At 35.8% G+C, this 144,179-nt stretch overlaps 7 protein-coding genes, 1 long non-coding RNA gene and 1 pseudogene across 16 annotated transcripts; 4 read left to right on the top strand and 5 right to left on the bottom strand.

Moving 5' to 3' along the window:
- Positions 1 to 13,827: 13,827 nt before the first annotated feature.
- LOC145074281 (saposin B domain-containing protein) lies at positions 13,828 to 16,734 on the bottom strand. 3 transcript variants are annotated; one of them, XR_013691779.1, is made up of 7 exons: positions 16,586 to 16,734; positions 15,613 to 15,722; positions 15,082 to 15,269; positions 14,694 to 14,891; positions 14,477 to 14,536; positions 14,018 to 14,240; positions 13,828 to 13,987 (listed from the first exon to the last, which is right to left on the bottom strand). XR_013691779.1 is itself a non-coding variant. In XM_079020687.1 (6 exons), the coding sequence occupies exons 2-6, from the start codon at positions 15,719 to 15,721 to the stop codon at positions 14,106 to 14,108; spliced, it is 690 nt and encodes a 229-aa protein (XP_078876813.1). In that variant the 5' UTR covers position 15,722; positions 16,586 to 16,734; the 3' UTR covers positions 13,828 to 14,105. The 3 variants fall into 3 exon arrangements, 1 of the variants encoding a protein (XP_078876813.1); XR_013691780.1 differs by having other exon boundaries at positions 13,828 to 13,981; XM_079020687.1 differs by having other exon boundaries at positions 13,828 to 14,240.
- A 12,825-nt stretch (positions 16,735 to 29,559) lies between these two features.
- Positions 29,560 to 31,727, top strand: LOC145075570 (D-mannose binding lectin protein with Apple-like carbohydrate-binding domain-containing protein). Of its 3 annotated transcripts, none has more exons than XM_079021768.1 (3): positions 29,560 to 29,857; positions 29,963 to 30,038; positions 30,747 to 31,727. In XM_079021768.1, the coding sequence occupies exons 1-3, from the start codon at positions 29,643 to 29,645 to the stop codon at positions 31,656 to 31,658; spliced, it is 1,203 nt and encodes a 400-aa protein (XP_078877894.1). In that variant the 5' UTR covers positions 29,560 to 29,642; the 3' UTR covers positions 31,659 to 31,727. The 3 variants fall into 3 exon arrangements, with proteins under 3 accessions (XP_078877894.1, XP_078877895.1, XP_078877893.1); XM_079021769.1 differs by having other exon boundaries at positions 29,561 to 29,857; positions 29,963 to 30,030; XM_079021767.1 differs by having other exon boundaries at positions 29,561 to 30,038.
- A 7,976-nt stretch (positions 31,728 to 39,703) lies between these two features.
- Positions 39,704 to 49,980, top strand: LOC145074581 (regulatory-associated protein of TOR 1-like). 2 transcript variants are annotated; one of them, XM_079020940.1, is made up of 20 exons: positions 39,704 to 40,013; positions 40,140 to 40,538; positions 41,060 to 41,162; positions 41,297 to 41,538; positions 41,640 to 41,756; positions 41,837 to 42,158; positions 42,246 to 42,390; positions 42,481 to 42,559; positions 42,656 to 42,841; positions 42,923 to 43,033; positions 43,128 to 43,484; positions 43,578 to 43,761; positions 43,846 to 44,772; positions 44,869 to 44,992; positions 48,162 to 48,286; positions 48,399 to 48,544; positions 48,627 to 48,728; positions 48,838 to 48,923; positions 49,034 to 49,139; positions 49,228 to 49,980. In XM_079020940.1, exons 2-20 carry the CDS (start codon positions 40,146 to 40,148, stop codon positions 49,564 to 49,566), a joined length of 4,194 nt encoding a protein of 1,397 aa, XP_078877066.1. In that variant the 5' UTR covers positions 39,704 to 40,013; positions 40,140 to 40,145; the 3' UTR covers positions 49,567 to 49,980. The 2 variants fall into 2 exon arrangements, with proteins under 2 accessions (XP_078877066.1, XP_078877065.1); XM_079020939.1 differs by having other exon boundaries at positions 39,704 to 40,538.
- A 270-nt stretch (positions 49,981 to 50,250) lies between these two features.
- On the bottom strand, positions 50,251 to 63,422 carry LOC145074583 (TOM1-like protein 6). 2 transcript variants are annotated; one of them, XM_079020942.1, is made up of 9 exons: positions 62,309 to 63,422; positions 52,434 to 52,605; positions 52,210 to 52,288; positions 52,026 to 52,124; positions 51,822 to 51,935; positions 51,604 to 51,737; positions 51,449 to 51,530; positions 51,056 to 51,366; positions 50,251 to 50,960 (listed from the first exon to the last, which is right to left on the bottom strand). In XM_079020942.1, the coding sequence occupies exons 2-9, from the start codon at positions 52,574 to 52,576 to the stop codon at positions 50,402 to 50,404; spliced, it is 1,521 nt and encodes a 506-aa protein (XP_078877068.1). In that variant the 5' UTR covers positions 52,577 to 52,605; positions 62,309 to 63,422; the 3' UTR covers positions 50,251 to 50,401. The 2 variants fall into 2 exon arrangements, with proteins under 2 accessions (XP_078877068.1, XP_078877067.1); XM_079020941.1 differs by lacking the exon at positions 62,309 to 63,422 and having other exon boundaries at positions 52,434 to 52,844.
- Positions 63,423 to 63,565: 143 nt separating this feature from the next.
- LOC145074584 (protein LURP-one-related 10-like) lies at positions 63,566 to 64,913 on the bottom strand. Its single transcript, XM_079020943.1, has 3 exons — positions 64,603 to 64,913; positions 63,938 to 64,165; positions 63,566 to 63,794 (listed from the first exon to the last, which is right to left on the bottom strand). The coding sequence occupies exons 1-3, from the start codon at positions 64,858 to 64,860 to the stop codon at positions 63,648 to 63,650; spliced, it is 633 nt and encodes a 210-aa protein (XP_078877069.1). The 5' UTR covers positions 64,861 to 64,913; the 3' UTR covers positions 63,566 to 63,647.
- A 14,844-nt stretch (positions 64,914 to 79,757) lies between these two features.
- Positions 79,758 to 80,811, top strand: LOC145077256 (uncharacterized). Its single transcript, XR_013693054.1, has 2 exons — positions 79,758 to 79,994; positions 80,128 to 80,811. It is a non-coding gene; the product is annotated as an uncharacterized LOC145077256 (long non-coding RNA).
- Positions 80,812 to 82,032: 1,221 nt separating this feature from the next.
- On the top strand, positions 82,033 to 86,525 carry LOC145075627 (uncharacterized; annotated as a pseudogene).
- A 9,182-nt stretch (positions 86,526 to 95,707) lies between these two features.
- On the bottom strand, positions 95,708 to 97,295 carry LOC145074475 (uncharacterized). The gene is made up of 2 exons (XM_079020842.1): positions 96,011 to 97,295; positions 95,708 to 95,924 (listed from the first exon to the last, which is right to left on the bottom strand). The coding sequence occupies exons 1-2, from the start codon at positions 96,657 to 96,659 to the stop codon at positions 95,899 to 95,901; spliced, it is 675 nt and encodes a 224-aa protein (XP_078876968.1). The 5' UTR covers positions 96,660 to 97,295; the 3' UTR covers positions 95,708 to 95,898.
- A 3,020-nt stretch (positions 97,296 to 100,315) lies between these two features.
- Positions 100,316 to 107,007, bottom strand: LOC145073041 (uncharacterized). 3 transcript variants are annotated; one of them, XM_079019587.1, is made up of 3 exons: positions 106,243 to 107,007; positions 105,927 to 106,026; positions 100,316 to 105,505 (listed from the first exon to the last, which is right to left on the bottom strand). In XM_079019587.1, exon 3 carries the CDS (start codon positions 105,175 to 105,177, stop codon positions 104,260 to 104,262), a length of 918 nt encoding a protein of 305 aa, XP_078875713.1. In that variant the 5' UTR covers positions 105,178 to 105,505; positions 105,927 to 106,026; positions 106,243 to 107,007; the 3' UTR covers positions 100,316 to 104,259. The 3 variants fall into 3 exon arrangements, with proteins under 3 accessions (XP_078875713.1, XP_078875712.1, XP_078875711.1); XM_079019586.1 differs by having other exon boundaries at positions 105,927 to 107,007; XM_079019585.1 differs by having other exon boundaries at positions 100,316 to 106,026; positions 106,243 to 107,004.
- Positions 107,008 to 144,179: the final 37,172 nt, after the last annotated feature.

Raw genomic sequence — 144,179 nt, 5'->3', positions numbered from 1 at the left:
GTTTAGCTATTGTTTCACTTTGCATGTTTTGACTTCCAGAATAATTGAGTTTATTAAGAATAATCGAATTATTCAAAGAATCCACAATCGTTCATATGATGGAAGTAGGTATGAATGAAGATTGTCATGAATTGGTATGTAGATTGTCTAAATGGTATTAGACATAGCAAAAGTTTGCTGCAACGTTCATGAGTACTTATGAACTAGTTTTGAGCATTGGAACAAACCCGCGCTTGCTGGAATCACCTTATGGAATGTGACGAAAAGGTTGATCGCACGACGATAATATCATATGGTCTTAAAACCTAGATATATGGTTTGTTATTTGTTAATTGATTATACATTGATAATGCGAAACCACATCAGTAAATTGATGTTATAAAGCGCATTGTTGTGTATAGTTGATTAATGAATAAGTAAATGCATATAAGTCGAAGTTTATCTGTTACTTTTATCCTAAGAGGGTAAAAGCGATATCTCGACCGCTCGATGATTTGATTTGACTTATGTGCCGGGCCCGGTCAGAACTAAATTGATGTGTTCGATTAAGTTCTATGTCGAATAAATCTGAGATCGAGAAACCAACTGCTGGACAATTGGTTCCATAGAATTGTCCGCATGATATCTAAACAGAGGATTGTACGATCCCTTATCTAAAGGACAGGACTGATAAGATCAGAGTTTGACAGCGTCCTTGAGAGCTACGATTGCTAATCGGATTATGTTTGTGTATATAGTTACTAGACTTATCCAAGTGGGAGACTATTGGAATAGTGTCTAAGGCTGCAACTATATTTGGCAAGTATTTGACCCGATTGTGCATGGTCCTTTTGGGTTGCCTTCACCATTGCAACTTGACAGGATGATTTATAATGAGAGAAGAAATATTATTAATGCATTATGAGAATAATATAAGGAATAATAATGTTGTTATTTGATTAATATAAGTCATAAATTAATTAGGAATTAATTTGGTGACTTAAAGTGATTAATTGAATAAAGGGGCTTAAAATGTCAATTGTATGATAGTTGTACTTTGGGCTATGATTCCTTATGAATAAGGGAGTGGACGATTTTAGGGTTAGAAAAGGCCTAGAAATCGTCCAAGGCTTATCAATAAGGAGATTGGATTGCTTAGGGCCTAAGTTATCCAATTAGGGTTTAAGGGTGAAACCCTAGGAGGCTCACTAGTATAAATAGACCCTTAGGGCAAAGAAAATTGGAACCCCCTTGGTATTGGAGAAACCCTGGCCGAATTTTCTTACCCTCCCCTCTCTCTAATCATCCTCTTGATAAGTTGGTGTTTGTAAGCCATTAGAGGAGTGACATTTGTGACTCTAAGCTCCAAGGACAAGAAGATTCAAGCAAGCAATTCAAGGTAATCTTTCAGATCTGATTTCATGTATTATGATATGAATGTTTTCATTAGATCTATCAATCAAAGTCTTGGATACATTGCATGTTCAATTAGAGAAACCTAGATCCAAGCATTAGGGTTTGTATGTGCACATAGGAATGTTCTTATCGCTCAAACCCATCAGTTCCGATACAGACCAAAAGCATAAACAGTACAATACAGATCTTACAGTAGTTATTTACAGCTATTGATCTATAAACCAAAATATGTCGTCAATTCAACCAACTTATACTCTTGTGCCATTACTTGTAATACAAAGAAAACTCAGTGGGTCAGGCTTAGGAGCCTGGTGAGCATATAGGGTTTTCAACCCACAATAATACAATTATTATATTTAATCATCGAACAATAAACCCAATTACACAACCCCGTTATCTCCTTTATTTCTTAAGGATTTACCCTAAGAATCAACTGACCTTCATTCATTTATTCCTAAAGATTATCTTAAGGAATAGGCACAAATTCCATTATTGCGAAAGGCGTGGCTGCCAATGATATTGGTTAGGCGCATCAGCTAAGATTATCATTTAGGCGCATCTGCCAGGATTATGACATTCTATATTAAGCGCATCTCCTAGGATTATGACATTCTATATTAAGCGCATCTACTAGGATTATGACATTCTATATTAAGCGCATCTGCTAGGATTATAACATTCCCTATTAAGCGCATCTGCTAGGGTTATGACATTCTATATTAAGCGCATTTGCTAGCATTTATTATAACATCTTTCATACCACATCACTTATCTACCCATGTTTTACCCGACATATTCGTAGATATAAAATACATATATAGTTTAAAACCTGTATATAAAACATTCATTCAACATCCATCTCAAGTAAACAAACAATGTATAAACACATAGCACATATTTCATAGCAAATACTTATATCTATGTGTTAGAAGAAAGTAACTACACACTCACTTGATTAGAAGTTGAGCAAACAACACTACAGCTCTTGTTGTAATATGCTTCGCTAAAACCGAGATGTTTCTCTCCCAAATTGGGCTTCTCGCGGGCAGAGTTTCGGCTCGGTAACTCTGTTTCTCGGGATCCTCGGGGCTTCGGGACTCGCTTCGGGTCTCGGGATGATATCGAGGCTTCGGTAGTATCGCTTGCATGTAAAACGAGGTAATACGGAGGAGAGGAAAGGAATTGAGCAACAAAACCCGAAGGCCTTGCTTTCCTTTTATAGGGCTGGGAAGAGGCCCCGAATGTGACAACCCGAAATTTTCTCTCCTGTTCAGTCAAATACTTCATTGAAAGTCAAACTCGTTTCTGCCATCTTTTAGCACAATTAGGAGTCTATTTGAGCATTCCGAGCCTTGTACACTTAAGGAACAAGTGTTAGAAAGTAACTGCTAAAGCCTCAGCACTAAAATTCATGCCCTAAACTCCATAAGATGGAGTTTACGGCCGTAAACTCAATAGGGTCGTGAACTCCCACATATATATGTATATATATATATATATATATATATATGAGTTTTGACCATATCTAGCCATTTTCTCACTTCTCAAGCCCAAGAACTTCAGTTTTCTCTCAAGTATCATCAGGATCTTCGTCCCCGATCTTCAAAACTCGTAAGCTTCTTGTCCTAACTAGTTGATATATTACATGAACTAGTGATCTTACATGATTTCATCCGTGAAATCATTCCATTTTGTAGATCTTCAAGTTACACCAAGAACATACACTAGTGTTCTTGGCCAAAATCGACCATTCAAGCTCCTAGATCATAAGTACTCTTGTTCTAACTCATTTTACACTAGGTTTAACATGTTTAGGCCTTAGAAAACACCAAGAAACACTAGATCAAAGGTGTTTACGGCCAAGGGATGTTCTTGGGCCGTAAACCCTTCTAAGTGAGGTTAAATGCACCCTAACACCTCACCAAGCCTTGGAACTTAGTATAGAACCTTACACCATTGAACTAAGGACTTCAAGAAAAAAATGGTACTTCATACCATGAGTTTATGGCCATAAATTCATGGGGAAGTGGTCCCCAGGCCGCAAACTCAATATAAGGTCATTCTTGGACCTTAAACCCACCTAGCCTCTTGTTTAAGCCTTGGAACACTTAACCACTTAAGACACCTTGCCTTTAAGCCTCAAATGGAGACCCATTAGAGAGTTTACGGCCAGGAGTAAACTCGCCTGGGCCGTAAACTCCAATAAGTATGGTCTATGGACCATAAACTCACATATGAAGCCTTATACTCCTTTGTGCAACCCAATAGCCTCCTAACACTTTGACCAAAGTGTTTTCCGCGCATTAGGATGTTTATACTTGTCTAATTAGTGTTATAATCACTAATTGTATATATACATATGTCTTTATATGTTATTAGGATCATTGTGTGTGTTTAAGTCTTCACTTGACACTGAGCACTTGTCCGACACTTCCATCCGATCCACTCACTGCAGGTGAGTTCATACCCCTTAATTAACCTTTAAATGTTTCTAAATGTTTATAAATGCTTTTATGGGGGGAATACAAGTTGAATCATGCTAGTTAGTACATCAATCACATGTGATTAATAACTAGCATACAAATGGATTTACTACACTTTTAGCTGTTTTACCAAACAGATTACTTCAAATGGCTTTCTCAAACGTTTTTACATGTTTCAAACTCTTTATCAAATTGTCTTACATATTGTATGTTTCCTTTCAAACTCTATTACAATTGTGTTTCAAACAAAGGTTTCCTTATACTTAAAACTGTTCTTATCAAACAAACTGCTTTCAAATCGTTTTACAAACTGACATCAAGTCATCATTCATGAGTCTACACTAATACAATACTTAATATATGAAGAGATACAATTACATAAATACAATTACAAGAATACTAATACATTACATACGATATGAAGAGATACAATACACGATAACATAACATACATAATAAGGTGTTATAGCATGGAACAAGTACAGGATCTAACTATACCAATGAATCACTAACGCATTGTTCTAGACAAAAGGAGATAGTTATTTTGGGTATACATGACCATATAATCATAATGTGGATGTTCACGACTTGCAATCATCACAGGAGTCGCATTTGGTTCCCATAATCTTTTGACAAGGAGAGCGTTTAGTATGGGATCTAGCCATCACATTATACCTTAATACTCATTTTAAGGCAATTAGTACAATAGTAGTCACTTATTACAAATACTACAGTACTTACACTTTACATACGACAAATACAAAAGGATTCAATTCTAGTTATTATATTATTTTCCTTAGTACCTTTACTTTGTGTCACATTCACATAATCGATGAGGTAGATTAGATTTGAATAATAATAGTTGTACAAGGAAAAACCTTCACTTATGTAGGGGTTCATTCTTTCAAAACAGTCGGGTCTTGGTAGAAGGCTACTTTCAAAACAGTCGAGTCTTGGTAGAAGACTACTTTCAAAACAGTCAGGTCTTGGTAGAAGGCTTCTTTCAAAACAGTCGGGTCTTGGTAGAAGATTACTTTTTATACTAGTAGGAAATAGGAGATTTTCTAGGGTTTTTCAAACGTTTACAATTACTTACGAACATTTTCATACATATACAAACTTTCATTCAAACAATTACAAGTCTTTTCTTTACAGTTTTACAAATCAAAGACACATAAATACTTCTGAATTCACTAGCTTTATTGCTGATACTCGCTTTCAAAATAACTTGTATTCTCAGGTCACAAATAGACAGGTACGGCGACCAGGTTTTGTGAAGACGGAGCAGTCAAGACTCGACTTTTATTTTGATTATTCATTATGTTGTTTTATACATCGAAAGAAAACACTTGTATTTAAAAATATACTATTAATGCAATGGATGATGTTGTTGCTTGTTTACTACTTTGCATTGTTGTGATACTTTACATGACATCCTCCGCCCCAGAACGTTTCCGCTGTTCTCGGTTTTGGGGTGTGACACCGAACGTTGGACGTTCCCACATATGTCACTGCTTACAAACTCCGGACTCGACAGATGACGGGACAGGCCTCTGGGGTCCGAACGTGGGGCGTTCCCTCAGACCTGCCTTGAAGTTTGTGCTCCAATCTTTGAACTTCCGTAACTTTCGCGTACGAGCTCCGTTTTCGACGTTCTTTATATCCATGCGTAGGTGAGATTATGCTCTACAAATCTCGTTTAGACTCTGTCAGCTAATTTTGAATTTATTTTTGTTATATTATTTTTAACAGGCCGGGACTAGAAAAGTCCGTTAAAAATCCATAACTTCTTCATCCGACGTCCGTTTCTGTCTGTGTTTCTTCCATTGCACTACTATCGAAAAGATATTCGATTCTCATTTAGACTGTTTCGACTAAAAATCACTCGATCTCATAATCGAACTTTGGGTTGCATACCGCAAAGCTAAAACTTAGAAAAATCATAACTTCCTCATACGAAGTCAGATTTGGACGTTCTTTTTATGCACACTCTCTGTTTAATGTATTCTACGACTTGCGTTTAGATCACTAAGGCCAAATATTGCTCCATCATAAATTTACTATTTACGTCGCGTTGTGTCGTGCCGGTTCTGTCGCGAAACTTCGACAGGTCATAGCTTCTTCGTTATAACTCAGATTTCGGCGTTCTTTATATGTACAGAATCCTTGTAACATATACTACAACTTAGTTAAGATTACTCCTTCTAAATAATCTTCCATCAAAAAGTCATTTTTGACGCTCATTATCTCTAAATTCACTAGCCCTGATCTAAGGGTGTTACATGAAATGCTTGCCTAACAACTCCTCAAGCTGAGAGGACAACTCCTACATCTTCGGTGCCAAAAGGTACAACACCTTGGTAATCAGACCCATACCCGGCACAAGATCTATCCTAAACTCAACCTGCCTCTTAGGAGGCACACAGGGTAACTCCTTTGGGAAAACATCGGAAAACTCCCAGACAATTGGAACCTCTGAAACTAAAGTATGCTCCCCAAACCGAGTATCAACCACATAAGCCAAATAACCTGCACACCCGTGCTGAATATACTGTCGAGCCCTGGCTGCCGAACAAAACCGTGAACCAACCCTGGTGCCCTCGCCATAGATAACGAGTTCACCCCCACTTAGGGTTCGAACTACCAATCGTTGGCCCTCACAATTAATCATGGCACCAAACTTGCTCAGCCAGTCCATACCCACTATCACGTACACATCCCTCTTGGGGATAGGGATCAGATCAATCAAATAAGGCACCCCGGAGATCTCCAATACACAACCTTGATATACTGCGGATGCAGAAATCCCGTGTTCGTTGGCAATAGAAATTTGCAACGGATACTCTAACTCCCCAATAGGCATATCAAACTCCCTACTTAATGATCGAGATACAAGGGAGCAACTCGCGCCCGAGTCAAATAATACAAGGGCAGGCAAAGAGTTCACTAAGAAAGTACCTATTAGTAGCATAAACATGATCATAACATAAAAGATAATCAAAAGAATAATAAATGGGGAGATACCCGTTACGACGTCTGGTGCCGACATGGCCTCCTCCACCGTGAGATGAAAAACACGACCTCGAGCCCTCGGGGGGTTCCGCCCTGCCCTAACTCCCATTCGTGATCCTCATAGTAGTCGGCGTTGGAGCCTGCGCCAGCCTAGCATCAAGCAATGGGCATTGGGCCTTCATATGGCCCACCTGATCACAATGATAACAAAGCTTGATGTCGGAAGCTGGAGCCTGTTGTCGGCATTCCCTCGTAATGTGACCCTGATTAACACATTTGTGTCATCCCGAAGAAGATTGACAATCCCCATCATGAACTTTGTCGCACTTACTAGAAGTGCGGACCCTTTGACTCCTAGATTAAGTATCAGCGGCCCTGAACCGCTTCGGCGCAGGCTGCGACTGCACCGTGGCCGATCTCTGCTCCCTCGTCTGGAGCTCCATCTCAATCTCACGCCGCCTGGCGGCCTCCTGCAACTCCAACAATGAACTGTAACGCTAAGTGGATACAAACTGTCTGATGTCCGTCTTGAGCATGCTCAAGTACAGGTTCATCTAAGATTGCTCAGAAGCAGCAAACTCAGTACAAAACATATTATGCTTACTATGGTTAGCTGTCAACAACTCTCTACAAAAGGATATGACTATGTATGATACGTATCTTTATTAGCATAAACGCTTACCTCAAGGTATATTATGGTCATGTGTTTGCAAAAGCTGCATGATCTTGTACATATTGATGTTGTATCTTATGTCATGAATTCGATCTTAAAGCCAAGTAAACTCAAAAATCACAGCAGTTGTGATTCCACTCGTTTGTAGACTTGTCTAGAATCCAAAATAAGATAAATCATTTGATTGGAAATATAAATATAGTCATGAAATGTACCTGCTCAATCAAGATTCTCCTAATAAATATTCAAGTGCATTACAAAGTTGTACATTTATGAATAATGTTCTTTCATGGGTTATGTTTTGAAGAGAAGCAAGAATGAATCTCATAAAGTCATTAATATGAGCAGGAGATGACGTGAGATTTTCTGTAAATGAGTAAAGGGAAAATGACTCAGGATGGTAACCAACTGTTGAGTTTGTTCTCATTTGGTCACTTTCCTTTTTTTTGTACCCAATATACAATCGAACTTGTTGTTTGTGTTCACCATAAACCTTTGACCGGCTATCACAGGTGATAGCCGGTCAAAAAGGTTATAATGAAAACAAAGAACAAGTTCGATGGTATATTGAATACAAAAAAATGACCAAATGAAAACAAACTTAGTTACTCTCCAAAGTCATTTTCCCTAATATAAAATAAACCTTTTGAGACTTTCTATTTCATTGGCCTTAATTTTTCTAATGAAATAGTTTTCTAATTTTCTGTATCCAACGAGATTATCATTAAAATATTAGATTAGATCTAAATGCTCATGAGAGGTTGTTCCGAGGCCTAAATTTGTCCTCTTCTTCAAAATTTGTGTTGTCCTAACCAATAAACATATATTAAGAGAAACCAGAAACAAACAAGAGCTGATGTATAGGATAAAAAGATCACCACTTCCTAATTTGAAGAAGGTTATTCCTTCAACAAAACAAGCTCTACAAAATCCGTTTGCAAATTGTATAAATGTAAGCTAAATTTTTTTTAATTTGTAAAGATGTTTTGATTTAGATTTTTTTTAAATGGTTTAAAATTAAAAATACATGTTTTATCGGTTAACTTTAATTAACTTATAATACTAAAGGGTTACCAATAATTTTTTAAAACAAACTATCCAAATTATCTTTAAGTTGTTTAAGTTGTAGCAATCCCAATTTATTATGTAAAAAAGTTATTTAAAAAAAAAGTGTAGGGTTTATGTGTTTTAACTTGCTATTTTTAAGTTTGCTGGATCATTTATATATTTATAACTTTTTGCCCAAAGCTTAAACTTTGTTACGAATTTAGTATGATTTTTTTTATTAATTCGTACCAAACTTTTTTTTATAATGTTTTTGATATTTTTAAGACCATTTGCACACACTTTTTATTGACTTTTATAACCTTTTTAAACTTTTTAAAAAAACATTTTTTTTAAATTATTTCACAACCATATATAAAAAATACAACTTTTTTTTTATTTTTTTACAACTTTTTTTTGAAATATTTTTATACAACTTTTTAAACTTTTCTTCAACTTTTTTTATATCATTTTTGAAATTTTTGTACAATACTTTTTTACTAAGCTTTTTAAACTAATTTACAATCCTTTATAATTATTGAAAAAACTATAGTTAAAAGGCTTAAAATGTTTGAAATGATATAAAAAACGTTAAGAAGTTTTAAAAACAAAAAGTATGAAAAACATTTTGAAAACCTCTAAAAAGTCATCATATTTAAATAGATTTACTTACGTTTCAATCTTTTTAAATATTTTTGTTACAACCTTTCTAGGTTGTAAAAAAATTAAAAAGTTATGAAATAATTTTAAAAAACTGTAAAAGTTGTACAAGAATATAAAAATATGTATAAAATGCTTGAGAAAAAAGTAGTTAAATTTTTTTAACAAATTGTAAAAAGAAAATCTAGGCAAATTTGTATAAAAAATAAAGAATTCGAAAAAAAATTGTTAGAAAGTTTAATCTTTGACCCAAAAATTTAAATAAATAAAATGACCTAAACTTTAAAATACAGAAAACTTAAGTTTGATATCGTGTTATACAATAAAGTAAATTTGTTGGTAACTCTAATACAATTTAAATAGTTTGTTTTATAAAAGTCAAACCAGAGAAAGAATAGGGTAAATCATAAAACGTTTAAAATCAGGTCCTATCACCCCATTATCATATTTTAAGGTTTTGTTTGGTTCTATGATAAATTGGAAAATAAATAATAGGATTCCAATTCAATAAATTGTTTGGTTGGAAAGAAATATAAATTAATTTTAGATTTTGGTTAACTTTATATTGTTTTCTAACTTATATGTAAATATACATTAAATATATTATTAAATAGTAATTTTGTATTTTATTGATTGAGCATTAACGTCAATATATTACGAAAATCGTGCTAATAAACATCGTAACTTTAATTCATTCCATTGCACATCTCAATAACGTTAACAAAAGTATAACAATATTTTGATACATCTCCATCGAAGATAACAAAAACTTACTAATCCAAAATACCAATCAACATTCTAATAAACATCCCAAAAAACTTAAAATTCCAAAATATGAATTAACATCCTAATTAATAATACTATCATTCTAAAATGTATTTGATCCAAACATCTCTATCTCCTTCTTCAATTTACCCGAAGTTTTATATGTATATAAGATCATTTCTTATCCTTGTCAAAGCTTTGAATTTCTCGAGTTAACTTAATGAATTCATCTTTATAATCTTCGAATGGATCTTTATGGTTTTTGAATATCATTAACAAGAGGATTGCAACAATGTGCAAAACCACGTTGCACCATGTCAAAATCAATGAAATTTGCCTTTGTCCACGATTGTATGTTGTTAAACTAAGTTGGGGCATTTTCTTATTCATACAAATTCATATGACATTGAAAGTGTAAAAAATGTGAACTAGATGAACAAATATAGATGTTGTTAAAAAAAGATGAACAAACATAGAAACATCAAAGCATCAAATGATATAGAACATGAAGATAATCGATAGAAAGATAAGCATATTTTTTTATTTTCAAAGCTTCATATGAATTGCAGGAAGATACAAAGCATGAAGATAATCGACACAAATTCAATTTTCAACAAGCAATTCTCACATTGTCAACTTTCAATCGATTCTTACGAAAGTTAATTCAAGAAAAACGAGTGATTAAGAGGATTAGAGAGAGAGAGAGAGAAAGAGTGTGTGTGTGTGTGTGTGTGTGTGACAAAGAGCGATAGTGAGAGCAACATACTCAACTGGCGGAAGAGATGGAGAAGATAAAGGTGTGAAGAGTATGGTGTCGGTTGCTACAACCAATAATATAGACAAACGTGAGATAAAGTTTAGTTTTTAGATAGATATTGTCAAAAATAATTGTAATCTTTAATTTCCTTGATAGTAGGAAATTAATTCAATTAAAGTGTTTTCTCTTATTTGATGAAAAGTCTTTTCATTAAGGATTCAAATTTCATCATAAAAAATTGAACTAAACACAAACACTAGAATGTGACATGATTAAATTCATTTTTAGCGAACCAAACACACCCTAAGTAATTTTTATATAACTACCAAAATTTCATAATCATTTTTATCTGAGCATAATGAATAATTATATTATTTTACCATATTATTTCAATTTTGCAAAACTATTATACTTTTTTCAAAAATTATTTCTGATATTATATATATATATATATATATATATATATATATATATATATATATATATATATATATATATATTGTGACATCCTTTAACCAATTAAAATTTTTCTTTACGCTTTCAATTTCATTTTGTTATTATTGCAAAAAATCTCAGTATATTTGAAGCATTTTGAGTACAAGTGATTGTCTCAATTTAAAAAAACTCTAAGGATGTCATAATCAATACAGATACATAAGTTTCAACGTAAAGATCTATTGGTCCTGAACCCTATTGCAGGCTGTCTATTATTCACTCAACATCCTAATCAAGTTCCAGTAACTTAATCTTGATACATGTGATGCATACAAACTCAATGGGTCAGGTTTGGCGAAACTTAGTTAGGTACATAGGGATTTCAATCCCATAATATTTTTAAGATAATATTCCTTAATTATCATACCTGCAAAACCAATTGTTACCAAACAATATAGATATAGCTCAAACTTAAATATCAGTAAGACCTTCTATACAAACATACTCATCCCCATCTTCGATCCAACCAGCATTTTCCTGGTTAGGAAAATAAGGGTCTCCTGGTAGGTGAGATCCTGTCATGTTGTCCGTGCGAGAATGGGGAGACGAGAATTACATGAAAACTTACGTATGATTTTGCAATACATATATATATATATATATATATATATATATATATATATATATATATATATATATATATATAGTAATGAGACCTTAACCAGTCTTCCTATAATTTCTTAGTGTATATCAATTGTATGCAATCAAGATTCAATACGCTGTTGAATTTAATGGGTCTGCCCTAAGCCCACAACCAAACAAGGAACAGGGCTTAAAGCGGACCCATCAATTCTAAGTCGGTTGAGTCCTAACTGTATACAGCCCTAGTGTATACACCTTTGAAATTATAGATCCACCAGTAAGGGTCCTAAATTTTTATATAAAGTAAGGTTTAGACTAAACAGCTAGGGGTTTCCTTGATCGATGTATGCCATAAGGCACCCGAGCCTTTAGATCAATTTGATGAATAAGGTATTACCATTCATCTACGTTTATAGTCTATAAGCCTAAAGTAGCAACGTAATTCACGAGACAGTATAAAATGGTTAAATTTGTCATCTTACTTTGGGAGATGACCAGACATACCATTACAGTTGTCTGATCTGGACCCATCATTTCTCGTCATTCAAAAGGAATACTAAGATGTACTCCGGTATGGAGCTACCATACATCGAGACCTATTAGTATCATAGGAAAGAGTTCTACTCTCCGTTTCTAACACACATAACCTTAACATGATGCTTCCACTATTCAAACTTAATTGAACTAAGGATCCTTTATATGTCTTATTTCCCTAAAAGGCGAGACTATCGGGCTTACAAACTTTCCTTGAAATACCAACTCTATGTCACACCCCAAAACCAGAACGGCAGAAACGTTTGGGGGCGGATGACTTCTTGTGTAGTATCATAACAACGAATATAATAGTGAAGAAAGCAAACACAACCATGCATCCGACAATGAATATAATAGTAAAGAAAGCAAATCACTCACATAAGTAGATCAATCAGTAAAATGACTTGGAATCACAGATAAATCTTAATTACAGGTTCATAATAAAGACAATGACTATAATTACAAGTTACACTTAAATCGGAGTAAGTGTAGTTCAACTTACAGAGTATTATGATGAAAACCGAGGATTATGCGGGCAGAATTCAGATCTAGGAGTTTCTATTCACCGTACCGCAGGGCTTTGCCGAAGGGTTTGGGAACCCAGGAGAAAAAGAGACTACGGGTTTCAAGAGATTTCTAGAGATATTTTAAGGGAGATAAGTAGAAAATGAATAAAAGCTGAAACTATATGTAGGGGTGAAAAGTGATTAGGCGTCACGCATCTGGTCGGAGTGTGCCATACATGTTAAATGTTCATCGCACATGAAAATATGTTATTTTTGAAAAAAAAAAAAAAAAAAAAAAAAAAAAAAAAAAAAAAAAAAAAAAAAAAACTACAGTTTGTGATGCCAAAACACAACATTCTATACCATTTTACATGTACAAAGAGTATTCAAACAAAAAAAATATTAAAAATGACCACGAACACGTTTCACAAGTCTTAGGTCACTAAAAAACAATGTTTTAAAAACCAGTTTGAACCGGCAAGTTGTACCAAGAAACAAGAACGACAGCGGTTCAATAACGGTCGGTTAATTTCTAGATCAAATCAAACCTGAGGGTTTGTTCAAAAATCACCATCTTCTTTTTGGAATTAATATTGTCTTAAAATGAACAAAACCAACAGTTTAATTTGGTTATGCTGGAGATATAACATCACCAATATTATCGAACCTATCAAAATGGTCTATAAAGAGTTTGTAAGAGTTTTTTTTATGACGTTTGACAACTACATGACATCACAACATAGAATAACATCATAAGTTTGACAACTAATCATAAACTCAAAACATAGCAAAAACAACAAAACTGTTTGAAAATCAAACTATTTTGTACGTTTGTACATATACACACATTAAACATCATATAACAACACATAGTAAAACATTTCTTTATAACTCAGAAAACGCTATAAACTCATGTCAATATAACCATGAACAAGGTGATCTTTTTAAAACAAGTCATCATAGCACACAAACAAGAAGAAAAATGTTTTACTTACAAGGTTGATACTTGATAATGAAGTAATTCTCCAGTTTGAATTTAAAGTTTTCTGAATGAATTTACAAAGTATATATATATATATATATATATATATATATATATATATATATATATGACAAATTGTGGAGAAAGACAATAATACCCATTCCAGGAATCACAAGAAGTCAAGCAGATCATCAACCCCATTTCATTTCTGGCATTTTCAGTTGTCTGAAATCAAAGGAACCTGTTCATAAGAATCACAAGCATGAAGCTTACTGCATATGTCTTCTTTCTCCAAAAACTGCTCTGCATTTGCAAGAATCAAAGGTGCATATTCGAATACCAATGATTTACACTGAAAAAAAAAAACACAACATTTCATCAATTAAGTTATAAATCATCCAATTGTTTATAAAAAAGAACACCAAAATGAGCCATTAAAGTGTCCAAATCGCTAATTCTTGCAAATTAAAGTGTTTCTTTGGAAAAAAAATGGAAATTTGCAAAAGAAAACAAAGAACAAGTCGAGTATTCTGTAAAAAAGGGACTACAAGAATAAAAAGTTTTATATAAATTGGAAATTGATCAAACCTTTGGTAAGTACTTCTCCACAGTTTTGCATTGTTTCAAGAGCAACTGCAAGATTTCCAACTGAAAAATAACCCAAAAAAAAAATAATAATAATGAATTATTTCATTTCAAGTTTTTCCAAACATGGTAAAAATCTTTCAAGATGAATTATTTATAAAAGTTGGATGGTTTTAATAAAGATTTTTAAAGTAAAATGCTCAAATTAGAAGATCAATACCTGATTATCAGGATCTTTTAACAAAGAAACAGCTTCTGAAACAGCTAAATGACAAACATCACAGCTATTTTCTGAGAATTCATGAGCATAAGCAACAATTTCTTTGCAAAGTCCAACTTTTCCACAAAAGTCTTCAGGTTTAACAGTTGAGATTTCAAGGAAAAATAGAGGAGCATAGTAATCTACTAAAGTGATACACTGCACAAAGAAACAAATCAAATGAGAAGGGCATTTTCGTCTTTTGCGCATGCGAGAGAACATGAGCAAGAGCAAGTTCCTATCCCTTTTCCTATTTGCCCTTCTTTTTTCCTCTCGTGTTGAAACTGATGAATATTGTGAAATTTGTTCTTGGAAAGGGTAAAACGGTCAAATAGTTAAAAAAGCAAACCTGTTTCTTTAATGACTGTAATTTATCACAAGATTCATGAAGAGCGGAGATGATTTCTTTTTGGGTTTTGTTTTGTTCAAGGTAAAAGAGAGCTTCAGAAGCATATTCTTCACACAAAGTACACAAATTGTCATTTTTGCCCTCGTTTCCCAAAACTCCAAATCTCTTTGCAGCCTTTGATTGCAAAACTACAAGGATAAATAACGTGTTATTTCAAAAATCTTATAAAAGACTCGATTCAATACAAAAAAGTAAAATTAAATATAATAATACAAGATTGACTTTTGTCTACAAGATTCCTTTATTTTGTTGTTTCTAAGAGTTAAATTTATAAATTTGATGAAAAAAAAAATGGCTACTCTAATATTAAAGTCAACTATTTCATCATTAGACCTCGTTTTCCAATTGCCTTTTGCACATTGGTTCTACTTTTGGTATATATGGATGATTAATTTGGCTTATTGTAGAAAGCATGACTTAATACAGAAAGTCAGGAAATTATTTAAAAAAAAATTTGATTAATAGAAATACCTGAAATTGCAGAAACCTTGTTTCTAAAGGAAGAAGTCAACTCTCTAGCCTCACATACCAAGCCAACAGCCAGCAAAAAAACAAAGACTAGACCAAGTTTTCCACCCATTCTGCATGAAGGGTAAAATGGTCATTTACTCTTGTTCAAATTGCTCATTTAGTCTAGAAAGAAACAATATTTGTTCATACAATACTTCTGCCATACAAACATCATTTATCCAGAGGTATATTACCAAACAAACAGGATTCGAAAATTAATTTCTTGAAGTTTCATTAAACATCAAATCCACAAATCACCTCGAAACTATAACAAAATAAAACAAAAATATTATACGACCCTTGGTTTAAAAAGGTAATATTTGACTTTTGAACGACAAAGTAGTTGCTTTTTTTTATAATAGGCGTAAAAGGTTTATCCATCATTTTTACACCAAATAATTAACGTTCTTAAATAAAAATAAAGTGTTCTATTTTCATGAGGCTTATGGAGTATTGAAATTTGATAATGATTTCTTCAGTTTAAACCAAAAGATTGTTGATATTACATTAAATTATCAAATATAATCACAATTGAAAAACTAAAATATATGTGTGTGAAGTTTCAGTTCAAAAGGAGCTACAATAGAAGTTCATACAATCAACCACAAATACTTAAAATTGCAAAGTCAAGAAATCTTAAAATTTACAATCGATAGGCCAAATACTTAAAATTGCAAAGTCAAACCACACTTAGAATACAAGAGCCCGAGAACCCTAGCTTTAGTTATTGATCTGGTTTTTTCTTGAAGACCAAAACTTTGATCGTAATTCATAAGAATAATAAGAGGCAATAAATCATAGATCGTAGTAGGAACAAGAACCCATAAATCTTAAGCGAAAAAACTAGCTACAGATACAAAAAAGAACCCTAATTTCTATCGAAATTCATCGTCAAAAATCAAAATTAACATGTATTACAAGAAAAACGCCATACCTTGAGTAAGAAACAGAGATAAAGAGTCGAAAGTCGAGTGGGAGAAAGATGATATATTGGTTAACCAAGTTTTTGGCTTTGAAGTAACGTGATAATTTGATAGATCATCAAAGGGATCGTCGCTCACATATAGAAGGAGGAAATGCTCCCCCACCCATTGTTGTTCTCAAATGTGCTTATTTGGGTCCTTTATCTTTCACTATTTACAAATTGAATCCTTTATGTTAAGAAAACTACCATTTTGACCCTTGATTTCTACTTCCACTATGTATTGATATTTCATAGGACCTAACTAATTAACTATTAACCAACCCTTCAAAACAATCAAATCTAACAATAACCTAAGAAAATTATAAAAAGCTAAATCATTAATTTTATTTGGTTGGCTGCTGAAAATAAAAATAATTGTTTTATCTTTATAGATCTTTCAATTTTATATTTTGATACCTTTTTATTTATTTCTTTTTACAGTAAAAACCAATATTGTAAAAATCACGATTATCCTTAGGCATTACTCGACCGACTAGATAACGTCTAGCGATTAATCTCTGCATATACAATGATTGAAATTTTAATACTTTAAAAAGTTTTATCTTAATAGAAACCATTTGATGAATGATTAGTGTTGTGCTAGTCATATTGGGAGAATTTTATATATGTCCCTCTTAAACATCAAAATATTATATTTGTCCAACTTAATTTCTCAATATCATATTTATCCTTCGTAAACCTTCAAAATATCATATTTGTCCAAATCATTTTTATAATGTTTTTAATATTTTATAATCATTTTTTATACCTTATAATTATTATAATAATTAAAAATTTTAACCATATTATCCTTACGTCTAAAATAATGGAATGTGAACTTCTAAATAATTAGAATGCGTCCTCTTGACAAACAAAAAAGATTCATCTTCAACCCTCTCTATAGAATGTATATTTTGATTTTTTTTAGTTTTTGTTGTTGGTGATTATTATCATGTTATAGACGGAGAATATTTTAGATATTACCATTGATATTTTTAATGTTTCAAAAGTACATATACGATATTTTGATATTTAAGGAGGACATATATGATATTTTGATATTTAAAAATGACATATATGACATTTTGAAATTTTATGATGGGTAAATATGATATTTAGAAATTTTATGAAAGGTAAATATGATATTTAGAAATTAAGTTGGACAAATATAATATTTTGATGTTTAATAAGGGCATATATGAAATTCTTCCAATCATATTAACTTATTTTGTTATAATATTAATGATATTTACAAACTTTGTTTTGATATTAGTTAAAATTAATTTTTTAAAATTCAACAAATTGGCAATTAATGGTCTCTGATTAATCTGTGCATAGCCGATTAATTTCTTAACATCAATCTACGGACTAACTAATATTGAACATTTTTACAACCTTGGTAAAAACTCGTGTTTACATTAAAACACTAAAAAAATTTAGTTCAGGTCGCCTTTTGAATGATTACGGATATGTTGGTCATTATTTGTCTCAAAAAGGCAATAAATTTATGAAAAATGGATAAAACTAAATTCCAATAGAAGAATAGGGGCCAAAATAGAACTTCTGGATAAAGGATGGACGGGATAATTAAGGAAGATTCGTGTGATTAACAAATACGAAATATCAGAAGCAACAAATGGATAAATACAAGAATAAGAATATTATCCGATTATTGTTGATATTTGAAAATATGTCTTTGTTCCTATAAATCATTTTATCCAATTAAATGATTGAAATGATGACATGTATTATATTATTATACTAAGGAGAAATTAAATTGATTCCTATCTTTTATGCTTATAAATATTCCTACCCATTAATATTATTACAAATGACAACATTCCATATTTTTTTAACTATCTCGTTAAGAATATATTAGAAATATATCAAATCAAATTAATTTGAATGGATGAATAATGACATATATCATCATATTAATGGGTATGAATATTTGTTGGCATAAAAAGTAGAAGACAATTTAATTTCTCGTATACTAAGATAAGATATCATTAAATTAACATTAAATATTACATATGTCATTATTTAAATTGATAAGATGATTTATCGGAACAAAAAATAAGAAAATATTTAATTTTCTCTTCGATCAAATTAGTAGCTACCTTCCTAACATTATAGATGAAATATGCAACGTGCATAGACACAACTAACTCCGTAAATCTTGAAACTATATTTTAGGCTTACAAAAATAACAAAAGTGTTTAGCCCTATATTTTATAGACAAAAAGTAGGGCCATTTAGATATTGGATTTTGATTTATGAATGCATATTCAAAATGGTTACGTGTATCAGATACCAAAATTTCAACCTACAAATGGATCTTCTTTTATTTTTTACATAACCAAATTGCATATTTATTTTTCGGGTATGAGTTTGTGAGAGATTTTAGTTTTTAGGTTTTAAGAAAAATCCTAATTTGAAAAGGTTTCATAATTAAAAGTCATTTTATGTAGCTTTTAAGATATTTTAGTTTTTAACTTCTATATTTTATCTTATATTATATATTTCAAAGTTTACAATAACTTTTGTCATAATTTTTATACAAATAAAAACTATAACTTTTAACCACCAGCTACCGATTAGTTTTATAAAATATACCCTTTATGTTTGATATCTTACTTAAAAAATCAACTAAGGCTATATATTTATTGATAACTAAAACGTATTTGAACCAAACCAAATTATTTATTCTATACTTGTAGCATATGAAGAAAAAATAATCATTAAGGTTATGTTTGGTGCACTAGCTGAAAAGCTAGTTGTTGACTGAAAAGCTAGCTGATAGCTGAAAAGTTAGCTGTTAAATATAAAGCTAGCTGGTAACTAAAAAGCTAGTTGATAAAAAATAATGTTTGGTAAAACTAGCTGAAATATATAAAATTACAGAAAATGACATTTAAAAATTATTTTCCTATAATTAATTAAGGGGTATATTTGGAAAATTTAAAAAAAAATCCTAAAAAGCTAGTCTAAGCAAAAGCTAGTCTAAATAGTTTTTTAAAAAACTAGCTTAAAAGCTACTTTTTGGTTTGGCAAACATGACAACATAAAAAAGCTCGAAAAATAAGCTAGCTGTGGCGCGCCAAACATAGCCTAAGTGTACCGCCATAAACTTCAAAATCAGAAATTACAAAATAAAAACTTTTACAATTTGGATATTTGATATTTGATCTATCAAAGTTTTGAAGTTTACGATCCAAATTTTTTTAATAATTGTGAATTGAACTTTAAGTTTTTTCCGATTAAATCCTTTGAGTAAGATAATCTTAGGGTGCGTTTAGTTGCGGAAAAATGAGCCGTTTTCCGGAAAAAATTTCCCAAAAAAATGAGAATTATGAAAACGCGTTTAGTTCGTCTATTTTTCTAAATTTTTACGGAAAATAAAAATTTTCGGTTTTACTAAAATTACAAAGAAGTTGGAAATTTCTGGAAAACTGATAATCATTGTTTTCCATATTTTTCTAATTTCAAAATTTTTCTAAAATATAAACACACACCCACTCCACCCCATCCACCTATACCTACCCTCACCTTAACACCCCCACCCCCCCACACACACACATACATACATAGCTACCCCCCCCCCCCCACACACACACATACATACCCACCCCCACACACACACCCACCCGCACACTCACACACACCAACCCACACATACACACATACATACCCACCCACCCACAAACACACACACACATATACATACATACCCACCCACAAACACACACATACACATACATACCCACCCACAAACACACACATACACATACATACCCACCCACAAACACACACACACACACATACATACATCCCTACCCACACACACACCCACCCACCCCACACACCCACCCACAAACGCACACACATACACATACATACCCACCCACCCACACACACTTATATACATACCCACCAACGCACCCACACACACACAAACACACTCACACACATACCCACCCACACGCCCACAAACACACACCCACACCCACACAAACCCACACCTACCCTCACCCTCACAGACACACCCACCTACACGCACAAACCTACACCTACCCCACAAACACACACTCGCATCCCCCACCAACCCAATACCACCACGACAATCACCGACCTACCATCACCATCACCACCTCCACTAACCCGTCACTAGCACCACCACCGCTACCGCCACCATCATCACCACTGACATAATTGTCGTCGCCACCACCATCACCTGTCATCACCACCACCGCCGCCGACCCGCTACCGTCACCGTCACCGCCCCCACCCACACTCTATCACCGCTACCGTTTTCTAAAAATGAAAACCGATAGAAAAATACACATTTAAACACGTTTTCTAATTTTCTAAAACTGAAAATAAAAAATGAATAAGTTTAACTAAACGCGTTTTCTAAATTTTTCAATGAAAAATGAAAACGGAAAACGAAAGTCGAAAAGGGAAAACAAAAAACGGAAAATGAAAATTGTTTTTCCGTAACTAAACGCAACCTTAAGTGTTGTGGTTTTCATTTATTTATATTATTATTCTCCTTTTAAAAAAATTATAAAATTTTTAAACTGGAATGAACTACCGGACCTGTTCACCATTCACCCAAATCGTTGCTAAATCAGCTATCATTTTTAATACCAATTTCCAATTAACAAATTAGGTGGGTGTTTGGCAAAGCTTTTTAGCTTTTCAAAAAGCTAATAAGCTAAAAAAATGTTTGTGTGATTAAAAAACGTTTTTTAAAACAGTTTTGTGGATAAAAAAAATCTTTCAAAAAGCTGAAAATCCTAGCTTTTTAACCATTTTACTCTTATATTCATATCCAAACACGTTTTTCGTAAAAGTCATAAGCTAATAAGCATTTTTCTTAAAAATTACTTTTACCATAAAAAAAACTAACCCAAACACACCCTCCTAGGTTAATTATTCTTATCCAAACACTTTTTTAAAAACAGTTTTTTCTAAAAGTCATAAGTTAACAAACGTTTTTCTTAAAAATTACTTTTATCATTAAAAAAAATAAAAATAAATAAATAAATAAATAAATAACCTAACCCAAACACACCTCCTGGGTTAAGTATAGGACTACGGACCAAGATATTGGGCTAGTAAAGGTATGTTGGGCTACTAATGAAATCATACAGAAATAAATAAGTATTTAATGGTAGTAGGGCGGCCCGCCATCAAAAAATAAATTGCAATAGGGACTATAGGACTATTGAGTTGCCTTGACATTAACATGATCACTACTTTTTTAAATATAAAATCAGATTTTATTTATTAATATTTTCGTTACTAACTGACATGTAATCGTTTATTGTGTTTGGTTGGCTATATATATTAAAAATAAATAACAGAAAAAAAAAAACATTTTAGATGATCTTTTTTTTTACGGATTTAATGTATAAAAAAACTTAATGGTTCAATGTTCAATATATATATATATATATATATATATATATATATATAGTTGGTTTTTATTTAATACTAATAATAATAGGTTAAGTTAGGAATCAGATATCATTGATATTAAATTATGATTTTATATTAATTTCCTAGAATTGTCATTATTTTTTTCAATGAAAATCACATTTGTATCAAAAATTATGAATAATGAAACATATTGTCATGCTTGTATAATAAGTTATTATGTTATAAAAATTGTGTATTACACCGTTGACAACTTAACCATAATTTTGTTTAATAGCATTGTACTTCAATTTCTATTAACAACATTATACTTATATTATGGATTATTTATGATATTTTAAAAGCAAAAAGTATCAATGTAATTTCATTTTATTGTGCTTTCAATTCATATTTAAAAAAGACAAGACCATGAAAATACATTGTTATTTATTGCATTTGTGCAATGAAAAATAACCTCTTAATCATAAGTTGTTTTATACAACTACAACCTGAAGCAAATCGAATGTTCAATTAGATATTACAAAATATATTGTCATAATTAGCCAGATATTTCAAAGAGCATTGACTTAATCATAAATTTAGTGGGTTTCGGCTTATATTATTAGACTTAACAACTGGGTCATTAATTGAGGGCAAATTAACCATTTTGCCATTATCTTATTCACTTCTTTCAAAAAACTAAAAATCAAACATAATAACGAAAGAAAATTAAATTAATAACATGAAAATTACTATATAAAAATTCAAATAAATGATTTTTTTTCGACCCATGGTCATTAGAAATAACAACTATTAAATCCAAACAAAATGATCATCTTGTCATTGTCTTCTTTGTCTCTTTCAATAAGATAGTTATAGAAAACAAATTCAAGTAAGTTAACATAATATATAACGAAACATAAACAATGCATAAACAAATAACATAAAATATATCATTTATACTGACAATATTTTTTCTAGACAACGAAAAGAAAATGAAACATAGCCTTATTCCTTTTACATGTTCTTCAAACATAAGACTTTAAAAAACAAATAACAATTCTACAAAAACAAGGACAATTACATCATTTGTCGATTTCAACAACATTGAAGATAAACCGAGGAACTTCCACAAGTCATTTTCTTTAGTTCTTGGCACCGACATATTAAAATTCGTTTTACCGTTCACCTTATAAATTAGCAAATGAAAGTCATGAAAGATTTTGATTTTCAAAGCCATCAACATAGGCCATAAATAAAGTTCTTCACTCTAAAAACTAAAATGAGTTTCTTTATTCTAGAAAACTAAAGACGAAGTAAAGGTACAAAAGAAATACATACACCTATTACAAGAATTAGTTTATTTTTGTAGGAAAATCATTACTTCTTATGAAAGGCCAAGGGTATATGCTCTATTTCATATTCTATTACTAACTACCATGAAGCACATGCTCATCAATGACCAAAGTGATTCATCCAACACCATTTGATATTCATATGAATGTCACCATGGGCATAATATGATGCTTAAATACATTCTAAAGGACTATATGCTCTTAAAACAACCATGGAATTACCAATTTAATTCCATAGTTTCCCAAAATAGCCCTTATGGATAAATAATCATTCGGATCACTTTTAGTTCAAGTAATTATTCTTGTTTTGGATCCAAATCATAACCAAAGTGTCAATCATGATCCTTGAACATCATTTACTCATAATAGATCTTTAAACCCTTAGAAGGTCATAATCCAACAATGAAATCCCTAATTCTAATTATCACGCTTTAGATTCTCTCATTCAATAAGTTATGCATCCAAATGGATTTATTGGAAAATAAAAAAATCCATATATGATCATAGAATCCATCTTATTCATATCGTATCAACCTCATGATCGCAATTTGAGTTCTAGGGTTTAGGGCTAGATTTGAGCCAAACTCAAATTCACACATGAGATTAAGGTTTTGAGCTTGGAACCTCATCAAACACACTACAATGGTTAGAAAACAAAACCCTAATGACAAGTTTGATATAACCTTGACTTTGGGTTAAAAAGTGTACCAAAAAGAAAACAATAATCCTTTCACATTTATTGAGTATTGAATTTTTGTGAAAGATAACGAAAAATGGAAAGTAGTAAACACATCTGAACAACATGTCGACAATGGATCAAAATGGTAAAAAAAAAAAAAAAAAACATATGAACCTAACTACTTAACTACACTACACCATATTCTTGTTTTGGAATCAACTTACACGGTGATAGTACTGTTCAAATTACACCACCTTCATATACAATGGGAAGAGACGAAGAGAAACACAAAGATAAGGATAAATCCAAAGATTCGAATGATTTAAAACTAATGGGTGCGGAGATCATGGGTCTAAATGCAAGATTAAATAAATTTTTAGATTTACTTGCAGAAAAAAAAAATAACTTACGAAAAAAACTAATGACTTGAAACTATTAATGCAAAACATAACTCATTATACTCGAAGGAATATGAATTGGCTTTGGCGGTAAAAGTCAAAATTAGGAAAAGACATAACATTTTTTTTCCCGTTTTTAAATGCATGTTGTGTGTTTTTTTTTCAAGTTTTTAGGTTTTTTTTTTCATTGTATGTTTTTTATTTTATTTTAAGTTTTTAGTTTCATGTTATGTATTTTTATTGATATATATATATATATATATATATATATATATATATATATATATATATATAAATAAGCACAACCTATTGTACATATATATGTAAAAAACCTTTATATATCTTTATGTTTAAAAAAAACTCTTATGTTAATGTTTACCATTCAAATAAAATAAAAATATGAGTTTTTAAGAGAAAACATCGGCTAAAAATCTGATGTTGCATTTTTTTTTCTAATATGACTAGGATGTTAATTGTTATAAAAATGATTAGTTAAGGAAAGCGAGAAAATCAAATGTATAGTTTCATACATAAAACACAATCAAGCAAAATTAATCGAAATAAATGTCAGTTCGACATGTTTTTACATATGATCGACAAAATTTAATGTGTATGTCATATTATATTTTTAGTTTGTCATTTCTCATCGGTATTTTACTTTTATTTGAAACGTTAATAATAATATAAGAGTTTTTATATATATAAAAATAATATAAATGTTTTTTATTTATATGTATTTGAAACGTTAATAATAATATAAGAGTTTTTCTGAATATAAAAATAATATAAATGTTTTTTATTTATATGTAGAGTCGGTTGTATTTTTTTGTGTGTTTCCATTTTAATTTAAATTAATACTAAAATTTAAGATTTTTGTTTTAATTGAATTATTTAAAAAAGTTATAAAAAAAATAAAATAATTAATGCATGTCATTGGTTACCATGTAGTGTGGTAAGAAAAAATAAAAGTATGATAAAATTGAGACAACCTTGATGTGACCAACAAAAGAGACTCTCCTCTCTCCATTTGTCTCAAAAATTATTGCAATATGTTTAGGCTACAGGTGAAGATTATGTAACTCTTGGTTGTAAAATCGCCTATGTCATCCGCACATCAAAAGTGCGTCAGCACCCACCAGTAGAGACTATAGAGTGGATCCTTGCGATTTCCACACCAAGGCTTTACATCAGCTCCCACTCACAATTTTACCAATCATATTATAAGTATATAATAATAATTATAAATATATAATAATAAGTAATAACTAACTCGTAGATTAAATATTTAAAGTTCTTATATCAATAAAAATACATTTGATAAAAATCAATATCATTATACTTACAACTTTTTTTTTTTTTTTTTGGAAAGGGAACTTCCCTAACGAGGGTTTCTGGGTCAGCTTACGCGCACCGACTAATCCTCCGCTGCAGCTCATGCCCTGGAGTCACTGCAGGCGAACCTTCATGGTCACAAGGGCTGAGTAATGCCAGGATTTGAACATGGGTCAATAGGTTATCCATCATATCTTCCACATGTCTTACCAAGTCATCACAACCCAAGTGGTTTATACTTACAACTTAATATGAATGTAAAACGTAAATTTAACATAAATTAAATGTTTAACTATAATAATAACTAAGTCATAAATTAAATATTTAAAGTTCTTATTTTAATAAAAATACATTTGAAGAAAATCAATATCATTATATTACATTTGATGCTCCCCTTTCAAAACGGCGAATGATATTCAAATCATTTTGTTCAATTGGGTAAAGAATAGATTGAAGTTTAATCTTATCGTAAGGTTTAATTGGTGTATTTCTTTTTTGTGCTAGAGTCTTGCTAGTTTATAATGCATTTGTTGTTAAAAAAAGGTAAAATTAACATAACTTTTGTGTTAAGAAAAATATTAAGATTGATTTGACAGATATTTCAAAAAAAAAAATATAACTTATATCAAATGTGAAATATTCTCATTAATCATCATAGAAATAGATATTTACGAAGCACAGCCAATTTTATCAATGACTTGTGACAATGGTTAACAAACAAATACAAAGATTTGAACTAAGATCTTCTATAAGATCTTTAAAAAAAAACGTTAACATCACAATCCTTCTACAATAAGCTTTCAACAATAACAACAAAATAAAGAAAATCGGCCCCCATCTAGTCAACCAATTACCATCTCAATTTTCCAACACACAAAAGCAACTTATCCATAATTCAAGAGTCGATCTTTAACTCAGTTTACATACGAACATTTGAGATGGATATTTCAAGAGCAACCTTTATCCTTTAGACATTATATATAATTGAGGTAAAACCGTCAAAGAAGTCAAAGTAATAAGTCCAAAAGGTTATAGTGTGATTTGGATTTTGGTGACTCGAATAAGTACTCTGATTCGAAACGGAGTAAAAAACACGAATGATGATTTCAAAGGGATAAATGTTTAGAGTAAACTACTTGTAATCTTGTATAGTTATATATGTGCTCGACCCAACAGTTGCTAGATTTTATGATTATAAGTATTTACAATTAGGATTCCAATATAATCACTTTTGAAAATAAGTGTAAGCATGGGAAGTGCAAGGGAAACAACAAAATGCAAAAAGGCATAACTCCCAATCTACAAGGAAGTACATAAGGCATGAGCAAAGCACGTAAAGGTCTTGGTGCATGGGTTTGGCTCGACCGTCAGTCCCAAATCTCTTCATTTGTGTCTTCAAATTCCGTATTTTATTTATATTTATTAAGATTTTTGGTTTTATAAATTACTTTTTTTTTGTATAATAAACCACATTACATATTAGTTAGTCACATGATATTTTAAGAAATAATTACCAATCGACTTTGTTGCTTTCTAATTTGAAATTTAGATGTATATGTGAAAATTATAACTCTTTTATATAAAAAGATCATATAGTGTCTTTTATTGCGATGAAGAGGTTAAGGATATTACAATTTCCTTTCTCCTTAAGACCTTAACATTTGTAAACATCATGTATTCTCACTTTGTCATGCGTAAGTATGACCGACAAACCTCTAAAAGCCTTTATAATCCAATGAAAACCCCTACCACCACATTAGGTAATGGTTGGTAATGGTATGTAGTAAATAAAGAGATGATTAAAATTAAACAATATGTTTGTTTGTCTATAAAGAATGTAATGGGACATTCCTCGTGAACTTATTTACATTGTCAATGAAGGGAAAAAAAATGGGGTGAAAGAAAAGCGGAGGGAATCCCTCCCGACCGGCTTATATCTTGAAAGATATTTTCCAAAGAAAAAATGTTTATAACTTTATTTCTCTTTTTTTTTTTTTTTTTTTTTTTTAATTAATAACACGCTACATTTCATTTCTTTCTAAAAAAAGTTAAAAAAAACACATTTTTTTTTATCTTCCTTTCCTTTTAAAACTCAAACACATTGCATAAGAGCGGTGTTTTTTTTTTCTTCAAGAAATGCAATGATATATTATAATAATAAATTACTTTTTATTCACATAATCTTTCATAATACCAATCTTTTAAAAAAAATCAAAACTTCAATCAAAAATACTTTTTATTTTTATAACTAACTAAAATTTATTTTTATTATAGTTCTATATTAAAACTTTAATTAAAAACATTTTTTATTTTCATAAATAAATAAAATTATTTTTTATTATAGTTATATTCTAAAATTGCATGGTATTTCTTTTTCGTAAACAGTTTTTTAATGTTAAATAGTTATTAACTATTACATGACATATATTTTTTAATGAAATGAAATATGATTATATTGTAATTTATTTAACCATGTGTCCTTAGTGAAATGTTGTAATTTAGCTAATACTATACATTTATTTTATTTAAGTTTATTATTATATGATAACATTTTTTCTTTATCTCGCAAAATAATCTTCTTTAGCTTTTTATTTATAGAAAGTAGACAAAATATTTGAATAATTTATTTATTTCTTCGAACTAACTAAATATGACAATATATTTTAATAAATCATTTTTACGTTGTTTAATTCTTTTTTCAAGAATTTATTTCATCTTACAAAATAGATCCTAGAGATTTTTAATTGTTAAAATAAGTTCTAAATATTTTAAATTATTATCCAAAATAATGCTTTTCACACATTTAGTATAAAAGATCATTCATAAGACTCTAAAACAATAGTAATATGAAGTGGCAAAACTTTGGGGCCTTTATGCATAAAACATTCTTATTACTTAAAAAGACAACTAATTTGAGTGAATTGAGATCTCAACCTTTTAGTGAGTGGGGTGACAACAACACCATCATGACTCTTCCCCAACTATAAAGACACTCACATTCTCTATGCCAATATACCATCATAGTAATGTATAAAATCGATGTCGCTTATTAAAATTACATAAATTTTATCATAAAAATGTTGCATCTATTTACAACAATGTATAACAAAATTAAATATGTTTAGCTCATTACATATTGCCTCTGTATAGTGTATGCATGTAGATATTATAACACAAATGAAGTAAAGTATCTCTATCTCCTATGAGAAGTTTCTTGAAAGATCGATCAATAATATTGCATTTACTCAATTACTCTATTTAATTTCACATATTAAAATGAATTTATTTTATTAAATATTATTTTTGGATATGTTTTTTTGAATATGATGTGTCTAAAACTAAAATATTATATAATAGACTTTATTAAACATCTAAAAAAGATTAGATGAAATTAGTTGATGGTTGTAAAAGATTTTTGATAATAGTATTTTTTAAATAAAATTTATATAAACTGATTTGTCAAATTAAAGTCATTAAAACGTCAATAGTTCTAGATGCTAAGAATGATAATTATGAACACAATATATGCAAGTATCGTGATTCAGTAATGTAATGATAAGAAAAAAAAAACAATAATAAAAAGATTATGTGGACCGAAATTAATGTACCAATAACTAATACTAAAATTCCGCTTTTGAAGGTAATGTATCATGCCCAACCAACACCATTAGCCATAAGTGTCACTAAAATACTATTTATAATGTAAAAGAATACATGAGGCCACCTTTTATGGAGTGGGATACAACACAATCATATCCACTTTGCTCCCATTGGTTGACTTATCACCATTTGCACACTAAACACAATAACTATGTGAAACTACACCCCGAATATTTTCTCTCATGAACCTACTTTCATTACTTGCATTACTCATTCATTTCTCATCTCATTTTTATGGCCATTGTATCACCAATAACATTCATCTTGGTTCGGAAACTACCCTTGATGTACCCATGTTGTACATTACAGGACTTGTCGAAAAAGCATTTATTCTCGAGACCAGTCAGCCTACACCTAACTTTCAGGCAGGGCTTATTGTTGAAGCAACTGAAGACAAGTATGTTTGTTCGTTCGTACTTTTTCTTGGGAACATTAAGGTTTGGAGTTCATCTCATTTATCACGGTTTTTCACCTCTGGGAAATGTATGCTCACTCTCAATAGGGATGGTGACCTACAATTAACAGGCCAAAAGGGTGAGATAGGATGGCGAACCGCAACCTATGGGCAAGGTATAGAGGTAATTTTGGTATATTCTGGTGTATTTTGTTAATTAAGACCCATAAAAATGGTTTCATTTGTTAAGTGCTTATTATGGAACATGCATTAGGGACTTGTATTGTACAAGTCGCCAATGCATATGGCATACGTCTCATGGTATATTTTTTTTGTGTCGTGAAAGTTTTTGTTAGAACCGTTAATACACACATCTCTATTCTTACTTTTAAATCTACGCATGCATTGAGCTTCTCAATGTAGGTAACTTATTTTGTCTTGAACTCTGAAGAAGTAAAATTCATTTGGTATACACCACTAAAAAACCCATAAAATGAAATAACGAATATTTGTTAATTTGTTAATTTGTTACTTTTAAACATGCATTGGTGACTTATATCGTACAAGCCGCTAATGCATGAATCGAGTTTCTATCTTAGAAATACTTTTTGCATGCTAGAAGTTATTAATGAGTTTCAAGTTATAAATGTAGTTCGTGAAGAGTACTATTCTTCTATGCATATCTAGAATAACAATACACCATATGCCACAATCATCATATATGAAATTCGAGTATAATACATGGTCTCATACATGCATTGCTTACTTGTACCATACAAGTCATTGATGCACTCACTTGATATCTAGAACCCCAACTATATTCATTTTTCACAACATTGGAAATAAAAATTGCTTCAATTTCAGTTACAAAGTTTTTTTTTCCATGTTTTAGAGGCTGCAATTATCAAACACCGGGAATCTTGTTCTTTTGGACGAATTTAACACGATCAAATGGCAAAGCTTTCATTTCCCCACAGATGTAATGCTTTGGGGACAAACATTAGACGTTGGAACAAAGCTAACTTCCTTCCCTACGAATTCAAATTCATTTTATTCATTCGAAATTCATCGTGAAAAACTTGCACTTTACCTAAACTCAGGCAACTTCAAGTACTCATATTGGGAATTCAACCCTACAAAACCCCAAAAAATCTCGTTCATTCGTTTGGCATTAAATGGGTTACAGTTATTCAACGATGACAACCACAAGATCGCTCAAATCCCCTCAAAAAGACTCCAACGTTTAAGGTTTTTAGCCATTGAGAACACAACTGGAAACATAGGGTTCTACTACTACTCAACCACCACAACAAAATTCGAAGCTTCATTCCAATCCCTAAGAAACAAATGTGATCAACCGAATCTTTGCAAAGCCAATGACATTTGTACCCTTTCAAAGGAATGTTCAAGGTTGGAAATCGAGGGGTTTTCGGGTAACTTTTGTGGGAATAGAAGGGTTGATATGCAAGAGATACGTAGCGCAATAAGCATCCTGAGAGATGAAAACAAGAAGATGGTTAACATGACGAGGGAGACGTGTGCAGGTTCTTGCATGGATGATTGTACATGTGTTGGTGCATTGTTTACAAGTGGGAATAACGAGTGTTATTTATATGAAGAAGTTAGGGGTGTGAAGGAGGTTGGTGATAATGAAAAAGTGAGTACTTTCATGGTGAAGGTTTTGAAGAAAGGCAGTAATGGACTGAAGAGATGGGCATTGATTTTGATTGTTGTTAGTGATGGATTAATCCTTTTTATATGTTTGGGAGGATTGTGTTTTTATATATTACGAAAAAGAAGATAAAATGAAACAAACTTAATTGTATCTTTTAAAGCTTGTGAAAATAATTTAAATGTAGTTTTGATCTGAACATGATATTGAATGTTTTGTATTTGTTGTTGGAAAGCAAAAACTGTATCTATGTTCATGAAATACAACAGTATATTGAATATGCCACTATAAAATGTAAATATATTTTGTAAACTTGAATAGGACTCATTGCCATGGCCCAGTGGGCCAGTAATATAATTTGCTATGCGTATGTACTATATACCTCACAAATCACATATATCTAAATTTTAAAGTGTATCATGTCAAATAATCTCAAGTTTCACATGTTTTAGTCTAACTACATTACTATAACATAATGTTGTATTATTTTTATTGCATATTTGAATAATTACGATCTTGGTTTATAACATGTTTTCTTTCATCTCGGTTATAAGTACGGACACTACAAAATAACCAGGTTTTTAGAGGAAATAAAATACCTATTTTTCTGCATTATTTATAAATCACAATCATGTTCAACGTTATAGTTCCAACCGGTTATTTTTGTCTTCTTTTAGAGTTAGATGATATAAAACTAAACACTCCGTATTAAGATCGTCCCAACCTTTAACATTACATTAAACTGATAAAATTAATGTAAAATATATAAACATTAAATAATTTTTAACCTATTACATTATATTTTACACAAAAAGTATTATATATATATATATATATATATATATATATATATATCTACCCTAATAAATGAAAATGTTATTGTCACTTGTCATTCTCTCGTTTAATTTGTCACATGTCATTTTGTTATAATTTTGAAATATATTTATTTTCCACTTGTCAATTACATCATTATTCATTTCCACTATATCATTAATTTAGTTTCCAAAAATTAAACCTACTATAATAACTATTAATTTGAAATTTGAAATTTGAAATTTCAATTTCAATTTCAAATAAATTTACACTTTAAACCATTGTATTTAACATTTTATTATAATAACTCATTTAGTACACGGGTCTAACAATTAAACACATAATTTTAATTAATTTATTTTTTGCATGTTTTTTTTTCATAACTTTCACTTATTTCATATTTCAAACTCAAATAAACTTCTCACTTAATCGCTCTTATTTAACATTATGTTTTAATTAACCCGTATAATATACGGGTTTCACAACTAATATATATATATATATATATATATATATATTCCTTTTTATCAAACTTTTATAATTTTATAAAAACAATTTTTATATTTATTAGTTTTTTATAGACTCTAACATATATCCTTTTTTTTACAATAATTTTATACATTATATTGTCAAAGATTCATAACCAAAATTAATTATTCCATTATTACAATACGAATTGCATTTACATTATTAGATACATTAACACAACTAGATTTATTAAAAAAAACATTATAATCATATAAAATAAACTAAAATAAATGAGTTTAAAGTTGAAAGACCAATTTTTACCATTGAAACCTTGGTGTTATATTTGTAACCAATATTATCTTTGATGTAAATTTTAGTGTTGGGTAATTTTGATGTAAGTTTTGAATCCTAACAATCATTTGATGGGTTTTTAGGTAAAACAAATAAACTAGAAAAACAATTCCTAAGTTCACATGCAACCTACTTTGGATCTATGTTTTATCTATTGAACATACAACTTTGAATTGCATAACAAGAACCCTAGAGGAGAGAGGCTATAATCGAAATTTACAACCTAGGGTTTAGTAATTACATACCTTTCAATTGTTATAGTAAACAATTGATAATTCCCTTGATCTTGATCTTGATCTTCTTGGAAGCTTAGCACCACAAGTGTAATGCCTCTAATGGAATCACACCCAAACTAGCAAGAAGGAAAGTAGAGGAGAGAGGGAAAGACCATGACACGAATTGTGGTATGATGGTAAGACTATGGTTGGCACATAGCACCTCCTATTGCATGTTTGATATGTCTGAATTGTATCTTATTTATGGTATGTGGTATTTTGGGGAACTCACTAAGCTTTGTGCTTACAGTTGATGTTTATGGTTTCAGGTACTTCTGGCTCTAAAGGGAAGGGTCCAACTTAATCGCAACGCATATACCCACGTTTTCTACAACTTAGTGATTTTAAGATTGTACTCTGATAACTATTCTTCTATGTTATACTTTTAAATGTTTAAGTAAAATATAATTGGTGTTTTAATTGTATCAAAAATGAAATTTTTACCTTGATATTTTGGGATGTTACACATTAAAACCAAACTCCTTGTGGTCATTTTATGTTTAAAATACTATCTAGCATTTTAAAATCTAATTTTATACACGTGCATAATATAACATAAAAATAAGCATCACAAAACATATAACATATAACAATAAACTAATGATATTTTGTGAGTCATCACAAAAATGTCAGGTCCAGTCCTAGGAGACATAAATGGATCAAAAATATTATGATGTCTTCATGCTTTTTCAACACCTTGTAGCAAGTTCATGAAAAATAATTTTATAAAGTTTATAAAATTTTAATAAAATTAAGTGCATGGGGTTTTGATTTTTAAAATGGTCATCATCTTCATTCTTGTTACATTTTTATAAAAATAAACTATTCTAACTAATTGATTACTTACAAAAACAAAAACAAAATGAAAAACTATCTATTTAATTATTGCATGCCATATGAATAAATATATATTACAACAAGTTTAACAAGTCAACACAAATAACATCACAAATAGTCTATGACTAGTTTATACACATCTCTCTCACACACACACACACATATATATACACACACACACACACACATATATATATATATATATACACACACACACATACATACATACATACATAAAAAATATGTAAAACAACTTTTATGACTAAAAGGATGCATGTAAACTTTTAGTACTAAAAAAATAACAATCATACATATTTAAAGGTTGTCTTAGAAAATATTGATGATATTTTCCTATAATAGAAAACCATCCATGTTTTTCTAAAACAAATATTATACCAAATAATCTAATAATCTAGCCAATCTTACAAAAATGGTTCTGATACAAATTGTTGGGTTTTATTCGAAATTCTACTCTAATGAATAAAAGTTATTTTTGCAAAATGTCATGATTTTATTGAGTTTGACACATGTCATTTTCTAGGATATTTTGAATTTTTTTTCACTTGTCATTTTCTTGTGTTTTTGAATTTCTTAAATTTAAAATCCACTTTTTAGTTATGTAAAGTAGACCATTGACCATTCTATTAAATTTCATAATAAATGTTCGTTTTTTCTTTTTTCTCTTTCAAATCTCTTAAAATTAAATCTTAAATCAATATATTACTTCATTTTTTAAAATGTCAATATTTTTTTATTAATATATATTGAATTGCTTACTTTATTCATTATATTCTTTGTGTTAATCTAAAAGAAATTCTTTAAAAAATATGTATTTTTACAACTTTATATTCAACTTTTATTTTTACTAAACCCATATACTATATGGGTCTTACACCTAGTAATACAATTAACTATGAGTTTATCAACAAAAACATTAAAATTTGAATAACATTAAAACCATTTTATACCTAGATTAAATCAACAATAGAAAAGAAAAGAACCACAACCTTTGAATATTTGAATATCATGAGAGATTGGAAGTTGATGAAATGATGCAAAAGACTCAAATTAGAGGTTCTCTACAAGTATCCACTAAGCAAAGTTAAACCACCAAAAGATGCTAGTCTTCACTTGTATTAAACACTTATTAAGCCTTAATGATCTTATACCAAATAAGCCTTAAAGGAGAAACAACTTAGAACACCTTAACTCTACACAATAACATATAATAGAGGAGATGAGAGAGAACTACATGCTCTTGACATTTAGAGAGAATAAGAAGAAAATAAGTCTTGAAAAAACTAGCCAAGTTTATGTTTCTTCTCTTGTTTATATACTTATTGTTTATATACTTACACATTTGTACAAATGCACCATACCTTCTACTAAGTCAAAGTATGGTATTATAAGAAGTATGGTATAAAAGAAGTAAACACTACACTTAACCTCACGTTCCTCTTGGTAATTCACGACAAAGAGGTATGGGACAAGATGATTGTGTGTGTTTCACTCTTTCTTACTTACTAGCATGTGCACATTTTAATTATACAAGCTACCTTTATATAAATGGACTTCAATATTTCAAAAAAGATGTACACAACATATAAATCATATTATATGAGTTTCTAATTGTTATTCTCTTTAGAAAATATTATTTCTGTAAATAAATAATTTCCAATTAAATACAAATGTTGATAATATTTATTAGTAATCAAATTCTAGTAAATAATCAATAAGTAGTAACCTGCTATAAGGTGTGACTCTATATGATTACATGTCACTAACAAATATCATTTTATAATGACTACCAAGCATATATATATATATATATATATATATATATATATATATATATATATATATATATAGGGAAGGGTTATTTGGAAAACAAAAAAAACCCTAAAAATCATAAAAATGCATTAAAAAAATACCAAGACATCACAAAACTTTTTTTTTTATTTTTTTATCAAAAAATCGCAACATTTTTTACAATTTCTGTAACATCGAGAAAATTTACAACCAATTTAAACTTTTCAAAAACAACCATATTCATTAAGTTATTACAAAAAAGTTTTCAATTCATTTATTATCAGAGTATCCCAGAAACATCAACATAAAACTGAGGAGCGGTACGATCATGCCTTCGTCTTGCCACAATCTCCTGAAGTACCTGAAACAATACACTGAAACTATAAGTCCGAAAGCTTAGTGAGTTACCCCTAAAATACTACATACATCACATACGCCCTTCTAGGCCATAAACACCACGTACGCCCTTCCAGGCCATATCAGCACATACGCCCTTCCAGGCCATAACTCCATAGGATCTTCTGATCCATATGTCTCAGGGGATTTCCATCCCATAACTCTGTTGACCTTCCCATACTCTGTTGACCTTCCGGTCCATATCATCTTGACCTTCCGGTCCTTCCATACATAACATACATAGTACATACATATCATATAACCGCATATAACATGATGACCTTCCGGTCCATAACATACTGCTCATATCGTAACATAACACATACAACTCTCATAACATCTAACAACATATATCTCATACTCTTCATAGCACATAAGACCTTCCGGTCACACATATACCATCCTAACTATCAGGAGACCGACCTTAACCAGGTCCCTAACATATACCATCCTAATTACCAGGATGCAAACATATCAAAGCAATAACATAACACCAATACCCGAATTTCCATCCGATAGAGGGCCCGCCTTGGTGTCGTAGACCCTGTCAGTATAGTGAGGATAACTCACCTTGCAACTGCCAAAATCCTGCAAATCTCCGACCGCTGACTCACCTGGACTCCCAACTATCACATGATAATCACCAAGTTAGAGTCCGATCATGACTTTCTAGACCAAGGGCCCACATCACTCATTAAGTCCATTATCCTCTTATTGGACTAAGTCTCAAAATCAAATCCTCATGCAAAGCCCAATATTGGCCCAATTTACTAAATTGGGCCCACCTCACCAAATGGGCCTAGATCCAAGGTCCATAATAATTATTGTGTCCAAAATACTCCATCCATAATGTTCAGTCACGGCCCAAGCCCCACTAGCCCAATAACAACCCAATCACTTAGGGCCCAAAATAAAAAACCCAACAAGAGGGCGTACGCTGGGCGTACTCCTCTGGTATGCGGGGCGTACTCCGACTCAGGTTGATTGGAAAACGGGTTGTTGACCCTGTACGCTGGGCGTACAACTTCCTACGCGGGGCGTACGCGAGTTCCACAACAATCCTCATAAGTGCTTAATGGCTTAATCTCTTAAGCCCACACTTCAGATCCATAGACCAAATGTGCCTAGGATTCATAAAATCTCAAACTTTATTACTTAGGACGTCCATAAAGCTCTTAACCCAAGGCCTTAATCCATTAAGACCTACTTATATCACACATGAGATAACCAAAGCTATTGGGACCTTATTTTTCTCACTCAAGACCTCTCCTAAGGTCTGAAAGGACATCTAATCTCAACCAACTCGCAACATGCATCACTTTGGGGCTTTTGGGACAAGAAATGGTGTCAATACCTCACAACACCAAGATCTACACAAAATAAATGTCAAGCAAGAGACTTTATACCTCAAAAGGGCTCCAGAAGATGATGTTATTCCAGATCTATAAGCTCCAACTTCCCAAGTCCTTCTTTGACAACTTCCTCTTTTCCTCTTCCAAGCTTAAACCACCAAAATGAGCTTCCCAAGGTCAAGATCTCACAAAAATCGTTCTAGGGTTTCTCTAAGGTTGGGGAGGTTGATAATGAGGCTAGGGTTTGAGCCATTATGTTCTTTATATAGTGGCTCACCATCAAATTAGGGTTTAGGGACTCTGAGCGTACGTTGGGCGTACCTCTAGTACGCTGGGCGTACGCGTCCTTGCACCCATGACCATTTGCTATACAACGTTGGGCGTACCCACGCGTGTCCCAATTGCATTCATGGCCTGCTTCAACAACTTTTTCCATTAAGGGCCATAAATGTCACTTTCTTTAAAATGCCATCCTTCATCCTAAGTCCGTTTCCGACAAACTTTATATCCACGAAAAGGTGGCGAGAAGCCCTATGCTTCTAATGACATACCCTGGTCCGAAACCTTCTTGAATGAAACCCAATGCCCAGAAAAGACCGAAACGCCCTTACTCTTGATCTCGGAAATTCATAAATAAGTACTTCTAGAATGGGGCGTTACAACTTCGCTGAAAAAAAAAATCAATTTTTTTTTTTTGTAAAAAAAGGAATTATTTCAATGATTTTGACCTAAAAGTTGCGGTTTTTTGATAAAAAAAATTAAAAAAAAAAGTTTTGTGATCTCTAAGTATTTTTTTTATGCATTTTAATGATTTTTAGGGTTTTTTGTTTTCCATAGAACCTAAACCTATATATATATATATATATATATATATATATATATATATATATATATATATATATATATATATATATAGAGAGAGAGAGAGAGAGAGAGATTTCAATGAACAAAAGAAAGTAGTTTTGAAGATACAACTTCAACATTATTAGATTGATGTCGTTCATTATTCAAATTATAAACTATTGCCGTCTATGTTAGAATTGTGTCAATGATCGATAAAGATTAGAAGGGTAGTGAACTTTCGTATTATTTATCGAGTAGATAGTATTATACTTACTCTTTTAATTTCTCCTATTACAACAAATAGATCATTTTCAGCAATGAACCTCATTAAAATAAAGTTACATAATAAAATGGAAGACAGATTTTTGAACGACTCATTGGTTTTGCACTTCAAAATAAAACTTGCTGAAAATATCAGTTTAGAGACATCTGTAGAGGACTTTAAAAATACAAAAGATCATCGCGTTCACTTTGATAATCAATATAACAGTCTTTATATTAATTTTCTTGTTTACATTTTTGACATGTCATGATTTTGAACCAAATAAAACTTGTTTATATAGTTTAATTATGAAGTTTTGATTCCGACCCCCTATTTGTAGTGTTTGTGTTCCGTAACTGATTGGAACACCATTGCAACAAAACTTATATGGTATCAGGTCATTATGTCATTGGTGAATGCTCATTTTGGCAATGATTACAAATTTTGTAACGCTATAAAACGTGTATCTTTTTTGAAAGAGAATACATATATTTGGCTATCTTTAAATAGATTATCAAAGAAATTGGTTATTTTAAAATTTGATTATTTTAACTTTAACAAATCAAAATCAAAATTACTAAAAAAATAAAAAAAAGATAAACACCACCCCTATGCATTTTCATTAATCGGTATTTTAAATAAACTATTTAAGACGATAAACAAATTTAAAACACATGTAAAATAAATAAAATTCACCATGTGGTTTAATGAAATGTGGGGAGTGTTCGGTGTCATTTCCTATAAAGCCTTTTTTTTTTCTTCAATATTTTAACCCCGGAAAATCCACCATTTCGGACCTCCTTTCTCTCGTTCTCTCTCTCTCTTCGGTTCAGCCGCACTACTGTACATGCGCCTCCATATCCCACCATCATCAATCACCTGCTTCTGCTCTAGGGTTTCTTCTACACTTTTAGGGTTTTCAGATACCCAATCTTTCTCATCGTTTCCCATCTAATCATCCTCCATCCCAGGGGTTTTGGAAGAAGCTGGATAATCCCCTCACTTTTCTCAGAAGAATCTCCATGCGCCGCTGGTTTAGCGGCTTCGTTGATTAGGGATTCACTTGTCTCTTTTTCAAAAGGTACAAATCTGTTCTCAATTTGAAGCGGGGCAACACACCGTTGTCCTATCTAGGGCTAAGGGTTTGTTTGTTTTCAATTGAATGGCATTGGGAGATTTGATGGAGTCTAGATTTTCGCAATCGCAGTCGTCAATGGTGGCGATGGTTTCTAATCACCTCGACGGGTATTCGAATTTGCAACATTCTAATTTGAATCCAACTGTTCTCCTTCAAGACGGAGTAGTGGCTGGTAATAGAGATAGAGATTCTTCTTCTGATTCAGTAGTTGCAGTGCAGAGGAGGGAGAATCACATCAACAGGGAAAATAGCGATAGGGAAAGGGAAGATTCTGAGACTGTTGCTAGTACTACTAGCTGTGGATTTGGAAATGGGAATGCGGTGGCCACTGGGATAACGGCTACCAGTATGGCTTATTTGCCTCAGAATATTGTTTTATCTGAGCTTCGGCATGATGCATTCGAGGCTTGCACTCCATCTGGTCCTGCTGAAAGTGGGTTGGTCTCCAAATGGCGGCCTAAGGACCGGGTAATCTGTTGTTTCTTGCATTTACCCTTTCATCATTTTCGATTTCCTTTTGCATTTTATACGCTTATGAGATAATCTGCTATCAGACAAGATGTATGCCTGTTTCTGTCTTGACCTATTAGTTTCCCACTAATACTGATTAGATGAGTAGGGTGACTTGTAATCATGTATGCTTGCCACATAAAGTTGTATTTTGCCATACCTGAGTTACTTGCACCAACAGTTATTAAGCAAAAAGCTTGTAGTGGGTGATTTAGTTTTATTAGTTGGAGTTCACATGGTTATGAAAGTAGTTCGCTTTAGAGATTTGCTGGAGGCTGCTGTTGCTATATGCTAAACCCCAGCAGCATATTGCTGTTGCTGTGATAGACAAAGCTCATCATGCTGTTCTTGTAACAGTGATCATTCATTGCTAATTCGGCTATGCATTTGAAAACAAAGGCTATGTTGTGTTGGGTGATTATTGGTAGTGTATTTTAACTATAGTTACCTCTGAAATGATGTTTTTTTAATAACTGCAGATGAAAACAGGATGTGTTGCTCTTGTTCTATGTTTGAATATCAGCGTGGACCCACCCGATGTAATCAAGATTTCACCTTGTGCCAGAATGGAATGCTGGATAGGTATAGTTATGAGTTTATGACATTCAGATTCTTCTTCTTGCTATTAAAACATCTGTTTCTTCTTTCAAGGCTGTTGGTTTTTTTTTTAGTTATATACTGCTTAAGATGGTTATACTCAATGTATTTGATTTCAGATCCATTTTCTATGGCCCCACAAAAAGCTCTTGAAACAATTGGAAAAACATTGAGTTTCCAGTATGAAAGGTGGCAACCCAAGGCCAAATACAAGATTCAGTTAGATCCTACAGTGGAAGAAGTGAAGAAACTTTGTACTACATGTCGCAAATATGCCAAATCTGAAAGGGTTCTTTTCCATTATAATGGTCATGGTGTACCTAAACCAACTGCCAATGGTGAAATTTGGTTTTTTAACAGGGTAATACAATAGTTTTCGTCATGCCCTATCTTTCCATCTCCATGCCTTGTATACAATAGTTTCCCTAGACTAATTTCCTCTATTCTTCTCAAATGTTGTAGAGTTATACACAGTATATTCCTTTGCCTATCAGCGACCTTGACTCGTGGCTCAAGACTCCCTCCATATATGTTTTTGATTGTTCTGCTGCAGGGATGATTGTCAATGCCTTCATAGAGGTATTATTAGCTATTTATTTCTTGACAACATTGTTATTATTGTTTGACTAAATGCTTAAATATCATTTATATGTATATAGCTCCAGGATTGGACTCCTTCAAGTTCTTCTTCTTCAGGAACTTCACCAAGAGACTGTATTCTACTTGCAGCATGTGAAGCACATGAGACTCTACCACAAAGTCATGAGTTTCCTGCTGATGTCTTCACTTCTTGCCTTACAACTCCCATCAAGATTGCCTTAAGATGGTTTTGCACTCGATCATTATTACATGAATCACTTGATTATTCACTTATAGACAGAATACCTGGGAGACAAACTGATCGTAAGACACTTCTTGGTGAGCTGAACTGGATTTTTACTGCAGTTACAGACACAATAGCCTGGAATGTGCTTCCACATGGTATTATTGATAGACAATTTTTCCTTTTTTTGACTATGGTTCTTTATTTTGGTGATTGAAATCATTACATGATTATATCTTTTGCAGATTTGTTTCAGAGATTATTCAGGCAAGATCTTTTGGTTGCGAGTTTGTTTCGGAACTTTTTACTTGCAGAGAGAATTATGCGTTCTGCAAATTGTTCTCCTGTATCTTATCCAATGTTGCCTCCAACTCATCAACACCATATGTGGTAATAATAAACACATGAACTTGCTTATGATGTTATAATTCTTGAATCTTTGATTATTTTGGTTATGGTTTGACCAATGTGTCATTACAGGGATGCATGGGATATGGCTGCTGAAATCTGTCTTTCTCAACTTCCAACATTGCTCGAGGATCCCAATGCAGAATTCCAGGTCTGAGATTAAATTGATTTTTTTCTAGTTAGTTCTTCAGATGCTTTCTTGATAAAGTTATTGATTAATTGTTGGTGTGGCATTAATATTTTTCAGCCAAGTCCTTTTTTCACTGAGCAATTGACAGCATTTGAGGTGTGGCTGGATCATGGTTCTGAACATAAGAAACCACCTGAGCAGTTGCCTATTGTTCTTCAGGTTTTACTCAGTCAATGCCATAGGTTTCGTGCACTTGTGCTTCTTGGAAGATTTCTTGATATGGGTCCATGGGCTGTTGATTTGGTAGGTTATTTTACCTTTTACAGTTTTACTCAATCTGCATCACTTATTACATGTTTCTAAATGCATCCCATATTGAATTAGGCCTTGTCAGTGGGAATATTCCCATATGTTTTGAAGCTATTGCAAACAACCACACCTGAACTCCGACAAATTCTTGTGTTCATCTGGACAAAGATCCTTGCACTTGACAAGGTATGACTATGTCTACTCTTCCCTTTTGTTACTTTTTCTCTAGCATGATATTGATAGCCTTGACTGATGTTGACCTTTTGAATCTATTCTACAGTCATGTCAAGTTGATTTGGTGAAAGATGGTGGACACACGTATTTTATCAGGTTTTTAGATAGTGTGGAAGCGTATCCAGAACAACGTGCAATGGCTGCATTTGTTTTAACTGTCATTGTTGATGGACACAGAAAGGGGCAAGAAGCTTGTATCGAGGCTAATTTAGTAAATGTCTGCTTAAAACATCTTCAAGGTGGTTCCTCCCCTAGTGACACACAAACTGAGCCACTGTTTCTACAGTGGTTATGTCTGTGTCTTGGAAAGCTTTGGGAAGATTTCACAGAAGCACAAATCATAGGCCTACAAGCCAATGCTCCTACTGTATTCTCCCTTCTATTATCCGAACCCCAGCCTGAGGTTAGTTAATAACTTAAAATGGTCTTTAACTCTTCATTATCTGATAACTTGGGGGGGAATTCTTCTCAATAATTGGATACCATTTCTTTTCAGGTTAGAGCTTCTGCTGTTTTTGCATTGGGGACTTTACTTGATGTTGGATTTGACTCATCTAGAGATGGTGGAGATGATGAACGTGATGATGATGAAAAAGTTGGGGCTGAAATAAGTATTGTTAAAAGCCTTTTAAATGTTGTTTCAGATGGAAGCCCTTTGGTCAGAGCAGAGCTTGCAGTAGGCATGTTTTCACTTTATATCTACTTAATTTCTTTTCTCAACATTATATAAAATCTTAAATTAACTTTTTAAACTGATTTTACAGCTCTATCGCGCTTTGCATTTGGACACAACAGGCATTTGAAATCAATTGCAGCTGCATACTGGAAACCACAGTCTAATGCTGTTTTAAGCTCTCTACCTTCATTTACAATCAGGGGTTCAGTTTCTGGCTACAATACTCCCAACCAGTATTCCCAAATTGGTCCTTTATCAAGAGTAGGAGGTGGTGACAACCAATCAAATTCAAGAGATGGAAGGGTTTCTTCCGGAAGCCCTCTTGCCACATCTGGAATCATGCATGGATCTCCACTCTCAGATGACTCATCACAACACTCTGATCCTGGGCTCCTGAATGACATCATAACAAATGGTGTCACCAACCATACAACAAATACAAAACCACGCCAGCTGGACAATGCCCTCTACTCCCAATGTGTGTCTGCCATGTGTACATTAGCAAAAGATCCATCACCACGCATTGCAAGTTTAGGGAAGCGAGTTCTTTCCATTATAGGGATTGAACAAGTTCCCACAAAGTCTGTAAAACCAAGTGGAAGTGTAAGGTCAGGGGAACAGTCATCATCAACTGCTAATAGTCTAGCTGGATTAGCTCGATCATCTTCTTGGTTTGATATGAATGGAGGTCATCTGCCTTTGACTTTTAGAACTCCACCTGTTAGTCCACCTAGACCAAGTTACTTAACAGGAATTGGAATGAGAAGAGTCTGTTCACTGGAGTTCAGACCACACTTAATGGATTCAGGCCTTGCAGATCCTCTTTTAGGCTCACCTGGAGTTCCAGGAGCTTCAGAGAGAAGCTTTTTACCTCAATCAACTATTTACAACTGGAGCTGCAGTCATTTCTCAAAGCCTCTTCTTACAGCAACTGATGGATCTGAAGAGATTATGGTTAGACGTGAAGAAAGGGAGAAGTTTGCTCTTGACCATATCACAAAGTGTCAACATTCTTGTGGGTCCACATATCAGTTGTGATATAATTTTAGCAATGGTTAAGTTGATTTTTGATTTATGTATTTGAAACTTTTTATATTTTTTTCATTTTCAGCTGGTAGCAATCTTCATAATCCAATTGCTCGATGGGATACAAAGTTTGAGACTGGTGCTAAAACAGCTTTGCTGCAGCCTTTCTCTCCAATAGTGGTTGCTGCAGATGAGGGTGAATGCATCAGGTATGCCACCTTTGTTTTCCTTTTGTCATGTTTGGAATTAGTTATGTTATGTCATTGTATGCTTTATCTTCCATTTGATTGATATTTATATATATCATATGCTTTATATATGGAAGTTCTTGTGTTATGATAAATATACCAGGATCATTGAGTGGTGGTAGAGTAGTATGTATGCCTGGGTTTTTTCTTGTTTTTCTAAAAGATTTCAGTTACAGATTTGGGAAATTGCGTATGTGAACTCTCAGTCCAGGTTGCATTTCAGAGGGGCAGGACCAAATATGGAAGTACAGTTCTGAATGCTGTTTAAATAAGGGTCATTGAAGTTCTACTTTTTAGGTCTAGGTTGGAAAATGTGTCTCCACTTTATGAATTTCGTGCAGAAGTTTTAGAGTGTTTTAAGTTATAAAGTACAAAAGCTTGTTGTCAACTGGATGAAGTATGGATACCAAATAATTTGGTGGAGTGTTTTCTACCAATATGTGACTACACCTTCGGAGTTAATGTTCCATTTGTTGGACATCTTTTTGTGGTTTCTTGACCAAGAAAAGCATATATATATATATATATATATATATATATATATATTATATCACACCAAGTAAGTTCATGTTCCTTTTGAAATAATCAAGGAACTGCTTCTGATAGGGTAAGACTTTTCTTGCATATGCACCCATGGTGATCTACAAGACTAGGACTCGAAAGATTTATGACTTGTAGGTTATCACGAACATCTTTCTAGTTTCTACGACGTGACATGGAAAGTTTATCATATTGGTTTAAGTATATTGTGTTTCTATTCTCGTTGATTTCTTTTTATATCTGATTTAGAAAGGACTAATTGCACGTTAAAGGAACTTAGTAACTCGATCATGATTAATCAACTTTCTTTATCTAGGAACTATAATTCATTGAAGTTGGAATGCGTTTTGGTACTCTATAATTCAAAAATTTAGAAGTCGAGTTTGGTTACCATGATATATTGTAGTTGACTGCTACCCATCAACAAGAAGTCTCAAAATCCTGTAGGAGGTAGATGTAGGCGACCATACCTTTTGTGGGGGGTAGAGTGGCTGCTTCATAAATGACCTTTGGCATAAGAAAAAGTAACAACTCTGTACCCTTTATTTAGAGATGATGTCATTGGAAAATGCCAACTCTGATATGTTTTATAGGGTGTCCTTGCCTCTTACCATCAACCGTAACCGTCTCTACCATCAATATCCTTCTTTGGACATGTCCGATTGTCCATACCACCATAATTTTCTTTCTCTCAATTTATCGATGTTTGGGGCAACTCCTAATGATTTTATGATCACCACATTCAAAATTCTATCTACCACATATTCATCGGCACATCCTCATTTTCGCAACTTCCCCTCATAATCGACCAAAATTTGGATTCATACAACTTCCACGCTGTAGAACTTCCCCTTTAGTATCAACGGAACCTTCTTGTTGCACAAAAGCACCCTATTATAATGCTCTACCCATTTTTTGTGATTGTGATGTTTGAGTCTGGACACTTGAATAGGTTTTAGATATCACGAATATAGAAGGGAATCTATTTGCTTCTTAGTGAATAAAACCATATATGGATATATGCAATGTATCGTAAACATACATGCTTGAAAACGGAACCAACTTGTACAATAAATTGGTTGTACTACATATACATGTGTTACGAATCTTTGGTTTTATTATCAAATCCCATGTTGGTTACATTCACACTTTCTTCATTGAAATAATGTGACGCTTCTTGCAAGTTGCAACAACAAACACCAATGGTGGAAAGGACATTTTGACCTTATACTACTCTGTTACCTTGATTTTAAGCTTCCACACCCTCCTATCTATCTAACTATCTATCTATCTGAGGTCTTGTCGTCTGAAAGAGCCAAATCCTTCGACCCTAATCTCATGCTATCTTCCCACTTTTTTCTCGTGCATCCTCTTCTCCCCACACCATCGATTGTGGCTGTCTTACTTAGAAATTGGTTAGCAGAAGTCTTTGTATTTGTAAAACAAGGCCATTGTTTCATCTTGGAAGTTGGGTTAATCAAACTTATCATGAAAATAAGCTGCTAAGATTGGAAGTTCAATGTCTACATTCCACCAAGAATTGCAATCTCTTCATGATTTGATTTGAGTTGTTCATGCAAGCTTCCAGGAGTTATTATGAGTTTATGGGACTTGAGAGTATTGAGTAAAACACCCATAGTGAGTTTATCATATCACTTTTTGTTGGCAATGATAGCAGTTTTGTAATAAGGAGAAGATAAATTAAATTAGAAGGGGGTTTATATGGAGCAAATTAATGTGTATGAAGTCATTTAAGGTAAAAATTAGATTTTCCATTTTTATAATAAAAATAGCCATGTTTTACCACCGTTATATTTATATTATGGTATTTTCAATAAAATTACAGCATGCATGTGCTTTATAGTTATTTGCCATCTCTGTTGCCACTTATTATTGCTGTATTAGATTAGAATGACATTTATTGTCTTATTGTAGCAATGAGCTTAGAAGTTTGATATTAGTTTTTTAGCATACAAGAAGCCTCTTATACTACCAAACTACTTATAAATTTGAGAATAAGACATAAAACACATGAAATCTAGTGGCTAGTAGATAACATATAAAGGTCAGCCACATAAGGTTGTGGGATACTTTATTAATTAGTGACATTTCTGTTCATGATTGTTAACATTTACAATTTTAAATGCATAGTCAAACCTTCCTTTTTTTGTAAAATCCAGTATGTCCTGTTGCTTTAAAACCTTATTATTATATTCCTTCTATGGATCAATACAACACATGCAAATTTTTGTCGTTTCACATATCTATCTATACGCTGTCTAGTTGAAAATTTAACATTTTTTGTTGATTCACAACTTTCACATGAACAAGTCCATATTTATTTTCTCACATGGTAGTCCCGATATGCGACATGCCATCCAAATATGACTTTTATTATATTGATTTTCGGAAAATATAATCTACATATGTTTTGATTTTTTATGTAAATTTATCAATCCATTTCCATCTTTTATGGAAATAGATTCCACACTTGATTTCATTGTTTGTATCTGTTTGCATACATGTTTATAAAAATTCTTAACATTTGCGATGTTTCTAAATATTCCATTTTAATTTTGTTGTTTTATAGAATATGGAATTACGAGGAAGCTACTTTGGTGAACAGCTTCAGTAATCATGAGTGTCCTGACAAAGGGATATCAAAACTATGCCTGGTGAATGAGCTTGATGAAAGCTTGCTGCTTGTAGCCTCAAGTACGTTTACCTTTATATATATATATATATATATATATATATATATATATATGATCTCATGCTTACTGATATAGTTTCTTTATTGTTAATATTATGTACCTAATGAATACAGGTGATGGAAATGTGCGTATATGGAAAGATTACACTTTAAGGGGTAAACAGAAACTTGTAACTGCATTCTCTTCCATTCATGGCCACAGACCTGGTGTCAGAAGTGTGGGTGCTGTAGTAGATTGGCAGCAGCAATCTGGCTTTATGGTATTTCATTCACTTTGATGCTTTTTTATAGGCTGTCATTTGTTTATAACAACATATGTTTATGTTTTACTTATTGGTGCAGTTTGCCTCTGGTGAAATTTCATCAACCATGGTTTGGGACCTGGATAAAGAGCAACTTGTGAGCTCTATTCCTCTAGCATCAGATTGCAGCATTTCAGCTTTGGTAGGTTCACTTTGAGTTTGACCCTAATTGTCTTTTATTATTATTATTATTATTTATATTTTTTAATTATTTGATGTTGTTTCTAATATTCTTTGTGTGTCTCTTTTAGGCTGCTTCTCAAGTTCATGGAGGTCAATATGCAGCTGGTTTTGTCGATGGTTCTGTGAGATTATTTGACATCCGAACACCTGATGGGTATTCATCTTAATTCTTACCCTGTTACTAATTTTACTCATATATGATATATGAATGAATTCCTAGTTATTTAATTTAATTTAATGATTTGGTTGATCTTCATTCTTCAGTCTTGTTTGTGTTACACGACCACACACTCGAAGAGTAGAAAGAGTTGTTGGAGGTATAGAAAGAGTTGTGGGAATCGGCTTCCAACCCGGACTCGATCCCGCAAAGGTAAAAAAAAACAAAAAAACTTCAATTTAGGAATTTTTTTTTTAGGAAAGTTATAACCTTTTGTTTTAATAATGTGATTTGATTTCAGATTGTGAGTGCATCTCAAGCAGGAGACATTCAGTTCTTGGACATAAGAAATCAAAGTGACGCGTACTTGACCATCGATGCACACCGCGGTTCATTAACGGCTCTAGCCATTCACCGGCACGCACCGCTTATAGCCAGCGGTTCAGCCAAACAGCTCATCAAAGTCTTCAATCTTGAAGGCGAACAGTTAGGCACAATTCGTTACTCTCCCACTTTCATGGCTCAAAAAATCGGATCTGTCAGCTGTTTAGCTTTCCACCCGTACCAAATACTGCTCGCAGCTGGTGCTGCAGACGCTTGTGTTTCCATCTATGCTGATGACATCTCACCACCAAGATAAAACAACAAAAACAACAAAAAAAAAGTCAAAGAAAACTCATGCGGACTCTGAGTCTGAATCTGTTAAGATATACATTCGTTAAGCCTCCAAGGCTACTGATGTTGGAAAAAGTGAAAAAAGTAATGTTTGCATTGCATTTGGTGGAGAGGCTTCAGGAAATAATTTCATTTCATACGACTCAACAAACACATAGCTGGTATTGGTATTGGTAAGTATGGTAACGTCAACATGTTATGGTATGGTATAAAAGTTGTGTACATATTTCTTTTTTCTTTTTCTTTTTAGTGTTTGTGTGTTTTTTCTTTTTCTTTTCTTTTGCCAGTCTTGTTTCTCTAATTTGTAAAAAATCCCCTCCCCTCCCCCTCTCTTTTCTAAATCTTTGCATTTATATATAATTGAAATTCCTTGTGATTATGTTGATGAAGCTTTCTGTTTTTTTAAAATTCTTTTTATTATTTGTCTTCATCTTTGGTCATTTCGCCGGTTGTGTTAAGCCCATTACTTATCCATACAAAAATAAGATATAACCAATCGACTTAGACTGATGTAGATGTATGATCACGGCTAACAAGTTTGAAGCATGTTTACAAAGATTTTGTTATGGGGTTAATTATTTAATTTTCTCTCCTTTTTTCAAGTTGTGACATTAGAGAAATAGAAATTCCAATCGTAAAAGCAATACTCGAATGTTAATTTTATAATACAGTTCTTTTTATTAAATCATATTTAGTCAAACTTATTAGCATACACATAATCATACTTATTAAAATCAAAAATAATTTTTGTTCACTACTATAACAGATCGAAGTTGAATGGAGTTTTTTTTTCGGACATTTCACTTCCTGACCATACTCGGCCCAGAAGTCCCCGGCGCGCCGGTTGTTCTCACGTTTCCAAGCACATTAAGATCTTCAAAAAGTCGATACGAAGGAATATACTGGTTCAAACCCGAACCCGGACTAGAACCAGTAGGACTAGTGTTGTAATACGACGCCGTTCGTACACCTGAACACGTGGTGGGAGAATATGGGTTGCAATAATAACCAGGAGTCGGCGCCCACGGCGGAGGAATGTAGTCCGATTGCTGTTGAGACGCCTGAAAAGTGGGCACTTGTGCGTCGAATTCCGGTTGACCTTGAGTCGACGCCCATGGCACGACATAGCTGCTCGACGGGACTTGTGTTTGGTTTTCCAGAACGGGTGAGCCCGGAGGCATTTGGCCGACGTTTGACGGAGAAGTACTCGCCGGTGACAACGTGATGCTCAAAAAATCAATCATGTCTTCCGAACTCTTTTTATGCGCCGGTGGTGGTGGTGGAGGATCGGAGAGAACCATAGCCATAGTCAATGGTGGATCCGCCACAGGTTTTTCTTCGTTTTGAGTTCCATTATGCCTGTAAATATATCAAAAACAAGTTCGATTTTAGCTTTTTAGGGTTTATACACGTAAAAGGGGTTCAATTTCATAAATCATAAGTTCATAATCGACCTGGTAGCCATTGAAGCAGAATCGTTTCCTTCTTCCTCTATTTCACCATGAACTATCGGATTCGAATTTACTTGTGTGTTTTCCACTTGTTTCATACGAGAATTGTTTGAATCAGGTGGATGATTTACAGGAATCGGGGAACCCGATGCAATAGCATCATGTTTCTCAACAGTCTGTTGCAACATATCGTTGAATTGAAGACCTTGCCGGAGAAGCTCCTCATCGGTTGCAGAAGCTAACATTTGTCCAAGTTTCTTCTGGTTTGATCGACATTGATCAATAAGATCAACGATTACTTCATCTTTTACAGCCTGAATATATAAATAACACGATATAATATTATAATTTGAAACCCCACTTATAATTCATATCTTTATTTATGCGTATTCATACCATACGATCTTTTGGGTCAACTGCTTGCAACATTTCTGATAAAACATCCATAACACTCCTCATAGCATCCAAAGTCGAGAAACTAACAACCAAAATATTAATATAAATAACAGTCTCAATATCATATCAGTATAATTGTATAAGTATAAGTATACCTCAAAGTCTCGCTTGAGGAAGCTGTGGGATCATGTCTTGATGAGGAACTAGCTTGAGAATGTCCATGGCTAATTGGAGGTGTAATAATAGGAACCGAATTTGATGATCTTCGGGGAAAATCAACACCATAACGCTGTTTCCATGAACATAAAATCAACAACTTTCTCTCTTTTTGATTATTTGATTGATGTGGATTGGATATTATATAGTTACTTACCCTTAGTTCCTCATAAGCATGGAGATATTGAGCGGTTTTTCCTCCACGACCCGTAAATGCTTCTTGCCACGTGTCTATCAGCACCAAGATTTTCTCCCTTACACGCATATGCGCCTGCAAAATGGATTTTCCATTAAATTTATAAAACTAAAGCATTTAGGGAAATTGAGAAGGAAATTAGTGAGAAAAAAGAGAAAATGAAACCTTTTTCTTAACAATTTTGATCATCTCATGAAGTATTTTCCTCTCAGCCATTTGTCCATGAATGTTTTCACTACAGTTCTTCACCAATGTTTCCAACAGCTGTATGCATAATCCACATTGATTCAATGGTTTTTGTTTAAATTTGTGAGATTAAAATTTGAAAGTTTAAGAAGAAATGAGATACCGTTAAGGAGAGTAGTTGAACATTTGGATTCTTGTGTTGTAATCTAGTTCTAAGAGCTTTAATGTAGTCTTTTGCAAGCCTGAAATCACCGACAATAATGGAGAAATTTGGATTATTTCACCTAAGTTGCATAATTTCTTTCTATCGATGTAAAAAACAATTACACATGACAACACAAAAACCGAAAATCTCATTATGATCTAGATTATAGATAGATGCATTACCATTGTCTAGAATTGATTGTGTCACATATTCCGATATTGATCCGCCAATCAGGACAATTTAAGAATTCGCTGGTGGCTTTATCGACTCGAGCATAAGCTGATATCACTGATGGTGATGGTGAAAATGGAAGCATGGGCATCATCTTGCTCTAATTTTCTTGTTTCCAGATTGCTGTTTCATTCGATGATTATTTGTTGGAACAGGAATCTTACGGGATTTGATTGTTTATATGGAAGGGGGAAATGAAAGGAGAAAAAATGGGCGATTTCCATGGATTTTTGATGGGAGAAAAAGCTGCCGAAGCATTTTTTTGGTCCAAAATGCAAAGAACGAATAGTGGTGTATCTCAACAGATTTCCGGAGAAAACGGACATGGTGAAACATGATTTGTGTTTTCGACCGGAGTCGTGGTTTCGTTAATAAAAGAGTAAATTACAGAAATGGTCCCTTAGGATACACCTATCTTCAATTTTGGTCAAGTTTTGGGAAATTGATGTCAACAGTTTCCAAATCAATCACATTTGGTCAAGGTTCTAAAAAAACTCACCGCGTCATGACTCAAAACTTGTATTGGATGTCAAACTTTAATAAAATGCTGTCTTAATTTATATATGTAATTAAAACTGAATAATAGTAGAAAAAAATATATAAAATTATTAATTATATACAAAATTGTCATTTTAAGTCATACCTTATAAACTACGTGACTTGCCACAACTAGTAAAGGCGTGATGTTTGATTTGTTGCTAAGTCACGTCTAATGTTATTTTGAACCATTCATTTGGTCCTTGCCGACGTTGCTATCCGTTTGGCTCCATTAAATGCATGTACAAAGACGTTTTTTCCCTTATATTTATCCACTTTCGTTTTTAGAATTATAGATTTATTTATTTTTTTGTAAGATTTTTTTTAAATATTTATATTCTTAGTATACTCAATCGCTACCAACATTACCCCCTACGTGACTCCACCAATGTTGCCGTCGGATCCACTAATGTCGAACCCCATACCGTCATTATCGCAACCATTACCACCAACAAATTAACTGAAGAAAGACAAAATGCTTGAACTAGCAAAATGCTTGGGGTTCATACCTAAAACAAATCACCATTGACTCAAACTCACACATATATGATTTCAATGATGTTAGATCTAAATAAATTCAAACACTTCAATGGTTTGATTTTGGGTTTTCAGATAAAAAAAAGTCAAATAAAAATTAAAACCAATAAAACATCTCTATCTCTTTCTCTTTCTGACTCGAAGTTGGGTCATGAAGAAGACAAAAAATCGTAAATTTTTCCACGAATCAATCTTGGAAGCCAAATTGAAAAACTTTTGTTGATCATGGAAGTCAATATGAAAATACAAAAACACTCCACTGGCTTCATTTTTCTTTCTTCCACAAATATTGGTTAAAGATCTAGGTTTATGTGATATTGGTAGAAAACAACCCACAACCCCTTGGGGTTATCCTGCACTTGGAAAAAGAAGTAGAAAACTTTGCTTTCCTTTAGAATGAAAGTTGCTATGAAGCCCCTACTACTTACTTTGTTTGATTCAAAAGGCGAAAGTGGGAAGTTTCTTGTTGGTTTTTCTTCCTCACTCTCGAATAGGTGAACTTGGTTCGTTCAATTCTTAGGGAGAATAAGGATGGGAAAGAACTTAATCAAACTTTAAGCAATAATTCAAAGATTTGGGTTTTGCTCAATGCTTACATATTTGGGTTTGTTTGAGAAAATCAAATAAGGCACAAATATGAAGATGATAAGAGACTAGAGAGAAGGGGTTCTAATCCAAAAAATGAATATGAACCGAAGCAGATCCCGAAGTAAAAAACTTAGAAATCAAATAAGGCACAAATATGAAGATGATAAGAGACTAGAGAGAAGGGCCTCGCCCACACTCATGGAGATATGGGCCTCGCCCACACTCCGCCAACTGGGAGATACGGGCCTCGCTCACACTCTGCTATCTAGGAGATACGAGCCTCGCCTACACTCCGTTATCTAGGAGGTACGGGCCTCGCCCACACTCCGCTATCTAGGAGATACGGGCCTCGCCCACACTCCACTACTAAACCATAACATACAAGTATCACACAGACAACGAGTATAAACAATTCTACCACACTAGCATATATCATCATCAGACTCAACGGGCCGACCTTGGTGCCTTATAACCGTTCATACTGGAAGGAAACTCACCTCGAAAAGTAGCTACCAAAAGTCTAACTGCTGGACGTCTGACTGCTACACCGGTAATCCCCGGCTACAAATCCATAAACATAGATTAGCCACTCATAAATACCCTTAGATCAAATGATTGACCCACCCCTGGTCCAAGGTCAACTCCTTGGTCAAAGTCAACTTCCAGTTGACTGGACTCGCCGAGTCATGGCACAGACTCGCCGAGTCCTTCTCCTACTAACCTGGTCCTACACGCCAAGTCCCTCTTCCCACTCGCTGAGTCACCCTTAACTCACTACTTGGGATTATAGAACCGACTCGCGATCCGACTCGCCGAGTCCAAGAACAACTCGTCGAGTCCCCACGAGCAGACCTCCCACTCGCTTCCAAATCCTCATCAGAGCACCCTTTATGAGGATTTGGGTTTCTGGGACTATTGCTACACGTTAAATTGCTAATTCTGCGTGTAGATACGAAGGGTTGGACCTTCAACACTTAAACCCCTCTTACTCAGTAATAGTTCATATGACTCGCCGAGTTTGAAGAGCAACTCGTCGAGTTCCAGGAAATATTCATAGGACTCGCCGAGTTGTTCATCTAACTCGCCGAGTCTAAGGCCACCTTCATAGAACTCGCCGAGTTCCACTTTGGGACTCGCTGAGTCCCTACGACCCATTTCCCATACAGACCAAATCTGAGACATGCAACGCTTCCAAACCATAGATCTATGTTCCTAGGGCATGCTTATCACGTAAAGTTGCAAACTTTACGTGCATGCATGACCCTATAGGCTCCAAAAGGGAAAACCAAGCTCTTAATGAGGTCATACACTCAATGGGGACCTCAATCACTTCAACCACATAAACTTTATACTTCTAATACGTCCATAAGGTCTAGATCTGAAGTCCTTTCAGAACATAGAGCACAAATACATGGATTTTGAGGTTTTAGGGCTTGAAAACCACTAATTTGGGACAAAAAGGGGATCTAATGAACTAGTGATCAAGGTAAGAACTTTTCTACCTGAATGGAAGCTTCTATCAGTGTAGATTCCGGATCTACCTCCCCTCCTTGCACACTTCAACCTCTTCCATCTTCTTCTAAGCTCCAAACCTTCTTCACAAAGCCAAAAACACTCTCAAGAACAATATGGGGGCTAGGGTCTCGCTCTACAGCTCTCTGGGAGTGTTAGGGACAAAGGAGGCCAAGTTAGAGCGTTTAAATAGGGTGCAAACACCCGAATTAGGATTTTTGCCCAAACAGGGTCTATTCGCCGAGTCCGGGGATCGACTCGTCGTGTCCAAAGCTTGGACCCTGCGCCTCATCCCGCTTCTACTCGGCGAGTTGGTCCTTCAACTCGCCGAGTCCAAGACAAAAATGCAAGAAATAAGAATTATTAATTACAAGGAATACGTACCGGGAACCAGGTGCTACACAAAATATGAGGGTTATTTACCAATTTATGTGTATTGATATGGGAAATGATCAATACACACTAAAAAAAAGTTCACCTCCTCCTTGTTCCTCCTAATTACTCATAGATTACTCAATATCCATTAATTTCATTTTTAATGTTTTAGGATCTCTACTGTTTTTAACTTCGCTAGCTGATAAGTGTTATTTGTTTCAAAATCATCAACTATAGATCGAGGAGTTCTTCAACAATGATTATTCACTTCAAAACCATACCCAGGTTTACACTACTCCTTAATTTCATTTTGCAATTACAAACACTATTATGCATACCTGACACCATTGAATTGCACAAAGACATCTCACTTATGCTCTTCCTTCTTAGGTTTTAGACCGTTCCCGAATCAAACCCTAGACCTGTTATGAGCATGGTTCACGTCTTCTCTTTCAACTTTTCTAGAGAAAGCCAAATGATCAGCATTCTTAAAAATATTTGTTCCATTTAATTTTAGAACTCTTAAAAAACCAGTTTGGATAATGTTTTCGATCTATTTCTAAAAGAATATGAATTTTCATGATTTCAAACATGCTAATCCTATTAATTTTGAATACAACCTTCAAAAGTAAGGTTTAGGAACACTAAATTAGTAACCTATAACCAAAAATAAGTGTGGTTAAGTTGTGAAAACATGAGGACAGTTTAATAAGCTTTCAAGAATTGTACCTATGTATAAATGGGGTTATATATGATTGTTTATAAAATTAACATTGGTATAGTCATTAAAAAAAAATCCTTAATCCATGTTGGAATCATTGAGAAAGTTATGAAGTGAAAGGTGCAGACATTGGTTGTAAAATGATTTTTGATGAAAGTTTACAATGCAACCATTCTGAAAGTGTTGCTAAATAGGACCATATACCATGTTGCGAAGTCACTACATGAAATATACATAACATGATGTTAAATTGACTTGTAACCTACGTCATATCTTACATGGATGATTTTTGTTTAGACTCAACGTTGTACATGACTTAGACCTCGTTTTGCACATCTTGTGGGGATGGAGTATGAAGTATATTATGTTAGTCACAATATGCAAGTTATATGGATTCTTGTACATCAGTCAACTTCCTAGCATGCATTCGATAAAAAAACTGGAAAGGAAAGCAACAGGGATGTAGCACCTGGTTCCTGGTATGTAAGATTTATATGAGTATTTTGTATTTTGGCCTTGGACTCGGCGAGTTGGAGGCCCGACTCGCCGAGTAAAGACGAGACTTGGGACGCGGTTAAGTTGGCGACTCGGCGAGTCCATATTATGGACTCGGCGAGTCCGCGCTGTCTGATGAAACCCTAATTTCCAAGGGTTTGCACCCTATTTAAACGACCATTTGCGCCCCAACTCTGCCCCCTTCACCCTCAGAAGCTCTCCATACATTCTAGCCCTTGTTCTTGTGAGTTTGAAGCCTTTGGTGTGTTCTTTTGAAGCTTTGGAGTGAGAAGGAGAGGAGATCAAGAAGAAGAATAGGAGGTCAAGCACCTTTGAGCAATCTCAGAGTGTTCACTAAGGTATGGCTAGTTTCCCCCATGTTTTCATACTTATGGCTCCATTAAAGCCCTTTGTGATCCGTTTCCTAGCTTATGTATGCTTGTGGACTCGTAATAAGTTGGGTAACTTCTAGATCTAGGTGAGATCGAGCTCCAGGAGCTTGGATCTACTGCCTTTATGGACCCATGTTGCATGTACATCCTAGATCTACCCTTTTTGGTGCATTTGAGCCCTAAAACCCTTATTAGTGAGTATTTACACGTAAAGTTGGAAACTTTACGTGTTATTCATGCTCTAGGAACCCAGATCTGTGGATAGCATAAGCTGGATTCAAGCAAAATCGACCATATAGAGACTGCATGGTAACGACTCGGCGAGTCGTTCATCTGACTCGGCGAGTCTGCTCGCGAGTCTCCGAGTTTGTCCCCTTTTCGTTGTGTCGAGTAGAGTAGTGAGTCACGGGGTGTGACTCAGTTAGTTGGAAGCCGAACTCATCCATGAAGGAACTTGGCGAGTCATTGCCCTGACTCGTCGAGTTCAAGGCAATCTCCTTAGATCAAGATCAGACTCGGCGAGTTGTTCATACAACTCGGCGAGTCGCAGCATAAGTGTTCGTCGGATAAAGATGAACTCGGCGAGTTGTTCATACAACTCGGCGAGTAGGATGAAGGACTTGAACATCAGTTTGGAAGGAGAACTCGTCGAGTCAACGCCTAACTCGACGAGTAGAGACGGGATCCAGGTCAGTCGATTGGACAGGGAACTCGGCGAGTTGGCGAGCCAACTCGGCGAGTCGGGTCAACTGAAAGTTGACTCTGAATTTGACTTAGGGCATGATCAGGGGTAAAATGGTCATTTTACCCAAAGGACAGTTAGCAGTGTTTGATTGAGTATGTTGTGGGAATTACAGCTAGACGATTTCCGGAGCAGCAGCAGCAGTAGACCGTCAGTTCCCGATCAGATCAGCAGCTACTTCGAGGTGAGTTACCTTCTAGTAGCGGTGGGTCTACGACCACAATGCCGGCCCACCAGTAGGAGTCGTATGTTAGATGATTGTCTTTGTGATATCATCTAGGTTTGCTACTACCTGATATGTTATATGCTAGCATGATATGATATATGTGATAGAAGTAGAGACCGGTTGTTAGGACCGAAGGGTAGTTCAGACACCCCAGAAATGTATGACAGTATGTGATGATATGTTTGTATGCTGGCTTGTTATGTTATATAAGATAGAGGTAGTAGGAGGGGACCAGTCCCCGAGTTCGGTTGTTAGGACCGAAGGGTAGCCCAGACACCCCAGATATGTCTGATAATATGTTATGTATGATATATGTGTAAGTAGCAGTAGGGGGTGAAACAGTCCCCGAGGATCGGTTGTCAGGACCGACGGGTAGTCAGCACCCCAGAATAGCTTGACACGGGTAGTTAGCACCCCAGAATGGCTTGACACGGGTAGGACGGCACCCCAGAATGGCCGCACGGGTAGTCGGCACCCCAGAATGGCCGTACCGGGTAGTCAGGCACCCCAGAATAGCCTCGCAGTATGTATGTTATGTGTTTGTATGGTATGTGGTACGATGGGGGAACTCACTAAGATATGTGCTTACAGTTTACAGTTTTGGTTTCAAGTACCTCTTCATCAAAGGGGAAAGAGCTGGCGTGGTAACGGCACATCATGCACACACACTAGTTTCCGCATTTACGAGATTTCTTTGGGATTTATACTCTGATATTTCGATTGGTTGTATGATTTGGCTTTTAGACATGGTTTACGTTGTGATGTGGTTTGATCAAACAATGTTTTTAATTATTAATATTTTCTAAAGTAATGTTTCAAAAACAAAATTTTTGGTCGTGAAAATTGGGTCGTTACAAGGGATGACAAAAAGAGAGCGATTTCCTGTATTGAAAAAAAGGACCTAAAAGAAGAGTTGTTTACTAGAAACATTGTAGAATCCTATGTAAGCAGGAAAGAAACTCTAGAAGTTCAAGTATTTTTGATTGTGATTAAAAAGATTAAAGTGGCTCAAAGTGAGGTCTTATTGGACCAAAAAAAAGGAAGATAAGCTGAATAAACCACTAACATTTGAATATGATAGTTGTTTACTAGAAACATTGTAGAGTCCTATGTAAGTATTTGATATGCACACGATTTTCTTCTACATAAATACTTAGATTTTAATTGGTTTTTGGCGACGAAAACTGACGAGGCTAAGTACGTTAGGAAACATAAAACTTGTTTTTGAGTGAAAATCTAACATTAGTAGTCGTACAAGAACTTAATTCCTTCAGAGGTTATAGTGGGTAATGTGATAATTTGTGAATGGAATTTATTCCGAAGTGACCTAAACTATGAAAGGTCATATAACATGATTTCGATGATAGTTGATTTGTTAATGAAGCTTATGCATTTCTTGGCAGCACATGACACTTGGTTAGTGGAAAAGCTATCTAAGGAATATGTGAATAAATTACAAAAAGCTAAGATTCCTTTATCAATTTGTCTATGTTCGAGAAATCATGTTTATAAATTATTTGTAGAATGGTTTTTGTTACTGTATTGTGTCTCATTTATGAGACCTCTTATTGTGTTATGTCTCGTTACTGAGACCTATCATTATGTTTCTCTCATGGAAACGTGCAACTATATTTCTCTTAGGGAAATTACTACTTTGTTTCTCATGGGAACTTACTACTCTATTCCTCTCATGGAAATCTATAACTATGGTCATCTCATGAGAAATTACTACATTGTTCCTCTAATGGGAACTTACTACTATGTTCCTCTCATGGGAATTTACTAATATGTTTTGTCTCATGGGAGCCTATTATTTTTTTTCTCTCGTGGGAATCTACTACCTGCTCCTTTCATGAGAATCTACTATTTTGTTCCTCTCGTGCGAACCTACTACTATGTTCCTCTCGAGGGAATCTACTACTATGTTTCTCTTATGGAAACCTATTATTATGTTCCTCTCGTGGGAACCCAATACTATGTTTCTCTCTAATGGGAACCCACTACTATGTTCTTCTCGTAGGAAGCTACTACTATGTTCCTCTCATAGGAACCTACCAATGCGTTCCTATCATGGGAACCTAGTTGTGTTTCTCTTGTGGGAACCTATAATATGAAGGTATTCCTAACATATAATCATAATAATGAAAACTCACCATGAGTAATCCAATCTCAATCAATACATATATAACATACTAATCTTTCTTACTGAATTGTTAGCAATACTCTTTTCCAGTGAAACCATAATCACATAAAGATTTAATAGCAAGTAATTTCACATAAATAACTTACTTTCATATTTCTCATAAAACCAATTACTTTTCTATGTATCCAGTAAATTCTCATGCACTCACCTTACTAGTTAGTGGAGACCAACTAATGTCGTCACCTCAAGCTCAACACTGCTTTTCAATTTATTACCTTGCCAAAGCCTTATCTCGTTCTACAAGTGTTTTATCGTAATAAACATCGTTATACACATCCTTTATCTATGAGTCACTACTCGAACATTCATAACTTCAGTCGGAGAGACTTGTAAGTGAGAAGCATTTCGAGCTAGTATACTTGGCTATGAAAATGACCTACACGTCATGTCGGGTAAGTGGGTGCGCCACTTCCATGTCTCACGCCCATAATCTGCTTCGTGTCTCACCTTGTGACACATGTTACACTCGTACTATACGCGTCCTGCCACCCAACCATGTTGACGTGCCACATCAAAGGGTCACTCGCTGCGTTTCTCGCAACAATCTTATCTTAACTTCGAACGGTCATAATTTTCTCATACAAACTCGGATTTTAAAAAACTTAATATTCACAGAACCGTCTCAGAGTGAACTACAACTTTCTTTATATAATCTTTTGTTAAAAACTTATAAGTGTTTTTTTGTAATGTAATAAGTACAAGGATATACATACTACATTACTACAACAACAACAACAACAAAACAAAAAAAAACATTTATGTTTCACAACGCTTTGCCAAAAACATTGTGGTGTCCCTACTTTAGTTCACTTTTGAATGAATTTAGACCAAATAAATCTAACAACACACAGTTTGGGATTTTAGGTTCGTTACAAAGACGCTACTTGGGGCAGATTTGGTACAAAAGACAATCGATAAAGTGAAAGTTATTTGAGAATAAGGTCTGTAGGTGATCAGGTTTTGATGAAAGTGTTTCCACGGAATGGGCTAATTAAATTTGGGAAGTATCATAATGTATCTAAATTCATGTTTTATTGGGCCTTTTTACAATGATGAAGAAGATTTGATATGAAGCTTACACGCTTGAGTTACCATTAGAGTTGGAGGGACTACACGACATGTTTTGAGTGTGCTACTTATGAAATGATTTAGTGAGAAAGGTGTGATTTACTTGCAGATTTCAAATTGGATAAAGGAAAGCGTTTAGTTACATTGAAAATCAAGCAAAAAAAATTGTGAAAGGAAGCATTAGACTTGGTTTCCATGAAATTAAAGTAAAACTAAATATAAGGGAAAGACAGTACTCAGAGCCATAATTGGTACAGAAGACGAACGATAAAGTGAAAGTTATTTGAGAATAAGTTTTGAAAATGATCTGGTTTTGATAAAGTGTTTCCATGGGATAGGATAATTCAATTCGGGAAGTATCATAATCTATCTAATTTTGTGTTTCATTGGGCCTTTTACAATGCTGAAGAAGATTTTATATGAAGCTTACATGCTTAAGTTACCATCAAACCCGGAGAGAATGAACGACATGTTTCGAATGTGCTTCTTGCGACATAATCCAGTGAAAAAGTTGTGATACATTTGAAGATTTCAAAGTGGACAAAGGAAAACGATTAGCTACGCCAAATCGATCATCAAGCATAAGACGAAAATATGTGAAAGAAAGAGATAGACTTGGTTTCCATGAGGTCGAAGTATACTGGAAGACCAAACTTTATTTGGGAGAAAGATAAAAATACAAGGAATTCTATCCTTAAGTTTTGATATTATAGAGATTCTAAGGATGGAATCATATTAAGTGGGGAGAGTTATATCTTTTGATATTTTGAGAATAAATACCTATTAATTTTAATATTAAAACCACTACAACGTGAATAGGTTATGACATGTAAAGTTAATAATTTTGGAGGTGTATAAATAATAATGTAAATAAGGTAATCTTGAACCTTTAAGTACATTCTTACTATATATGGTTACCTTAAAATGTAAAATTTAGTGGACTTGTTTGCTTTTATCTTTGGTCTAAGAAAAGAACCTGTTAGGGCTTCTTATTTATTTTCTAACTCAAAAGGAGGAGGGGAATTTTAGATTTCAAGGAACCAAGGGGGAGATTTTGATCTTCTTCAAGGTTTTCAGTTTGTGGTTTGTCGTGTAACCCGTAGAGGTATGTTTTTCATGCATTTTTTGATGTTTTTTTTGTAGTATTTGGTAGCCATGGGAGAAACGATGATTTTCATTTTTCAATTCTAATTAGTGTCCGTTTGGTATGTGATATTGAAAGGGAGAATGAAATGGATGATTTCAATTCCCGATATCTACTAAAAAAGTAATTTATTTTGGCAAATACCGGTATATAAAAAATATTACTTGATTTGATGTCATTTACTTGAACATATCGTTCACAAAAAAGCTTACACACTATAGATAATTTGAGAAGAATTTCATAGCAAACAAAATTTGTTAAGAGAGGATAACCCATTTCCTAATTAGCAACTAACAAAGTCCTTTTAACAAAATGCGTTATGATACAAAACCTCCTATTTTGGTCATTTTAGTGATTATTCCAAAGTTCAAATTTTTAAATCATGGAAAAATTCACAATTTGAAGACTTTAGGAGCTAAAACATTTATGGTCAAAATCTATATAAAAAAGTCAAACCAAATTCAAATTATAATACACTTAATTAAACCAAAAAACATGAATCAAAGTATTCGACTTTGATTCATGTTTTTTGGTTTGATTAACTGCTTTCAAAAGTGGGTATACATATGATACAAAAACATGAAATTACAGAGTGATTGTTTATTAATGTACACTATGAACAAATTTACTCAGTATCATTCTTCTCTTCGTTGATTTCATGGAGGATAACAACAAGTGCAACAATGAAGGCGTAGTCGACATTTGGATACACAGTCACAGAAAACGTATCTTTCCCAAGTGCAATGCTTTGGACAGTGTGCTTCTTGTGCATCTGCATTTCACCATTTTTGTAACCATGTGTTAAAGTCTTAATATTACATTTATAACCCATTACTTATGCTTAATTACCATGCCACCCTTAAGGATCTTAATGAAACATGAACATTTTGTGTTAAGATGAAAAATAGGGTTTACCTGAGCAACAATGGTGGTGGTTTCACCAGCATAAATGGTGCATGATCGGTCAAACCAGCTGCCTTTGACTTTGTAGTCACAGACATTTTCCTTTTCGTTAAACCCCAAGAACACATCAAGGGAAGTCTTGAATTGGATCAAAGAAGACTGTTTTGCACTGAAGATGATGTCTTTTGCGTCTGAACTATCACCCCTAAACACCACCCATCTATTGTGAACACTTAGCAGCTGTTCATAACACCAACAAAAGAATTAACAACGATTTCGTTAGTTACACTTTGTAACATTTTCAAAGAACACAAATGATGATAATTCATCGGCAAAAACAACAGAGGTAGCACTTTCAACTCAATTCATGTAAAGATGAGTATATTTGGATTATATTTTATTTATAATAGTTTAAATTGGTAAAAGCATCAGATAGAAAATTATCGGGTTAAACAGGGTTAATCGTTCCCCAAATCTGCTTTTCCAATGATGGCATCACAACGTTCAATCACCTCATAACAATCAAGGTATTTAGATTATCTTATACTCCTGAACTTATACTTGCTCCTGTTGGAAATTAAAGTCCAATTTTGGCTTTTAGGGTTGAATTAAATACTGGAATATAAAAGGAGCATGAAAGTTCATAGAGGGGAAACAAAGAGACGAGAGATCAGAACCTTTTTCTGGAAGGATAGGATCGGATTACCAGCAGCATCGAGCAAAACACGGCGATCACGAAGACTTAAATGTTTGCTTTTAACTTTGAACATAACGCTGCCGTTTACGTCGGTGACGGCGAAGTTTCCATCGGAGAGAGACAGCAGTTTCCTGACGATGGTTAGATCTACCGGATACGGAGCCAGGAAGTGAGGGGCAACGACGGCGACCGGATTCGCCGTATGCGTCGGAGGGTAGGCATAGCTTGTTTGAGCCATTATAGAGAGTAGAGACGATGGTGTTGGACTGTTGGTGGGTGGAATTCGAGTTTAAATGGAAAGAATATAACGCGTCAGGAACATATTTTCGCCGCGTATATACGGAAACGAAATATCGGTCGCCGTTGGTTACGTATATTGGCAATATACACGTTATTCACCAATATAACCGGTTCGAAAAATATGATTTTTAAACTATTTTATGAATAAGTTTTTAAAACAAGGAGCATTGGTCGGAGTTCAAAATATGCTTATGAAAAGGGCTTACTAAATCATAGGGCTAACTTTTTTTTTTAGCATATAGATTAGTCTAGGTTCATTGTTTCTATCGGCCACAAGAAACGCATGTAGAAAAGCATACACGTATCGCATCACTACTTCAAAAGCGGGAAAAATCGAGTGAAACTTGGAGAAGTTAAAAAAAAGTATATCGGTTTCTTTGTTGATTATGTGGATAGTAATAATGTATTGAATCGTCTCCAATTCTAGATAGCAATTGTCTTAATCTTTGAATAAAATCAGTCAATTATAGAGGTTTGAGGTTTCTACTTTCGATTTATTTTTTCTTTCTTCTCGAAAATCGAAAATCAGAAGAAAAACAATCTTACAACCTTCTTGAAAAATCGATTTGAGTTCTTACAATCATACAATCTTTCGTTTTGTTTGTTGAAAATCATATTTTAGAGCTCCTAGGTTCGAAATCATAAGGTAAAAGATTTTCTGGATTTTTTTTGTGTGGTTCGTTTTTCTTTTTGGTAATATAATCAATCGTTCATTTTTTTTTTCTTTTATGTATCTATTTTTCTGTTTTTTTTGGAAGAGACACACAAATTAAACTTGAAAATCAAAAGGATTAAATAACATAGTCAAATTAGAAAATCATAAGGAGCATATTCAATTTCTGGTAAGCTTTTTTGTTTTAAACTATTGATTATTTGATTTAGATTATGATAAGCTTCTTCAAAATTAGATTCCGAAGGTAAAACCAAAACACATTTAGTTTCTGGCTCATTTTTTGTTTTAAATATCTTATTCTTTGATTTAGAAGCTCCAAAGGTTTCCAAATCATAAAGTAAAGCATCTTTTAATTTTTTTTGTTGGTTCATTTTTTCTAGTTCAGTTGTTCATTTTTGTTTTCAGTTTCTGATTTTTTAAAGGACACATAAATCAAATTCGAAAAATAGAAGGAACATGTTGTGTCACATATTTGTATATAGATTTGATGATGCAAAATATATACTTTATAGTTATAGTTTATATGCTCATTGTAGACAATCAGTCTTGTCTAAGTAATTGTATATAGTATAACTTAGACAAGCTGATCCGTCAGAGCTAGTTTAGTTAGTTAGGCTTTGTTTGGCGTGCCACAGCTAGCTTATTTTTCGAGCTTTTTTATGTTGTCGTGTTTGGTAAACCAAAAAGTAGCTTATAAGCTAGCTTAAAATCTAGCTTTTGAAAAGCTACTTAGACTAGCTTTTTAGGAGCTTTTAAATTTTTTTCCAAATACACCTATTAATTAATTATAGAAACGCATACTCTTACATGTCCTTTTATTTAATTTTATATATTTCAGCTAGCTTTTCAGCTAGTTTTACCAAATGTTATTTTTTATCAGCTGACTTTTTATTTAACAACTAGCTTTTCAGCTATTAGCTAACTTTTCAGCTAACAACTAGCTTTTCAGCTAGTATGCCAAACATAGCCTTAATATAAAGAAATGCTTATGAAAGTTCATATGTCGAAGACTGAAGAACATCCCCTGATGACTGAAATACCCTGAAGACTCTATCAGCAACAAAGGCATGAAGACACCATATACTGAAGACTGATCGGTGTAGCCAGACGATGATGGTTATACACTGATGACACACTGATCAGATGATACGCTGATGATACTCACTGATGGTCATTCACTATTTGCTAAAACTGAAGCTGATTACCTTGACCCTGACGCTGATGATTGAAGTTGAAGCTGATCTCCCAGACATTGAAGTTGATGCTCTGATCAGCTTCTAAAGTGTCTATACTGATATCCGAATCTAGAGAAGATTTGATTTGATACCAGATCAATTTATATTTAGATTAGGTACAATCTCTTGATTGAAGGGATTCTCTAGATTAGTTTAGTATATATATTCAACATTAGGGTGAAACCCTAATGTGGTGAACGGCTTTGTGTCAATCGTCTTTGTGACAACTCGTCTTCTTGATAAAGACAAAACTCTTTCTTGGTGAAAGAAACAACTTGGTGATACTTCTATGTTCTTCATTATTCTTTATTGTTCTTTCTTGTTCATATATGATTTAAGAATCTATAAAGGGTTTGGGACTTTCAATTGGTATTAAAGCATGCTAGAACATTCGATATAAGATTTATTGAAAATTCATAAGTTTATTCATTATTAAAAAAAACTCGAAAATCAGAAGGAGAAGAAGAAGAAATCGTTCAGATATGAAGAAAATTTCAGAATCACAGATGAGAGAATGTGGTATTTGTCCCTATCTATGGTACTTTCTGATTAATTCATGTATTTTTAGTCCTTATAATGTTTCTTGGATGAGAGAAAAATGTTGGATTAGTGTCTAAGCCCGTAACTATATTTGGTAAGTACTTGAACCGGTTGTACATGGTCCATTTGGGTTGCCTTCACCAAAGCAACATGATAGGATGATTTATAAATCAAGAGGTTATTATGATTTATTAATATATTATATGATTAATATATTAAAGGAGAAATCATATAGTTTAATTAATCTTAGACAAGAATTAATTAAGAATTAATTTTGTGGCTAAAAGAGATTAATTAAATAAAGGGGACTGGAACTATCAATTGTGTGATAGTTGGTTTTGGGCTGTGGATCCTTATGGATCATAGGGTGGACGAAATTAAGGTGTATGGACTCCTTGAATTCGTCCAAGCCTTATTCTAGAAGGATCCTTTGGACTGCTTAAGGCCTAAGTTATCTAATTAGGGTTTCAGGATGTAACCCTAGCAACTCAAGTATTTAAAGACCCCAAGGGCTACAAAAACCGGCTACCAGAAACCCTAAGGAGTTCTTAGAGCCGATTTTGTGCCTACAACATCTCTCCAAATCATCCTCTTGCTTCTTGGTGTTTGTAAGCTATTAGAGGAGTGACATTTGTGACTCTAAGCTCCAAGGATAACAAGATTCAAGCTTTCAAGAAGAGGTAATCATCTAGATCTATTCTATTATGTCAATTTCGAATTGTTTACTCTAGATCTAGGGTTTGCAAGTCTTGGATGAAAAGCATGTTCATTAGAGAAACCTAGATCCAAGCATTAGGGTTTGCATGTGCACATAAGAATATTCTTATGGCTCAAATCCATCAGTGGTATCAGAGTCTTGATTGGCTTCTCTTGAATTTGATGCTTTGTGTTTGTTTCTTGCTTGAAAAAATCGTTTTTTTGCTCTCTGCCTGATGAACTCGATGAGTCCCATTGTGGACTCGACGGGTCCATAAGGGGACTCGGCGATTCGGAACGTCAGATAGAGAGAATTTCGGGATTTCTTGCTGTTTTGCTTAAGGATAATTACCTAAATTGTTTTGGTTTAATAAAATCCGAATTTTATTACCTTTTTATCAATATCCTTATCAAAACAAAAGATAATTATCAATTGTTTAAATAATAATTTCCTTATTTGATAATACTTGATTATTTAAATTAATTGTTGAATTATCTTGCAAGTAATATTAACTAAGTCAAATTTAGATAATTATTAATTTAAATGTTTAATTGAAAATTTATTTTCTATTTGATCTTTATGTTTTGAAAAAGTTCAAAACTTGCCCTCAAGTTTTGAAATTAAAATTTTTTGATTAAAATGTTTAATTTGAACTATTTAAATTTCAAACTCTAGAATTTTACAAGTTTAAAATTCAACCTTATACTTTATAATATTATAAGATTAATATATATATATATATATATATATATATATATATATATATATATATATATATGTATAACTTAAAATGCTAGTCTTACCGTTAGTAGGCTTCATCCACGAAGCCGATCTATAAGGGAGGTATAAAGTTATGGCATGGGCGGATATAGTGTATAAGAATGGTATGCAATTGCATACCCTTAAACTTTTCTTACATATGCTATTTTTTTCAAAAATAATATATATTTTATATCAAGTATTATGTTTGCATACCTTAAATCAATATTTGCATACAAATTAGTAGTTTAATTTGGTGGCAAAACCAAAGATCATCTTTTTCCATGATATGTAAAAAGCGGCAATTTGTTGATTGTATCACCGCGAGTCGTGAGAAGAAACTTAGGTTAGAAGCAAATTTGAGCCTTTAAATATAACGTGTGCTTTCTTTATTTGAATTTTGTATTACAAAATATAGAATACTTATAGGGAAAATGACATAAAAGCCCTTAAGTTTTCACAAAAATGTCGGTTTTACCCATGTACGTGTTTCAGGTCCAGTAAAGCCCGAAGTTTTGTTTAATTTGTTCATTTTTACCCTTATAGCCAGTTTCCAGGTAACCTACCGGTTACCTAATGCTAGTAAAGCCCTTGAATTTTCAAAAATGTTCGGATTGACCCTTAAATTTTTCAAAAATGTTCAAATTTACCCTTATATTGATTTTTATTTTGATTATTTTGATTATATTATTATTATTAATATTATTATTAATTTTTAATGCATTTTTAAATGTATAAAAATATTTTATACATACATTTTCAAATGTATGTAAATATTTTTACTAATATAAATATATTTTTATATGAAATAAATATATATTTATACCTACTGTATATAAATAAACACTTTTTTAATATATAAATACGTTTTTAATGGAATACATGGTAATTCAAATGTATATAAATACCAAATACAAGTATATATATTTTTAAAAATATATTTATATTAATAAAAATATTTGTATACATTTAAAAATGTATGTATAAAATATTTTTAAACATTAAAATGTATTAAAAATACATAATAATAATAATAATAATAATAATAATAATAATAATAATAATAATAAATATCAAGGTAAGGGTAAATCCGAACATTTTTGAAAAACTTAAGGGTAAATTCGAACATTCTGATTTATTGGACCTAAAACACGTCCAAGGGTAAAACCGATATTTTTGTGAAAACTTTAGGGCTTTTATGTCATTTTCCAATACTTATATATCAAACTATAAAAATCATTTAATATTGTATAATTAACAAATCTGAATTTTATAAAAATGTAAAATTAGAAAAGAAAAAAATATCAAGACGTCAACATAAAATTTCGATTTTGACAACTTTGATTTTATATGATGATTTCTTAACTAATTATTGGTTTTTTAGTGTTAATCCATTTTAAGTGTTTATTTTTTTCTTTCTTAATTTTTGCAAGGTTTCTATACAAAGCATAAAAACTTTTTAGTTAAAAGGACTGATATCCATGCTAATTGTATACGCCACATATAGCCACATGTTACTGTAAAAACATATTTTCTAGACCGCATACCCTAGTTATTTTTTTAGATCCTCTACTGGGTTATGGTCTATAAAATGACCATTTAATGGGTGTCCACTCTCACCCACCGCTTCCTTGATTGGTGGAGGGTCGTTAGCCGAATAGGTAAGATATGGAAAACCTTTCCTCATTAAAAGTATAATGAATCTATATAAAGTAACTAAATGTTTTTCCAAAATTCCCAATCTTAGTTACTTTAGGCAAAGTGAATTGATGCAATCCCATTAAATTACACTTTTTACCCTTGCTAAGAAGTTAGTGGAGCGTGTGTGGTTAACCGACACACTAATTGGTTTCTAAGCAAAGGTGGCAAAGGGTGACTCATTGTTTGTCATAGTTCGATGGAGCGTGTGTGGTTTACCGACACTTCGAATAGGTGACTGTAACAATGAGGGCACCATGTACATTTGTATGGTTATTCACACCCGCTTTGTGATCCTCGACATCCCAGTCACAAACTTGAGGGGCAGATCGAGATTTAAACATGCCATTGAAAGGTTCAATGAATCTCAAAAGAATAGGAGTTTTCAATACATTTAAAACTTAATCTTCTTTTCATTTTTCATGATGGAGAATTAGTGAATCGTCATTCACTTACCTTCAAGTTATTTGCATGTTAGACTACGACATCCCTTTTCTAATATGTAAATAATGTTGTTGGATCCTAGCCCTAATTTCTCATTTTGGGTGTTTAATTAGGGATTCATTTCTAATCAAACTTTGTTCTTTTCCTTTTCAGATGTCGAACATGAGCAACAACAACACTTCAGGCTCGAGTTCCTCCGGCTCTTTCTCACTCATGAACTTGTGTGGGAGGGTGATATTCGATGGAAACAATTTCAACGATTGGATCCGTAACATTAGAATGGTCACCCGTTATGAAGACAAAGAGTATGTCCTAGACAAGGAGCTGAAGGAGATCGCCATGAACACAACTACTCCCGAAGAGATCGCTGCCTTTGAGGCCCACGAGTGTGATGCCACGAAAGTCCATTGCATCATGATAGCGACAATGACTTCTGAACTCCAAAGTCCTATGAGGACATGTATCACTATGAGATGCATCAAGACCTGCTGGACCGGTACCACCAAAGTGCGAGGCAAGAGAGGTATGAGATCATCACTTCAACGATCACTACCCGAATGGGCAGTGGAGAGTCCCTTACCGCTCATCTACAAAAGATGCAGAGATATGTTGATCGTCTTCTCAAGTTGAATGTTAACTTTGATGAAGAGCTGGCGATTGACATCATCCTTCACTCCCTGCCTCCCTGCTACAACTAGTTCTGCATGACCTACCATATGAATAAGGAAGAGGTCACCTTGAGCAAGCTTCAAGGATTGCTTAGGACTGTTGAAAGCAATCTCAAGGATAAGTCTGTTGCATCAACTCCCACTCCAACCGCTTCCCCTGTTTTGGAAATTAGGCAAGGGAGGGGTAAGAAGAGGAAGGCTCCCTCAAAGAGCAACCACAAGGGTAAACCCCAAAGATGGTACCTCTTATAGTGGAACCAAAGTTGGTTCTGCTAAACCTAACTCTAGCTCGAAGGAGGCAGAGTGCCACCACTGCCACAAAATAGGGCATTGGAAGAGAAGCTGCCCATAATATCTGCAAGCCATCAAGGATGGAAAGATCAAGCCATCTTACGCAGGTATTTACATAATTAAATCTAATGATTCATCACATTCCATTTCTTGGGTACTTGATACAGGATGTGGTTTTCACATTTGTTCTGATTTGCAGAGCCTAAGAAGATATAGGGATGTGGATCATGGGAAGATAAATTTGATCATGGGAAACAGAAGATCGTTGTCTATCACTAAGATCGGAATTTATTCTTTAATGCTTAATAGTGGATTAGGATTAGATTTAGACAATTGTTGCTATTCACCAGATATGGCAAGAAACATCATTTCATTTCATGGTTTATATAGACAAGGTTTTAGATATTCATTTGATAATGAAAAGGGTTCTATTAATGCTTATCTTAATGGTGTATTTTATTTTGAAGCATTGCCTTGTAATGGAATATATGAAACTGTGATGGTTGTAGATAACTTAAGAAATGATGTGTTGTGTGTTGATTCATCCAATGGTTTGGATAAAGCATGCTTGTGGCATTATCGTCTTGGACATGTTAACAAGAAACACATAGCCCAACTCCAAAAGGATGGAGTGTTGGAGTCATTCGACCTTAGGGACGATGACATGTGCGAGTCTTGTTTACTTGGAAAGATGACTAAGTCACCCTTCACTGGCACTTGTGAGAGGGGTAAGGGTCTATTGGATCTCATACACACCGATGTGTGTGGGCCCTTTAGATCAACCACAAGGGATGCGAGCCGCTTCTACGTAACTTTTACTGACGATTATAGCAGATATGGATATATCTACTTAATCAAGCACAAGTCGGAAACCTTTGAAAAGTTCAAAGAGTTTAAATAAGAAGTGGAGAATCAGTTGGGCAGGAAAATCAAGATGCTTCGATCCGATCGAGGAGGAGAGTACCTAAGTCTTGAATTCCATGACTATCTTAAGGAATGCGAAATTGTTTCGTAATTGACGCCACCTTGGACACCGCAGTTGAACGGTGTGGCTGAGAGGCGTAATCAAACCTTGTTGGACATGGTTCGTTCCATGATGAGTCGTGCTTCACTACCTATCTCATTTTGAGGGTACGCCTTAGATACTGCCGACCATATCCTTAACTTAGTCCCTACGAAGAAGGTGTTAAAAACACCTCACGAGATGTGGACAGGGAAGGCTCCCTCGTTGGCACATATAAAGGTTTGGGGTTGTGAGGATTTCGTAAGACGAGAGACTCACAACAAGCTTGAACCTCGTAGTTAGCGGTGTATTTTCATCGGCTACCCGCAGAAATCCTTTGGATATCTCTTCTATAGACCGAGTGACAATGTTGTCTTCGTTGCGAGGAAAGGGGTTTTCCGAGAGCGAGAACTCATAAGCCAAGGGGACAGTGGGAGGCAAATCGATCTTGAAGAGATTCAAGAATCGAGCAATGAAGGAACCTCTAACGTTGGCACTCAACCCGAGGAGGAAACTCCGATTGAACCAATTGACGAGTCGTTACCTCTTAGACATTCCGAAAGAGTTAGAGTTCAACCCCAGTTATATGGTTTTCATATTACTACAGAAGGGGACACGTATATTAGTGATAGTACACTAATAAATTTGGATGAACCTAACAACTATAAGGAAGCCATGGTAGGCCCGGAGTCTGCAAAATGGAAAGAGGCGATGGACAGCGAGATTCAATCCATGTATGACAACCAAGTTTGGAATTTGGTTGACCATGTGCCCGGACGTAAGACGGTCGGGTGTAAGTGGATCCTCTAGAAGAAGTCGACATGGATGGGAATGTGCACACATATAAGGCGCGATTGGTCGCGAAGGGTTTTACTCAAACTCTCGGAGTTGACTATGATGAAACCTTCTCACCGGTTGCCAAAATAAAGTCTATTAGGGTGATGCTGGCCATTGCTGCATTTCATGATTATGAAATATGACAAATGGATGTCAAAACCGCTTTACTTAATGGAAAGTTGGCTGAGGATGTTTACATGGCTCAGCCAGAGGGTTTTGTCTATGCGAAGCATCCCAATAGAGTGTGCAAGCTTGAGAAGTCCATTTATGGACTTAAGCAAGCGTCTCACAAATGGAATCTTTGCTTCGACGAGAAAGTCAAAGAGTTTAGGTTTCTACGAAGCGAGGATGAATCATGTGTATATGTCAAATCCCGTGGGAGTATAGTTAGCTTCCTCGTATTGTATGTCAATGACATACTACTCACAGGAAACAGCATCCCGAAACTGCAGGAGGTTAAGTTCTGGCTCAGGAAGTGCTTCGCTATGAAGGACCTCGGAGAGGCTTTCTATATTTTGGGAATAAGGATAGTGAGAGACAGAAGTAAGATACTAATATGACTTATTCAAAATACTTAGTTGGACAAGGTACTAAAACGTTTTAGTATGGAAAATTCGAAGAAGGGAGAGTTACCGATCCAAAGCAATGCCAAGTTGAGTAAGACTCAATGCCAGAGTACCGAAGTCGAGATAGCAGAAATGAGCCGAGTACCGTATGCTTCCGCAGTTAGCTCAATTATGTATTCTATAACTTGTACTCGCCCTGATGTGGCCTTCGCTTTGAGCATGGTCTGTAGATATAAATGGAACCTTGGCAAAGCGCATTGGACCGCAGTCAAGAACATTCTTAAGTACCTTCGGAGGACCAAGGAATGGTTTCTAGTCCTCGGAGGGAGTGATGACTTAAAGGTGTGAGGGTAAAGTGACACCAGTTTTCCGACCGACAGAGACAACTACCGTTCGCAGTCGGGATGGGTCTTTACCCTTAATGGAGGAGCAGTGACTTGGAAAAGTTCCAAGCAAGAGATAGTAGCTGATTCAACGTGCGAATTAGAGTACATTGCAGCGAGCGAAGCATCAAAGGAGGCGATATGGTTGAAGAACTTCATTGGAGACCTTGGAGTTATGCCAACCATAAAGGAGCCCATGGAAATTTTCTGTGATAATGTAGGAGCGGTTACCTTGACCAAGAAACCGAGGGATCACGGCAGATCTCGACATATCGACATAAAATATCATTTTATTCGACATCGGGTGGAAGAAGGACTCCTCGTAGTAAAGAGGGTATCATCAGAGGATAACCCAACAGATCCACTTACGAAGGGACTGAGCAGGGTTAAGCACTTGCAGCACGCTAGGAGCATCGGGCTGAAGGACGATATTAGTTTAGATTAGATAGTTTAGAAACATGTAATAGATAAACTGTAATTAACATTTGATGATTAAATAAAAGGGTATTATTAATTAGTAATGTTACTGTCTTATATTAATTGTTTACCTATTGTTTCAATCTTTTTTGCATGTTTTGACTTCCGGAATAATAAGAATTATTCGAACCGTCCACAGTTGTTCATATGTTGGAAGTAGGTATGAATGAAGACTTTCATGAATAGGTGTGTAGATTGTCTAAAATGTATTAGACATAGAAAAAGCTTGCTACAACGTTCATGAGTGCTTATGAGTTTGATTTGAGCATTGGAATAAACCCTCGCTTGCTGGAATCACTTCATGGAATTTATCTCGAGTGATCGCAAGACGATAATATCATATGGTCTTAAAACCTAGATATATGTTTATTGTTTGGTAATTGGTTATGCATTGATAATGCGAAAATGCATTAGTAACTTGATGTTATAAAACACATTGTTGTGTATGATTTGTTTAGTGAGTAATAAATGCATATAAGTCAAAGTTTATCTGTTCCTTTTATCCTAAGAGGATAAAAGCGATATCAGGGTCCCTCGATGATTTGTTTTGACTTATGTGTCGGGCCCGGTCATGACTGAATTGATGTGTTCAATTAAGTTCTATGTCAAACGAATCAGAGATCGAGAAACAAACTGCTGGACAATAAATATGACTATGTTCCATGTAATTTTCCGCACGATATTTAGAACAGAGGACTATACGATCCCTTATCTAAAGGACAGGTTGATGATAAGATCAGAGCTCGACAGTGTCTTTGAGAGCTACGATTGCTAGTCGGATTGTGCTTAAATTTATACTTACTAGACTTATCCAAGTGGGAGACTGTTGGATTAGAGTCTAAGCCCGTAACTATATTTGGTAAGTACTTGAACCGGTTGTGCATGGTCCTTTGGGGTTGCCTTCACCAAAGCAACATGATAGGATGATTTATAAATCAAGAGGTTGTTATGATTTATTAATATATTATATGATTAATATATTAAAGGAGAAATCATACAGTTTAATTAATATTAGACAAGAATTAATTAAGAATTAATTCTGTGACTAAAAGAGATTAATTAAATAAAAGGGACTGAAACTGTCAATTGTGTGATAGTTGGTTTTGGGCTGTGGATCCTTATGGATCATAGGGTGGACGAAATTAAGGTGTATGGACTCCTTGAATTCGTCCAAGCCTTATTCTGGAAGGATCCTTTGGACTGCTTAAGGCCTAAGTTATCCAATTAGGGTTTCAGGCTGTAACCCTAGCAGCTTAAGTATTTAAAGACCCCAAGGGCTACAGAAAAAGGATACCAGAAACCCTAAGGAGTTCTTGGAGCTGATTTTGTGCCTACAACCTCTCTCCAAATCATCCTCTATCTTCTTGGTTTTTGTAATCCATTAGAGGAGTGACATTTGTGACTCTAAGCTCCAAGGATAACAAGATTCAAGCTTTCAAGAAGAGGTAATCATCTAGATCTATTCTATTATGTCAATTTTGAATTGTTTAGTCTAGATCTAGGGTTTGCAAGTCTTGGATGAAAAGCATGTTCATTAGAGAAACCTAGATCCAAGTATTAGGGTTTGCTTGTGCACATAGGAATATTCTTATGGCTCAAACCCATCAAAAAAATTCTTAATTGGAAGAATCAACAAAGATACAAGTGTTCTTGGTGTAGAAGAAAAACATAATAGTTTGAAAAATAAAAGAGAAATAATTGCAATCCCTCTATGATGTTTTTCATATCTAATGTATGATCCAAAGGCTCCTCTATCTATGTTCTTCATTGTTGAACTTGATCTGAAAGACAAAATCATCAATCAGAACCAAGATGATATTGAAGTGTTGAAGAAGAAGCTGGTTGAAAGGGAGAAGGAGATATCTGATTTGAAGGGGAAGTTAAAAGAAAAAGATGTGAAGAAGAAAAGTTTTTTTTTATCTATTAGTGTTCACATAGAAGATGTACCTGAAAAGACTTCATCATCAAGACACCCTTGTTTTCACCCTGATGAACAACGTGGTTGCTCTCATGCTGATAAACTTCACGTTGAGAGACCACAAGATGCTCATACTCCCTCAGTTTCACCTCACATTGAAGTGACTTCAGTTCACACTACCAAGAAGTCTTGTACTGTCAAGACTTCACACGGTGACAAATTAGCTGACACGGATAAGTTTGTTCACGCTGACAAAACTTTTGGCATTTTCAAGATATCTCAAGCTGTGAAGAATTCATCTTACCCTATCAGGACTCAAAATCCAACTCCAACCCCAGACATCAAAAGATCTCATGTCGGTAAGTTCCCTAATGTATGTTCGTGTTTCAATAATTATTTATACAAGATAAAACATAAAAAGAAAAGGAAGTTGAGTCACTCAAAGCCAAAGAATATATGGATTCCAAAGAAGCCTTCTCTAGAACCAAGGAAGATGAAGCAAGTTTAGGTTCCCAAGAATTCGCCTCAAAAGTCTGAAACAAAGCCATAAAATGTAATTAGAAAGAATCATTACAATCAAAAGTCTCCAAGAAAGAAGAAGAGTGATCTAAAACCTCAAACTGATAGTTTTTCATTTGATCAAAGACATGTTGAAAAAGTAAGGTATGTACAACCACCCAAATTCATTTGGGTTCCTAAAACCACTTATTAAGTTTTAATAAATGAGAAAGACTCCAAAATTTTCAAGCTCATATTTTTGTAGTCTTTCTTTCTTTGTAAAATAAATAATTTTTTTATTGTTTTTTCTATTTAAATAAAAGTATATGTATAATTTTGTTTTTCAAAGCATTATTTAATTAGCTTTTAAAAAAAAAGTCTAATGTTGCAGGTTTATTTGGCTTGGTCTTGTGATAAAGCATTTATGTCGATCAATTTTCATTCTTCACACATGTGAACAGTGCCCTATGTGTTTTCATGTTCCAAGAGAAGGAATTCATAAGTGAATCATGTCTCCACATCAGGCTTCATAAAGCAAAGGCTAGCAAGGGCATTTTTGTCAAATTATTGCGTGGGTATTTTCGTCATATGGGCCTGCTTGTGAATCTTAAATAAAAGTGTGATGTTGACAACTCGAAGTTTGCTTAAAAAGAGTGGTGTTTAAAGCATGACTTTATTACTGACTGTTGGAAATTTTAGAGGAAAAGTTGCAAGTTTCCTCTATCCCACATTGGGGGGGGGGGGGGGGGGGGAGAAACTTTTAAAGGGTTTATAAGCTTATTTCCTTGATAATCCACCAAAGGCTTTAGTAGATCAAAGGAATGGGCCAAGCCCACCCGCACCTAGCCTAGCCTAGCACTAGCCGACGCCGCGAGTACGCGATTTAGGCGTACTTTGCATGACGCATCAGTGGTTGAGGAGCTTTCATTTTTGGGAGTTCGAGTCAAGTCGGTTTGACCGATCCGGTCTAACGGTTGACCAATGTTGACTTCGTGGATAAGGTGGCAGAATATTCTAGAAGGATCAGAAAACGAATTGCTTTGAGAGCAAGTCATCGCCCTAGGGTTTCTAGGGGCCCGTTTCATGCCTCTTAGTGTTTCGACACCTATAAATACTGCTCCCTAGGAGCCGTATTGACCACTCACGAAAAATTGAAGCTCTCTCCACTCTCTGCATTTTTTCTTCCGTTTCCGAGTATTCGTTTTGTGTTTATCGATTTCCAGTGCTGTTGGAAAATCGATAGATCTGCAATAAATCTTGGAGTTTAAATCTGTTGCTTACAGCCAGTAGAAGTAAAGTAAAAACCTTTAAGGACAGGAGTCCGATCCATGCAGTTATTTCAAGTTCGAGATCAACCATCCATAGGTCGGTTTTATTTTTCTGTCTTGTGTTTAATTTCGTCAAACAACAGGACAGTCTTCTTCTAAATTTCTTATAACCGGACCTAATTGAGAAGGATTGATCTGGTTTCTGGACGAAACTTGGTAAACATATTAATAATAATTGGATCTATTATTTGCAACTAATCGACATATAATTTTCAATATTATTTGTCGGTTTCCTTGCACGTCTATTGGTTTGATTTACATCATGACTTTCATCCAAAAGAGAAAGGTCAAATTCTACTATCATCTCTCTCTCTCTCTCATGTTGTCTTCATAAGAGGTATTGTTTGTTTTGGTTCTTCAAAAGGAAGACATGTTCTGCAAAAGCCATTTTATGGCAGATCTAGTGGGTGGAGCTCTCAAATAACAGAGAAAAGGAAAAATTAGACTATCAGGATAGCTTCTCATCCACGTAATCAACAATGTAACAGGTTCAAGATGGTCATCACTAAGACTACCCCTATCGGTGCACATGGACGAGCGGATCACACTTTTTAATTAAAAAAAAAGAAAATTAAATGTAAATCTGTGGCCTAGGCCACATGGACGACCCAGGTTCACAAAAGTTCACCAAAACTTTATTGCCACGTGTTTAACAATGAAAGGGTAGTTGTATATTTTTTTTAGATTTTTAGATAAGAGTTATTATCTTTGGAAATCCAACATTATCTTAATAAAAAATTAAAAAACAATACTAAAATTCATGATTTTTTCTCTATAAATAGAGTATAATATTGATATACTTCATATCTCATCTTAACTCTTCATTTCTAAACCTTTTTATTTATTTGATATCATGGATCCAAATTTCATTTTAAATCTTGACAATTTTCAAGATTATGAAAACTTTCAAGGTTATGAAAGCTCTCAAAATTTCCCAAATATCAATCAATTCCCTGTCAATGAAAATATTCAAACCTCACAAAATACCGGAAAAAACCTAAGAGGCAATAAATGGGATGCTGATGAAGATGTCATTTTAATGTCAACATATTGCATCGTTAGTAAAGATAAGCGTTGATAACGTCTATTTTATGCATATATTTATGATGTTTTCTTATTATTTTATACTATGTTTTTATGTTATTTAGAACTAAAAGATACTTAATATGCTTTGAAATATTCAATTACAGTAGAAATGGGAGCTGGAATGCAAAATGAAGAGAATGGAGCTGAAAAGATGCAAAAAAGATATTGCTGACAGATTGACCCCTCTTCAGTGTTTCTTGAATATCTGATGACTCATAAGTCCAATTGACGAGATTCAAAATGTTCTGAAAACTAGACGAAATTTATTACGACTTATGTGATTGGGATATTTGACTAATTCGAAACTTATCTTATCCAAAATCGGTCTTGAAGATGAAGCATAAAAGCTGGACGAAAATTCCCTCCAAGTTACTTATTCCCCAAGCACCACTTATCTTATTTTTATTTGCTTAATCCCTAAGCCACCATTAGTTTCCTCATTTGAATCCAACTCTAATATTCCATATAAATCCATCTCCATCAACTATAAATACCCCATATCATTCCACCGTTTTTGTAATCGATGATATTCCACTTCGACTTGTGCGACAAGAAATCTTCATAGCTGCTGTTTAGAGGGTCTAAAAGGCGGACGGAAGGCCGTTAAGCTGACATGAGAGAAGATCTAAGGGATTGGAGAGCAGATTCATGTCGATAATCATGTGTTTTGTTATCGTGACCATGTTTGCATTCCATTGTGATGCCATTGTATGTTACTTTCTGATTTAGGTGTTAAAACCTTTTACTTTGTGCTTATGACTAAATGAATCTTCGAATTATTGGTTTAATTGCTATTTGGATTATTTATTCTTATTTAAGTTATTTTGTCAAGTTTTATTGAAGATCCATATGTGTTAAAGATTGTTGTTTGGTTTTTTATTGCTGAATTAATAAAGTTTAGATGACCATCTAGCTATGTTAGTTTGAATCATAGTTGTCCAATGACCATTGGTGATTATGACTAGAGTTTTGACCAAAACCTAGGGTTAGGAAATAAAGTAATGAACTTTAATGTGTGTGCATGAGTAGAATGACCATTCGCTGCATGATTTAACTTCTAAGACTATTAGAGTTAAATAAGATCAAATCTTGCTTAATACGAACCAAATACTGATTTGCATGATTGTTTGTTCACTTGATCAATGAGTTAATAATTGTGTTGAAATCAAAGGATTAGCAGTCGTTACCATGACACTAGTCATATTAGGAATCGGTGAATAATGAATAATTATCCATTGTATCAGTAGTTAGCCATTAATTTAGGAAGTAATTTATCTAAATCAAAGTACCTAAAAAAATTTGTATTCCTGTCAGTTTATCGAGAATTGTTATTAGTTATTCGTTTGAGATTTAATAAACATTTCTTTATTCCTTTCGTGTGTTTTGTAACCTATAATCAAATATTTTAAATTAATTCACTACCGTTCCCCTTGTGTTCGACATCCTTGCTTATCAAAGCTATACTATACTCGATCAGGTGAACTGCCTGTAAGGTGTGGTTTAGATGCGATAAAATAAGAATTATAAATAAAAAACCAGTGCATTAAAAATACACATCAAGCGTCGTGGAAAAAACCACAAGAAAACATCAATATGGGCACAAGTGAAGGAGCTATATGATGCAAATCAAGCAGAAAACCCAGGAAAGCTTGGTAATAGGAACATAGCTCAAATGAAAGGTCATTATAAATGACTTAATAAAAGTGCTAGAAAATGGGTTTGTGTTTATCGAGAAGCATATAGAAAAAGAAAAAGTGGAATGAGTATGAAAGATGTTGAGAATGAAGCTCATAAGTTATATGAGACAAGTGTAAGCAAGTTCAATGACACGATTGTTTTAATAAGGTTATGTGTAAGCATCGAAAATGGGATCTACAGGTAGATCATGATGCAACACGATCACGTCTTGAATATGAAGTGGATGATGAAGAAAGTGGTGGTAGCACAAAAAAAATCAAGGTCTACCTTTAACTCTTCATTTCACTCTTCATTTCTAATCTATTTGAAAAATGTCTCATAATGCAAACTCATCAGATGGTTTCGGTTCATCAGATGTGAATGAATATGATGAATGGGAAGCACAATTTGTTCAACATAATCGACAACTTGATGTTATCATGAGTGAGTTACTCATAGGCATACCAAATATGAGCGTAAGAGATTGTCACACCCTCAAACCAGACGGCGGAAACGTCCGAGGGCTCGTGTGACTATAAATTGAAATATCATCACAATGAATATACATGAAACATAACACAATCATCACCAAACATTACATAATACAATTGGTATTGTTCACATCAAGTACATTGTCTTAGGTTACATATTACAAAATATTAATTGTATGATGATTGACATTACACAAAATAAATTCCTATACTTGAGAATTTCTCTGCTTAACGGTTACCTGAGAATACAAGTTAATTTGAAAACGGTCAACATATATAATGTTGGTGAGTTTATAAGCATGTTTGAATGAAAGTCTTTGTATTATTTGTAAAACCCAGAAAATTCGATATTTTCTGTAAAGAGTCTGAAAAATGATGTAATAGTCAAGGATAAATGCATGTGTGAATTCCATTGTAAAATATGTATAGATATGCAATCCAGAAATTCTTTGTATTCTTTCTGTTGTAAATAGAAGGTAATTGAATAATAGTATTTCCCTAGAAAATCCGATATTTTTTGATTATAAATGTGTTGTGGTCTTAAACCCTAAGACCATGTATTGATGTATATATGATTTGTATTGACATGATTAATGTTCTAATTTTCGTAATGTTATGATGATAATGATCTCTATGTGAGTCGTTATAACCATGCTTGATTGGGACTAATTCGCCTGTCTTGGCATTTTCCAAACGCCGGTTTGTTGAAGTTAAGGTTTGTCACCCTAGACTGGCCTAGTCTAACTTTAGCGAACAACTCAGGTGTGAGGGAGTCACCCCCGTATAGATCTATACACAAACTCTCACTCTCCCTCCAAGAGACTCTGGTTATAACTACAGGCTACGATCATACACTCAGTGGTGTCAACCGACATGTCTCACTAGATCCTAATTGTTAATGTATAATTATTCGAGTTTCACGATATAAGATGTATATGAATTTAGATTCTTGCACATACCAATTAAGAATTTATATGAATAGACAAAGCCCAACCAACATGGAAAAGGGACAACTGTGGTCCATTAGGCATGTAAGTTATTTCCAGGCTTGCTAAGTATGCAAAAGGACACTTTAAGGCCCATTAAGCATATAATGAGTAGTCCAGGCCCAATCAACTTGTAAATGGCCACCAAGGCCCAATAAACATGTAAAAGGTGATTTCGGCCCATTAAGCATGTAATTGGGTCACTAAGGCCCAATAGACATGTAAAGAATGAATTGGGCCCAATAAACATGCAATTGGACCACGAATGCCCAATAAGCATGTATAGTGGTTATTAGGCCCAATAAACATGTAATCATTGTAATTTGTTTTTGTTCGTTATGTCATTTTTATTTGAGTTTAAATATTTATCAAAAAGACGTAAAATGCTTAATTTTTATTATAATGGAAATTTTTAGCCCATTAAGTTGTAACTTTACAATTTGGGCTTATTTTCAACAAAATTGACTCTTTAGGTCCCTTAGGACTTAAATAATACATTTAAGCACTTATTTCACCTAAAATGACATTTTTGGTCCTTTTTGATAAAAATAACATTTTAGCCAACTAAATTATGAAACTTTGTATTTTCGGCCCAATTATAAAATAATTTACAATTTCGGTCCAAAAATACATTCATTAACATTTTCAGCCCTTATTCCATAATAAATGACATTTCCAGCCCTTATCTTGTAAAAATTACATTTTCAGCCCAAATTCCATAAATTTTATATTTTTGGCCCTATTTAGAAATAAGTGTCATTTTTAACCGTTAAATGGTGAGTTTCTCATTTTAGGCTCAAGTTTACATATAATGACATTTTTGGTCCACCAAATTCAATATTTTTCACTTTGGGCCCAAGAAAGCCGTAAAGCCCATTTAAAGGCCCATTATGCAAAAATTTTCATTTATGGTCCCTTTAGTATCAAAATAACATAAAAGTTCATTTTTGGAATATAATGCCTCTTTTTGTCCTCATGAAAACCGTGTATGTCATAAAAAGTCATTTTTTGTTTGTTTGACAAATATAGTCCTTAAACATGGTTTATTGTAATTTTATTCAACAAGCATGCATGTTTAACATTTTCACCCTTAAAGAGTGTTGTTTTGAGTATTTTAGTTAACAAACTAAACCATTTTTACTATAGTTTTCGAGATCTAGAATATTTAACCATATTTTCACAATAAACACACACATAACATGCACAATACTTAGATCTATCACATGAAACTTATATTCTCCCCCAAAAATATATGAAAACTGAAAACAAGGGGGTATGAACTCACCTTGCTTGTTGTTCTCGGTTTGAAGAAGAAAAGAGTGAGGTTTCGGTCCTAGCAAGCTTCCCTTGAGTTGATCTTGAGTTCTATTAAGTTATAGAGTATAGATCATGAAATAATGTGGGTTAAGAAGAGATTTTTGATGAATTCAAGAAGTTAACCTGTAGATCTAAATAAGAACTTACCCAAGATGATAATATTAGTGAAAAACCTTCTTGGAAATGCTCACAATCTCGAAAATTTTGAGAGGAATGGGAAGATGTTCTTGAGAGTATATTTGAGAGAGTTTGAAAGTATGTGTGTGTGTGTGTTTGGGTATGCTCTCGGCCGAGAGTATTACGAAGAGAGGGGAGGAGTGATTTTTTCATGGAGGATAATAAGCTTCATAGATGTATGTGATTTCTAGATATATGTTAAGTAATTATGTGCTGTCATGAGCCTAATCCATCCTCCATCCATTTTTTTATTATCAAATAAGCATATATATATATATATGTGAATATGGGCTGAAAATGGGCTTGATAAGATGAAGGTGAAATGGTTTTGGGCCCAACTTTGGCTTTATTCGAATTTCATAGGCCCAATAATATTTTTCGGCCCATTAGGTCCTTAGGATGGTTCACGGCCCAATAAAAGTCCATTAGGTGGTTTAAGGTCCATTAAGGTAAATGGAATAATTTATGGCCCAACTAAGCCCATTAGAGGTAAACCAATCCATTTTAGGCCCATATGGCCCAAAATGTTATTTTTTATGAATGTGGGTCCAAATAGAACCCATTTAAGGGTTCTAAGCCCAAGTTAGTCAAATTGAATGCTTATTGGTCCATTAGGCCCAATAAGAAAATCCTAGTCCATAATGAACTTGAACCGGGATTTTTAGGGTTTTCCACTCCCAATTGACTTTCTAAAATGTTTTGTATAAAGTTTTGAACTTTACTGGGTGAACCTTGATTGAATTTGTTGTCATTAAAATGAACATAATGCATATCATCAAGTTAGAGTTACAAGTATTATCATAGATAGCGTTTACATGAGCAAAAAATTTCCTAGCAAAATGCTAGTTGTGACAGAGATCACCCAAGAACAAGAAGGAGGTATTATGATCAGGAACATGAGCAGGGTGAGACACGTTTGGTGAAAGGCTACTTTGTTGACAACCCGTCGTATGGTGAAGAAAAATTTCGAGGTATATTTCAAATGCGAAAACCACTATTTCTCCGTATAGTGGAAGCTGTTCCAGCCAATGGCCGATATATTCTACAAAGACGTGATGCTACAGGCAGACAAGGTCTTTTACCATTACAAAAATGTATCGGAGCTATGCGGGTGTTGGCATATGGGATATTAGCAGATGCACATGATGAATATTTAAGAATGAGTGAGACTGTAACAAGGGATGCTCTTGTAAAGTTTGTGGAAGGTGTTATTTCATGCTTTTGTGAAGAGTACCTTAGACGGCCCAATTAAGATGATTTGGCACGACTGCTCCATGTTGGAGAAGAATGTGGATTTCCAGGTATGGTAGGCAGTATTGACTGCATGCACTGAGAATGGAAAAATTGTCCCACCGCTTGGGCTGGACAATATGCAGGTAGAAGTGGTAAGACAACAATAATTTTGGAAGCTGTTGCATCGTATGACTTATGGATATGACATGCATTCTTCGGAACATCGGGTTCATGCAATGACATTAATGTCCTCCAAAGATCTTCTCTTTTTGATGATGTCTTTGCAGGTCGAGCACCAAAGGTGAGTTACATTGTGAATGATCGAAAAATCATATGGCTTATTATCTCACTGATGGCATATATCCTTCATGGGCTGCCTTTGTCAAGTCAATAAGTTCTCCACAACTTCGAAAACACAAGTTGTTCGCTGAACATTAAGAGGCTGCTAGAAAGGATGTTGAACGAGCATTTGGAGTTTTACAAGCTTGTTTTACATTTCTTCATCGCCCTTATCTTGTGTGGGACAAATATATGACGGGCAAAATTATGATTGCATGTATCATCATTCATAATATGATAGTTGAGGATGAACGACACATATACCTTCATTATTATGATTAATCCGAATTTATAACAACAGAAGACGAACAATCATTTGAATACTCTACTCAACGAGTTGCAGATTTATCCAGTTATATGACCAACAGGGCACAACTTCACAATAAAGATGCTCATAACGCTCTAAAAGACGATTTGATTGAGCATATATGGAAAAAAATTCAACACTGAAGAATAATGAAGTAGTTTGCATCTTCCGTACTTGTAACTTACTTTATCTATTTTATTAAGTATGTTTCATGAATGTAAAATAATTTTTTATCTAGTTTTTTTATTATTTTATAATTTCATGCTTAAAATAAATAATTTATTTGTTTCAAAATAAAATATTTAATTTTAATATTTATAGTAGTTTTTAGTAAAAGAAATTATATTTTTTAAGGAAAAATGAGTTTGGGTTGGGTTGCTAATGGTTGTAAAAAAATTGGATTGTAATGGATTGTATAGATAGAAGAGAGAGAAATTAGTTTTGTATTGAAAAGTTGGATTGAGTTGGGTTGCTAATGGGGATAGTCTAATGGGTCACTCATGCTGATGAGTTTGTTCAGCAAAAGAAGAAAGAATCAAAGGAAAATACCGGCTATAGACATTTTTTGGGGTTGAATTTCAAAATATAGACACAAAAAATTGGATTTTCGGGTATAGACATGGATTCTGCGGAGGTAAGCTATGAGGGCTCCGCGGAATCCACTGTAGCTCCACGGAATGATAAAATCATAAATAAATCAGGGTATAAAAAACTCAAGATCCATTCCACGGAGCTACCTCCAAGGAATGAACTCATTTAGTGTGTGTGTGTGTGTGTGTATATATATATATATATATATATATATATATATATATATATATTAGCATTTAGTATGCAAATGTGTGTTATTTAGACCGGTTTAGAATATATTGGTTCGGTTTTGCCTGACTTTGGTCCGAATTGTTTCGATTTGGACCGAATTAAATTGCGGTTTATTGAGAAAATTTAATAAACTTGATGTAACTGGGTTACCCGCTCCTGAAATGGAACTGCCGGTTCCAAAAATTTAAGATCTGCCAAGACCTATTCCGGTTTCGGTTCTAACTTTCCAGAAACTGCCGGTTCTCACAAAATTAGGCGGGTACCCGCCTATGCTAATCTGTAGTTTTAGAGAAAAACCAATCCAAAAATTCGATTATGAGAACGATCCGATTAATTCAAAACTATGAGAATGGATATAATACGAATTTCGCTAAAATTGAGCAAAAAATTAAGTAATAAGGTACGTTAATATATATATATATATATATATATATATATATATATATATATATATATATATATGTTCAGGTTCATTTGAGATCATGCTAATTTTGTGAGACCGTGAGGTCAAATTTAAAATAATTTTAAAATGCATAATAAAATAAAAAATCCGAAAATTCTTTTGTTAATTATTATTTTTGTCACTTTAATTAATTAAAAAAAAATAAAAGTAACATAAAAAAATAAAAAAAATTACTGTTTTTTTTTTTTTGTAAAAAATACATGAAATATTCTAATAAAATATTACACTGTAAATATTGTAATGTGATTTTTAGAATGTTAGAATATTCTACTAGATTTGGCAGATATGTAAAATATTATAATATTCTACTAGAATATGTAAAAATAAGATATTTTATTTATTTATTTATTATTTATTTTTTGGTTTTTTTTGTTTTTCGGAAAATATAAATGAGGAAAATAATATTTGAAATTTTTTTTCGAAAATTTTCAATTATTTTGCATTTTAAAAATGTTTTTTTATCTACAAAATGAGTGGTTAGGATTGCGTCTCACGGTCTCATATAATTAAACCGTCTCACATGAACCTAACGTTATATATATATATATATATATATATATATATATATATATATATATATAGATAGATAGATAGATAGATAGATAGAGAGAGAGAGAGAGAGAGATAGAGAGAGAGATAGAGTTAAGTTCAACTATTCTAACTAATTATTGTGCGGATATCGTATGCTATGAGAATTACTAAGATAATAAGTTGTTTAGCAATGCAAATATGTTCAACCTTACAAAAATATCGTCATTTTCATGCATTTTCGATAATTATTATTTATTTTTGTTATCACACATCATTTTTCACTCATTTTCATTCTGACAGAATACGACCCAATAAACATTTTTACAAACATTCTGACAGAAATGAGAATAATAATAATAAGTGTATAATAACCTTATAAACGATTTAATTAGTGAGAATATGTGTTAATGAAAATAGTTATGTAAGATTGAACGTATTTATATTATCAAACAACATATTTTCTTTATCATTCTCATATCAGATATCCCCACAATAATTAGTTAGAATAGAATAATCTAAGCATATATATATATATATATATATATATATATATATATATATATATATATATATATTGAAAAAACTTAGCAACAATACACTTTGTTATCTGTCGGAATTGCCCAACTTTTTTCTTAAAATTACAGTTTGCTTCCACTAATATCATATGTATTAAACGGTTTGTCTTATTTTTGATGGGTGCATGTCCAACAGTACAATTTGTTTCGCCTCCACTTCTTCAAGAAAACCACCACCTCTACCTTTATCTCTTTGGCTATACCTCCATTGAAAGAAACATTTGTATTTCGCTTCTCTCTGTGCACTGCTACAGGAAATCGGTTCTCGATTTTCTGTATTTTGTACTTTCGTTCTTGGGTTGGTATGCTTTTGTGTGATGATGATAAAAGATCCGGTGCGAGGCAATATTCTATGACGTGTTGTAAGTTTAATCCACCTGGGTATTTAGGGATTTCACTAAAGTTACAAACATCTGACCACATTTGGTTTTGTTTTCCTATCTAGGTTTTTCTACATGCATTCATGTGTTTTATGTTTTCCTATCTATTATCCTTCAATTCTTTTGTATCCTTTCCAAGAACACCAACTCATGAGCAAGAAAAAGCAACCAAATATTTGGTAATTGAATTCTTGACTTAGTTATATATTAAAGTTAAATTTTTTAATACTTATAATATAATAATAATGACCACATTTGGTTTTGTTTTCCTATCTAGGTTTTTCTACCTGCATTCATGCGTTTTATGTTTTCCTATCTATTATCCTTCAATTCTTTTGTATCCTTTCCAAGAACACCAACTCATGAGCAAGAAAAAAGCAACCAAATATTTGGTAATTGAATTCTTGACTTAGTTATATATTAAAGTTAAATTTTTTAATACTTATAATATAATAATAATGATATAGGAATTCAACAGTTTCAAATGTGGATGTTAAACTTTGTTGTTTTAATCAGTTGTTACATTGCATCTGGAGATGAGATTCGAAGAATTTTCATGTGCTTAATTATAGATTGGTAGAAGGAAATCTGCTCATAATTTGAAATACCCTAATGCACAAATATTTCAAAATGTGATCATAACGACAAATATTTTCATTTTTCTGGTTGGCAAAGAGCACTTGGTTTATCAATTGTTGACGGTTACAGTGGACATGGAGCTGAAAAAATGTGAAAAGATACACATAAGTAATAGTATTTTTTTTATTGTAGTTATGATTCTAAAGAAGTAAAGTATACATCATAACAATTTATGTAAAAACTCCAGTCATATACCAGTGACAAATTTGACCTTAGTATCTTAAAAGAATAATTGATTAACTTTTATGTCATTTATATGATCATGAACTAAAAGCTCGACTTGCTTCAACTTTTTATGTTAACCCTGTCATAAAGGAAGATGACGTATTTGTATCTGGTGGGGCTAAATCCGACATTTCTCGCCTTTAGGTTTGTACTTGGTTTACATCATTAGTTCTGTTTTTTAAACATTTTATCATTTTCTTCTTTATTAGTTCATTACCAGAAAAAATAATATTACTTAGAATTAACCATTTCCTTTTATTTTCATGGCCGATCTTTTATGGTTTAAATGTGACGATGGCAATTCAAGATCCATCATACCTAGTAACCAATTCAATATTATGCAATCATCAAGATTAAACTAAAAGAATAGTCTATGTGTTTTATAATTAATATCGTGTTTAGTCCAAAATTGAAGCGTTTATCAGTTTTGGTCCTTAATTCAATGTTTCGTATCGTTTTTAGTCCTTATTTAAAGTCTTCATATCAAGATTCCAGAGACCAATATCGATATGAAACCTTGGAATAAGGACCAAATTGAAAAAATATTGTAACTATGGACAAACACGGTAAAAACAAAAAACAAAGGGACTATTTTTGTAATTCACTCTTAAGATGAAGAGTTAACTTGTCATTCAAATGTTTATTCATTTCCCTTTGTAGGATTATGTAGGTTCAAGTGTGATTATGGGTTAAACCAGACAATTCCAGAAAGATGTTGATAAATTTGCAAATATGGAGTACATGCCATGTATGATCCATCATAATCTATGATTCAACATATGCCATGTATGTATCAGGCGACACCCCTAAATCCATCTTTGAAATTCCTGGAGCCAAAGAGGTAATAAAAATCAAAATTTATAGTAATTTACATTTTTGGTCCTTAAGATAGCTGATTGTTTTCAATTTTGGTCCCCTAAATCCATATTTGAAATTCCTGGAGCCAAAGAGGTAATAAAAATCAAAATTTATAGTAATTTACATTTTTGGTCCTTAAGATAGCTAATTGTTTTCAATTTTGGTCCCCAAAAGTTTTCTTTTGTCATCTTGGTCATTGTTTGAGATCTTTGACGATATTTTGGGATCAAAGTCGCAAAATTCAGCCATAATCTTGAAGGATTTACAATAGTGGTGTGTTTTGAGGTGGGTTATGATGGTAAATGTGATGGGTTTTATGCATAAGAACAGTCCTATGTGCTCATACAAACCCTAATGCTTGGATCTAGGTTTCTCTATTGTACATGCTTTGAATCCAAGACTAATAAACTTAGATCTAACATATTATAAACTGAATTAGGGTTTATAGAATTACCTTTGATTGTTATATAGCAATAACAATCAATTCCTTGCTTGAATGGCCTTAGAAAGCTTAGTGCCTCAAGTGCTGCACCTCTAATGGAGTCACAAACACCATATACAACTTGGATGAAGAGGAGAAGAAGGAGGCTGCCCAAAAACGACTAGAAACCCTAGATAATTAGTTCCACACGTTTTTGGGGCCTAAGGGGTCCTTTATATACTTGTGTAGGCTGCTAGGGTTTCAGTCAAAACCCTAATGGACAGCTTAAACTCTAAGCAGCCCATGGAACCTTCTGGATAAGGCCATGGATGAAAATATGATGAGCTTCCATCATAATTTCGTTCACCCCTTATTCCTTTAGCATTCCTTAGCCCAATAACTCAATTATCCAATAATTGTAGTCCAGTCCCCTAAATTTAATTAATCTCTTTTAGCCACAAAATTAATTCTTAATTAATTCTTGACTAATATTAATTAAACAATATGATTTCTCCTTTAATATATTATTCTCATAATATATTAATAAATCATATTTAAACCTCTCTCTCCTTAATTCATCCTACATATTGCTATGGTGAAGGCAACCCAAAAGGACCATGCTCATAATCGGGTCAAGTACATACCAAAATAGTTATGGACTTAGACACTAATCCAACAATCTCCCACTTGGATAAGTCTAATAACTATTTTCCGTATGACTTCAGAACCTGATCAGCAATCGTAGCTTTCAAAAGCCGCTGTCAACTCTGATCTTATCAGATAGCGTGTCCTCTAGATAAGGGATTATATATTCCTCCATTCTCAAGATATCGTATAGACAAAAGACATGAATTTCAATCATTCTCTCTATACTGTTTCCCAACTTCCGATTTATGACGACTGACAACAGACTACAATTGAACACATCAATTTAGTCCCGGCTTGGCCAAGCGCTTACGTGTCATCACTAAATCATCGAGAGGCCCACAGATATCGATTTTATCCCACTTTGGATAAAAGGAATGGATAAACTTCGACTCAAATGCTCGATTGAATTTACTGATCGAATCACACACAACAACAAGTTTTATAACACCAAGTTACTGGTGCGTTTACTTATTATCAATGTGCAACCGACCAACAAATAACAACTCACACATCTCGGTTTCAAGAATATACAATATTATCGTCTCACTAATCACTCGTGATAAATCCATGAAGTGATCCAAGTGAGCGTGGGTTTAATCCAATACTCTAATCTTATCAAAGCAGTCACGAACTCTGCAGCAACCTTGTGCCATGTCTAAACACTTCAGACAATCTACAGACAGATTCATGACAGTCTTTATTCATACCTACTCCCAACGTATGACCGACTGTGGATGTTTGAATAACCTAGTTATTATGGAAGTCAAAACATGCAAATTGAAACATAACAAGAATACTTAATCCTATATGGCCTCAAACTTGTGAGAGTAAATAAAACACTTCTATTTAACCACCATATTGATTACTCATTATTATCGTTTACTGTTTCAGAAAAATCAACTTATTACTCAAATTACAACAATAGCTATCCCATGCATAAAGCATGCACACTATGTTTCCTATGGCCCTTACTTTGTGAAATAGATCAATTGAAAAACCTTTTCAATGATGCTCATTTCACAATTCCCAATCCTTATCATTAGTGTAACAACACAAGGTTCTTTGCTACTATTAGAATATGCTAGATTCTAACATTTTACGCAACGATCCTTTCGTAAGGTCATAGCACAAAAGTCACCAAGACTTGGCTAATGAAATTACAAAGTACTCTCTCAGAAATTGTTGCAAGACAATTCCATAGACGCGAAGTCTCACATTTAAAGTACATTCCTTTGACATCCTTCTTGCATAAAAGTTTCTAATCTAGGCATAGAATTTCAATATCCAACTCCCAATATGGAAACATTTCCACATTTTCCATATGACAACTCATTCTTAATAGAATCTTATCTATTCAAGATAATGTCGATATGGTCCATCCAATACCATACTTCCAACTACTCACAAGCGACCAATCCTCAACGAACTTTGGATCATCCTTTGATAGTTGTTTAATTATTTTAGTCAAAACCAATTCTAGTCATTTTTCCCTCTTAATGCGCTAGACATTTAGAAAATTTTAGAATGGTAAAATATTATAACATTTGCAATCGATCCTATACCCGAAGTGTATGGGACACGATGCATAATGTCTTACATAAAGATATGATACTTTACCAATCTTTTGCCATAATATTTTATGTGTCATGTTCTCACAATTCGAACTATGAAGAGGGATGCCGTAATCATAATCGAATTTTAAGAACACACAATGTATCCTTTGACTGAAAATATTAAAATTTCTCAATCTAAGCTTTAGATTTTGAAACGAAGTATAATATTCTCTCCCTTAATTATACCAAAACAACTTTTCAACCCATGCAACTTTGCAAATTGAATCTTTGTTTTTCTATAATTAATATTGCTAACTTGCAACACTTGCCATAATAATCATACAAGCATAACACTTATGCTCCCACTATCATGATGATTATAAGCATAACAATTATGCTCCCACTAGCTTTGACATGTATTCAGAAAACAAATGAACTTTCAGAAAACAATGCCTATTGAATTTCTGAAATTCATATCTCTAATACCAAATGTTTCGATAAGCCTTTATCTAAGCTTCTTAAACTTATACACCTTTGCCTTAGATAGCTCATATGTGTGTTTAAACAATTCAGAACTTATGTTACTAAGTTCCAAATGTTGAAACTAATTGCCAAATCTCACAATTCGAACTATGGAAAGGGATGCCGTAACCATAATCGAATTTGAGAATACAATTTTCACAATCGCTATCTTCTTAAAATCTCTCTTAGTGAAAGTATTTCCTCACAGTCATTTTCATGAAGGAGGGAATCTTATGACACTTAGATTTTATGGCGTATGAGTTCCTATCCATGTGAATTTGCCAAAACTAAGGTTTGCGACAAATCCAAACTCATATGGACTGAACTTTCTTAATCTTGATTTTTTGCCTTATGGTAACACGAGTGCCCACCATGTCTTCCAAGTGGTTTAGTAACTTGTCCTTACATATCAATGTACTTTCCATCGACTAAGGCTCTAGTATGCATTCAATTGAGAACTCATAGAACTCACATACGCAATTAACTCAATTGGAATGGCACAGAAACAAAATAATGTCAGCACGATAGGTTGTAAACCTCAAGTCGTGTGCTAGTGATGATCTATAAGGTTTATTCTTGATTTGTTCTTGAAACCTTTCAAGACCATTAAGACTCCCACTGACTCCTTGACATATAAGATTCTCTTGTCAAGAAACATTTCTTGACAAAGCAAATATTCAAGAGTTAGTGTAGTTCTTATCAAGACAAAACACTTCACAAATTGGTCCTAGTTGGTCTTTGTCTTATCCAAGACATCACAACTTACCAGTTTCTAATGTGCAAGAATAAGAAAACTTTTCCAAATTCCACATTTGATGAGTGTTATAAACCTACTTAAGACTTGTCACTCAATGTTACAATCTTGGAGTATGACTCTAAGACTTGATATTGGAACGAAGTATGATTGACTTCTTGATTTAACCATTTCTACGATTCTCGGTTCCTCTTCTTAGACATTCAAATGCACTAAGACTCACTTAGAGGATTAATTGAGATATGGTTCTTAATCATTAAGACTTCATCATAAAACACAATAAAAGGTACTCTCCCTTCTTCTTAGAATGGAGAAACTTTTTATCTTTCTGCCTACTTGATTCTTCTTTATTCGTTCTACTATTCATTAAAACTCTTTCAATCAACTCAGAATTACACTTAATCTTATAAGTATAATCATATTTACTAAACTTTAGTAAATCATGACGAATATCTTTGTCACTATTGTGGTGGACTTGATCAACGCACAACCTAGTGTACTTGATCTCCTAGTCCTTCAATTGACACTTTGTCAAAGAATTAGTCTAAGTTTCCCAAATGTGAAAGTTTTTCATTCATCATACAATACACATTGCATGATTCCAAGTTTCTGTCCAATTGAAACTTGGGCGATGAGAAACTCTCCCTATTTGGTAAACTTTTGACATTTTCACAAATAACATAATTAAGAATCAAATCCATTATTGCTAATAATTTAAACATTCAAACATCAATTTTTCATACATGCCATTGCAAGGATAAATAAATAAGATAAAATCAAAATTCATTTTATTGCGGAAATTTTTTTGTCCTTACAATGTAATTCAATTGAAAAACTATGTTATTACATATTTCTTAACATTCTATTCTAACTCCAAGTAGTAGCTCAAGAATCCATTCTTCAAGTAATGCGATCAAAATCCATTTCTTCATGATTAGATTCAGCTCACTTCTTCCCTCAAGCTTCCTCTCTTTTCTTCGATCCTACAAAACATCAAAATGTAATCTTATCACATCATGTATTAAGAATCTAGAATAGGAACTCAAAAGAGTTAGATAATGGATTTTACCTGAAGCAGAGCCATACTTTTTGACTCTCCCATCTCTTAGATCTCTCAGGTAGTTAGGGCAGCTTCGTCTCCAATGCCCTTTCTCTTGGCAATAAAAGCAAATGGACTCCTTTGGCACAACACATCGGACAATCACAGACTCAGTTCTTTCTGGGCTTCCAATGTTGCCAGTGTCCATTGAAGTTTGGGAGTTTGATTCACCAGACAAGTTTGCTTGACCAGCACGCCAAATCATTGCTGATTCAGCAGCTATAAGCAAATAGGTGAGATTAATGAGGGTCACGTCGTGATCCATCATATAGTACTCTCTAACGAACTCACTATATGATTCAGGAAGTGACTGAAGAACCCAGTCAGCAGCCAACTCGCTTGAAATCTCGACACCCAACATGTTTAACCTATCAATGTGTGACTTCATCTGTAAGACGTGTGCACACACAGGTTTCCCATCTTCGTGTTTACTTGCCAAAAGGGCTTGAGTGAGCTTGAACTTTTCAAGCCTTTGAACTTGTGGGCCAGGGAGAACAATTGGAGGAGGTGGAGGAAGTGAAACATGACTCTCATTTCCTTGATCGTATCTCGGAACGTCATCTTCATTTGGAAAGCTTGTTCCAAAGGATTTGGTAAGACCATTGTAAGATTCAGACATCTACAAAACGGGAGAAAATTCAAGTTATGTTGATTAGAATTCTTGATGTAACACCCAAATGAAACATCAAGCTAGGATCCAACACAATATTCTACAACCTAGAAAAGGGATGCCGTAATCTAGTTGCAAAATATTTAAAGGTAGGTAAATGACGATTTACCAATTTCCACCATGAAAAACGAAAAGGAAGATTAAGTTTTAAATGAATTGAAACTCCTAGATCTTTTGAGATTCATTGAACTTTTCAATGGCATGTTTAATCTCGATTATGCCCTACTATTTGTGACTGGGATGCCGAGGATCACAAACAAGGTGTGAATAACCATACGAATCACGTGGTGCACCCAATGCTACTATCACCTAATCAATGTGCCGGTTAGCCACACACGCTCCATTGATCTATGACAAACATCGAGTCACCCTTCGCTACCAATGTCATCCCCAAATTAGTGTGCTGGTTAACCACACACGCTCCACTAACGTTTGACTGGGGTACGAAGTGTAATTCTATGGATTAGCATACAATTTCACATTTTTCCTAAAGTAACTATGATTTGGGAATTTGAAAAAGCATTTAGTTACTTTGTACTTCATTATACTTATAATGGAAGGTTTCTGTCCTATCCTACCCATTCGGCTAACGACCCTCCACTAGTCAAGAGTGCGGTGGGTAAGAGTGGATACCCATTCAATCGCCATTTTATAGGCAATTTCCTTAAACACCCCTTATAGACCAGCTTCGTGAATGAGGCCTACTAACGGTAAGACTGACTGTTTACTCATACATATATAATACTAGACTTTTAATGTTATATATAGTATAGGGTGTATTTTACACTTTTAAAATACTAGGTGGTTTAACTTAGTAAATTATACTTTTAATTTAATTAAATGTAAACCAAAAACTTTATGGGTTTATTAAATCACTTTTAATTATACACTTTAATTAATTAACAAAACCATAAGGGTGTGATTCGAACTTTTCAAATTACTAGGGTTTTAGAATTTAACATTTCAAAATTAAACTTATAATCAACTTTTAAATTCCAAAACTTGAGGGCAAGTTTTGAAACATTTCAAAACATTAGGGATCAAATAACAAATAATTCAAATTAAACAATTAATTTCATAATTATCTACATTTGACCTAATCTTATTTTAGTCATTAGATAATTACCAAATAACTTTAAATAATCCATATTTATCACATAAACAACCAATATTTAAAAGATTTGAAATTATGTATTGTTTTGGCATGGATAAACACTTACTTAAGATAAAATTCGGATTTTGACTTCATAAAAGAAATTAAGCATCAAGTCGAAGTCAAAACAGCAGCCAAAACCCGAAAATCCCTCTGTCTGACCCCTGGACTCGCCGAGTCAGGGACTGGACTCGCCGAGTCAGACAGACTCGCCGAGTTCATCCACTGACTCGCCGAGTCAGGTCGGGCAGAGGCCAAAAATTCGTTTTTTCAGTAAATAAAACATATAAGCATCAAATACAACTGAAACCAATCAAAGCTCTGATACCACTGATGGGTTTTATGCATAAGAACAGTCCTATGTGCTCATACAAACCCTAATGCTTGGATCTAGGTTTCTCTATTGTACATGCTTTGAATCCAAGACTAATAAACTTAGATCTAACATATTATAAACTGAATTAGGGTTTATAGAATTAACTTTGATTATTATATAGCAATAAAAATCAATTCCTTGCTTGAATGACCTTAGAAAGCTTAGTGCCTCAAGTGCTGCACCTCTAATGGAGTCACAAACACCATATACAACTTGGATGAAGAGGAGAAGAAGGAGGCTGCCCAAAAACGACTAGAAACCCAAGAGAATTAGTTCCACACGTTTTTGGGGCCTAAGGGGTCCTTTATATACTTGTGTGGGCTGCTAGGGTTTCAGTCAAAACCCTAATGGACAGCTTAAACTCTAAGCAGCCCATGGAACCTTCTGGATAAGGCCATGGACGAAAATATGATGGGCTTCCCTCATAATTTCGTTCACCCCTTATTCCTTTAGCATTCCTTAGCCCAATAACTCAATTATCCAATAATTGCAGTCCAGTCCCCTAAATTTAATTAGTCTCTTTTAGCCACAAAATTAATTCTTAATTAATTCTTGACTAATATTAATTAAACAATATGATTTCTCCTTTAATATATTATTCTCATAATATATTAATAAATCATATTTAAACCTCTCTCTCCTTAATTCATCCTACATATTGCTATGGTGAAGGCAACCCAAAAGGACCATGCTCATAATCGGGTCAAGTACATACCAAAATAGTTATGGACTTAGACACTAATCCAATAGTCTCCCACTTGGATAAGTCTAATAACTATTTTCCGTATGACTTCAGAACCTGATCAGCAATCGTAGCTTTCAAAAGCCGCCGTCAACTCTGATCTTATCAGACAGCGTGTCTTCTAGATAAGGGATTATATATTCCTCCATTCTCAAGATATCGTATAGATAATATTCTCTCGAATAAATTAAGGTTTATTTGCTACTTATCATACTCTAATTCAATTTGTCAAATGTCATTTTGTGGTTAATTTAAATTAATTTTGTTTTTCATATGTCATTTTATGAGTTTTTCTATTTTATTAAATTCCACATAATACTTTAATATAATAATTGCAATGAATGTAATAATAAATAGATATCAATTTCAATAATAAACTTATTATTTAATTTCAAATTTTCTAAAATTAAAACTCATTAGTTTCTTTTGTTTATTTAAATTATTTGTTTAAATTTAAAACATAAAAAACATTTCCATTATAATAATTCATTATTTTTCTTATTTTCTTATAAATTCAAAGTTCTCAAATATTTTGATCTTTATATATATATATATATATATATATATATATATATATATATATATATATATATATAATTAACTCATGTAATATATGAGTCTCACAACTAGTATATATAAAAGTTCAATAGAGATCCATATTAATATAAAAAAAATTTCAAAAAACTTGATTTTGTTTTTGTTTTTTGAAATGTTAATGTCTATTTTTTATCGAACAATTAATAAATATGTCAAAATTCATATTTTTTTTGGTACTGTTTAAACATAAATTCATATTGATTTAAAAAAAACAATTTGAAATTTCAGTTCAGATTCATATTGTGAATCTGTTTAGATTTACATTGTGAAATTGTTCAGAATCACATTGTGAATAATAGTTAGACATGTTCACATTGTGAATTCTAAAAACTAAATTATATACAGTTTAGATCCACAATGTGAATAAATCTATTTGTTGATTTTACAAAACTAATTTACGAGTAATCAAAATATTAAAATATTATAAAACTACGTAGAAATATATTTTGATTCATATATAAATTTCACTTAATTTGTGAATGATCAGATAGTTGAAAGAGTAAGTCAGATTACTTGTGAATGTTAAGATTGAAATATTTACAGACAAAAAATTAAGATTTTGGTATAAGTGGATAAAAATAAACTTAGATATTGAAAAAAAAAATGAAGTGAGTTTTTTTATTTTTTTTAAATTGTTTTTTATATACCGACATCGATCTCTATAGAAAGAGGACGAAAAATCGTGAACAACGATATATTCATTTTTTTTAATAAAAAACTTGGCTTAATTTTTTTAAACGAATAAAAGATATGAGTTTTTTTTGGTAAAGAGTGGGTTTTATAGTATAATCTGATGTATATGTGTCCAATGTACAAGTGTATATATATTCCTTTGGCCATTGATCATTATGATTTCTGACACTCACGATTGGTTCTTTAGTTCCTTGTTAATAATGATTCTTTAAAGAAATTAATTTGCCTATTGTGTTTGTGAGAAAAAAATTTTAAACCGAAAATCTAATATACTCCTAAACTAACACCTAATTTCACATATGTCTACGATGAGACTTGAACCTTCAACCTTAAAAATGAAAGACAATACCGGATAACGCTGGGTTAGAAGCTTTTTGGTGTTTGTGAGACAATTTGCTTTCACTACTTACATACTATGAAACACGAACTTCACATTCGTGTAGATTTTTCCGGATCATTACACATGCTTTATTTAAATGCTTCCACCTCGTATTTCGTACTTCCATGCTTGGCTCTTTCCCTGTTTTCAAATCTTGTTTGTGAGACAATATGCTTTCACTATTTATAGACTATGAAACACCAACTTCGCATAGATTCAATCGGATCATTGGTTACTGTCACCGTCGTCAGCCGCCCACCTTTCTAATAATGAACCCAACCACAAAGGCTGCTGCTTCCTTTTCTCCTTTCCTACTTTTTCTTTACTCCTTTCTCCTATATCGCATGTCTCTCTATATAACCTTTTCTCTAAATCCTAAAAGCCAACGCCACTATTGATTCCATTGCCACTAAACAACCACCAACATCGTCGTCACTAATTCTCTCTTTAAGAAATGCCTTAATCAACCCCCATTTCTTGATACGTTTTCGAAAGTAAGTAATATTCAACGCCTCTCTCTCTCTCTCAAAAATATATTTCTGTTGGTGGGCAAGGCTAATCTAACAGTAAAATTGACAGGAGTATAAGAGGAACAAGATAGCCGAATGTTTACTTTATTGAATGATTGAAACTAGAAATTGTTTAACACACTTAAACAACTTAAAACAAAGTAACTTAAATAGGCTAAACTACAACTGAAAGTAGAAAAATATGCAACGCCTCTTCCGTCCTCCCGATCATCATTGTAGCTGCTATCACATTACCCTACTAGCATGCCATCGCCTCCTCTATGATACATTAGGCCATACCCGGTTGTTCCTTTTACGTATCTTAGGATATGCTTTATGGATGCATAGTGGCTTTGCTTTGGGTTCTGCATATATCTGCTCACAACTCCAATACTAAAATTCAAATTGGGTCTTGTATGTACTAGATATCTCAAGCTGCCCACCAATTTCCTGTAATTTGCTGCATTTACAGGTTCTCCCTGTTCATTTTTGGTCAGCTTTAGGTTAGCTTCCATTGGGTACTGTGAGCTGTTGCACTCTTCCATTCCTGCCAACTTTAGGATTTTCTTTGCATACCCCTGCTGTGTGAGCATAATTCGATCCTTTCCTTGAAATACCTCTATTCCCAGGTAATAAGATAGAAGTCCCAAGTCACTCATGTCAAACACCTGCTTCATTCTTTTCTTGAATTCTAGAATTCCATTCTCACTTGAGTCAGTAACTATAAGGTCATCCACATATACCCCTACGATGAGGATTAAATTGGATTTGTGTACCTTATAGATTGCTTGTTCTTGAGCACATCTGGTGAATCCTAGCCCTTTGAGTAACTAGTCTAACTTTATATTCTAGGCTCTTGGAGCTTGTCTTATCCCGTACAAAGTCTTTATGAGACGGTAGACCATATTCTCCTTTCCTTTGACTGAGAACCCAATTGGCTGAGAGACATACACCTCCTCCTTGAGGTCACTGTATAGAAACGCAGACTTGACATCTAAGTGATGTACAAGCCAGTTTTTTCTTGTCGCTAGTGACAGGATTAGCCTTATAGTTTCCAAACGAGCCACTGGTGCAAAAGCATCTTCAAAATCGATGCCCTTTTCTTGAACATACCCCTTAGCACTAGTCGGGCCTTGTGCTTGATCACGTTTCCTGCTGCATCTCTTTTTAACTTGAATACCCATTTTAACCCAATTGCCTTTTGGTTTGGTGTCAATTTGGTCAAAACCCAGGTATTGTTTTTCTCGATCGATCTTAGATCCGCTTCCATAGCTAGCCTCCAATTTCTTTCAATTGATGATTCTTCAAATGTTGTGGGTTCATCATCGATCATCAACAGTTCTTGATTTCGCTCATACAGCCTCTGTACCTCATCCATCCTCTCTGTATTCCGGTAAATCTCATTGATTGAGCGAAACCCTTTTGCTGGGGTATCATCAAACGAGGTTACCGAGTGCGGGTCTTCGTAGTTACCAGGGTATTGGCCTGGAGGTGTTAATCGGGGATCGCTATCAGGTGACGACTGCGAGCTTTCAACGAGTGAGTCTTCCTGCGTGTTTTTTTGGTAACAACGTTAGGGGTGTTGGCTGTGAATCATTTGCTTCCATCTGTTCTTGGGCCGGTTGAGGTTGGGCTATAATGTTATTGGTCTAGTAGGGTGTAGTAAGTGGCTCATCTATTGTATCTTCAGTCTAGGCCCACGATTTTGACTATTCAAACGCGACATTTCTTGCAATTACAATTTGGCGATTCTTGGGATTGTACAGTCGACACCCCTTTGTTCCTTCTTCCACCCCCAAGTAAACCATAGTCACTTCGATCACTTAGCTTGGATAGTCCCTGTAATTTCTTTACGAAACCCACACACCCACAAACCTTAAGGTGTGCAACCGAAGGCTTTGAACCCTTCCAAGCCTCGTATGGAGTCACTTCCTTGAGTGCCTTTGTTCCAGTTCAGTTCAGCAAGTACACCGAGTGACGCACAACTTCATCCCAAAACTGATCCGGTACCGTCATGGCTTTGAGCAAGGACCTTGTCATCTTTAAGATCGTTCAATTGCATCGTTCCACAACGCCATTTTGCTGTGACGTATGTGGTGTCACCAATTGTCGTCTTATTCCAGCTTCTTCACAGAAATTCAATAATTGAGTGGAGTTGAACTCACCCCCCGATCAGTTCTCAACATCTTGATCCTAAAATCGCTTTCTTTTTCAACATGTAACTAGAATTTCTGGAACATGGTGAAGGCTTCGTCTTTGGTTTTAATTAAATAGACCCATATATATCGTGAGTAGTCGTCGACTATCAGTAGGAGGTACTGATTACTTCCCTTTGTTGCAGGTGAAATGGAGCCACATAGGTCAGCGTGTAACAGCTGGAGCGGTTCCTTAGCTCTCCATTGGGCCGCTTTGGAAAGCTTTGTCTAGGTTGCTTAACTACTATACATCCTTCACACACCTTTGCTGGATGAGATACGAGAGGCATTCCTGTCACCATCTGCTTCTGTGTCATTTCTTCCAGCATTCCGAAATTCGTGTGGCCCATACGTGCATGCCACAACCATGAGTCATCAACTATACTCATAGCCAAACATGTAGGCTTCCCAGGTGTGAGTTTTATCTTATATAGTCTATATTTTGACCTCTGTACCTTCATGATCAAACAGCCAGTTTCATCATACATCTTTAAGAATTCTCTCTTCATTCCTATATCATATCCCTCTTCGGTCATCTGCCCCAGGCTGATTATATTGCTATGCAAAGCTGGAATATAATACACATCTAGGATGACAAACTGATCACCATTTTTGCAATCAAATAGTAGACTGCCTTTCCCCTTGATAGGAACCTTAGACCCATCTCCAAATCTTACTTGTCCAGTTACGTTTTCATCTAGTTCTGCAAATAATTCTTTAGAACCAGTCATGTGGTTACTAGCCCCATTGTCTAGGTACCACATGTTGTTATCTTCTTTTCCCTTTAACTAGTTCGGATACATCTTCTCCTCATTTATAAGAACCATACTTGTAGTTTCTTCTCGGTGTACAGTTAACAACAAAGCAGGTCCATCTTCATCTGCAACCAAGTACACCTACTAATCCTACTGCTTTTTGGCTTTACATTCGGAAGCAAAATGGCCTAATTTTTGGCACCCGAAGCATCTTATGTGGCTTTTGTCACGTGGCTTCCGGTTGGAATTATTTGCTTCTTGACGTGAACTACCACCAGATCGTCCACCTCTTCCACAAGTCGACCCCCAACCCCGTGAACCGCCCCTTCCACCTCTGTCACTACTTGCACCTCTCCCCCGACCCCTGGTCTTGCTTGGATTGCGATGACTTGAGGAACCTTCCGACTTTGCAAGTAACAAGGCATTATCACCACTTAAATTTGCCTTCCGGAGTCGAAGTAGGTCTTCATAAGCATTTAAGTGCCCAATTGCCCCATCGAATGGTATAGATTCCACGTCGGAGCTTTGCTCAATTGATGCCACAAGATTTATAAACTTTTCTAGGACAATCTCGAACAATTTCCTCACCAATTCTTCATCTTCCAATATTGCCCCTGCACTTCCAAACTTTGAGATCATGGCTGATATCTTCCCTGCATACTCATCTATGGTCTCTGTCTCCTTCATTTGAAGTGCTTCGAATTCACTCTTTAGTACCTGTAACCTTGCTTTCTGGACCCTCTCTGCACCCACATACCGTGACTTTAGAGAGTCCCAAACCTCCTTGGATGTCTTCTTCTTCGTAGCCTGTGCAAGCATCTCTTCTGGGATCGACCGGAAAATGAAAGCTCGAGCTTGCTTGGTCCTTTTCTCATCCACAACCACACCGGTTGGTGGCTCAATGACATCCCACAACCCATGGGCATCCATAATGGCTTCCATCTTGATCGACCATGTATTGTAATTTGATGAGGTTAGCATCGGGCATTGAAGGGGATATGGGCTGTCTTTGGGTGGATTGGATGTTGATGCTACTGTCATGGTATCGTATTTGATGATCTTGGGCATACAAATGATCAGAACCTTAAAGCTCTGATACCACTTGTTGGTGGGCAAGACTAATCTAACAGTAAAATTGACAGGGGTATAAGAGGAACAAGATAGCCGAATGTTTACTTTATTGAATGATTGAAACTGGAAATTGTTACACACACTTAAACAGCTTAAAACAAAGTAACTTAAATAGGCTAAACTACAGCTGAAAGCAGAAAAATATGCAACGGATCTTTTACCGGGCAGGTGACCACGTGCCCTCTTATTCTCCTAATTACTGGGTCAACATTGACTATCAATTTCTCTATCTCCATCTTCACGACCACATTTGTGTGTATAGGATCTGTTTAAAGCCATAGAGTGAAGGTGCTTGAAGCAAAAGTTGAAGGTGTTGTTAATTAATCTCACCACATCTGCGTTAACATATACGTACACATTTTTTTGTTTTGGATTTGGTCTTAGCCAAATTAGATAGTGGAGAATCAGATAGTATTCAAAAGGTTAAAAAAAATATTCATCATATTTGGAATTATCAATTGATTAACAATTTCTCTGCATTATTTATTTGTCGCTTTGAAATTATGTCGGCTTCTTTCTTTCTCACTTTAAACTCTCTCTCTCTCTCCCCCACCCCCCATCTGTGATATTTTTCCCTTTACCTTGGGATTCCACTGTTTACTTGAAATTTTTTACTTCAAAACTATCAATATAAATGACAATATACTGATTTGATGAGACCTTCACATTGCTTTCAAAGTAATAACCTGTTTTTCCATCGGCTGATGCTCTTTTGATGAGACCTTCACATTGCTTTCAAAGTAATTAATCACAGATCCTATGTGCAAGCTATGGATATCTCAAAATCTGATACAGTCAACAAAAAAATGACATATAAAAGTCAATTTAAAAAAAATGTAAAACAAATAGTACTTTTCGAAGGGATGGAGGGTAAAGATTTTTCGCCTCCGGGTTTTCAAGACTTCAAGTAGAGAAACTTTAGATATGGAAGGCAGATCAATATTATGAAATGAATGAAATGCGAAAATACTTTAGGTTTTGGAAGGAAATTAAGAACCATACCTGATAGCTCTTTCATGGCAGCAAATTAAGTTGGAACTTAATTAAACATCTTCAACGTTAAGGTTTAGGTGGTCATGATGGTGAAGACGGGTACATGAACCACTAACTCATTCAGTGGCGGATCAAAGACTTATGGAAGAGGATATGTTCAATCGTTACAAATTTTCATTTACCTTCTTACACAACAAAAAGTGTTTTCAATGTATGCACGTTCTGACACTACAAAATTTCATTTAAAGTGAACGTACACACACATGCTTTAGTTATGACCTCCAAACGCACTCTGCACAAGTTTTTCAAAGAGAACAAAATGTGTGTACGTGGTGTGTTTAGTAGCATATGTACCACTTCACGTACCTTTCTTACCAAACATAAACTCACAACTATGATTAGGGTTCATAAGACCAAATTTACATTGCAAAAGATGTTGAATATCAGTTTTCGGCCTATCAAAGGGCCAATTTTAATAAGGTCAAAAAATATCAAAGTGGTGGCCTTAATTTCCATGTTGAGTTAGTAATGCACGTACCCTGCTTCTCCATCTTGTGCACCTACCTCATAATTAACCTCGTATTCGAACTCTGCAGCAAGTACGTATTCGAACTCTGCAGCAAGTACGTACTAATTATTCCATAAGTCGATACCAGTTAACTCGGGAGAGAGAGAGAGAGAGAGAGAGAGAGAGAGAGAGAGAGAGAGAGAGAGAGAGAGAGAGAGAGAGAGAGAGAGAGAGAGAGAGAGAGATATGAGAACGGATTTACATGAAACAGTCCACTTTCATGCTTATTTATAACAAAAAGAATAGAAGATGGGAGAGTAGCTAGTGTGGTCTTCGAGAAGCCTGTGTGTGATGAATAAAGTGTGTGATGGGTTCGTAACAGGTTGTTAACCACTACACCATACCTAGGGCCACATCCCAATCACCACTAATGTAAGCTTTTGATCTTTTCTGTGAAAAGGAGAAAACAAATGATTAATTTGAGCCCATTACGGTCTGTGGTTCATAAAAAAATTAAATCCATTAAGCATATAGTATTAGGTTGAAACATGTTATATATGGTCGATGAATCTTTTAATGATCATAAATTAATTTAAATATCGCATTTACGTATTATCTTAGTGGAGTATATATGAAAATATTTTTAATTCATATTTTATGTTTTATTTATTCATATAAAATTTCTATTCTAATAAACAAATAATTTTATTTTCCTTTTAACATGTGTCATCTTATTAGACCTTTTTCTTTTGCCATGTATCATCTATTATGTCTCCTAATTAATACTTGTCACTTGTCAACCTATTGATTATTCATTTTAAATTTTAAATTTTAAACTTCTAACTCTATCTACATTAAATTAATAACATCAAAATATAATTAATACAAATTATAAAGTGATATAATTTCATATGTTTATTTCAATCAATAATTATAATTTTATATAACTAAAACAATCTCTTAATTAATAATTTATTTGAAATAATTGATTAATAACTTTGAATTTTTACTATAAAAGTTTAATTTATTTTCTAACTGTGGTTCCCACAGGTTATAAACTAATAAGTTAATAAATGTACTCTACATATATAAGTTTATAAAAAAAAGTTTTAAAGTTGAAGCCGAACGTATATAAGTATATAAAAAGAAGTTTTAAACTTGAAGTGAACAATCCTAACCAACCAACATCAGGCGTGTATACTGTAATTGTCAAATCTTAATCCTACATGTACATCTTCATAGTTCATTCAACTTTATAAAATTAAGTGGGTCGTCGCAACATATCATTTTATATTTTAAATATGAAACTTCACAAAGTTCAATAAAACATATTTAATAGTTATGTAAGAATTAAAAGTTTCATTTTTTCCATTAAATGTTCAGTATTTATTGAACTTTAAATCCATTGAATTTAAATGTTACATGTTACAATGATATAGTTTTATCTATTGAATCCAAACTATGTTTGTCAGTGTTAGCATGTGTGTATATATATATATATATATATATATATATATATATATATATATTGCAGATTAACACATTTACTTGTATAGATTTTAGTTGCCCCATATTTTATACTTAGCCCATCATTATTGTATGATGTATTTAATTGGAATGAATCGAATAAAACTCATTATGGGAGAATACCAATTATAACATGGTATCAAAGCACATGATACCCTAGCCATATTCCTTTTTTTCGTTCCTATCTTCGCTGCTTATTATGCTTCTTCCCCTTCTTTCTTGTCTTCTTTTTTTTTATTGTTGCCTTGGCAACAAAAACAAGCTCTTGTAATCCGAAATCAAATCCCATAGACAAGATATATGGGATTACAAGTATCAAGTCATATGTTTCATTTCTACTTGATCTTGACTGTCTTAATTATGATTCTTGGAAGAAGCTCTGTAAGACTCATTGCATTGGCTACAAAGTCTATCACTATCTCGATGGCTCCTCAACAAACACAACTGAAGATCTGGAATAGGAAACTGTTAAATAGTGGTTGTACTCAACTGTAACTCAACCCCTTCTACAATCCATTCTTAAACATGGTACTACTGTTGCATACATATGGAAGACAATAGAATGCTTATTCCATGAAAATAAAGAAACCAAGACCATGGATCTCGATGATGAATTATGTAACATAGTTATTGGAGACTCATCTATCATGTCGTCACTATAATTCTACACTAAAAACCCTTGTCCACTTTTGTTGAGATGATATCCATGCTTACACTCGAGGAACACTCTATGTTAAAGGATCAACGTCGATTGGTTCAAGCCTCTCAACACGATCATTCTTCCTTTCTAACCATTCTTGCTGTCGAACATCATAACCGGGCTCCAAATTCTTCATGTGTGATGTAACAGCCCGGATTCCCAGGTATTATTTATTTATTTATTTTGGTAATTTGTGAGGAGACTCGGCGAGTTGGAGCCTAGACTCGTCGAGTATGATCGCGGATTTGGACGCGTCCGGACTCGGCGAGTCCAAGAGTGGACTCGGCGAGTCCACGCTGTTTAATGAAACCCTAATTTCTCGGGTTTGAGGCATATTTAAAGGGCCTTATGGCCGTCATTTGCACTCATCAGTCCCCAGAGTGAAACCCTAGAGCAATTGAGTGATTCAAGTGAGGGAAGGAGCCATTATTGATCTTGGAGTTGTTGTCTAGCAAGGAAAGAGGAGATCTAGCCAAGAAGAAGCAAGAGAGGGGTGGATTCTTGAAGATTTGAGGTCCATAACATCACATCTGAGGTACAATCCCGAATCATTCTCTGTTATTGTGATGTTCATGTAGATTTAGGGCTTTTGAACCCATTTGTGGCTAGATCTAGTGTCCTCATGGTCCCTTAGCGAGTTAAGGTCCTGGATCTGGACCCATAGAGGTCCAGAGCACCTCATTGCCAAAGCTTTATATGCATCCATGGAGGTTTTGGCTTGGGATCAATGTATTTGAGGCTAAAACACCATTCATGAGCTATTCAATGCTTGATGAGCATCAAGACTTGGACTTTACGTGGTCAATAAGCTTAAGGAGACTGGATCTATGAGTTAGTGAAGCGGATCTGACCTCAGAAGGTCGTTTGGGGTTGTGCATGGAATGCACTCGGCGAGTTGGTGCGGGTTGTTCAACGATTACAAACCAGGGGTCGAGTAACCGAGTCGGGTGAGTGAATCGGTGAGTCGGAAGAGATTCAGAGGGATCGGGTTCCCGTAGGAACTCGGCGAGTCCACGCCAGACTCGGCGAGTCGGGTTGACCGTTGACCGTTGACCAGTGTTGACTGGTTTGACTTCGTGGTATTAGTCAGCCAGAGTCAAGTTGTATTAAGTAGAAATACACTTGTGTTGTAGGAGGACGATAGCTCGGGAGATCGAGCACTAGTGGTTAAGAGATTTACGAGTTACCGAGACACGCGAGGTGAGTCTTCTCACTATATGTTACCTTGAGTGGTATTCTGGTTTGGCCAGAGGGTCTTATGTGCTATTTATGAGATTGTATGCTATGTGTTATTTGTATGTTGTATGACTATATGGACCGGATCGGAGGGTCCAACGATTCAGAACGGGCCAGAGGGCCCAATGAGCTATGACTGGACCAGAGGGTCCGACGAGCTGCAGGACTGGAGGGTCCCGCTAAGACATCTTGACCAGAGGGTCGGGTTTAGCCTCGAGTGGTGTATTTGTGGTATGTGGTATTTTGGGGAACTCACTAAGCATTATGCTTACAGTTGTTGTGTTTGATGTCTCAGGTACCAGCGAGGACCGTGGGAAGGCGGCGGCTTGACCCGTACACACTCACACCGATGGAGTTCACATTTGAGAGATCTTGGGAATTTGTTTTGAAAACACTGTTGTTTCGGATTTGAAATTATGATATGATATACATTTGGAGGTTTTAAAAATTAAAAATTTAATTGGAATTTTACGTTGTTACAAGTTGGTATCAGAGCCTTGGTTTGAGGGATTCAGATGCACCTTCGGGCATATTTGAACTCAAACCGAGGATTTGAGAAATTTTACAACCAAAACTGCAAATTTTATATAAAGAAAAAGAAGTTTTGGAAACGAGCAGAGTGGATGGTGTGTACGGTCAGCCAGTGCCCGAACGGTGAATCCCCAAAATCCCTTACATTATATGTTATGAGTTATGAGATATTATTTTATGCATGATAGAGAGGCTAGGTATTCCTATAAGGAATAGAGTGGCCTGATTGTGATGCCTTAGCCTAGGAGATTACTGCTGCTATGAGATACTTTGAGAGTGAGTAGGTAGCAGTGAGGAGCTCATGTTAGGTCTACTGAGGGTAGCCAATGCATAGCGAGAGTAGAGTATTTACGACTTGGGATCCCAGGAGGAGGACTTGGATTGTATATTGATTCGATGTGGACAATAGTATTGAGCCCGTACTATTGAAAGCACCGGATTGGTGCGCAGTCCAAGTAAGAATCCTTGGGGGTACCAGGAGTGAGGATGTTTGAGTTATCGAGCGTGAGAATACTCGAGAGTATCCCTGATATTTCTTATGTTGTGTTTCAGAGGTTGATCATGGTCGGGACACGCCATAACCTCGAGAGCAGTGGGGTGAGCAATGAGGAGATCCGTCGGATCATCCATGAGGAGGTGGCTGCTGCCATCAGAGCCGAGATTCCGGAGATGTTTGGGTCTATTAAGACCACACTGATCGAGACGTTTGACGAGCGTTATGCTGCCTTGAATGATGCTGCTGTTGCTGCTGCAAGATCCCAGGGTGGTGATTCGCTGCTGTACCTAGAGTTCAGCAACACGAAACCACCAGAGTTCGATGGTACGCAGGACCCGATCGCCGCTATGAGGTGGATCTCAGACATGGAGGGGTGTTTCTATACGTGCTCATGTCCGGAGCACTTGAGGGTGCGATTCGCACTCAACCAACTTCGCTTGGGGGCGAAAGACTGGTGGAAATTCGTGACCGCGAGCTATTCTACAGCTGAGCTGACTGTAGTGACCTGGGAGAGGTTTACTGCGATGTTTCGTGATGAGTATGTTCCCCAGGTGGAGAGGGAACGTTTAGCTCAGGAGTTTCTGATCCTCAAGCAGGGGACATAGCCGGTGACAGTGATTACGAGGATGTTTCATGAGCGGGCGCTGTTTTTCCCGGAGTTGGTGTCCACTGAGTAGGCTCGCATGAGCCGTTATCTGAGTATTTTGAGGAGGGACATCCGCGAGTTCGTGGCGAAATCGACTTATCGGACATTTTCCGAGCTCCAGGTAAATGCCAGGAAGAGGGAGATCGAGCTTGAGACACAGACGAGGGAGGAGACTGAGTTGCAGAGGGGTGATCGACGACCGGCACAGTCGCAGCCGGCCGCCAAGCGGGCAAAGCCCGCTGATTCGAGGACGGGCAGTTCGAGGGGCCGCACTTGTGGGAAGTGCGGCAAGAGCCATGATGGGTCGTGCAAGACTGGGGTATGCTACAAATACAGGAAGGAAGGACATTTTGCGAGGGACTGTCCGAAGGGGTTCTCGGTTTGCTTCCATTGCAACCAGACCGGCCATCGGAAGGCCGAGTGCCCCCAGCTTCAGAGGTCAGCGCAGGGATCTGCACCTGCGGTTCGAGCTGTTGAGACCCGGCCAGTGAAGGCCGAAGCACTAAAGGCTAGGGGGAGAGCCTTCCAGCTGACTGCGGAGGAGGTCCACGCAGCACCTGACGTCATGGCAGGTATGTAATCTTTATCTATTTTATGTTGAGTTTATGCTATTGTAATTGCTATATGTTATGCGTTGGTACTTTTCTTGTGAGTTCTGTACCTGCATTGGTTTTATTCGACTCGGGTGCGAGTCGGTCTTTCATATCTTTGGCTTTTAGTCGGCACATTAGTATCCCGAGGGAGGCGTTGAGTCGACCTCTGCGGGTTTCCATAGCAGATGAGCGTGAGGTATGTGCTACCGAGGTGATACGTGGATGCATGCTGGAGATCTTCGGGGTGGAATTCCCGATTGATTTGATTCTGATCGCTATGGGGGATGTTTGTGTCATAGTAGGAATGGATTGGTTGAGCCGTTTTGGGGCTGTCATAGATTGCGAGAGTCAATTGGTGACGATCCGAGATCCTAGTGGGGGAGTGCTGACAGTTTACGGCAAGGGGACTCGTGGTGGTTCGGTTTTCTGTTCGGCCGCTAGAGCGAGGCGGAGTTTGCAGCAGGGCTGCAAGGGGTTCGTAGCCTATGTGACAGATGTGCGAGAGGCCGATGGGAGGCCAAGTTCAGTGGATGAGGTGCCGATAGTGCGTGAGTTCCCGGACGTGTTTCCCGAGGAGTTGCCGGGTGTGCCTCCCGAGAGGCAGGTGGAGTTTCGTATCGATTTGGTTCCCGGGGCTGCGCCTATCTCCAAGGCGTTGTATCGGCTAGCACCGCCAGAGATGCAGGAGTTATCCTCACAGCTGCAAGAGCTGTTGGGGAAAGGGTTCATCCGTCCCAGTAGCTCTCCCTGGGGAGCGCCGATCCTTTTTGTCAAGAAAAAGGATGGTTCACACCGGATGTGCATTGATTACCGGGAGTTGAACAAGTTGACGGTCAAGAACCGTTATCCGTTACCGAGGATCGACGATCTATTCGATCAGTTGCAGGGGGCGTCTTGGTTCTCCAAGATTGACTTGAGATCGGGATATCACCAGATGAGAGTTCGGGATGAGGATATCCAGAAGACGGCGTTTAGGACTCGTTACGGGCATTAGGAGTTCGTGGTGATGCCATTCGGGCTCACCAATGCACCAGCGGCATTCATGGATCTCATGAACAGGGTGTGTAGGCTGATGTTGGATCGTTCGGTGATTGTTTTCATTGATGACATCCTGGTGTATTCGAGGACCAGAGAGCAGCATGCGGAACATTTGAGGGAGCTCCTCGGAATTCTGAGATCGGAGAGGCTCTTTGCCAAATTCTTCAAGTGCGATTTTTGGTTGCGGGAAGTCCAGTTTTTAGGGAATCTCGTTAACCAGAAAGGGATATTGGTTGACCCAGCCAAGATTGAGGCTGTGATGAGTTGGGAGGTGCCGAGGTCACCTACGGAGATCAGGAGCTTCTTGGGGCTGGCAGGCTACTATAGGAGATTTATCAGAGATTTCTCCAAGATCGCCGTGCCACTTACCAAGTTGACCCGGAAGGGTGCTACTTTCTCATGGGGTCCGGAGCAGCAAACCTCGTTTGAGACCCTTCGTCAGAGATTGTGCGAAGCTCCTATACTCGCACTACCGGAAGGGATGGAGGATTTCGTGGTGTATTGTGATGCTTCGATATTGGGGATGGGAGCGGTGTTGATGCAGAGAGGGCATGTGATCGCGTATGCATCAAGGCAGTTGAAGCCTCATGAGACGAGATATCCCACCCACGATTTGGAGTTGGGGGCTGTAGTGTTTGCCCTCAAGATCTGGCGTCACTATCTGTATGGGGTTCGGTGTACGATATACACTGACTACAAGAGTTTAAAGTACTTGATGGATCAGCCAAACCTGAATATGCGCTAGAGGAGATGGTTGGATGTGGTGAAGGATTATGATTGTGAGATCCTGTACCACCCGGGCAAGGCTAATGTCGTAGCCGACGCTCTGAGGCGTAGGTCGGAGAGCGCCCCGATACGAGACATTTGTATGAGGTTGACGGTGATGACTCCGGTATTGGACACCATCCGAGGGGTCCAGGATGAGGCTGCGAGACCAGAGAACCGAAAGCGGGAGCGGGTCGTTGGGCAGGTGTCGGAGTTCGTTACCGATAGTCGGGGCTTATGACGTTTCAGGGTCGGATTTGGGTACCATTTGTGGGCAGGACGCGTACCATTTTGATGGAGGAGGCGCATCGATCGAAGTTCTCGATCCATCCGGGGGCTACCAAGATGTATTTGGACCTAAAGAAGGAGTATTGGTGGCCCTGTATGAAGAGGGATGTTGCTTGGTTCGTCGAGAGGTGCCTAACTTGTCGCCAAGTTAAGGCCGAGCACCAGCGTCCGCATGGTAAGCTGCAGCCGTTGGAGATTCCCGAGTGGAAGTGGGAACAGATTACCATGGATTTTATCACCAAATTGCCAAGGACTGCGAGAGGAGTCGATGCAATTTGGGTGATTATGGACAGGTTGACGAAGAGCGCTCATTTTCTTGCTATCAGTGAGAGCTCTTCTGCTGAGAGGTTGGCCGAGTTGTATGTGAGGGAGGTGGTATCGCGGCATGGGGTTCCCTTGTCGATCGTTTTAGATCGAGACGTGTGATTTACTTCCAGATTTTGGAAGAAGTTCCACGAGGAGTTAGGTACGAGGCTTCATTTCAGTACCGCATACCACCCGCAGATGGACGGACAGAGTGAGCGGACGATTCAGACGCTTGAGGATATGCTCTGAGCATGTGTTTTGGATTTTGGAGGGAGTTGGGACACCTATCTACCCTTGGCAGAGTTTTCGTACAACAAAAACCATCATTCGAGCATCGGTATGCCACCTTTTGAGCTGTTGTATGGGAGGAGATGTTGTACCCCTATTTGCTGGGGTGAGGTAGGGCAACGCGTGATGGGTAGTACAGATATAGTGCTTCAGATGACAGAGCAGATCCAGCAGGTCAGGCAGAGGTTGTTGACCGCTCAGAGTCGCCAGAAGAGTTATGCAGATAGACGTCGAACCGAGCTCGAGTTCCAGGTCGGTGATTATGTTCTCCTGAAGGTATCTCCTTGGAAAGGAGTGATCCGATTCAGGAAGAGTGGGAAGCTAGGACCCCGGTATATTGGACCGTTTCGGGTGATCGCAAGGGTGGGCAGGGTAGCATATCGCTTGGAGCTACCCGCGGAGTTGGAGCTGATTCATAATACCTTCCATGTGTCTCAGTTGAGGAAGTGTATAGCCGACGAGTCGGCGGTAGTGCCATTAGAGGAAATTCAGGTGGATACGAGCCTGAACTACGCGGAGAGACCAGTTGCGATTGTGGATCGAAAGATCAAGGTTCTGCGGAACAAGGAGGTGCCCTTGGTTTTGGTTTAGTGGCAACATCGGAAGGGATCCGAGATGACTTGGGAACTAGAGCGTGAGATGCGTGAGCAGCATCCGGAGTTATTTGCAGAGCGAGACTTCGAGGGCGAAGTCTAGTTCTAGTGGGGGAGAATTGTAGCAGCCCGGATTCCCAGGTATTATTTATTTATTTATTTTGGTAATTTGTGAGGAGACTCGGCGAGTTGGAGCCTAGACTCGCCGAGTATGATCGCGGATTTGGACGCGTCTGGACTCGGCGAGTCCAAGAGTGGACTCGGCAAGTCCACGCTGTTTAATGAAACCCTAATTTCTCGGGTTTGAGGCATATTTAAAGGGCCTTATGGCCGTCATTTGCACTCATCAGTCCCCAGAGTGAAACCCTAGAGCAATTGAGTGATTCAAGTGAGGGAAGGAGCCATTATTGATCTTGGAGTTGTTGTCTAGCAAGGAAAGAGGAGATCTAGCCAAGAAGAAGCAAGAGAGGGGTGGATTCTTGAAGATTTGAGGTCCATAACATCACATCTGAGGTACAATCCCGAATCATTCTCTGTTATTGTGATGTTCATGTAGATTTAGGGCTTTTGAACCCATTTGTGGCTAGATCTAGTGTCCTCATGGTCCCTTAGCGAGTTAAGGTCCTGGATCTGGACCCATAGAGGTCCAGAGCACCTCATTGCCAAAGCTTTATATGCATCCATGGAGGTTTTGGCTTGGGATCAATGTATTTGAGGCTAAAACACCATTCATGAGCTATTCAATGCTTGATGAGCATCAAGACTTGGACTTTACGTGGTCAATAAGCTTAAGGAGACTGGATCTATGAGTTAGTGAAGCGGATCTGACCTCAGAAGGTCGTTTGGGGTTGTGCATGGAATGCACTCGGCGAGTTGGTGCGGGTTGTTCAACGATTACAAACCAGGGGTCGAGTAACCGAGTCGGGTGAGTGAATCGGTGAGTCGGAAGAGATTCAGAGGGATCGGGTTCCCGTAGGAACTCGGCGAGTCCACGCCAGACTCGGCGAGTCGGGTTGACCGTTGACCGTTGACCAGTGTTGACTGGTTTGACTTCGTGGTATTAGTCAGCCAGAGTCAAGTTGTATTAAGTAGAAATACACTTGTGTTGTAGGAGGACGATAGCTCGGGAGATCGAGCACTAGTGGTTAAGAGATTTACGAGTTACCGAGACACGCGAGGTGAGTCTTCTCACTATATATTACCTTGAGTGGTATTCTGGTTTGGCCATAGGGTCTTATGTGCTATTTATGAGATTGTATGCTATGTGTTATTTGTATGCTGTATGACTATATGGACCGGACCGAAGGGTCCAACGATTCAGAACGGGCCAGAGGGCCCAATGAGCTATGACTGGACCAGAGGGTCCGACGAGCTGCAGGACTGGAGGGTCCCGCTAAGACATCTTGACCAGAGGGTCGGGTTTAGCCTCGAGTGGCGTATTTGTGGTATGTGGTATTTTGGGGAACTCACTAAGCGTTATGCTTACAGTTGTTGTGTTTGATGTCTCAGGTACCAGCGAGGACCGTGGGAAGGCGGCGGCTTGACCCGTACACACTCACACTAATGGAGTTCACATTTGAGAGATCTTGGTAATTTGTTTTGAAAACACTGTTATTTCGGATTTGAAATTATGATATGATATACATTTGGTGGTTTTAAAAATTAAAAATTTAATTGGAATTTTACGTTGTTACATGTGAATCTAAATATTAGCCGAAGTGGTGGTCGAGGTGGTGGCCGAAACCACCGTGGATGCAGCAGAGGAGGACATTTCAACAGGGGTCATAGGACATCATCGGGTACACCATCGACACACTTTCAGTTTAGTGGGTGGGGTGGCTTCATGCCTTGGCAGTCGTGGCAGCCTCCTCAATGAGGGATTCTTCTAGCACCAATAACTCTTGTGCAATATGCACCTTCGTGGGACCCCTTCACCCGTCCAAGGAATCATCAACAACTATACTGGCCCACTCCAACAACACTCTTTTCTCAAAATTGGGCCTCTCCCACATCAGCCCAACAACAGGCCCACTTTGTTTTTGGTCCATCGCTTTATCAACCCACTAAATGGCCATTTGCTCAACAATTAACCTCTTCGGATCAAGCCACTTCACTTCCTTAGGCATTTAGCACCATGAGCCTTTAGGACCAAGGAAACACTGACTGATATATAGACACCTGAGCTACTTCTCACCTCCATGCTGACTCATGTATACTCAATTCCAATAATAGTAAATGAATTAATTCTAATTTCTCTGTTTTAGTCAAAAATGGATCTCGTATACCGGTTACTAAAGTTGGCCACTCCTCCATCACATATAATTATTTTCGTACATTGAATCTTACTAATGTCCTTATTACCCCTCGTATTATTAAAAACCTTATATTTGTCCGTCAATTTACTCGTGATTATAAATGCTCTATCAAATTTGACGAATTTGTTTTTATGAGGACATCCTAACCAAACAAATCTTCTTTCGATGTGATAGCACGTGTGATCTTTATCCAGTTACTAGTCCAACTCCTCAAGCTTTAAGGACTATTAGTCGTTTTTTATGAAACCAAAGACTTGGTCATCCCGGTCAACCTGTTTTCAACATTTAATTTCTCATAATTCTATTTCATGTAATAAAAGGGACTCTCCCTTTATTGTGTTATGTGTGTCAACTTGGCAAACATGTGTGTTTATCTTTTAAGTTGTCTAAAACCAATGCGTTATTTCCGTTTCAAATTATTCATTCCGAGGTATGGACTTCTCTTATTCAAAGTCATAGTGGAATCAATTATTATGTTATTTTTCTTGATCAATTTACTCATTTTGTGTGGGTGTACCCTCTTAGAAATAAATCTGAAGTGTTCTCTAAATTCCTTCATTTTCGTGGCTACACTGAAAACCAATTTCTTGCTAAAATTCAAACTTTTCAATGTGACAATGGCGAAGAATATGAAAAATCTAATTTTCATCAACTATAATTCACTCATGGAATCCACATGCATTTATCGTGTCCATATACCTGTCAACAAAATGGAAAATCTGAACGCATGCTTTGTATGCTTAATAATATCATACGTACTCTTTTATTTTATGCTTATCTTCCATCCACTTATTTGGTGGAAGTTCTCCACGTGGCTACTCACCTCTTGAATATTATTCCATGTACAACTCTCAAAAACAACACTCCATACCATAAACAAGTCTAAAAACATCTTTCATATACTTATCTTCGTGTCTTTTTTTGCCTGTGTTATCCACATATCAGCAAAACCAACAAACTTCAACATCACTCAGTTCCTTTCTTCTTCCTTGGTTACTTCCATTGCCTCAATCTCCACACTAAACAAATCATCGATTCTCGACGCGTCACATTTAATGAGATTGTTTTCCCATTCAGATCCATGACTCCGAACAAGTGTCTTAATTATGATTTCCTTAATATTGAAGACTTTAGAAACTGTTATAATGACTCAAATACTCCTTCTCACCATTGATTCAAATACTCCTTCTCACCCTATTCAGAACTCTCCTCAAGCAAACCTTCCTGGCGAGCAAAATACAATCCTCACTCATCGCTCTACCACTACAACCGACTCTATATTACATGATACCTCTCCTAGTAGTGTGTCTACTCCCACTCCAACTCACGTTCCTCCTTCCACTAGTGAATCTATTCCATCCTCGGCTCCCCTTCGCTCACACCCCTTGGTCACTCGTGCTCAAAACGATATTCATGAGCCCATCCAAAAACTTAATCTTCATACTAACACCCACATTTCATCTTTATCGCATCTTTCGTGTAACTACCTTGAAGCTTTCCGTCATCTAAACTGGCTAAATGAAATGAAAGATGAATATGATGCACTTATCTCTAATGGGACTTGGGTGCTTGTACCTCAGCCTCATAACGCTAATGTGGTTACATGTATATGGTTGTTGAAGAAGAAATTTAATGCAGATGGATCCTAAGCTTGATACAAGGCTCGATTAGTAGCTAACGAGCACAACCAGTGACCATGTGTAGATTGTGACGAGACTTTTAGCCTCGTTGTTATACTGGACACCATTCGGACCGTTCTTAGTCTATTTGTCTCTTATCAATGGCATGTTCATCTATTGGACGTGAAGAATGCATTTTCTTCACGGTCACCTTTAGGAGATTGTTTACATGTAACAACCACTGGGTTTCCGTAACCCATCTACACTAGATCATGTCTGCCTCCTTCATAGATATTTATATGGGCTCAAACAGGCGCCTCGTGCCTGGTATCACATATTTACTTAGTTTATCACCCGATTCTGTTTCACCAACAGCAAATCAGATTCTTTGTTATTTGTGTATAGGCAGGGCGACCATATTGCATATCTTCTTCTATATGTTGATGATATTATTTTGAATGCTTTATCTACAGGTCTCCTTCAACAACTTATTACAACCTTACAGTATGGGTTCTCTATGACAGATCTGGGTATGCTAAACTACTTTCTTAGCATTGTTGTTTCTCGGGATCGGCATGGCATGTTTTTATCTCGGAAAAAATACACAACTAAAATTTTTGAACGTGCGAACATGTCCAACTGAAAATATGCTCGCACTCTAGCTGAAACTTCAATCAAATTTGACGATTTAGGTACCAGTCTATGATCCGATTCTATATCGCAGTCTCGTTGGTACACTCCAGTACTACACTTTCATTCATCCAGACATCTCCTATGTTGTTTAACTAGTCTGTTTATACATGCATAACCCTTGGAAACCTTGTTTTTCTGTGCTTAATAGGATTCTTATATATGTTCAGGGTACTTCAGACCATGGCTTACAACTCTATTCTTCTCCCTTTCATGACTTAGTTACTTACTCTAATGCTGACTGGGCTGGATGTCCCTCTACCATGTGCTTCACTTCTAGATATTTTGTTTTTCCTGGTCCGAATCTTATGTCATGGTATTCAAAGACCGAAGGTATGATTTCTCGGTCTAGTTCCAAAGCTTAGTATCGGGGTGTTGTGAATGCTGTTGTAGAGACGTGTTGGATGCGCAACTTGTTACGTGAGTTACTTTATCCTCCTCTGTCTACTACTCTGGATTATTGTGATAATCTCAATGTAGTTTACTTATCATCCAATCTGGTTAAACATCAACGCACGAAGCAGATTGAGATTGATATTCATTTTGTCTGTGACAAAGTCGCTACGAGTTAGATTCGTGTTCTTCATGTACTCTTTTCATATCAGTATGTTGACATTTTCATAAAAGGGCTTCCATCAACTTTATTTCTTGATTTCAGATCCAATCTGAACGTCCGTTAGAGACCTCCCATTTACTTGTATAGATTTTGTATCGTCCCAAAACTTAACAAAAAAAAATTAATTTTAATTATAATAAAACCATCAACCAAAACGTGTTTATAAAAACCATACAAGAAAAATTATGTTTGACTAGTGTCTAAGTCCATAACTATAATTGGTATGTACTTGACCCGAGAGTAGCATGGTCTATTTGGGTGGCATATCATCAGGACAATTTCATAGGATGGAATTATGAGAATAGGTTATTTATGATTTATTAAGCTCTAATATATTAATATGAAATCATATTATTTAATTAGTATTGATCAAGAATTAATTTGGAATTAATTATGTGATCAAAAGAGACTAATTAAATATATGGGGATTGATTATGTAAATCATTCATTCTTGTAATGTGGGCTTATGATTCATAGTTCTTTATGTTTGGCTAAACCCATGTGGTGACCCATGGATGATCCATGGAGATTTAAACCCATGGAGCATGAAGAATATGGAAAGTCATGCACATTAGGGTTTACATGGTGCAACCCTAATGTTGCCTCGCTATATAAGAAACCCCTGTCTCATGAAATCTCCCCATGCATGTGTTCTTGGAGAGCCATAGCCGATTTTGAGTGTAAGACTTCCTCTCTCAAGTTATTGTTTGTCCTAGATGTGTTGTGATTCCATTTGAGGCATTCATACTATTGGTGCTAAGCTCTTAAAGGTTCAAGGCTTCCAACTAAACTAAAAGGTATGTCATCTAACTTGTATTTCATGTTGTTTATGCTTCATTGTATGCTAGTTAGGATGATGCTTTGGAATATTGCATGTATGCATGTATAATAGAGAAAACATAGATCCAAAGAACCTAGGGTTGTAATTACACCATAGGAGTGTTAGAATGCTCAAAAACCCTTCAGTGGTATCAAAGCCTAGGGTTGTTTTCAATTATACTTGATGCTCCTTGTTGGTTAAGCTTGAAAAATCGATTTTCTACTGTTCTAGACAGTTCGCCGAGTCCACTGGGGGAATCGCCGAGTCCAAGCACAATTCTGACTAACTCGCCGAGTTTGTTCTTGCACTCGACGAGTTAGTGCTCCAGAATGCAGATTTTCAATGTTTTTGGCTAGAATTGGACTAGGATTATTATGTTGGATTAGTGTCTAAGTCCATAACTGTATTTGGTATGTACTTGGCCCGGTTGTGCATGGTCCTTTTGGGTTGCCTTCACCAAAGCAACTTGACTGGAGGAATAATATAGAAAGAGGTGATTATGGTTTATTAATATATTATAAGACTAATATATTAAAATAGAAATCATATTTGTTTAATTAATATTGGTCAAGAATTAATTTTGTGATCAAAAGGAAGTTAATTGAACTAAGGGGACTGAACTGTAATTATGTGATAGTTGCAAAGTTGGTCAAGCAAACCCTAATAGATAGGGTGGAGGAATTCTAGGGATAAAGCCTTAAGAATTCGTCCATGATAGGGATTCTAGAATTATCTTATGTGCTACTTGGTGGCTAAGTAACAAGATAAGGATAATGACTGAAACCCTAATTCCTACACCTATATAAAGGACCCTTGGGCATGAGAAATCCGGCCACTTGAACCCTAGAAGTCCTAGAGCCGAATTTCACCTCTCCCCTCTCTCTCTTGTTTCCTCCAATTGCTCTTGGTGTTTGTGATTCATTAGAGGCACAACATTTGAGGCGCTAAAGTTCTAAAGGCTTCAAGATCTTCAATCAACAACAAGGTAATCATCTAGATCTGTTTATTATGTTAATTTCGAATATCATATGCTAGATCTAGGTTTTGAAAGTCTTGGATGAATTGCATGTACAATAGAGAGACCTAGATCCAAGCATTAGGGTTTACATGAGCACATAGGATGTTCTTTTGTCTCAAACCCATCAGTGGTATCAGAGATTTGTTTGGTTTCTATTGTATTGATGCATTGTATGTTCGTTCATGCTTTAAAATCGTTTTTTGGGCTTTCTGTCTGATGAACTCGATGAGTTCCATTGAGAACTCGACGAGTTCCAATGTGAACTCGACGAATTTAGCTGTCAGACAGAGAGATTTTCGGGATTTCTTGCTGTTTTGCTTAAGGATAATTACCTAAATCGTTTTTGACTAACAAAACCCGAATTTTATTACTGTTTTATGATTATCCTTACCAAATCAAAAGATAATTACCAATTGTTTGAATAATAAATTCCTTATTTGATAATATTTGATTATTTAAATTAATTGTTGAATTATCTTGTAAATAAAATTGATTAGGTCAAATTTAGATAATCATTAAATTAATTGTTTAATTTAAATTATTTGCTATTTGATCCTTTGTGTTTTGAAAAGCTCAAAACTTGTCCTCAAGTTTTGAAATTTAAATTTTTGATTAAAAGTTTAATTTGAACTATTTAAATTTCAAACCCTAGAATTTTACAAGTTTAAAATTCAACCTTATACTTTATAATATTATAAGATTAATCTCTCTCTCTCTCTCTCTCTATATATATATATATATATATATATATATATATATATATATATATAACTTAAATGCTAGTCTTACCGTTAGTAGGCCTCATTCATGAAGCCGATCTATAAGGGGGTATAAGGTTATGGCCTATAAAATGGTCGTTTAATGGGTGTCCACTCTCACCCACCGCTTCCTTGATTGGTGGTGGGTCGTTAGCCGAACGGGTAGGATAGGGCAAACCTTTTCTCATTAAAAGTATAATGAATCTATATAAAGTAACTAAATGTTTTTACAAAATTCCCAATCTTAGTTACTTTAGGCAAAAGTGAATTGATGCAATTCCATGAAATTACACTTTTACCCTTGCTGATACGTTAGTGGAGCGCGTGTGGTTAACCGACACACTAATTGGGTTCTAAGCAAAGGCGGCAAAGGGTGACTCATTGTTTGACATAGTACGATGGAGTGTGTGTGGTTAACTGGCACATCGAATAGGTGACTGTAACAATGAGGGCACCATGTATATTTGCATGGTTATTCACACCCACTTTGTGATTCTTAGCATCCCATTCCAAACTAAAGGGGCATATCGAGATTTAAACATGTTATTGAAAAGTTCAATGAATCTCAAAAGATCTAGGAGTTTTCAATACATTTAAAACTTAATCTCGATTTCGTTTTTCATGATGGAGACTTAGTGAATCGCCATTCACTTACCTTCAAATTATTTACTTGTTAGATTACGACATCCCTCTTCTAATTTGTAAATAATGTTGTTGGATCCTAGCCCTAATTTCTCATTTGGGTGTTTAATTGGTGATTCATTTCTAATCAAACTTTGTTCTTTTTCCTTTTCCAAATGTCGAACGTCAACAACAATGCTTCCGGCTCGAACTCCTCCGACTCGTTCTCACTCATGAACTTGTGTGGGAGAGTGATCTTTTTCCTCTCCTCTCTCTCAATCATCCTCTTTGCTAGTTGGTGTTTGTAAGCCATTAGAGGAGTGACAATTGTGACTCTAGAGCTCCAAGACAACAAGATCAAACAAGAGATTCAAAGGTAAACTTCTAGATCTGATTTTGTATTGTTCTTATACCTAATTAGTTATTAGAAGTCTTGGATTCAAAACATGTTTAATTAGAAAGCCTAGATCCAAGCATTAGGGTTTTGCATGTGCACATAGGAAAGTTCTTATGGCTAAAACCCATCAGTGGTATCAGAGCCTAGATTGGTTTCTATTAAATTCTTGCTTGTTTGTTTGAATCTTATTTGCAAAATTCGATTTTTGTGTTTCTGGGTCATGGACTCGGCGAGTTGGCCTGACTCGGCGAGTCCAGAATGGGTACTCGGCGAGTCCGAGCGTCAGGAAGGGCCAGATTCGGGATTTTTTGGTATTTATCTTATGGAAACTTGCCTTTATCATATTAGATCAACCCTAATCCGATTTTTTGATATATATGACTATAATCTTGATCTAATTAAAGATATTTATCAACTAATAAAATATTTAATTTCCTTATATGATAATTGATTAATTATTTTGATTAAATTGGTAATTATCTTGCAAGAAATCTTGAATAAATCAAACATGGATAATTATGGAATTAATTGTTAATTAAAATTATTTGTTATTTGATCCTCCATGTTTTAAATGTTTAAAACTTGTCCTCAAGTTTTGAAATTTATGTTTTGTGATTAAAAGTTTTAATTTAGACAATTTGAATTTCAAACCCTAGTTTTTAAAAGTTTAAAATACAACCCTATACTAATATAATATTACAAGATTAATATATATATGTATAACTAAAATGCTAGTCTTACCGTTAGTAGGCCTCATTCACGAAGCCGATCTATAAGGTGGGTATAAGGTTGCGGCCTATAAAATGGCGCTTAATGTGTGTACACTCACACCCACCACTTGCTTGATCGGTGGAGGTTCGTTAGCCGAACGGGTAGGATAGGGCAACCTCATCCTCTCATTAAAAGTATAATATGAAATACAAAGTAACTACATTTTTTTTTAAATTTCCCAATCTTAGTTACTTTAGGAAAAGTGAATTGATGCAATCCCATGAAATTACACTTTGCACCCTTGCTAAGAAGTTAGTGGAGCGTGTGTGGTTTACCGGCACACTAATTGGTTCTAAGCAAAGGTGGCAAAGGGTGATTCATTGATTATCATAGTTCGATGGAGCGTGTGTGGTTTACCGGTACATCGAATAGGTGATCGTTACAATGAAGGCACCATGTGAATTTGCATGGTAATTCACACCCGCTTTGTGATCCTCGGTATCCCAGTCACAAACAAGAGGGGCATATCAAGATTTAAACATGCCATTGAATAGTGTCAATGAATCTCATCCAAACCTAGGAATTCTCAATACATTTAGGACTTAAAGTTATGTTTTTTATGCTGGAGAATTAGTGAATCGTCATTCACTTACCTTCATATTATTTGCATGTTAGATTACGACATCCCTTTTCTAATATGTAAATATTGTTGTTGGATCCTAGCCCTAATTTTTTCTTATTGGGTGATAACTAGGGATTCATATTGTAATCTATCTTTGTCCTTTCTATTTGTAGATGTCAAACGCAATCAACGCTGCTGCTAGTTCATTCACATTGATGAGCCTTTGTCAAAAGGTCACCTTCGATGGAACGAACTTTAGCGAATGGATAAGATACATTCGCACAATTGCTCGCTATGAGGATAAGGAGTATGTCCTCGATGAGAAGCTCGAGAAGATCAACCCTGAAATCGCTACTCCGGCTGAAATGACCGCTTTTGAAACTCATGAGTGCGATGCAACGAAGGTACATTGCATCATGATAGCCACTATGAACTCCGAATTCCAAAAGTCCTATAAGGACATGTACCCATACGAGATGCATCAAGACTTATTGGAGAGATACCACCAAAACACGAGACAATAGCGTTATGAAATTTTCACTAACATGATTTCCGCTAAGATGGGTCATGAAGAGTCTCTTACCGTGCACCTGCAAAAGATGCAAAGGTATGTCGACCGCATTCGCAAGTTGAATGTTGACTTTGGGGAAGACTTGGCGATCGACATGGTGCTTCACTCTTTGCCTCCAAGCTATAATCAATTTAGGATGACCTACCACATGAACAAAGAAGAGGTCACCCTAAGCAAACTCCAAGGTCTCTTGAGGGTCGCTGAGAGCAACTTCAACGACAAGTCTGTTGCACCAACTCCCAATCCACCCGCTGCTCATGTCTTGGCTATTGGACAAGGAAAGGGAAAGACGAGGAAGGCTTCATCTAAGAACTATCGTAAGGTTAAAGCCCAAGATGGTACCTCTTCTAGTGGGACCAAAGTTGATCCTGCTAAGCCCTGCCCTAACCCAAAGGAGGCAGAATGCCACCACTGCCACAAGATAGGACATTGGAAGAGAAGCTGCCCAGAGTACCTGCAAGCCATCAAGGAAGGAAAGATTAAGCCATCTTTCGCAGGTATATACACAATTAAATCTAACGATTCGTCTCATGCTATTTCTTGGGTTCTTGATACCGGTTGTGGTTACCACATTTGTTCTAATGTGCAGGGACTAAGAAGAAATAGGGATGTGGAGGCTGGAAGAATAAATCTAATCATGGGGAACAGAAGATTGTCGCCTGTGACCAAGATTGGAGTGTATTCTTTAGTGCTTAGGAATGGTTTAAGTTTAGATTTGAACAATTGTTGCTATTCGCCAGAAATGGCTAGAAACATCATTTCATTTCATGGTTTGTTTAGACAAGGTTTTAGATTTTCTTTTAATAATGAGAATGGTTCTATTTTGGCTTATCTAAATGGTGTCTTTTATTTTGAAGCTATACCATGTAATGGAATTTATGAAACTGTTATGATTGTTGATAACTTAGGAAATGATGTTTTGAACATAGATTCTTCTAATAGTATGGATAAAGCATCCTTGTGGCATTGTCGTCTTGGACATGTCAACAAGAAACGCATAGCCCAACTCCAAAATGATGGAGTGTTGGAGTCATTCGACCTTAGGGAAGATGACACATGCGAATCTTGTTTGCTTGGAAAGATGACTAAGTCACCCTTCGCTGGATCTTGTGAAAGGGGTGAGGGTCTATTGGACCTAATACATACCGATGTATGTGGACCGTTTAGATCAACCACGAAGGATGGGAACCGCTTCTACTTGACTTTTATCGATGACTATAGTAGATATGGGTATATCTATTTAATCAAGCAAAAGTCAGAAACTTTTGAAAAGTTCAAAGAGTTCAAGAATGAAGTGGAGAATCAATTGGGCAGGAAAATCAAGATGCTTCGATCCGATCGAGGAGGAGAGTACCTAAGTCTTGAATTCCACGATTATCTCAAGGAGTGTGGAATAGTTTCACAATTGACGCCACCTAGGACACCACAATTGACGCCACCTAGGACACCACAATTGAACCTTGTTGGACATGGTTCGCTCTATGATGAGTCGTGCTTCACTACCAATCTCTTTTTGGGGGTATGCCTTAGAGACTGCCGCCCATATCCTTAACCGAGTCCCTACTAAGAAGGTTGCCAAAACACCTCACGAGATGTAGACAGGGAAAGCTCCCTCGTTGGCACATATCAAGGTTTGGGGTTGCGAGGCTTTCGTAAGACGAGATACTCACGACAAGCTCAAACCTCGTAGTGAGCGATGTATTTTCATCGGCTACCCGCAGAAATCCTTTGGATATCTCTTCTATAGACCGAAGGACAATGTTGTCTTTGTTGCGAGGAGAGGAGTTTTCCGAGAGCGAGAACTCATAGGCCAAGGAGACAGTGGGAGGCAAATCGAGCTTGAAGAGATTCAAGAATCGATAGATGAAGGAACCTCTACCACTGGCACTCAAACCGAGGAGGAAACTCCGGTTGAACCGATTGATGAATCCTTACCTCTTAGACGTTCCGAAAGAGTTAGAGTTCAACCCCAGTTTTATGGTTTTCATATTACTACCGAAGGGGACACGTATATTAGTGATGGTACACTAATAAACCTTGATGAACTTAATAGCTATAAGGAAGCCATGGAAGGCCCGAAGTCTGCGAAATGGAAAGAGGCAATTGATAGCGAGATCCAATCCATGTATGATAAGCAAGTTTGGAATTTGGTTGATAATGTACCCGGACGTAAGACCGTTGGGTGCAAATGGATCTTCAAGAAGAAGACCAACGTGGATGGAAACGTACACACATATAAGGCGTGATTGGTCGCGAACGGCTTTACTAAAACTCCCGGAGTTGACTATGATGAGACCTTCTCACCAGTTGCGAAGATAAAATCTATTAGAGTGATGCTAGCGATTGCCGCATTTCATGATTATGAGATTTGGCAAATGGATGTCAAGACCGCTTTCCTTAACGGAAAGTTGGCTGAGGATGTTTACATGGCTCAGCGAGAGGGGTTTGTGGATCCGAAGCATCCGAATAGAGTGTGTAAGCTTGAGAAGTCCATTTATGGACTTAAGCAAGCATCTCGCAGATGGAATCTTTGCTTCGATGAGAAAGTCAAAGAGTTTGGATTTGTACGAAGCGAAGATGAATCATGTGTATATGTCAAAGCCAGTGGGAGTATAGTAAGCTTCCTCGTTTTGTATGTCGATGACATATTACTCATAGGAAACGACATCCCGACTCTGCAGGAGGTTAAGTCCTGGCTCGGGAAGTGCTTCGCTATGAAGGACCTCGGAGAGGCTTCTTACATTTTGGGAATAAGGATAGTAAGAGAGAGAAGTAAGAGACTGATAGGACTTAGTCAGAACACTTACTTAGAGAAAGTACTAAAACGTTTTAGTATGGAAAACTCGAAGAAGGGAGAATTACCAATACAAAGTAATGCCAAGTTGAGTAAGACTCAAAGTCCGAGTACCGAAGCTGAAATAGTAGAAATGAGCCGAGTACCGTACGCTTCCGCAATTGGCTCAATCTTGTACGTTATGACTTGTACTCGCCCTGATGTAGCCTTTGCTTTGAGCATGGTTAGCAGATATCAAGGGAATCCTGCAAAGCCCATTGGATTGCGGTGAAGAATATCCTGAAGTAGCTTCGGAGGACGAAGGAATGGTTCTTAGTCCTCGGAGGGAGTGATGACTTGAAGGTGCGAGGGTATAGTGACGCCAACTTTCAGACCGACAGGGACAACTATCGTTCGCAGTCAGGCTGGGTCTTTACCCTGAATGAAGGAGCAGTGACTTGGAAAAGTTCCAAGTAGGAAACTGTAGCTAATTCAACGTGCGAATCAGAGTACATTGCAGCGAGCGAAGCGTCGAAGGAGGCAATATGGCTGAAGAACTTCATCGGTGATCTTGGAGTTGTACCTGCCATAAAGGAGCCCATGGAGATTTTCTGTGATAATGAAGGAGCGGTTGCCTTGACCAAGGAACCGAGGGATCATGGTAGATCTAGACATATCGACAGAAAATATCACTTTATTAGACATCGTGTAGAAGAAGGACAACTCGTAGTGAAGAGGATATCATCAGAAGATAACCCAGCAAATCCGCTTACGAAGGGACTGAGTAGGGTTAAGCACTTGCAGCATGCTAGGAGTATTGGGCTAAAGGATGATATTAGAATAGATTAGATAGTATTAGAAACGTGTAATAGATAACTGTAATTAACATTTGATGATTAAATAAAGGAGTTTTATTTATGAGTAATGTTACTGTCTTATGTTAATTGTTTAACTATTGTTTCATTTTGCATGTTTTGACTTCAAGAATAATTGAGTTTATTAAGAATAACCGAATTATTCAAATTGTCCACAATCGTTCATATGTTGGAAGTAGATATGAATGAAGATTGTCGTGAATTGGTGTGTAGATTGTCTAAATGGTATTAGACATAGCAAAAGATTGTTGCGACGTTCATGAGTGCTTGTGAACTGGTTTTGAGCATTGGAACAAACCCGTGCTTGTTGGAATCACCTTATGGAATAAGATATAAAAGGGTGATTGCAAGACGATAATATCATATAGTCTTAAAACCTAGATATATGGTTTGTTATTTGTTAATTGATTGTACATTGATAATGCGAAAACGCATTGGTAACGCGATGTTATAAAACACATTGTTGTGTATAGTTGATTAATGAATAAGTAAATGCATATAAGTCGAAGTTTATCTGTAACTTTTATCCTAAGAAGGTAAAAGCGATATCTCGGCCGCTCGATGATTAAATTTGACTTATGTGCTGGGCCCGGTCAGAACTGAATTGATGTGTTCGATTAAGTTCTATGTCAAATGAATCAGAGATCGAGAAACGTAAATGCTTGTCTAATTATTCCATAGAATTGTCAGCATGATATCTAACAGAGGACTGTACGATCCCTTATCTAAAGGACAAGATTGATTAGATCAGAGTTTGACAGCGTCTTTGAGAGCTACGATTGCGAATCAGATTGTACTTGTGCATATAGTTACTAGACTTATCCAAGTGGGAGACTGTTGGAATAGTGTCTAAAGCTGCAACTATATTAGGCAAGTATTTGATCCGATTGTGCATAGTCCTTTTGGGTTGCCTTCACCATAGGAACTTGATAAGATGATTTATTGTGAGAGAATAAATATTATTGATATATTATGAGAATAATATAATGAATAATAATATCGTTATTTGATTAATATAAGTCATAAATTAATTAGTATTAATTTGGTGACTTAAAGAGATTAATTAAATAAGAGGGTATAAACTGTCAATTGTTTGATAGTTACACTTTAGACTGTAAATCCTTAAGGGATAAGGGATGGACGGATTCTAGGGATTAGGATAGCTCAAAATCGTCCAAGGCTTATCTAAGGTAAGGATTTGGATTTCTTTAAGGAAAGATTATCCAACTAGGGTTTAAGGGTGAAACCCTAGGAGTCTACAAGTATAAATAGACCCCTTGAGCAAGGGAAATCGGAACCTCTTCTAAAGAAAGAAAACCCTGGCCGAATTTCTTCCCTCTCCTCTCTCTCAATCATCCTCTTTGCTAGTTGGTGTTTGTAAGCCATTAGAGGAGTGACAATTGTGACTCTAGAGCTCCAAGACAACAAGATCAAACAAGAGATTCAAAGGTAAACTTCTAGATCTGATTTTGTATTGTTCTTATACCTAATTAGTTATTAGAAGTCTTGGATTCAAAGCATGTTTAATTAGAAAGCTTAGATCCAAGCATTAGGGTTTTGCATGCGCACATAGGAAAGTTCTGATGGCTAAAACCCATCAGATCTTTGACTGGTCCAATTTCAATGATTAGATCCGCAACATCTAAATGGTCACTCGTTACGAGGAAAAAGAATATGTCCTCGATGAGAAGCTAAAGGAAATCAATGTCAACACTGCCTCTGCTGAAGAGATCACGGACTTTTGAGGCCCATGAGTATGATGCTACGAAAGTCCATTGCATCATGCTAGCGACCATGACTGTAGAACTCCAGAAGTCCTATGAGGACATGTATCCCTATGAAATGCATCAAGACTTGCTGGCCCGGTACCACCAGAGCGCTAGGCAAGAAAGGTATGAGATCATCATTTCGATGATCACTACTAGAATGGGTAATGCAGAGTCTCTTACCGCTCATTTGCAAAAGATGCAGAGATTTGTTGATCGCCTATTGAAGTTAAATGTTAACTTCGATGAAGATGTGGCAATTGACATCATCCATTACTCCATGCCTCCCTTCTATAACTAGTTCCGCATGACCTACCACATGAATAAGGAAGAGGTCACTTTGAGCAAGCTTCAAGGCTTGTTAAGGACTGCTGAGAGCAATCTCAAAGATAAGACTGTTGCATCAACTCCCGATCCTGCTGCTTCTGCTGTTTTGGCTATTGGGCAAGGGAAGGTTAAGAAGAGGAAGGATCCCTCAAAGTGCCACCACAAGGGAAAGTCCCAAGATGGTACCTCTTCTAATGGAACCAAACTTGGTTCTGCTAAGCCCAATTCTAACCCCAAGGAGGCAGAGTGCCACCACTGCCACAAGATAGGGCATTGGAAAAGAAGCTGCCCATCATATCTGCAAGCTATCAAGGATGGGAAGATCAAGTCGTCCTTCGTAGGTATTTACACTATTAAATCTAATCATTCACCACGTGCTATTTCATGGGTTCTTGATACAGGATGTGGTTTTCACATATGTTCTGGTTTGCAAGGACTAAGAAGAAATAGGGATGTGGAGCATGGGAAGATAAATATAATCATGGGAAACAAAAGATCGTCTCTTGTAACCAAGATTTGAGTTTATTCCCTAGTGCTTATTAGTGGATTAGGTTTAGATTTAAAAAATTGTTACTATTCGCCAGATATGGCAAGAAACATCATTTCATTTCATGGTTTATATAGACAAGGATTTAGATATTCATTTGATAATGAAAAGGGTTCTATTTATGCTTATCTTAATAGTGTTTTATATTTTGAAGCATTGCCTTGTAATGGAATATATGAGATTGTGATGGTTGTAGATAACTTAGGAAATGATGTGTTGTGTGTTGATTCTTCCAATAGTATGGATAAAGCATGCTTGTGGCATTGTCATCTTGGACATGTCAACAAGAAACGCATAGCCCAACTCCAGAAGGATGGAGTGTTGGAGTCATTCGACCTTAGGGACGATGACGTGTGTGAGTCTTGTTTACTTGGAAAGATGACTAAGTCACCCTTTACTGGCACTTATGAAAGGGGTGAGGGTTTATTGGATCTCATACATACCGATGTGTGTGGGCCCTTTGGATCCACCACAAGGGATGCGAGCCGCTTCTATGTGACTTTTACCAATGATTATAGTAGATATGCGTATATCTACTTAATCAGGCACAAGTTAGACACCTTTGAAAAATTCAAAGAGTTTAAACAAGAAATGGAGAATCAGTTGGGCAGGAAAATCAATATGTTTCGATCCGATCGAGGTGGAGAGTACCTAGGTCTTGAATTCCACGACTACCTTAAGGAATGCGGAATCGTTTCGCAATTGACACCACCTAGGACACCGCAGTTGAATGGTGTGGCTGAGAGGCGTAATTGAACATTGCTAGACATGGTTCGTTCCATGATGAGTCATGCTTCGCTACCTATCTCATTCTGGGGGTAGGCCTTAGAGATTGCCGCCCATATTCTTAACTTAGTCCTTACGAAGAAGGTTGCCAAAACACCTCACGAGATGTGGACAGGGAAAGCTCCCTCATTGTTACATATCAAGGTTTGAGGTTACAAGGCTTTCATTAGACGAGAGACTCACGACAAGCTCGAACCTCGTAGTAAGCGGTGTATTTTCATTGGCTACCCACAGAAGTCCTTTGTATATCTCTTATATAGACCAAGTGACAACGTTGTCTTCGTCGCAAAGAGAGGGGTTTTTCGTGAGCGAGAACTCATAAGCCAAGGGGACAGTAGGAGGCAAATCGATCTTGAAGAGCTTCAAGTGTCGAGCGATGAAGGAACCTCTAACGCTGACGCTCAACCCGAGGAGGAAACTCCGGTTGAACCGATTGACGAGTCCTTACCTCTTAGACATTCCGAAAGAGTTAGGATTCTACCCCAGTTTTATTGTTTTCATATTACTACCGAAGGGGATACGTTCATTAGTGATAGTCCACTTGTGAATTTGGATGAACCTAACAGCTATAAGGAAGCCATGTCAGGCTTGGAGTCTGCAAAGTGGAAATAGGCGATGGACAGTTAGTTTCAGTCTATGTATCACAACCAAGTTTGGAATTTGGTTGACAATGTACCGGGTCGTAAGACAGTTGGGTGCAAACGGATCTTCAACAAGAAGACCGACATGGATGGGAATGTACACACCTATATGGCGCTATTAGTTGCAAAGGGTTTCACTCAAACTCCCGGAGTTGACTATGATGAAACCTTCTCACCGGTTGCGAAGATAAAGTCTATTAGGGTGATGCTGGCCATTGCTGCATTTCATGGCTATGAAATATGGCAGATGGATGTCAAAACCGCTTTCCTTAATGGAAAGTTGGCTGAGGATGTTTACATAGCTCAGCCAAACGGTTTTGTCAATTCTAAGCATCCTAATAGAGTGTGAAAGCTTGAAAAGTCCATTTATGGACTGAAACAAGCATCTCACAGATGGAATCTTTGTTTCGATGAGAAAGTCAAAGAGTTTGGTTTTCTACAAAGCGAGGATGAATCATGTGTATATGTCAAAGCCAGTGGGAGTACAGTAAGCTTCCTCGCATTATATGTCGATGGCATACTATTCATAGGAAACGACATCCCGACATTGCGGGAGGTTAAGTCCTGGCTCGGGAAGTGCTTCGCTATGAAGGCCTCGGAGAGGCTGCCTATATTCTGGGAATAAGGATAGTGAGAAATAGAAGTAAGAGACTAATAGGACTTAGTCAGAATACTTACTTGGACAAGGTACTAAAGCGTTTTAGTATGGAGAATTCAAAGAAGGGGGAGTTACCAATCTAAAGTAATGCCAAGTTGAGTAAGACTCAAAGTACGAGTACCGAAGTCAAGATAGCAAGAATGAGCCGAGTACTATACGCTTCCACAGTTGGCGTGATTATGTGTGCTATGACTTCTACTCACCCTGATGTGGCCTTCTCTTTGAGCATGGTCAACAGATATCAAGGGAAACCTGGAAAAGCGCATTGGACCGCAATCAAGAATATTCTTCAGTACCTTCGGAGGACCAAGGGATGGTTTCTAGTCCTCGTTGGGAGTGATGACTTAAAGGTGCGAGGGTACAGTGATTCCAATTTTCAGACCGATAGGGAGAACTACCATTCGCAGTCAGGCTGGGTCTTTACCCTAAATGGAGGAGAAGTGACTTGGAAAAGTTCCAAGCAAGAGACCGTAGTTGATTCAACGTGCGAACCAGAGTACATTGTAGCGAACGAAGCGTCAAAGGAGGCAATATGGTTCAAGAACTTCATTGGAGACCTTGGAGTTGAACCGGCCATACAGGCGCCTATGGAAATTTTCTGTGATAATGAAGGAGAGGTTTCCTTAACCAAGGAACCGATGGATCATGGAAGATCTCGACATATCGATAGAAAATATCACTTTATTCGACATCGGGTGGAAGAAGGACTCCTCGTAGTGAAGAGGGTATCGTCGGAGGATAACCCAGCAGATCAGTTTATGAAGGGATTGAGTAGGGTTAAGCACTTGCAGCACGCTAGGAGCATTGGGCTGAAGGACGATATTAGTTTAGATTAGATAGATTAGAAATGTGTAATAGATAAATTGTAATTAACATTCGATGATTAAATAAATGGGTATTATTTATGAGTAAAGGTACTGTCTTATGTTAATTGTTTACCTATTGTTTCATTTTGCATGTTTTGACTTCCTGAATAATAAGGCCCAAAGCCCAAAGGGAGTCCAAGTCCAAAAGAAGGCTCAAAACGAAAGAAGCTCAATCACAGCGTATTCCTTGCATACTCTTCATACGCACCGCATATGCGCGTTGACCTAGCCTTCGACCTGCTGACCCAGTACGCGCAGCGTACTACGGAGTACCCCCGACGTACTGGCTAAAGTATCAAATTCCAACTTAGGGTCATATTCCTATAAGACCTTTTCGTCAAACTTCAAATATATGTCTTGTGGAACGTATTAATCCATAAAGTCATGAACTTGGAGCCTTTACATGGCTCAAAAGAATCCAAAGCTTACTTTTAGCATTCTACTTTCACCAAATGGACCTAAACACTTGCATGGTTGTTCCACAACCATCAAGATCCTAACTTTGTAGACTAGGTTCCTTAGTGATGGGATGTCAAGTCCACCAAGCAAATTACACCATTTGTTTTGAAAATAAAATGTAATATAATGGTAAAAAGAGGTATCAATCCTCGGGGTAATGGTTGTATTCAATCACCAATGCAATCCAAAAGAACTAGTGTAATAAAACTAGGTAACTACAATTAAACTAAAGGGGGGTGGGTATGATTGCTTGAAAGCTAAAAGAGTTGAATAACTAAAAAGCTTGTAGTTAAGCAAGATGGTGACATGCTCAAATATTGGAGATAATTGGTCAACCAAGGTAATTCAACATAATGAACATTTGTGTGTTCCTCATTAGGATTGAATATGAAGCTTATCATTCATCCCAAATTGGTTATAGCAATCATGAAGCATGGTATGCCAAGATTCCTCATAGGTAGTATGGATGTTGGGGAAGACCACAACACATCTTCTTAATCAAAATCAAGGATTGAATATAAGCAATTAAACCCAAGAAAGTTGATTAGCCTTAAGAATGAAGGAATCCCCAATTCTTAGAGTATGTTAATGCTTACACATCTATAAAGGAGTCATGATCCATAAGCTAGAAATGATTTTTACCATCATAAAGGTCTTGTTCAAAGTAAATTCAATGATGCAATGCTAAACCAAAGAAATAAACCAACAATTGCTCATTCAAGTACGAAGCTCATGATCAAAGTATTAAACAATCATAAGAAATGTGAACTAGAATCATAAATATAAGATAAATGAAAATCAAGCATGAATCCTTCAAAACCCACAAATATCCAAGGGTTTTAGCCAAAGTTAACCAACATAAAGAAACTAGCCACTCATGGCAACAAGATAACAATCGGAAAGGTGTTTTTGCATCAAGAAAACTAACAATTGCTAGAAGGATGAGAAGAATGTAGATCAAGCTCTCAAAAATCGCATTCAATGCCCTCCAATGGTGGAAAATCGAAGTATGAGCTGCTAGACCTAACCCCCAAAGTAAATCATGAAAAAAATAAACAAAATGTCCCAAATTGTGCAGTTGCACGGGTACCCTCGCAAACGTTGCACGATTGAGATTCCACTCTTGCAAACGATGTTGGAATGCTATTGGTTCTTTTTCTCCACTACACCACCCCACTTCTCAAACTTCCCTTGGTGCCCTCCACACCTTGAATGATTCAAATTTGGCCAATCATCTTCAAGCTTCAAATGTGGATAGTCGAAGCCCAAAATAAGAATCCAAGACTCATCTTCATAGGCTAACTTCATCCAATTCTTCAACTTTTTAATTCCAAATCTTGTTTAATGGATCCATAAATCCCAATGATGCTTCTAAATCCCACAAGCCCCTCTTCAAGCTAATCCACAACAGCAACAAGCTCCAAAACCCTACAAAATACCTCACACAAAATAAAAAGTACCCGACACGATCCATGATAAAGAAAATAAAGAATATACAATGCAATACTAATAAAAAGAGCTAAAAATTCTAAAATAAAATATAAAAAAAGAAGGAAATAAAATAAGCTATTACTTAGAAACATCAAGAGAAGCAACTCCTAGCTTCTGGAAAGGAAGAAAACCACTAAATCTCATCAAAGGACCAAAAAGGGACCAAAACCTCATAAGGACTAGATCTAAGCATACAAGGAGCAAGTTCCAAGATTTATACCTCAATGAAGCTGGAAATGGCATGTAAAGTATGGATCTACAAGCTGTCCTTTGATCAAGGCTCCTTCTTCCTCAAATCTCACCAATACACACTAAAAACACACATAAGATGGTCAAATCTCCTCAAGAGGGGCTAGGGTTTCAAAATATGACTCAAAGGGCTATGGAGGCTGAGAAAAGAGAGGATCATGAGTCACAATGTTGTTTAAATCTGGGATAAACCCAAAATTTTAGGATTTTTCCCCTGAGTGTGTATGCCCTGTGTACGAGAAGTACAGCCCACGTACTTCAGGATTTCTGAAATTAGCATGACTGCCCCTAGGAACGAAATCTACAAAATATTTACATACCAAGGGTCAAAAATTGTAAAGTACCTTGAAGTCCGCTGCCACAAATAACTATGGGTAATGCTCCCTCATCTCGTCCTCATGCTCCCATGTCTATCTAGACCCCTTTTAGTGTTGCCACTGCACCTTCACCAACTCCACGACCTTGTTCCTCAAGGTTTTCATCTTCTTGTCAAGGATGAAAATCAGTCTCTGAATATAATTCAGGCGGTCATCCACCTGAATTTCCTCTAATGGAGCCATCATGGAATCATCAACCAAATATTCTCGTATTTGAGAGATGTGAAGCTTGCCATGGATCTGACTAAGCTCATCGAGAATATCCAAGCGATAAGCAACCTGGACCACCCGTGCCAAAACCCTGAAAGGACTAATGTACATGGGGCCCAACTTACCCCTCTTCCTGAATCGGATGGCACATTTCCAAGGTAACACCTTCAAGAGAACCATATCCCTAACCTGGAACTCTAGATCTGAACGACGGTTATCGGATATCTCTTTTGCGGACTCTAAGTTGTCTAAAGCCTACCCCGAACCTGTTGAATCTACTCGGTGTTCTTGAGTACCATTTCAGTACCCCCCATCACTCGCAGACCGACCTCACCCCAACATATCAGGGTCCTGCACTTCCTCACATAGAGCATCTCAAAAGGAGGTCGATCAATACTGGCGTAATAATTATTGTTATACAAAAACTCTGCAAAAAGGGAGATACATATCCTAACTCCCACCAAAATCCAATACACATGCCTGAAGCATATCCTATGTATAGTCCGCTCACTCTGGCCATCATTTTGTGGGTGGAAAGTCGTGCTGAAATGCAGTCGAGTACCCAACTCCTCATCAAACCTCTTCCAAAACTTCGAAGTAAAACGTACATATTTCTCTGAAACCACTGAAACCGGCTCCCCATGTCATACCACAACCTCCCTGATGTAGATGTCATCCAACTTCTCCACAAAGATGCTCTCTTGAATCGAAATGAAATGCGTGCTCTTGGTTAATTGATCTACGATGATCGATATTGAATCCGCTCTACGCGTTGTACTAGGCAACTTTGTGATGAAATCCATAGTAATCTCTTCCTATTTCCAAACGAGAATGTCTAACGGTTGCATCTTTCCGTGAGGTCACTGATGTTTGGCCTTCACATTCTTGCAAGTGAACCACCTATCCACATACCATGCCACATTCCGCTTCATACATGGCCATCAATAATTAGGACGAAGATCTCTATAAATCTTTTTCGCTCTGAGATGAGTAAAGAATCTCAACTTGTATGCCTCTTCGATCAAAACCTGCTTTGCACCATCCCACTACGGAACCTACACCCTCCGATGAAGGTTCAATAACCCCTGGCTATCATAATTGAAGGAAGCCACTTGACCCATAATGCGATCACTTTTTCGGTGCTCTTCCTTCATAGCCTCAATCTGATCCTCTTGAATCTTCTCAAAGAGTGGAGTAATCACGATGATCCTCAAGCACATATCTCTGATCGGAGTCGCGACCGCCTCGCAACTGAGAGCATCGGCCACCACGTTGGCCTTCCTCAGATGGTAAAAGATTTCACAATCATAATCCTTCACCATGTCCAGCCAACTATGCTGCCTTATGTTCAGATTCGGCTTATCCATCAAATACCTTAGGCTCGTGTGATCCGTGTAGATAGTACAGCGGACCCCATAAAGGTAATGCCGCCAAATATTGAGGGCAAACACCATAGCCCCCAACTCCAAATAATGCATATGATAGTTCACCTCTTGAGGCTTCAGCTGTCTCGAAGCATAAGCAATGACGTGACCCCTATGCATCAGAACTGTACCCAAATCCGTGATCAACGCATCACAATAAACCACAAAATCCTTAACACCATCTGGTAGAGTCAGAATTGGCACCTCACACTATTTTTGCTCAAGGTCTAAAAAGCCGCATGTTGCTCAGGCCCCCCCAATGAAATGTGACAGTCTTCTTCATCAAATCGAGCCAGTGGAACCGCTATCTTAGAGAATTCCTAAATGTATCTCCGATAGTAACATGCCAACCCAAGGAAACTCTAAATATCAGATAGAGTCCTCGAAACCTCCCATCTCATCACCGCCTTGACGTTGGCCAGATCGACCAAAATATCATTCTGGTTGACAAGGTGCCCCAGAAACAGCACCTCGTGCAACTAGAACTCACACTTGGAGAACTTCGCATACATCTCTCCGTCCTCATAGTCTCCAATACCTCCCTCAAACACAATCATAGAATGATCCAACATGGGTCTGCATACATGATTCATGAGGTCCACAAATACGTTTGGAGCATTAGTGAGCCCAAAGGGAATCGCCACGAACTCGTAATGACCATTATGAGTCTTGAAGGTCGTATTCTGCATATCCTCCTCTTTGAATCTCATTGAATGATAAATCGAACTCACATCAAAACTTGGAAAACCAAGATGCACCCTGAAGCTGGTCAAATAAATCGTCAATCCTTGGGAGTGGATAATAGTTCTTCACCGTTAGCTTATTTAGCTCCTAGTAGTCGATCCACATCTGATATGATCCACCATTCTTCTTCACAAACAGATTCGACGCTGCCCGTGGGTAACTACTCGGCCTAATGAACCCTTTGTCTAACAACTCCTGCAGCTGTGTAGACAACTCCTGCATCTTTGAAGGTGCTAACCGATAAGGTGCTTTGGTTATCCGAGCCGCACCGGGAACCAAGTCAATTCGAAACTCCACTTGCCTCTATGGTGACACTCCAGGAACGTCATCAAGGAACACATTTGGATATTCCCGATCAAACGAAACATCATCCATAGTTGCCTTACCCTTCTCCCGGTTATCCATAAAAAAAGGAGACAAATTTGGAACAACCTTGTTGAAGATAACGCCTAGCCTAGCTGCTGAACATACAACTAACCCAGATGAACATTCCCTCTTGGGACCACTAACTCTCCCTCACTTGGGTTCCAAACACATACCATCTGACATTCGCAATCAGTCACTACCCCATTGGGGCTCAACCAATCCATCCCCACAATAACCTTATTCCCACACAAAGGAATAGGAACCAAATCATTCGGGTTCTGGTTACTAAACATCTCCAGTACACATCCTTGATGAACCCTCGATACCCAGACTGAAAGATCATCAAAAATATCAGCCTCTAATGGATAATCTAGATCCCCTGAAGCATCGTTAAACCTCTTGTTAAGCGCAAGAGATACAAAAGATCGGGTAGCCCCCCAATCAAACAATACCATGGAAGAGATACCATTCACAAGGAACGATCCTAAAACAAAATACACAACTATAAGCAGATAAATCATCATAAATAAATATATAAGGAGAGATACATATCTATCACCATATCAGGTGCTGTACGAGCCTCCTCGGCCGTCAACTGAAAAGCCTTGCTCCTCACAACAGGTGCATCCACCTTTCCCTGGCGACCATTCGTGATCCTCAAAGTCATCGGAGCGGGAGATGAAACCAATCCCTTTGCTACTAAACTCGGGCAGTTGGCCTTCTTATGGCCCCTCTGATTGCAATGGAAGCAAATCAGATCAGATACCTATGTAGTGGTGGTGGTATCAGTGCAATCCCTACTGAAATGACCCATCCTGCTGCACTTGAATAAGGCAGAACCACCCACCCTACACACCCCATCATGCGTCTTGCCGCACTTGCCATAGCGGTCCCAACCCAACTGTCCTCTCGATCTCAAATCAAAAACCTTAGCCTCTTTCTCGGACCCTCTGAACCCTGAACCTGAACCTAATCCAGCTTCCTCTTCCTCTCCATCTCCAAGTGTATTTCTCTCTCTCTCTCTTTCTCTCACTCACTCTCTTTAGCTCTCGCTATCATATACTGCAATGTCTTGCAACAGGATCGGCTCACAAACTGCCAAACATCGCTCATCAGCATCTCATGGTATCTCTCCTTCTTTATCTCCTCGTTCACCACATACTACAGAACAAATAACGCCCTTTCACAGAACATAACAGTGATCTCCACTACCTTCTTAGTAGTCTAGTGAAGGTCCTTAAAATCCCTCGCCAACTGCTAGACCTTAATCACAGGTGCAGACTCAGCCCGGAATCTCGTCACAAAATCCTCCCAAGTCACCAACTCAATCGCATTGCCTCAAAGGGCATGCCCAACCTCCTCCCACCAATCTCGAGTTCTGTCCTTCAAAAGACAGGATACAATTAAAACCTGTGCCTCCTCAAGACAAAGGGTAGATCGGAAGGCATTCTCGATGTTTGTTGAACAACGGTTGCTCGTAATCGGGTCCTTCTTTCCAAAGAACATCAGGGCTCTACTTGCCCAGAACTCAGAGAAAGTAAAAGTGCGAGCTTCCATCATCGCCACCATCTTAGAACAAAAAGTGCCCAAGCGCTCATCAAAATCTCTAGGATACCCTCCTTGACCGTGCTGAAGATCACATGAGTCTGCTTAAGAATAGTGAAGGTAATCTCTGATGAAATGAACTCCCACATCTGATCATCCAAATGTCCGGCCCTAGAGCCTGAACCCACACCAGCACCAGAACCACTACCAGATCCTCCTCGAGTGACCACCATACTAAAAATAGACCATTCAAACCATCAGAACACACACACACACATATATATACATATATATATATACAAACACGGGCCCATACTACCTTCCACATATATCCATATTGTCCTCAAAGATCTCCCTGAATCCTCCAAGTTACTCATTTATCTATACATACAATCCTCAATAGGACAATGCTCCCAACACCGATTCTCTTCCTAAGCTCTCCTAGGGCAACCCCCACCCTACTCTCCGCCATCAGTTTGCAGAAGGAACTCCCCCTGACACCATCTAACTAGCTTATGAATACAATTACATATCACCAACACCAGATCATTCTTCGAATGAAAGGTCTCACACAAGAACGGTTGGACTCAGTCAAGAGCTGCAAAATAGAGTTTAAACCTAACCTTCTTAAATTATCTAGTCTCAGTAATATGTAACTTAGCATATACGTTTACTAGTTAGCTAAAGTTAATGAGAACTCCTAAAAGCACAATGCAAACAACATTCGAGCATCAAGTAATCGGAATCAAGCGTAACCTAAGCAGACCATCCTATCACTGACTGATCAGTACCACTATGAAAGTCTACAATCTCATATAGCAAGCATATAAAGACATCTCTCCTTGATCCTTATCCCTAGTCTAGCATGCAATTCACAGATTCACAATACAAATCATAATAATAAAACATGTATAGGTATTTTGGAAAAACATACTTAAGCTTGGTCGATTGCATGCACCACACCCCTTTCTTTTATTAGAAAAACTCTTTTGATAAAAAATTTCTTTTATGAAAAATATACCAAATCCTCAGTTTGAGTTCACACACACCATAGAGTATGCATGAATCCCTCAAACCAAGTCTCTGATACCAATATGTAACGTCCCAAAACTTAAGACCAAAAATTTCATTTTAATTATAATAAAACCATCAACCAAAACGTGTTTATAAAAACCATACAAGAAAATTAGAGTGTGTAAATCGAACATCCCAATACATCAAAGTCATATAAAGAAAAAATCGTGGTGTATGTGACGTGATCATCCCGAGCTCTTCTCCTTCGATCCGGAAGTACTTGAAACGTAAACTGAAAACTGTATGCACGAAGCTTAGTGAGTTCCCCAAACTACCTCATACCATACATATTAAACATACAATGGGTCATGCACAACAACCATCGGGCCTCGCCCGGCATCGGGCCCCACCCAGCATCGAGCCACGCTCAGAACAGATTTATCACTAACATAGATGGGCCCCAACCCATCATATTCATCAGGCCCTGCTGGGGCCTTATACAAACACATAAACACATGCAAGAATCACTAAAATAAATAGCATACAATACACCTA

Source organism: Lactuca serriola, chromosome 9, assembly GCF_051521515.1.
Source record: "Lactuca serriola cultivar US96UC23 chromosome 9, Lser_US96UC23_V15, whole genome shotgun sequence".
In the NCBI taxonomy this organism is placed as follows: Eukaryota; Viridiplantae; Streptophyta; class Magnoliopsida; order Asterales; family Asteraceae; genus Lactuca; species Lactuca serriola.
The sequence above is the reverse complement of the archived record's forward strand: the minus strand, read 5'-3'. Positions and strand labels throughout refer to the sequence as shown.

Coding starts and splice junctions, on each gene's coding strand:
- LOC145074583 (XM_079020942.1), bottom strand. CDS start 52,576: ATGATGCCCATGCTTCCATTTTCACCATCACCATCAGTGATATCAGCT. Junction 52,289..52,433: donor ACAATCAATTCTAGACAATG/GTAATGCATCTA, acceptor CGGTGATTTCAG/GCTTGCAAAAGACTACATTA. Junction 51,531..51,603: donor TCCTCAAGCGAGACTTTGAG/GTATACTTATAC, acceptor TTTGGTTGTTAG/TTTCTCGACTTTGGATGCTA.
- LOC145074584 (XM_079020943.1), bottom strand. CDS start 64,860: ATGGCTCAAACAAGCTATGCCTACCCTCCGACGCATACGGCGAATCCG. Junction 64,166..64,602: donor TCCTATCCTTCCAGAAAAAG/GTTCTGATCTCT, acceptor TGTTATGAACAG/CTGCTAAGTGTTCACAATAG. Junction 63,795..63,937: donor CCACCACCATTGTTGCTCAG/GTAAACCCTATT, acceptor GGTGAAATGCAG/ATGCACAAGAAGCACACTGT.
- LOC145074281 (XM_079020687.1), bottom strand. CDS start 15,721: ATGGGTGGAAAACTTGGTCTAGTCTTTGTTTTTTTGCTGGCTGTTGGC. Junction 14,892..15,081: donor TACAGTCATTAAAGAAACAG/GTTTGCTTTTTT, acceptor TTCTTTGTGCAG/TGTATCACTTTAGTAGATTA. Junction 14,537..14,693: donor TAAAAGATCCTGATAATCAG/GTATTGATCTTC, acceptor GTTATTTTTCAG/TTGGAAATCTTGCAGTTGCT.
- LOC145074475 (XM_079020842.1), bottom strand. CDS start 96,659: ATGTCTGAATCTTACAATGGTCTTACCAAATCCTTTGGAACAAGCTTT. Junction 95,925..96,010: donor AAAGTATGGCTCTGCTTCAG/GTAAAATCCATT, acceptor GATGTTTTGTAG/GATCGAAGAAAAGAGAGGAA.
- LOC145073041 (XM_079019586.1), bottom strand. CDS start 105,177: ATGCCCAAGATCATCAAATACGATACCATGACAGTAGCATCAACATCC.
- LOC145074581 (XM_079020939.1), top strand. CDS start 40,095: ATGGCATTGGGAGATTTGATGGAGTCTAGATTTTCGCAATCGCAGTCG. Junction 40,539..41,059: donor AATGGCGGCCTAAGGACCGG/GTAATCTGTTGT, acceptor TAATAACTGCAG/ATGAAAACAGGATGTGTTGC. Junction 48,729..48,837: donor ATTGCAGCATTTCAGCTTTG/GTAGGTTCACTT, acceptor TGTCTCTTTTAG/GCTGCTTCTCAAGTTCATGG.
- LOC145075570 (XM_079021767.1), top strand. CDS start 29,643: ATGAACCTACTTTCATTACTTGCATTACTCATTCATTTCTCATCTCAT. Junction 30,039..30,746: donor CCTATGGGCAAGGTATAGAG/GTAATTTTGGTA, acceptor TCCATGTTTTAG/AGGCTGCAATTATCAAACAC.